The sequence below is a fragment of the Zootoca vivipara genome, chromosome 3 (assembly GCF_963506605.1).
Source record: "Zootoca vivipara chromosome 3, rZooViv1.1, whole genome shotgun sequence".
NCBI lineage: Eukaryota > Metazoa > Chordata > Lepidosauria > Squamata > Lacertidae > Zootoca > Zootoca vivipara.
The window spans coordinates 1112547-1237406 of NC_083278.1; the positions used below are offsets into that span (position 1 = coordinate 1112547).

Here is a 124860-nt window from a genome sequence, read left to right on the forward strand (position 1 = left end):
AAAAAATGATCTCAAGGCACAGAATGCTCTCTTTGCATCAGGAAGGCGATGGGGTCAATTCCCATGTTCTCCAGCCAACAGCTTAGTGTTAGATCATTTGTTTTTCATGCAGAACATCCCAGGTCTAGCCACTGGTAACTCCAGCCAAGTCATGTGAAAGATGCCATACAGATGCTGCAGTAATGGTAGGTATTAACGCAGGTCCAGAGGGACAGAAAGGCAGCTTCCTGCGCTCCTAAGATTCATACGATTTGGGGAGGATAGACAGAAGTTCCAAAGGGTTGAAAAGGAGTTTGTTGCAAGGTGGTTGTAATGAAGGGGCTGCAAACATGGTGTCCTCCAGTTGTTCTTGGACTAAGACTCCCTTCAACCCGCCCCACAGGCCATGCCGGCACCACATTGGCTATCAAAAAATTTAATGTTCTACGACTCTGTGGTTTCATGGCCCCTGAAGGGTTTTCTTAAGACACAAAATACAACTAAGACTCTCCAGGGACCAGGGAAATTCAGGGAAGTGGTCCTATGGGTTTGGGGGTTTGTTTTGTTTTTTACAAAGTTAGTATCAAACAAGTGAGTAAAAGGAGCCTACCACAAATCTTTCATGTACGCCTGATCAGGTAAGACTTGTGTAGGACATGCTTAAGTCCCAGATAAAACCTGGGTTGCGACTGCTCCAGATTTTGGCATACTTGAAACAGCAAAGAAGCATACGGTGGACTTGTAAACATTACTCTGTGGAGAGGGAAAGAGGCTTTTTAGCCCTTCTGATGGCAAACAGCCAACTCCAAAGAGGCAGTTTCCCTCCTGGGCACCCATACTTTTTGCCAATCTGGAAAAGGAGATGTGGTTTGGGGAGGGGGTTGAACTGTTAAAAAAAAATGCAGGAGAGGCAAGTATGCAGATCTGTCTGAGACAGATTTATTTTGTGAACAAAGCATTGCTCTGGAGGGAACTCTCATGAAACACGTGATCCAAAATCATGTGTACCTGGCCCTGAAATGGTGTGTACAGTAGTTTAAATAATGTGCAGTATGGGCTTGTAATTCTGTGGTTTAATTCTTGCCTTAGCTATAAGTTTGTTAAGGACTTTAGCAAGTCAGTATCCCTCAGCTTCATCCACCTCCCCTGCCTTCAATATGGGATTAATACTTTCTGCTTTCCCATCTTGCTGGCACATTGTATTCACGTAATGTGTGTGCAACACTTTTAAACATTTAAAAGTCATATCAATTGTAACTTTTACATCTTTCACCTCAAATATCCCATAGATATGCCGTTAGATGATTTCAGTAGGCTTCCAAGTACCTCTTAGTAGGTTTTTTTTAATTGTCCTGTGTGTTGCTACTCATCTGCATAAATAAATATGACTGGTGTATTTATTCCCATAGAAATTTTAGTGAATAATCACTACACTCCAAGCCTGTGCAGGGACAAAGACTTCCATGGGTAAAGATTTTCTTTTCAGAAGTTTCCCCGTGCTCAAGTCCTTAAGGACCTAAGCCTATTAGAATACTTCATGGGGATCCAATAAAGCAAATAGTGGCTTTCCCTAGAGCTGTTCAAGAAGTCACCCTCAAGGGGGTGGGGAAAGCCCTTGATTATTATTGTTTTTGATTGTGCATATTGCCTCAGTCCAAATGCTGCAGGCAATTCACAATCCTATGAAGCGCCGTCCCCTCTGGGCAACATTATTGAGCATAGATTGTAATGTGCAGGAGAACAAGCTCGTGTCTACCTCTATCTATAGTGACATTGTTATTCAAAGGACTCTTGTGGGTGAGGAAAAGAAAGATGCAAACAGCAGAAAGAAAGAAAGAAAGAAAGAAAGAAAGAAAGAAAGAAAGAAAGAAAGAAAGAAAGAAAGAAAGAGAAAGAAAGAAAGAAAGAAAAGAAAGAAAAGGAGTCCCCATTGCTCTGGTGGAAAGAATATAAGCTCTCAAGCATCAGGTTTGACTAAACAAGAAGGATAGAATTTGAAAGCCAGTTATGCACTTAATGTGGGAGGTGACACACTGGTAACTCTCAATTTTTTTAACTCTGTTCCAAATCTTTTTAAACCTCTCATCTTAACTACAGTGGTACCTCGGTTTGTGAACAGTCCTGTTTACGAACTAGTCAGTTTATGAACTCTGCAAAACCGGAAGTAGTTTGTGAACTTTACCTTGGTCTATGAATGGAAGCCGAACAGTGGAAGGGCACTGGCAGCGGGAGGCCTCACTAGGGAAAGCGTGCCTCGGCTTAAGAACGGGTTTGGTTTAAGAAAGGACTTCAGAAACGGATCAAATTCGTAAACCGAGGTACCACTGTACAATAATTTGCTTTACAGATATGGAAATGTACAAAAATCTGTGAAAGGAATATATTAATTATATATATATATAGCCACAGGCTACACAGAGGAGGGACGTGGGTGGGGCTGTGGTGTAAACCACTGAGCCTTGGGCTCGCTGATCAAAAAGTCGGCAGTTCGAATCCCCACGACGGGGTGAGCTCCCATTGCTCGGTCCCAGCTCCTGCCAACCTAGCACAAAAAAGTGCAAGTGGGTTAATAGGCGGGAAGGTAAATGGTGTTTCCATGCGCTGCTCTGGTGTTGGTGTTCCATTGTGCCAGAAGCGGCTTCGTCGTGCTGGCCACATGACCCAGAAAAACTGTCAGTGGAGTGGACAAATGTCGGCTCCCTTGGCCAGTAAAGCTAGATGAGCGCCGCAACCCTAGAGTCGATCGCGACTGGACTTAACTGTCAGGGGTCCCTTTACCTTTACCTTTATACAGAGGAAGGATGTAGCTGTGGTCCTGACAGACTGCCATGGGCCATTCTCTTGGAGCACCTTTTGAGTAGGTGGGGGAAGGTCTGCCTTGTTTTCATGACTTGCGGCACAGGTTTGTGGCATAAATTTGCACAATGCTTGCATATGCTCATTTATATGTATAGATGGACCAAATTTCAGAAGAGAAAAAAACACACTCCATCTAATGCTCATTGTCAGCCATGAGAACTATTGGGTGCCAACAGGTATTTTCTGGGCCCAAAACAACACTACAAAATATGCCACAACAGGGAAGCAGGAAAATCCCCTCTGTGCAGAACAGATAACTCAAGGAAATAAGTCAAGCTGCACGTGATGCAGGGATTATGTATGAACAGAAGAATTTTCAGAGAACACCTGCCCATTTTAAAGATGGAAATATAATGCTTAAGCTTGATTGATGAGTGATGACAGATATAGTAAAGAATTTTAAGAGATTATAACACAAATTTTGTTGTTGTTGTTGTTGTTGTTGTTGTTGTTGTTTTCTTTTCTTTTCATGGAGCTGAAGCATAAATATCTTCACCCTTCCACTATCCTCTTGTGAGACATACCATCCAGATATCCTTGGTTGGCACAGTATTGCTATCCAAAATGCTATCCCTGCCTGCATTTCGCATGGCACTTCTTCTTCTTTTTAATAATATTTTATTAGGATTTTTCCAAATTACGAAAATAGATAAACACAAAAAGAAAGAACTATAACAATAACACTATACAAAAAGGAGAAAAAGGAGAAAAAATACAAAAGAAAACACACAATTAAAGATACTTATTCCTTTGTTTGTTCACATTGTATATAGGGACCCCCTCGGGTTCCCTTCCCCTGTGGTTTTTTAGCACGATTATACTTTAGCAAATTCTGAACCATTTTAATCACCTTATATAATCTTATTTTACTCCTTTCATTTGACATATTCATAAATTCCACAGTTTATTTACAACCTAATTCTGATCTTGATATGTCACTTTTGCATATATTTTTAAAATATAACTTAAAGTCTTTCCATTCTTCTTCAATCGCTTCCTCTCCCCGGTTGCGGATTCTTCCGGTCATCACAGCCAGTTCCATAAACTCTATCATCTTCATCTGCCAGTCGTCGATCATTGGTAATATATGTGATTTCCAGTTCTTAGCCATTAGAATTCTTGCCGCCGTCGTAGCGTAAATAAAAAAAGACACATTTTTCTTAGGAATCTCTTTTCCGACAATGCCCACTAGAAATGCTTCTGGCTTCTTAACAAATGTGTTTTTCAACACTTTCTTGAGTTCATAATAAATCTTATTCCAGAAGTCACTTACTAGTGGACACGTCCACCACATGTGGTAAAAGGAGCCCTCTTCTTTCTTGCATCTCCAACATCTCCGTGGCATAGTGCTTGTGTGTGCCTCAGCCTCACATCATTGGCTCTTGGGGGAGCTGGGAAATGCACTTTGCATCACACCGCACAAGGGGAAAGTGAAAGGACGGGACCTGACACAGGGGTGCCAGCACGGGCGCCAACTCCCCCCCCCACATGGGGGGGGCATCACATGATGCGTCCTGCCCAGCACACAAGTGTTTGTGTGCCACACCAGCCCACATGGGTGTCCCGCCCCCACCACCGTGATGCCAGTGCTCACAATCAGCCACCTCCTCCCTGTGGAATACACTGCGTGGCATCAGGCTGTGTGGAGAGTGATCTTTGCCCTCACTCATCCCAGCCCCCTCCTGGCTCCTGGGCTGCTGGGCGGGGGCTGGAGGCCCACTGCTTCAAAATATTGAGGGGACTGAAGCCCCTTGCGCCACCTATACCCGACGCCTCTGGATGCCAGATTTTTCAGGTTTTTATAGTGTGCATAAACACTCTATAAACCCTTTTTGATCAGAGCTGACTGTAAAACAAAGAAAGAAGTATCTACATGGGACAGGGTTGTTGTTTTTTCCTTTTCCACCTTTTACTCACTTAAAAATTATTGCTTACCACCAGACTGTGTGTGTTCCATGCTCAGTTTGACCCAGTCTAGGAAATCCAAATCCCCTGTTGTTGTTGTTGTTGTTGTTGTTGTTGTTGTTGTTGTTGTTGTTGTTGTTGTTTGTTGTTTTAAAAAAGTAAACTGGGTGCTGTTTGAGGACAACATCATGTGAATGATGCCCAGAAAAGTGAGGCAAACAGCTTTGAATGCACAGTAAACCCTGGTGTGGGCAAGGCTTTAGTCTCACTCCTGCGCTCTGTCCACAACTGGCTTTAACAGGAAAAAGCTTTCAGACTGGGATGCACCTGGATTGCACTGTTTTCATTGTGGACCCACCCATAATTTTATGTCCACTGGTTATTTTTATGATGCAATGCACACTTGTAGAATGAGTTGGTAAATTGGCTCCAGGGAACCTTACACCAGGGACTAGTTTGATTCATTAATTTATGTGCATCCCATGTACAGATCCCCGCAAGTATTCAATTATATTTGATGTCCCATCTTTTAACTTAATCATTACTTAGATTTGTTACCAAAACAGCCACTTTTAAGAGGCTGTTATCCATCCAGGGAGGAGAGATTTACGCACTTACCTTCCATTAGCATTAATAGGAGTTGCCTATATAAATCACTCAGCACCAGAATGGGAAGATCAAGCCCTCTCTGAGTCCAGAAGATAAATGACTTTCTCAATTGGAAGATCATTTTTTGGAAGAAGAAAAAAAGAAATGCAATTATCCAAGATGAAGCTGCCTTGAAACTCCATGGTCTGTAACAGTAAAGTGTATGCAGCATATACTTCCTTGGTCTGCAACAAGTCGGCTCTTCAACAACAGCAACAACAGCAACAGCAGCAACAACAACAAGCAGTATTACCCTTAAATCTTAAAACTTGATGAAGCATGCAAAAAACAATAACATATCATCATAGCACAATTTAAAAATAGCAACAACATTTGAAGGTATATTGTTGTAAATTTGCAGATTAACAGGGGAGAAGGTCTACTTTAAGTCCTATACTATTCAGAGCTTTTTGTTACAAAGACTGCTGGCTAAGTGGTCCAGAGTGGCTAGAATTGCCTTCCTCTACTTTGTGCCCTCCAGGTGTTTTGGACTACAACTCCCATCAGCCCCAACCAGCACAGGGCTAGAAGGCACTAGGCTGGCAAAGGCTGGGCTAGATGGTGTGACCTTCAGTGCTCCAAAAAGGGGGGAACATTGTGGTAGGGAGCAAACCTTCCCCCAAACCCCACCTCAGAGGGATGTGATGGTCAACAGTATCAAAAGCCACCAAGATGAAGGAGAACAGGGTCACACTCCCCTCATCTGTCTCCCAATAACAAGGCTGACCAAGGCAATTTCAGTGCCATGACCAGTTCTGAAGCCAGACTGGAATGGATCCAAGTAATGGATCCAAGTCCGGTACTTAGGTCTGGCTGATGGCAAATGAAACAAAAAATGCTGAAGGAATCAATTAAAAAGGCCCATGGAAACCAGAAAGCCCTGTTTGTACTATCCTAGAGGTGAGCATGATAGAGCACGGAGGGCAAAGGGCATGGCTGGGGATGCGCTATTGCAGACCCCTGCTTTTTAATTGTAATGTTGCCCTTTTTGTAATGGACATACAGAAAATAAGGATGAGTAAGCATGGTAGGTCACAATGGTTATTTTGAAACCTCGTGAAACTTTGAGTAAAGTAACAAAAAGACTTCAGTGAGACCAGTCTTGCCAAAAGCTAGTTTGGACTGCACTTAATAAGACTAAGACTAAGACTCTAAGTGTATGTAGTCAGAAGTAAGTGGGTAGCACTGTGGGTTAAACCACAGAGCCTAGGGCTTCCTGATAGAAGGTCAGTGGTTCGAATGGGGTGAGCGCCCGTTGCTCGGTCCCTGCTCCTGCCAACCTAGCAGTTAGAAAGCACGAAATGCAAGTAAATAAATAGGTACCACTCTGAAGGGAAGGTAAACGGCATTTCTGTGTGCTGCTCTGCTTCGCCAGAAGTGGCTTAGTCATGCTGGCCACATGGCCTGGAAGCTGTATGCCGGCTCCCTCGGCCAGTAAAGCAAGATGAGCGCTGTAACCCCAGAGTGGTCCGCGACTGGACCTAACAGTCAGGGGTCCCTTTACCTTTACCTTTAAGTCTCATACATTTCAGTTTGATTCCTCCAAGTAAAAAGCATCCCATATGAAGTGCTATTTTTCTAGACAAAGAGGTGCCGGAACTCGCCATGAACATCTCTCTTGTGCTCTCAGAATGGCAATGGCTCCCACTGAGTTCCAGCTGGAAAAAAAGCTCTGCCCGTATGATTGTTGCCTGTAAGGATGCTGTGGAGCCTGAGGGGCACCTAACTCAACACAGGAGCAGACTGCGCAGGTATATGCACATGTGGGTAAGAATGAATGAGATTTACTTCCGAGTAAACACAGATAGGATCAGGTGGTGTGGGATTTAAGGAGTCTAATTGTGCACAGAGGTGTAGTGACAATTAAAAATATATGAGGTTATTAGGGCTTCTCTTCAGAAAATCAATATCTAAAAATAAATACTGAGAATCAGAAATCATGGAAGAAATCTTTCTCCACCCCACCCCCCACCGAAGAAGAAGAAGAAGAAGAAGAAGAAGAAGAAGAAGAAGAAGAAGAGGTGAAATGGTTGGTTGTCTCTTTGTGACATATTTTTTTCTCTCAGCCTTGCATATTTGCATTAAAGTGATTGTGAATAATGTACATTTGACCAGTGCTGTCTGTGGAACTAATGCCTATTAAAGTGATGGGAAGTAGCATATGTTGTGCCTAGGGCAGAGAAAGTCCAATCACCCCCACTGTGTGAGTCTCCAGCTCAGAATGCAGGACAGCCTGGGCTTTATCCTAAATGAACCCAGCAGGGAGAAGCAGGGCCCAGCCCCTGCATTTAAGCCTCTATACCAAATTCTAAAGAGTTTGATTGTGAAACGGCAACTGTAACATCCATCAGTTAATTCACACTGGCGCACTGGCACCCTCTTTCTCTTTAGACCAACTTCATAAATGCAAGGGAAGGCATTCAAAGGAGAGAACGGCGCGTGTATTCAGTTGTCTCAAGATGAATTCACTTTATTTGCAACCAAAGCAAATTGAGAAAGAAAGGGAGAAAGGAGAGCCCTCTGCTCCAATTATTCTCTCATATTTTCTGCCAGTGAACAATTCTGTCAGTAATTGTCAAATGACTTGGGTCTGGGGTTTCACTTTTATATTCCTGCACTGTACTAGAAATGCTCTGCTATTTCAGTACTATGTCAAGACTCCCCCGCCACTTCTCCCTCTGTCTTTTGGTGAGTTATCTTACATAAGCCTTCAAATGACCTCCAGCGTTAAGTTCAGATCCAGAACAGCCTTTCTTCTACTTCTGTGAGCACAGTAGCTGGGGCAGAGAAAAAAGAAAACCACCACCAAAACCAAACAAACCCAAAACATGAGCCAATTATAAAAATGTACGTGAATGAGAAATTCAGCTGAAGTCAGGGGAATAAAAGTTGCCAACTTGACATGGATTCCATCATGCCATGATGCCTTTTGCCTCATTTAGATGCAGCTTTGGAAGCAGGCGTGTAGCACAAGGAAGCTTTCGGATAACAGCCTTTCTATAGTCTCCCCAACCCCACTGAATAGAAGGGCATCTCTTTACTTTTTAAGGGAGGAAACCCTAAACGTTAAAGTATTTTATCAGCATTCCTTGTCACTGAAGCTGATAGGACACATTCTGATCTCATTTGTGATATCATCAGACAGCAAAGTCTCAGATTCTCAGTGACACTGTTGAACTGTGTTGCTAAAGTATTAGACTCTGGAATCCAAAGTCCATAGGCTTTATCTATATTGTATTTCCAGATTTCTCAGGCAGTTGTATTTTTGTGCTATAAACCACCCTGGGATCTTGAGATGAAGGGCAGTATACAAATTTAATTAATATAACAGCAACAGCAGCAACAACGCAATTGCCAGAGTTGCAGGTATTTGGATTTGGGCTTGCAGGGAACTGCACACAGAGGAATAAGAAAGGTTTGGAGCATAAAATTCCCCTCAAAATCTGGAGAAGGCCATAGGGCTAATAACAACCCTAGTTCTGCCTTCGGTTTATTTAAATGATCATGCACACGTGTTGAGAATGCCCAGGAGAAGCAAAGCTGAAGAGTGAGGGAGAATGTCAATAGTCTGAAGCTCCCATTGGATGTGCAAAACCCACAAGTATAATTCTGTGGGCAGATTTGTACTGTCAGCCTCAACTAGCAGATTTCTGCAGAAAATCTGTTTACAAGGGTGATTACCTGCACAAAGGCCTCTAGTGGCAAAATGGGCCAGCAACGACACTGGTCTGCACAGGAGCTGTGGTCAAACTGGACATTATGACAGAAGATCTGTGACTTGCTCACATGGTGGGGTTCCTCTTCAGATGTCCATAGTCAATGTGCAGGTGGGGGGGGGGGTCACACTAACCCAGAAGTGCAACTTTGAGGAAGGACCAGCAAGTCCAGCTATTTGTTCTCAACGTGGACCCCTCATCTCCACACATTCAATATGTGAAGGATAGTACAGTCAGAATCCCACCCTCAGCTGTGCTGTGACTGTGTAGTGCAGGGGTTCCCAACAAAATTTTCTCGAGGACCCCTCATCGAGCCGCTATTGTGACAAGGACCCCATTAATTCCTAATCCTAAAATTAAAAAGTGAGAGCCAAATTAAGAGTCTTTTTATAAGAGTCCAGGGAGGAGGGAGGGGAATGGAGAAGACAGGGTACCTGCGCAGTAGCGCACAAATGAAGCCGACGCGCGCAAAGCATCTTGGGGAGGTGAGCGTTAGTAGAATGTGTGCGCTGCCTCTTTGCAAAACAGTAGTGTTTGTAAAGCGCCACCTAACGGCATACAGCAGAACTACTGCCTCATCTAATTCTAGTTTTGCGCTAGACTCTGCTCATGCAGGAAGCGGCCAAAACAAAAAATATGTTATACGAAATATATTTAATATATTTTTTATTCTAATAGCATTTTGCGGACCCCTCTTGCGGACCACCTGTTGGGAACCACTGGTGTAGTGAGAAAAGGTGCGATCATCAGAGCCTGTCAATTGACTTTTAAATATAGTGATTTAACTTCTGCCAAGTCTTTGCAGAAAGGAGCCCTTGTCAAGGAGAGGAGCGAGGATTCCCATGGTGGCTGGACTCCTCTCTCCTCGTGCCACTGCTCTGCCCACCCTGTGCTCCTTTTGCTATGCCATAATAGCTTCCTGCTGGTGCAATGATGTCTCCGCAGGATGACCTAAAAGTGATCCTATCCTACCCACGAGGGTTAACTTGAGAATAAGAATTTTCTGTTAGTTTGAATGGGGGTGGGGGACAACATCATGGCTTTCCTCAAGCGACCTTTGTCTCTGGTTCCTTTAGAGTATCCCTTGGGAGCTAAAGAATATGAGCTAGTTTAGCTGCAGTCAAAAGTGCCTTGCAGCTGAACTCTCCAAACATACTCAAAAATCATGCCAAAAATTTCCTGTGACTGTCTGAGCCTTTTTAGACATTATCTTAACAGATTATCTTCTGTGATTCCAGAGATTATTGCGAATTATCTCATTATTCTTTTATAATATTCCCTCTTGTAAAACCACTGCCTTTTGATTCTTTCTCTCTCCCCCCCCCCCCACCCACTTTAGTCATTTCCCTTAGAATGGAATTTTCTTGTTAGTAAGTTATGAGGTCCAGTGCCAATGAAATAGGAGGGGGGAGCAGGTCATTATTTCTGTAGCTTTTTTGCTCCAGTTATTGGAATGTATTTCCTTATTGCAGTTGGATTTCATAATAGTTATTATTTACAATGGGAAATTGCTTCTTCTGAGGTTAGAGACCTGGTTGTGCAATTGAGGCTTATAGTCAAGGATTTTTGCACATGTAAAGAAGAACAAGCCTCCTCTCTCTCTCCCTTTCTCTCTCTTTCTCTCTCTCTCTCTCTCTCTCTCTCTCTCTCTCTCTCTCTCATGTGCATGCTAGAATTCCCTCTTCTACACATCTTTTAAACATACAAGAGCCTCTGTCTTTGAGTATGATCCTAACTATATCAAATCTCTGTGTGCCCATAAAAAAATTAAAAGCACAAAGGAGTTATTTCATTTTAAAACACTGGACCTGGACTGGTTTTGCTATTACATTACCCAGGAAACTTTTCAGACATGATTAAGTTTTAATCAAATGCTAGCATCAGTCCCTCCCATTTCCAAGTTTTAAGTGACATCCTAGAATGCGTAGGGCTGGAAGTGTGATGTGGGCTACTGGAGTTAGTGGAAATAGATGCAGAGTCATTTGTTTTCTGTGGTATATTCTTGTCCTTATTACAAGAAGCCACTAACTCAAAAGCCTTGGAGTTTCTGAAATAAATTAAAGTTACAGTGAGAATCCATAACTAGCTTTACTGCCTGAGCTGTGCTTTATGTCTCTCTGCTGTCCAAACAGAAGGCTGGTTTGTGGGCATGAGACACAATGTCTTCTTTGTGGTGTGTCACTATGGGACCCCATTCCATGGAAGGTCTGCTTGACTCCTTCTCTGTTCACCTTTTGGCAGGCAGCTGAGCCATACCTTTTTCAGCAGGCTGCTTCAGAAGGAGCTGCTTCTTAATACATCACTCTGCACTCTTGAGAGTCCCATGGACTGCAAGAAGATCAAACCTATCCATTCTGAAGGAAACCAGCCCTGAGTGCTCACTGGAAGGACAAATCCTGAGGCTGAGGCTCCAGTACTTTGGCCACCTCATGAGAAGAGAAGACTCCCTGCAAAAGACCCTGATGTTGGGAAAGATTGAGGGCACTAGGAGAAGGGGACGACAGAGGACAAGATGGTTGGACAGTGTTCTCGAAGCCACGAACATGAGTTTGACCAAACTGCGGGAGGCAGTGGAAGACAGGAGTGCCTGGCGTGCTCTGGTCCATGGGGTCACAAAGAGTCGGACACAACTAAACAACAACAACTACAACAACAGGCTCCTCTCGTTGAAATTGGCTGACTGATTCAGTTTGAATTTTCTGTGTTAGTCTGACCTACAGTTGTTTGTACTGTTTTGTGACTTTTAAATGGCATTTTAATAGAAACATGTATAAATGCCATAGATGATATAGATAGATAGATAGATAGATAGATAGCCAATCCCCATATTAAAAAATAACCAATCCCCAAATTAATCTGGAGATTTCTGCATGCAAAACAATATGTGGTTGTACAACTATCACACACAGACGCAATTCTTTTACTTGATGTTCCTTCAGATTTGCCCATCTGACATGAACTTTCAGAAAGGGTGGATTCCTGGATAGTACTGTTTATCTTATTGTTCCATTAAGCACCTATCTTTTCAATGTGCTTGCAAACATTCATACCCATATACTCCTGAAAACGTTAGAGAAGGCAACCAGTTCAGATAAGATACAAAACAGATGAACATTTGTCCATTTTGCACACACAAACTCAAACCAGATTTGTGTTGTGATTCTGAAATGTTCTTTTCCTTCTTATGGAAAACCAGGAGAGGAAACGGAAATGCCAAAGTTAGCAGAAAGCCTACAGTTCTCATGGTTGGATAGGAAGCAGATGTGGTTAAAAAAATAAAAATAAAGGATAGGCTTTTCTCACAAGACATCCTTCCAGCAAAAATGTATGGACTTACCAATGCAATCTTTTATTCTGGTTGTGTTAAGGCCCATTCAAACAAACGGGAAGTACGCAGGAAAGTCTGAAATTCTACAAAGCTGTCTGAAGTTTTCAAAGTATTTTAACACACTGAAATCATGTACACAGGAGAATGTGTACACAGATGGGGGGATGGGGGGCTGGATATCTCAATACCTTTTTCTTTCCTTAAACCACTTGGGCATGGGCATGGATAGGCCCTGCTCACCACAACATCCTTTCTTATTTTAAAAACTTTTTTTATAGTCCAGGGTTGGCTAGCCACGCATATATAGTATGTGGTTACAGATGCAATTTAGCTCTTACCTGGTGGTGGATATCTCATAGGGGGCAAGGGGCGGGGCCTGCAAGCAGAGGGGTACACTTTGTTGTGGCCAAATCTCCCTTTTGCAAGTGGCATGGGACCCTGGCAGTTGGGATGTGGCTGTGACACCAACCTTGCTAAAAGAAAAAGAAAAAGAAATATAGCGAGCATGTGCAGTTTCAACACTTTAAACTCACTTATGACTAAAAGAATAAAATAGGGGGTGCTTCTGCTGCCCCGATGCCAAACACGTTTACTTAGGAACAAGCACTGTATTATTATGGGAAAGGGTAATATATGTATTCCTTCCAGTAGCACCTTAGAGACCAACTAAGTTTGTCATTGGTATGAGCTTTTGTGTGCATGCACACTTCTTCAGATACACTGAAACAGAAGTCACCAGATCCCCACATATAGTGAGAGGGTGGGGGGGCACCACTCAAAAGGGTGATGGGAAACTGGACTTTTTATGACTGCATTTGGTCTTGCAGGAAGAATTTACAACTGCAAATTGGTCCCACAGGGAAAGCAATGGGTGAGATGGCTAAAGATAGCATTATCATGTATAATGAAATAAGAATCCAATGTCTTTATTTTGACCAGGTTTCTCCGTCGTTTTAAGTTTGGTGATAAATTGCCGTTCAGCAACTTCTCTTTCCAGTCTATTTCTGAAATTCTTTTGTAATAAGACAGCTACTTTGAGATCTTGTATAGAATGTCCTGGGAGATTGAAATGTTCTCCTACTGGTTTCTCTGTCTTGTGATTCCTGATGTCAGATTTATGTCCATTTATCCTTTGGCGTAGGGTTTGGCCTGTTTGTCCGATAGAGAGAGCTGAAGGGCACTGTTGGCATTTGATGGCATACACAATGTTAGAAGATGAGCAATTAAATAGTCCTGAGATGGTATGTTGGATGTTGTTGGGGCCAGTAATGGTGTTGTCGGAGTGTATGTGGCAGCAAAGTTGGCATCTGGGTTTATTGCAGGCTCTGGTACCAGTGTCCATGTTAAGTCTGGTGGTTGTATTATTGTGGGTGAGGAATTGTTTAAGATTGGGTGGCTGTCTGTAGGCAATGAAAGGTCTTCCTCCCAGAGTTTGAGAAAGAGAACTGTCATTGTCTAGGAGAGGTTGTAGATCTCTGATGATGCGCTGTACTGTTTTAACTTGGGAGCCGTATGTGATGACTAGTGGTGTTCTGTTATTTTCTCTTTTGGGTCTGTCTTGCAGCAAGTTCTCTCTGGGTATCAGCCTGGCTCTGTCGATCTGTTGTTTAACTTCATTGGGCGGATATTTCACTACAGTTTCTTAAACTTATTTACAACAATGTTACAGCTTAATACTTTGGTTCTTAAACAATGTGATACGTTTTGTCAGATACCCAACCTTTTGACAATCACACTCCTGAGGTACTCCAAATAGTACAACAGACCTAAAGGATTCCCACACTGTTCTTAACTGGTTTGGGAGTCTTCTCTTTCTAGAAGATCTCTCCCCTCCTGACTGATATGAGACCCAAAGAGACAGTGTCCTCACAGCTTCTACCTCTCCTTGCTCAAACTCAGCCTTCCAGTTATCTGCTGCCTGAATACACTCACAAGACACTAAACACTGCCCTTCACATTAAGCTCAAAGCTGCCTTTCTCTAGCTGTACCCTGTTTCCCCTTTTTTGAGGCGTAGTCATAAAGTAAGCCATGGCAGGATTTTTAGCCTTTTGCAAAATATAAGACATACCCCGAAAATAAGACATACCTCCATGCCCTGTGGAGCGAGACCGCCGAGCGCCCCAGCCAGCAAGTGGGACCCAGTATGCCAGTTGCGGCAGCAGCAGCAGGAGGAGGCCTGCCGTCCTGCCGCCTAGAACCGGCTGCTGGAGCGCGGAGCACCCAACAGCGCTGGGCAGAGCGCCAGAGCCAGTGGCCTTGCCTCTGCCCGGCCGAGGAGGCCTGCCGTCCCGCCGCCTGGAAACGGGTGCTGGAGCGCGCGGAGCACCCAGCACCTCAAAGCGTCCAGCAGTGCCCCGAGCCAGCGGCCGGGCCGGCCGAGGAGACCATAAGGTACCGTAAAAAACGTAATTTAAAAAAAAGACATCCCACCGAAAATAGCCACCCTGTGGGTATATGTTTCCTCCGCATTGATGTTGCACACAGACCAGAACCAACTCTCTAATTTTTTAGCTCTCCATCTCTCCCTCCTGCTCTCTCTTCAACCATCTCCCCATCTAAGCCCTCCCTTAGAAACCGCTCATTTTATTCTCTCCACCGCCCCCCCCCCAAAAAAATGATGGCACCACTCCTCCTGGCTGACTGTCTTGGTAGCCAATCAGGGAGATGCTCTGGCCCTCTGGTGGAATTCCAAGGCACTGCACCACCAAACTCTGGTATTAGCTCAGCTGTCTGTCACAGCTGGCAAATTGGGGCTGTTGTTTTTTAAGAACTTTCTGAAATGTTGTGGATCAACACCTACCGGTAATCACTTCTGTTAAGATCAACATAACATCTCATGTGAGAAATTCCCACGTAAAGCCCCTTTTTAGGAATCAAAGAAAGCTCATGTTTTCAATGCTATGTCAAATTACATATTATTACAGGAACCAGACCCAAATCTAACCTTTGAACCAGCATGGGGGAAGTTCCCATTTCAAAGAGAGCTTTCGTAAAACGTGCCAACAATGTGCACTGTGTCCCCAGCTGGCAAAATGTTGGCAGCCATTCAGAAACCCTTGTTAACAATGATGCTTTTTTAAATAGATATATCTATACAGTAGATCTTCTGTGTCTCAACACACTTGTTTGAACAGCATTTCAAATCTAAAGCACAATCTTCATGAATATATAAGATGTTCCAGATGTTCCGGCATCCCAGGCCATGCATTTTAACCAAGTTTATTCTGCATTTGTATTTTGTCATGCAGAAAGGGCATGTTGATTAGACTTATCAATGAAGTTGTTGTTATTTTATTTTATTTTATTGTTATATTTTATTGACACTTCCTTCTATATAGCCTTTTCTATTAAATAAATAGCCTTTTTGTGCTCTTTATTACCAGTGTTTTCGAGGCTGTTTTAAATACATTGAGGACAGTGTCTGAAATCTTTGCCATATTTACTTTGTTCCAGAAGTACTTGATCAGGCTGGGAAGGAATTTGCATGAGTATACACTTGAGAGAAAGGCTAGAGATACTCAAGTACACTGATTTCAATGAGCACTTTATGGATACTATTGTAGCTTCCTCTGCCAAATCACTTTGAGGCCTGGATCCTAGGAGCACCAAAAATGTGCAGTGACTCCGAGCCAGAAGGGATCCTGTGAGCAGGAGGGATGTGGGTTTCTGTTTGCTGGACAAAAGATAATACAGGGCATATAATTCAGTTCCCTGAGAATCTCTTTTTTTATAATAATTTTTATTGTTTTCTCAGACATAAACATAACAATAAATTTATAAAATACAAATTATACCAAATAAAATATATAAACCATCACCAAACAATTGTCTGTATGGTCCCATTCCCCCCTACCTTCATACCCAATTTTAGTTCTGCCGAACCCAGCTTCCCTTTCACTTCACTTTGGTTTTACAACTTATCTCTTACATTTTGCGCTTTTCTTTTATCTTATTTCCATCAATCTCCTTCTTTATCCATATTCTATGTATAACTCTCTATTTGCTGTTGTAGGTATTATTTCAAACCTGTTAGTGTCTTTAAAGTTTTACAATGCGTTTCCATATATTCCACAAATTTACTCCACTCTGTTTATATTTTTGGATCTCTTTGTTCCCTTAACTTCCCAGTCAATTTGGCCAGCTCTACATATTCAACCATTTTTACCCTCCAATCCTCTACTGTTGGGATATCTGCGGTTTTCCATCTTTGTGCCAGAACCATTCTGGCCGCAGTGGTGGCATACATAAATGTTTTCTGGTCTTCCTTTTTAATTTCCCTTCCTAGGTAGTTCCCTGAGAATCTCAGCTTTCATTTTAAGAAGATCCCACTTCTAGTCCATCTTTGTGAATGCGAAGATATGCTTGCAGAGGAGTGTGGCCATGACCAGCATCCAGAGGAGTTGATATATAAGATTTTCAAATGCTGGGGGCAGGGTGAGTTCCAGCATGTTCCTGGTGTAGATCTTCACTCACCTCTTCTTCCCTGGCAGGGAGGGGGGCACCATTTTGAGGTTCACCTCAGATGCGCCTCAGGTGCCAAAATGTCTTGAACCAGCTCTGTCATAAGGTATTAGAATCATAGAATTGTAGAGCTAGAAGGGACCACAAGGGTCATCTAGTCCAACCCCATGCAATGCAGGAACCTTTTTGCCCAACGTGGAGTTCGAACCCATAACCCTGCAATAAAGAGTCTCTTGATCTACCGACTGAGTTTAATTACGCACTATCTACAAATTGTAGGTTGTATTGGAGAGTCGCAATGATCATGCTATATCCAGCAGAGAAAATATATATCCAGCAAAATGTGTACGATGCTCTGAGTGTGGTTTTGTGGCACATGTGTGTGTGTTAAACATGAATAAGCCATTAATGAAGACATATGGACTAGTGAGCTGGAATTCTGAATATTCCTGATAGTAAAAACCTTCAGTATTGCTGAAGACATATTTCTAATTTCAGTGCCGAACAAAACATCTCTGATACCCTTATCCACCCCTTCCTTGCAAAATTCCACAAATTCCTCAGGCTCCCTAGAAAACTTGATTGACAAACCATGCCTGCATTTGAATTCATTTGTTTAAAAAATGCACTGACTTCATTCCAAGGACTCTGTTTTGACTGGCTTGGCGCTGGAGTTTTATTTGGGAAGAACCTTAGCTCAGGGCAAAGCACATGCCTTGTATGCTCAGAGTCCCAGGTAGTAAAAAGCTCAGGAAAAAAACTTGTCACTGTGCCACTGCCTATCTAAATTGATAATATTGAGTAGGAAGGATCATAATCTGACTCAGTAGAAGGCAGCTTCATATTATTCATAGTCGTTTTCATTTTTTTAAAAAAACTGCCCTTCCCCCAGTGTGTGTGTGTCTATGATAATCAGACATGTTTCTAATAGAATAAATTTTCCCTCAAAAAAAGATTTTGTCACACTTGAGAAGTTTGTATGTTCCTCTGACAGTGTTTTAAGCAAAATAGACTGCTTTTTTGGTATAGTGTGAATTAACCATTGACCTTAGGCATCTGCTGAGACTTTAAAATCTACCAGATGATTCTTATTTTAGAGCCAAGTCCTTGTGGGCAGTGGGGCTGAGTCATCCAGGAATGCTAAAATTGCATTTTTCCCTTTAACCTGTCCCTTTTCCCTTTCAAAAAAGGTGCAAAAAGTTTCCAGCTCTAATTAGCCCTGGGAATATCCTCAAATTCAAAATGCCCTTCTTTAGCCAGTGACCTCTGCCCTCTAAGTTCGATGCACCGTCAGACACATGCAGGGAACAAACCATTTTCCTTAGCATTGTAAAACCAGACTGGGGCTGGGTAACTTCCCTAAATGCATCGCCAGAATAAAATAGGATGCAATTATTTGCAAGAAATATATTACTAGGAAAATACATTGCTCGGCTATTCACTGGATTAGCTCTCTCTCCAGCCATTTAAAGAAAGAAAACTATTTTGTAATAGGAAAATTATTTTTATATCTCTGATCTCACTTGCTGTTTTCTCTACCTTCTATTCTGCTGATAATTTCAACATTTTTTTATGAAGAGCAATTCCAGACTCTATTATGTTGCATGCTCAGACATTCTCGTAGGAAATGAAAAGCTGCCCTAACCTCCCTTCCTGCTCATAAAGTCCTATGCAAGGTGGATAAGACCAGAGAGTCTTCTAACTTATGGTACCTTTTAAACCATTTAGCATAAGCCCCTTGGGCAAAAGGAGGCAAAACTATATTTCAAATCCAGATTCAGATATTTTTCACGGAGAATTTCTCCTGGCAATTACAGAGCTGACCCCAACAAGCATAGTAAGAGATATGCTGAATAATGTGGTATTATCAAACTTGGTTAGTAGCGAGAATGGCAAGAGGTATAAACATTTAAATCAGCATTGCCCAAACACTGAAATGTCCCATTTGGGGCAGCCTCCTCAGAAACATCCATTTTTTCCTTAAGTTAGTGGCTTCCAAGCAGTGGTGCTGTTGAAATCCGAAGTTCCTGGGTACATCAGTGATAGTGGGCAAGCTTTCCTGAAAGACAGCGTGTCCCCCCGTGGCTGATTTTCTGTGCTAATGGCAAAATCAACAAACATTCCTTCTATCTTCTCGTCTATGACAGCATTCTCCAGAGAATTCAAGAAAGTGGGAAGTTCATGTTGTGATTAAGATTGCAATTTTATCTAAACAGAATTATTGGGAAATAAGTCATACTGAACACAGCGAATTTTACTTCTAAGTAGACACAAAACCAGGCTGTGTATGTCAACTGCCCTGGAGTAAACAATACCTCAAAAAGATTAGGGATAACGGATAAATTACTATTGTGTTTTTGTTTTTTTTTAAATACCCAGACTGGTATGAAGCAGCCTAAGACTCAGTACTGAGTTTCCGGCTACTGGACCAAAAAAGTCACAACATGTTGAAAGAGCTCCATCCAGTTAGTATGTCTTTTTCTAAGAGCAATTTTGACTACTGCCCCTGGGATAAAGTTTGAACTTCTGGGTCTGGCAGAAGAGGCTGAGTTCCCGCCTCCGGCTCATTTAAAAGAAGGGAAGCCCCGCCTCCCGGCCGACCCTATTGGTCGGCCCGGGTATGACGGAGGCGGGAACTGCCATCTCACGAGGGGGCTGAGCACTCAGCCCCCATCGCGAAAGTTTGCTCAGGCCACGCCCACAACACCACCTCCGTGAGATGCGGAAGTGGCTTTTTCCAAGAGAGCAATTTTGACTACTGCCCCTGTTATAAAGTTCGAACTTGTGGGTCTCTTCGCACAAAAACATTGTTGCAGGTGTATGCCTGAAACTAGGAAGTGTGAATGTGACAGAAACACAATTGCCATTCTTAATACTTGTCCATAAGGTGGCTAGATGTGGAAGAGGAAAGCGGCTCCTGTACCATTGATAGTTGTGCAGAAGCGAGACTATCAGCAGGATAGCTTGCCATGCAATACAAGATTAATAGTATATTAGAACGTTTGCAATTATAAACTGTAACTACAGTTATAAAGATTGTCACTATAACCTTTCAAATAAATGGTGTGAAACTTTTAATAAAGGTTAAAAGTTTTGTGTCCGTATTCTGTACTGGCCGCAGGTTCCAAACCATCTTCCCATACAACAAATTGCAGTAGCCTAACTGAGAAGTTGCCAGAGCAATGCCATAGTTGGTGCACCAGTCTCCGCTGATAAGGCTCATCATGTCAGTGAAAACAACTGAACCTCCAGTTTCAAAGCAGGATCAAGGAACAACCCCCACAGTCAGCCTGATGCTTCCATCTACAGCAGGTTGAACACCATCTCTTTAATCACAGGAAGTATTTGCCCACTGATCGATCGTCTGTCTTCTCAGGACTGAGCTTCAGTTCATAATTATCAGTCATCTTCTAGACAATTACCAAGTCCAGGCACTGATTTAGCACTTCTACCGTGCCACCTGATTTAGATGGCAAAAAGAATTTGATTGGGGGGGGGGGAGAATACTGATGACACCTCACTCAAATCCCTGAGTGAACTCCACGAGGATTCATTTCCATTTCTTTATTTGAAGCTGAGGCTCCAGTACTTTGGCCACCTCATGAGAAGAGAAGACTCCCTGGAAAAGACCCCAATGCTGGGAAAGATTGAGGGCACAAGGAGAAGGGGATGACAGAGGACGGATGGTTGGACAGTGTTATAGAAGCGACCAACATGAGTCTGACCAAACTGCGGGAGGCAGTGGAAGACAGGAGTGCCTGGCGTGCTCTGGTCCATGGGGTCACGAAGAGTCCGACATGACTAAACAACAACAACATTTTATTCAGAATATGTGTAATATGCCATCTAGCAACAGCATCTCTGGCAGCTTGCAACAATAAAACATTAAAATACAGTAACTACCAATAAAGCAAAGAAGGAAAAGGAAAAAATAGGAGCAGCAGAAAGAAATAGAGCACCACTAAGAGCAGATCTAAAATTAAGCAGAGGGTATTCCCTAACCTCCCAGAACCACCATCAGAACTCTCTGCAGTAGCCAGAGCTATAAATCAGGGGTCGGCAAGGTTTACCTCGCCTGGGTCGGTTCACTCCAGCAGAGATCCCTCCATGGGCCGGATTGTGTGTGTGTGTATGATTTCCGGCGTCGATTTCCGGCTCCACATAAGTGAGTCCCCATGCTGCTCTGCGCCGGTATAGCGCAATACTCACCGAGCAGGCAGCTTGGTTCAGGGGGGGCTCGTAGGCCGCTTAAATGACCCATGGGCCTTAGGTTGCCTACCCCTGCTATAAAATGTACCCCACACCCCCTGAGGTCACTTGTGCCTTTAATGACAATGGTGGATCAAGCAACACTCCCAAACTGCAAAACCTGGTTATTTAAGGGGAGTGCAACCCTCCCCCCCCCCAGTACCAGTAGAACACCTGAGCAGAAAAAGCACCCAATACCTGTGTCATGTCTGTGGTGAGCTTTAGTCATCCAGTTCATTACTGTTGCCACTACCCCTCCTAATCTGATGGAAAACAGAGATTAAACTGGGCATCCTCAGTTCATATCCCTGGATGACCTCTCCCAGCATTGTTAAACCTTAAGCAACATGGGGGAAAGAACAAAACTCTTTGAGACCGTGTAGCATAATTGCTATGGAAACACATTCATTATGTAATTAAAAGCTCCCAGCTCACTACCCACATTAGAGTCCACATGTTTTGTCTCTGGATGTTTGTGCCCTGGACTCACTGCTCTGCCAGTGTCTTCTTCCCTTCAGTCTAGGCCAGAGGTGCTCAAATAAGCCCCGACCCTCATAATTGATCACATCACATGACATGGTGCATGCCCATCAACCTCGGGGGGTAAAGGTAAAGGGACCCCTGACCATTAGGTCCAGTCGTGACCGACTCTGGGGTATAGCCGGCGTATAGCTTCCAGGTCATGTGGCCAGCATGACAAAGCCGCTTCTGGCAAACCAGAGCAGCACATGGAAACACCGTTTACCTTCCCGCTGTAGCAGTTCCTATTTATCTACTTGCATTTTGACGTGCTTTCAAACTGCTAGGTTGGCAGGAGCTGGGACCAAGCAACGGGAGCTCACCCCGTCACAGGGATTCAAACCACCGACCTTCTGATCAGCAAGCCCTAGGCTCAGTGGTTTAACCACAGCGCCACCTGGGTCTCTTCAACCTCGGGGGAAGCCCCCTCAAATATTTTATTGGGGGGTGGGGTTGAAGGGACCTCAGCTCCTATGTGTCTCTTTGCTGGGAATGAATGAATGATTTGCCTCCTTTCAGCACTCAGAAACACAGGAGTGAGTATCTTCTAACCTGTAGGTGTAGGTAGGTAGCCGTGTTGGTCTGACGCAGTCAAAACAAAATAAAATTCCTTCCAGTAGCACCTTAGAGACCAACTAAGTTTGTCATAGGTATTAGCTTTCGTGTGCATGCACACTTCTTCAGACTGTAGGTGTGTGACCATAAGAACACAAAAAAGCCCTCTTGAATCAGACCAAAGGCCCATCCCTTCCAGCACCCAGCTGTGAGAAAACAGATGCCTATGCAAAGTCCAGAAACAGGACATGAAGCCCTGCTTTTGGGGTGTAACAGTGAAGCATGCCTTCCATTTTAATTCAGGGAGGGAGGGGGAGAGTGCCTTAGTGAAACAAAGCCCTACCAGTGCAGTCACAGGAATTTGAAGCATTACAGTGCTGTAGGATAACAGGAAACAAATCACTCTTTGATGGGGCATGGCACTAAATGAATTTATGGACTGATCTGACTCCCACTGAAATAATTTAAGTTTTCCTGCAGATAATAACAACAGCAGGATCAGATGCTGTAACAGCTTGGATTATTGTTAACAGCTAACAGTGTGCTTCTGGTAACAGGGGTATTTAAAGGTTTACTATTTTAACAACATCCTTTCTCTTTCATTTATGTTTCAAATAAACAGATGCAGTCAGGTTGACACCTAAAGAAAAAGGAAACTGATGTCAGCGTGGCAGTTATTAGCGTCTCACTAAATTTAGGATTCACCTCTGGCGTAATGTTTGCTAAGGGTAAAATTTGCTTCAGCCATCCCCCCACCCCACCCCACCCCACCCTGCTTTTCTAAATTACTTTCACCATAAAATGGACCACACAAGCTTTGCTTTTCTGAAGTTCTTAATCAGGTTTTTTTAAAAGGCTTATATGGCTTCAACTACAAAGAATGCTTTGGGATGAACAAGTGATATTCCATAAATTGTATCAGGCTTAGAAGGAGGCATCGCAGCACCTAAAGACACTCTGCCACAGAAAACTGTATGGACAGCAAGACATGGAAAATAGTCAGGGGCACACTTTAACATGGCGGGGGGGGGGCTTTTTTCAACCTGAGGGCCAGAGTCCTTCATGGAAAGCTTTCCAGAGGCCATATGTAGGGAGGGTCAGGGTCAGAGGCAAATTGGGTGGAGGAACAGGTGTGATTCTTCCCTTTGTACAGTAAGCTACATTCCAGTCAGATGGGCGGGGTACAAATAATAAATTATTGTTATTATTATTGTTATTATTATAGTATTATTATTCTAGCCAACACACAAACTCACAGGTTTCTACACACACACACACACACACACCCCGGCAAGCGAGAGGAGGCATTGTCACAGTTCTATGACATTTTCCAACCAGGCAAAAGTGCTGTAAGAGGCTGAGGAGCAGAATGAGGGCTGTGGGTTGGGAGAGTCCCAAGGACCAGTTGCTGGGGGTGGGGGCTGCATCCTGCATTCAGCCCCTGGCCCTGAAGTACCCCACTGTAATCTCCTCTGGACTTTCTCTTTTGGTATGGAGATTGACTTGCTATGTTGATGCTTGGACTGCACAGTGATTCTTTGCATGATGAAATGATACCTGCAGCAGCACATCAGATTGTGAGAGAAACATTGAAATGCCTGCCAACTCCTCTACACACACACACAATATTAGAATGACATCAAATTTGACATGCTAATTTTCTACACGCAGGGGGTTTTCTCCCCCATGGGATGGGAGATGTGCATTCTTCTCAACTGCAATCAGACATGGTATGGCTTAGGAAGCTTGGCTATGTGCAGCAGCGTGATTTGTGTGGCGTGAGCTTTAGGTTGGCACAGGGCACTATCCATGGGACTTACTTTTGCATAAATGCATTTTAGAACTGAGGCATTAGGCTTCTGTCAAATAACTGTTCACAAGGGGTGCTAGGCCTGCTGCACCAGCAGAATGTCACAAACTGAAGTTAGCCCATCATTGCAGAGATAGCCTGATAGCACTGCAAGCAAATGTCAGCATAAATATGTAGGATCTTGGAGCCTGATTACACCCTGAAACTGCACACACTGACAAATAATCTGGTTTGTTTAAAGAGACATCACAATTGTGCCCTTAGGTGTCCTTGCATCAAATTGGGGTGTGGTGTTAGGCTTCACATAATGCAGTTTTGTGTCACAGCAGGATGTCCTAGAGAGGTGTCCTCACCATAGAAATGAATGCAGGTGGGCTTCTGCCAGCTAAGCTGGGTCATCAGAGGCAACACTGTGCCTGAAGTTATTTATTTGAGAATAGGTGAAACAACCCCAACTATAATGCTGCCTGCAACACAACTGAGTAGGCTACAGCTGGATCATGTAACAGGGAATGTTACACAATAGCTCTGCAACGTTGCAATCAATGCCCTCAGGTTTAGTGGTCCAGCCATGTTCTTCACTGCAAGCCCTTATCAGCTCTCCCAGGTGCTTGGGAGTGGAATTTGTTGGGTTTTGCTGCTGTTGTTGATTATCAGTTTATTATTTGTGTGTGTGTTTTATGTGGTTTTTCTCATTTTCTGCTGTTGATATTTTAAAGTAGTTTTGTAATCTGCCGCAAGCACTAGGAAGGGGGTATAAAAGTTTTGAATAAATAGTTTGGTCTCAAAATGCATTGTTTTACAAAGAATATGTATGTCCTTTCTCATACTACAGTATAACAGAAAACTAGAATCAGAGAAGAGTTGTATTTATTTATTTATTAACCTTACCACTTGGAAGGAAGGAAAAGGCTCCCCGGGCCTTTAAAAAAAACACACCTTTAAATAAACACTTGGAACCACCAGCTGGCAAAACCTTGGGATATCCTTTTCACTTTGTGGAAAGGCCTTCATGGTCAGGAAATATAAACCTCTCATCACATTGGCCACAACCAGGATTACTGCTTCATGCAGTAATGTATTTTCCCAAATCTATTTTATGCAGACCACAAGTGAACCAGCACTCAAACCATGGTTTATTAGGTTGACAGTCAGATCAAGTGCATACTTACTCGGAAGTAAGATAGTCCCAATGAGCTGGATGGGATTTACTCCCAGGAAAGTACTGAAGGGATGCAGGCAGCGCTTCATTATATATATGGAGGGAGGGAGAAAGATTGTTTTCTGCTGCTCCAGAGAAGCGGACACGGAGCAATGGATTCAAACTACAAGAAAGAAGATTCCACCTAAACATTAGGAAGAACTTCCTGACAGTAAGAGCTGTTCGGCAGTGGAATTTGCTACCAAGGAGTGTGGTGGAGTCTCCTTCTTTGGAGGTCTTTAAGCAGAGGCTTGACAGGCATATGTCAGGAATGCTTTGATGGTGTTTCCTGCTTGGCAGGGGGTTGGACTGGATGGCCCTTGTGGTCTCTTCCAACTCTATGATTCTATGCTCTAAGCCTCGGCTCCAAAGTGCCACAGCATTAGGTAGAGTGAGGCAGGTACCACAGGTGGCAGATGCTGAAAGGTGTGAGGGGCAACAGCAGCAACTCCCACCCATCTTCCTGCCCCATAGGAGGCATCTTCTAGGGTCCAAAGGGGCTTCAGCCCCCCCCCATAAAATATTTGAGTGGGTCTGGAGGTCCCAAAGTTGGTGGGCATTACCATCCAAATGGTGTGCATACACTGTGTTGTGTGATCAATTATGCAGAGTAGGGCTTGCCTGTCTGTCCGTCCCCCCATTTTATTCAAGTTGGCGCCCCTGTTGCTATTCCTCCAGAATCGAGGCCCATTTTGCTACTACTTTTGGAGGAAAAAGCTGCTTGTCTGTCCTCCCCAGAAAGCTTCTCCCCTCAGGTACTGTGGAGATACAAAGGGCTGCTTTTTGGATTAACCAACAAAGGGCTGCTGTTTGATTGCCAACTGATGGGGGGGGAGAGAAAGTGTCTGACCTGCTCTTGTGCCTTTGACAGCATCTTGACATACAGAAATCAAGAAGCAAAGCATGGTGGATATGAACATTAGCTCTGCTCGATAATTCAGTACCTATGGATGCCAAATGCACGAATGGGCTAGTTCAGAATGCAGACTAGATGTACTTTGAATATGTACATTGAACTCTTTGGATCCTGACCTACCGTAAGCCTGCAATCCTGAGCATTGGAAGTAAGTCTTATGAATAGCAATGGGACTCACTTCTGATGAGTTTAAGTTACTATGTCAGTTTATTTAATGGCTTTACTCTGAGTTACTATAACTAATGCGGGATATCACCCCTTAAGGTAAAGGTAAAGGTTGTTGTTTAGTCCTTTAGTCGTGTCCGACTCTTCGTGACCCCAAAAGGTAAGGGTACACCTGACCATTAGGTCCAGTTGCGGACGACTCTGGGGTTGCAGCACTCATCTTGCTCTGTAGGCCAAGGGAGCCGGAGTTTGTTCGCAGACAGCTTCCAGGTCATGTGGCCAGCATGACTAAGCCGCTTCTGGTGAACCAGAGCGGCGCACGGAAATGCCATTTACCTTCTTTCAAACTGCTAGGTTGACAGCCCATCTAGCAATGGGAGCTCTCCCCATTGCAGGGATTTGAACCGCTCACTGGCAAAACCTAGGCTCACTGGTTTAGACCACAGCGCCACCCACGTCCCTGATATCACCACTTATTTGCAGCTAAATTCTGAACCAAACATAAATCCAGCATGTTAAGACCCTAATAGAAAGTGATATAGTATGAATCAGAAGAAGATTTGTGAAGTGTTTTTTTTAATTAATATGTTCAAATGAATGCACATATTGCATAACCTCAGTGAAGCTAGCTTTTTGAGGTTCCAGAAGACAGTGTAAGTATAAAAATAATTTAATTTTCAAATTACCAGTCCACATCAGAAGGAAAAAGCCATTTAAGCATTTCCTTTCTTTTCCTATGCAATCTTACAGCAATTAACTGTTAAGGATACTTAGGAGTCAAAATGACTTCAGTACACAAGATATAAGAGACAGTAATTCCAAGTGACCACTGTCATCTTTGATTGTATGAGTGGTATTCAGTTAAGTTTTGCTCAAAGGAGACTCATTGAAACTAATGGACATAAGTTAGGTCCATAAATTTCCATAAGGCCTACTTACAAGAACATTTTAGTTTGCTTGTTAGCCCCATCACTTACTTACTTACTTTTAGACTTTCTCTCCAAAATTTATGTGCTACTCTCCATCACAAAAGATCTCAGAGGTGTTTACATAAAAGAAGAGTGAGGGGATTTTACTCTGCAATAGAAGCTTTTGCTGGATAAATTTCACTAACTAGCTAACTTAGTGGTACAGTAGTATACACTGACAAATCCTCAGTCTCAGTAATCACACTAATGTTTAGATTATGTTACATGTTTTGCACACATAATCAGCTCCAGGTGCTCTCTCACAACTACAGTTCCATACCTCCATTCATTGCTGGTATTCTATCACAAGCCCATTGGGAGTCACATACAAGTCAAACACACTCCCAATAAATATTACATTCCCATTCAGTTACCGTCGCCCCCTCTTGCCATCACTAACATATACTCTCTCGGACAATTTCACATTCAGTTAGATATCCTCTCTGCAGCACTCACATCTTGTTATGCTCACAATTCAACACCCACCTTTAACTACAACTGCACTGTCACACTCCCCTCAATTCCGCATTTACAACCCACACACAATTACAATCACTCTCTCCTATTCACATTCAATTCAAAAAACAGTAACACTACACCTCCAGAACTGTCCATCTCTCATGCTCACATACACACACAGTCAGCATATATTGGGTTGCTTGTCACATTCCTAGACATGAGAACGGCGAGGTTTTGACGGTGGCTGCTTTGTTTTTATGGCTGCATTCCATGCTTTCTGCATTTCCATGGGGGAAATAAATAATGCCACCTGTAAAAAAAAATGACAAGTACATACAACATATGTTTATTCTTCCTTTATTTCACTGGTCAGGTTCCCAGTTAGCTTAACTTTAAACTTACAGTATTGTATGGTGCTAGTACTGATTTTTTATATGCCTGTTGTCTTTGTCCATGGAGTTTTCTTGGCAGGGATACTGGAGTGGCTTGCCAGTTCCTTCTCCAGGTGGATCACGTTTAGTCAAACTGCGGGAGGCAGTGGAAGACAGGAGTGCCTGGCGTGCTATGGTCCATGGGGTCACGAAGAGTCGGACACGACTAAACGACTAAACAACAACAACAAGTACTGATTTTGATGCATGCTGGTTGTCCAGTCTATTTCTCCAGAGTCTGTTTTTCCTTTGTTTTCTGGCTATTGTTACCGAGCACAGAGCAAGTTGCACCCTTGCGCCCTGTCCCACACCATTCCAATGTCCCCCAACCCCAGGAATAGATTTTCAGGGGGTGCAGGTGCTGCAGGGGGAGGGGACCCCTTCAGGAGCATGGAATTCTGTTTCGATGACAGGTGGAAAGTTAGGGTGCAAGGCAATCCACCATTGTTTTCTTACCTTCTGCAAAAGGCCCAGGTCAGGTCAATATTACAGCATCATATATGAGGAGTTGATTTTCTTTACCTCCACTTTCCCTTCCTATTCCTGTATGCTGTGCTCCAGACAAGCACCCACTCACCCACATACAGTATTTGTCAGATTGCTTTCTTCATGCCCATCAAGTTCTTCCCATTGCTTTCTTTTTTAAAGTAAAGCATTTCCTGAACTGCCTTTTTCACTGCCATCTGATTTCCCTCCTAATCCATTCCCCATTGGCTTTTGATCAATCCCTCACCTCCAAACCCTCTCAAGTTCTGGTATAACCGTAGCACTTACATACACACACCCTCATTTTGTCCTCACACCAACTGTGTAAAAGTAGGTTAGGCTGATATATCGTGGCTGGACCAAGGTTATCCAGTGAGCTTCGTATGCTGAGTGGTGATTTAAGTTCCTCAGTCCTTTCCTGACACTTTGTGACTGCTACAGTACACTTAGCATCAATACCCTTTCTGTTATATTTTATTTGCTATATTAGATTTGTATGTACATGTGCACACACACATATGGGTTATGGGTGATTTTTATGAAAAACTGAAGACTTGTTTTACAAAATTATTGTAAGGATTAGCTACTGAGATTATCAATAAGAGAGAAGTAGTGGATCTGTTTGTTTGTTTGTTTGTTTGTTTGTTTAAGGACAGGTAGCCTTTTTTCAGCAGAAACTCACCAGCACCTCTCAGGTGGGCGCCATTGCCATTATAAGAGAATGAGGGAGGCGTTCATGGTGAGTTCCGGCACCTCTTTCTCTAGAAAACTAGCACTGAGAATAGGCAATATTGACATTTCCCCCTGACTCACTTAGGCTGTAGGTCCTCTGGGTAGAGAGACTGTTCCATGTTATATACAGCGCCAAGCACACTGATTGTGACAAATACTAGTAGCAGAGTGATGGTGGTGATTCAACCATTGTTGCAGCATGTAGCTGTTATAGTAGGAGCCCAAAGAGCAGTGTGGCATTAAGAACAGGGTGATAGTTTGTTGCAGTAGTAGGGTGTGTGGTAATTGGATATGGAGCAGTAGCTGTCATAGGGGGAGGATATGATCATAGTAAAAGCAATAACCGGATTTATTGTAGTTGTAGTCCCAGGAGTCATTATAGCAGTAGTCAAAGAGGCAGAGGTAAAACAAGCAGAATCAAAACTTGGGCTGATATACCAGGTAGTAGTAACATATGGTCCATACAGAAGTAGTCAGGGGAGGAGTGAGATGAGAATGTAATAGTAGTTTGTGTTGTAAAGTTGGATTCAGTATAACTGGAGAAGGAAAAAGCCGTAACAAGGATGATGCAGTCATTCCTTTAGACAGATATTAGCTTTGGACTTATCAATTTTAGGATCAGTGGTGGTCCTTTTGCTGTCTCTCTCAGTTCTTCTCAAAAGTCTAGTGCTCCTGGTCACCGCCATCACGCTGCCTGGGCCCTTAATGTGCCCACAGCCAGATCACAATATGCAAAAGCCTGGGCCACTTCGCCTTCCGTTTCCTAAGTGCTGTTTTGTAAGGCTGTGTCATGCTTCTCAGTTCAAACACGCTCGGGCTCTTTATTATTCATGGGCCTTTTTCTCAGTCGGTGGTGTTGAATAATAAAACAGCCCAGGATCAAATGGGCCAATTCTCCACGCCTGACACCAACTGCTACTGTTCGCTGGGCTCTGCCAAGCGTTGCCTCTGATAATGAGTGGGATTTGGTTAAACAGTAAATTAATGAATAATGAAATATCCAGGTTGATCAGTTAGAGAGCACGCTTGCTTTGCCCCGGGCGGAATGCTGGGGGCAAATATTACTCTCAAACGGCGCTTGCCTGTCTGCTGGGCTGGATAACTATTATACAGCCTATTGCCTGACAGAATGGACTGGGGAGAGGGACGGGGGGAGCCCAAGAAAGCTGGCAAAGGAGGGAGGGGGAGTCGGCAGGACAATCTAGTTATCACCTTGTGGGCTGCTGAATAATAGACGGAATGCAAACATTTAGGATGAAAAGTCCAAAGAGTTGCAAGGCTGGGAAAGCAGGAAAGGAAAAGGAACCAGAGAGCCCAGAATGCATATCCACACAGTTTCTTTTCTCCTCCCTTCCCCACTTTTTCTTTATTTTTTAATGTTTAGTTTTATTCTCACACCCCATTTCTCCTCTCTTTTTGCAAGTTAGCGTCAAAAAGATACAGAGGCGAGGAGCAATTTTTTAAAAAATCCAGCCAACCGCAAAGTTTCGTGATTTACGCCCTGCATTCCCCCCCCCCCAAAAAAATCCGTTCTGGAAGTCTTCAGGCTGGACCCTGCACCCGAGCCTGCGCAAAAGAGACAGCCTTTCAGCGCTCTTCGCTGGGTTGGGAGGACGCGTGCTTCGCCCCTCGCTCTCAGATCAAGGAGACTCCGCGGGGATTCACTTTTGGCCAGATCGTGCCTAAACCGCGAGCCTCGGTGCAGGGAAGCGGAGGGCGCGGGGGGGGGGGGATCCGTCCCGGACTTTCGCTCTGAGACTCCAAACGACTTTTGACGCTCACTTCCAGTAAATCCGGCTTGGGTTATATGCGAAAATGCTATGGGCTATATGCGGCTGCTGAATGCACGAATGAGTGCCTAGATACAAAGCAACGCTTCTCGTTGGGGCTTGAACCTAACTCCATTTAATAAAAAGCGGGGAACTGCATCTATTACGCACAGAATTATTTGGCTTGGGTGCGCTTTTATATGGCGAAGTTATGTTGCGCTTGCGCACATTCCTTCACCCACAAACCCTGCCCGTCAGCAGAGGGGCATCGATTGGGGAAGATATACACAGAGTGTGTGCGCCCCTCGTCACCCCCTGATTTTACTTAAAGCACCTAACCACGTCCACTGATCACAGCTGACTTCCAAGCAGGCGCTCGCAGGTTGGAATGCATAAGCTGCCCAAAAGTCGGAAGAATGTCTGCAGGCAGGCAGGTAGTGCTCACAATAGACGTCCCGGCTCGGGATAGATTTAGCCTGAAGGCTTAGGCTGCAGTCTTCCTGCATCATCTCCTCCCACCCGCCGTGGAGTAATAATTGTGTCCTGTGTGGGTTTCCAGGGAAATCCACCTTGTTCCAGCTAATACGTCGGATCATTCTTTCAAGGGGATTCCTTCAAGAAGAAAAGGTTGGAACCACTTAGCCGCAGATGGGGGGGGGGAGGATTTCATGGGAGCAAAACGTAAGAAAAAGACGAAGTTCCGGAAGCTATAGAAAAACGAATTTGTTGTAAACACAAACCCCTACACGAAAAGGCGGCAGCGATCTAGTGTTCAGTTCACTCGGTGGTGTGTTTTTTTCTTTTTCATGGGGGGGGGGGGGGCGGTTGGATTTAGAAGTCAGCTGATAAGCTGAGCACAGGCAACTCTTCATGACCCGAAATAATAGCAAAAGCGCCTCAGTTTCACACTCCTGCAAGTCTAGTCATGCGGGAGTTAACGGCCGGCATTTCCTCTACATTCACCAGGGCTACAAATACAAGAGTGTTTGTATAGTATCTAGGGAACTTTAGGAGGGCTTCTGTGGTGTGGTTAATTTAGCATTCTCCCCAAACTGCAAATGGAGGAGGGGAGCGGGGTGGTCTGCAATTTAGAGGCGGTCGCTCAGTGAGATTCGAACCAGGGACCTCTCGCCCTCATGCCGTTAGTCAACACAATGACCGAGGGTATAGTGTTCTTACTACAGTGCCTCATTCGCCAGAGGTAAGCTCTACAAAGCCGATCACTCTCGCCTAGACTATTGGGCGAAGTCCAATCAAGTCATACTCGGAGCAGACCTATTGAAACCAGTAGGCTTAAGTACACTCATTTCAGTGGGCTTCATCGGAGTCTGACTTAGTTGAATGTTGCTGTTGTGTCACTGGAGCAGGAATAGTATTCTTCCATCTTTTGCTCAGGTGGAGATCTCTTACCCGGATTCCTAAATGTCTTTCCACTGGTAATGTTAGTAATTTATAGAGATTTATTGGTTGCGTCATTATTGCTGTTTACCATTATCACCTATATTCGTAATTTCAGTGGAAACGGCAGATCTATTGCCAGCGCGAAGTGGCGAACTCTGCGAGATTAGGATCGGTGTGGCATATTCAGGATCAAGGCGTAAGCGGGACTCCCTCTTATCCGGGCCACTTTATTGCTGATCTGGATAAAATGCGCGAATATAATAACGATCATATCCATGGATGTTGCTGCCGCCACTTAAAACTTTGGATCCGAAATTCAGTTTCATCCAAAACAGATCTTAGCTGGGGGCGGGGGGGGGGGGAGGTGAAATCTGCCTGGATCCTCCAGCCACTTAAGTTTCTTCATCTCGATTTCAACTAATACGCGCCTCCTCCTCCTTATCGCATTAGTTAGAAGCAAATCCCACTACCTTGTGAGTTTCCGGATGTGGAGATTATTTTAACTGGATTTGCACCTAGACCCTAAACACGCTGACGCTGAAGTATACCCAGCTGCTTAGTGTGAAGCAGGCTTTTCGGGAAATCAAATGGGATTTAGGTTTAAAAAATCCAAGGACCGGCTTAATTGTCTTGCAGGCCGTTTTATTAGTGCCTGAAGCATTTAAAGAGTGTATTATCCGCTGCAATTAGAAACCTCAACAGTAATTACTCCGCAGTTCTCGACGTTCGCTTGCATTCGTTAAAAGAATTGTCTGCGAGTCCCCCCAAAAACAGATTTTACCTGGGATGATAGTTCTCTAAAGAGTGTTACGTCTCTCTCTCTCTCTCTCTTCGTGGAAATCAAATAGAATTTCCAGACAAATTAATATCTCTCGCTCGCAATTATGAGAGTTGCTGAACTGGCCTGCAGGAAGCATTACCCGGAAGTGCGACACTTTGCAGGCTGTCCCGGACCCTGCATACCTGGAGCTAAACCTGGAGCGGGCAGCTCGATCATAGAATCATAAAGTTACAAGATACCCTTAGGGTCATCCCCTGCAATGCTGGAAACATGCATCGGTCGTTGCAGGAGGACAGAACTACCGCCCCAACCAACACGGCCAGTGGGGCCCCATTTGGGGAGCTACAGCCTCCCCAGCCCTGCTTAAAAGGGGCCAGCTAGCTGCTAGCAACCCTGTTTATAGCTGATTTCTGTTCTCATTGTTTGGCTTTGTTCCACACGGAAGTGGAAGTAATGGTTCTGGTTTCCCAGGCACCTCGCATGGGATCCTGAAGGTCTCAAGAATCTCCGTATTTTCAGCTAGAGTCCCCAGTTTTAAATAGTCACCCAGATCTAGTAAAGAAGGCTGCGTACACACGATGCCTTTCTAAGGCACGTTCGGCGCGCTTTCTCTCCCCCAAAGAATTATGGGCACTGCAGTTTGTTCAGGGCTTCTGGGAAGAGTAACTCTGTGGAGGGTAGACTACAGCGAGCAGAATTCTAGGGAAAGAATGTGCTACGAAGTGTGCTTTGAAACATACTGTGTCTACCACAGAGCCCGGAGACAGATCAGAGGTGGCCTCCCCCACAGTCTATCGTGGGCTGGGATGGCGCCCCGAGATCCACCAACCCCTTCTTGCACTTATCGCTGCTTGAATGAAGCCAATGAGTTCCGGGGCTGTGGGGTAGTTGCATCTGAAAAGCATTAACGTGTCAATCTACCTTTTAGAAGTGTGTTAGTGGCCACGAGGACATTCGAGTGTGTGGCTAATGGTTGATATGTAAAACTAGAAAATCACCTGAAGGGTTGTTGTTGTTGTTGTTGTTGTTGTTGTTTTACATGTGCAAGCTTGAGTCCTTTCATTTGGGAGGGTAATAGGCAACTAGTGTTGTGTTTTCACGGCTGTCTGTAACCATTACGTTATAGTGTCGTTTTAAATTGTTTTAATGTGTTTATTGTGAACCGCCATGGTCTCCTCTTGGGGAGGAAGGGAGAGTTATATGTTCGAAATTATGGATACATTTTGGTTGATTAATCAGTGGAGGGCAATTTTAATGAGTGAGGCTAAACACCATCCCGACCCCTTTTACTCCTAGGAGTACATTTTCTTCATTCACTCAAAAAGGTGTTACTTTCATCATACTTTTGGGGGAGAGTGAAGAAAATATAAATTTAGGTTTTCCTAATAAGCAGGCGCATTTCAATTGAACCTATTAATCGGTTTTAAAAGCCAGCTTAATCAATAATGAGGCGATGGCTCTTCGGAGAATTCTTTAATAAAATGACTATGAAGTCAGGCTTGGGATCTCTCACCCGCGTCCCAAACGCATCAACATTGCCGTCGATACTGGGGTAGCTTCCCACTTCCCGAGGATGGGCCACTCAGTCAAAGAGTATGCAAGCAGACAGAGTCAGAATGTACGCCAGATGTATTTCAAACCGGCAACGCAATACGTTGTTTATACTGCAGGAATCAAGATGAAAACGTCTGAGGCGGCAGTCCCCTAGGAGTAAGCCCCGTTGAATTCAGTAGGACTTACCTATGAGTAGACGTGGTTAGGCCTGCGCTTGCCAGTTGCTAATTCAGAACAGAGAAAGTAAATGATCTTTTATGGGGACAGTGTGGAAAATAAATTTTAAAAAATAGTACAGTCCCGAAAACAATTCCGGACAAAGGTGGTGTTCTGTCAACCCCATTGGTGGGGTTCTGTCAGCATAACCTAAAAGGAACGGGACAGAGCAGTAAGGATGAAAACGAAGACTGAATTTCCTATTAAGAGAAGGGCGGCTCACCTCTGTTTCATTCCAATGTTGATCCTACATCCGGATCCTAAACACGTAGCTCCAATCCACTTAAGTTAGTCGTGACCGTCCCATAGAAAGCAATGCGACAAAGTCGGTTGCCAGGAACTTGCTGCTCTCCATTGCTTCCGATAGGACTCGGGTCACAAATAATGGCTACAGCGGGGCCTTTTGTTGTATTTCAGTGGAACGTACTGCCAGGTTAAAATAAGAAGATACTTTCATACTTATTCAAGAACTTTTTTTAAAAGGGGGGCGGGGAGAAACAGCAGAAAACTCCCGTTCTCCTAACTCTCAAACACTGGTGGCCCAGAATCCCTCAAAATTAGCCATGACACTATTTTTTATTGATTCAATTACTTTTGATTCAATTACTTTTTCAGACTTATTACCCATCTAGGCGGCTAGGCTAGTCACTCTAAAATGAGAGGCGTTTACTGGCGCGCAGATATGCGCATTTATGAGGTGCATTGAATGGCGGTGCCGAAGCTCAGGTTCCCACCAGCTTTAGTGTAACCGTGGGGCAGTGGGGGGGGAGACAAAACCCCGAGGAAGAATACCCTCCTGTTCGTGACGGCGCTATTAAATTGTTATTGAGATGCAATCTAAGGAGAGTCGCTTTATCGCGAGCAACTTAAGCCTATGGGTTTCTATGGGTCTGCTGCTCTCTGAATCGGCTGCGCCCTTTCTCTTTCATATGTGGAGGGACGACACAGGACTGGGTAGCTCATCCATTGCTTTCGCTTTTTACCCCTTCCCTCGCTTACAAACCAAACTTCCCTTCGTGCTTGCCAGCCAATCGGAGCGCGGCGTCCTTTGGGGGTTTGGGGGGCGTTCCATTCAGAAAGTTCCCCTCAGAACCATTCCTGCTGCAAGGCGGGAAACAGGAATGAGAAAGGACGCCTGGGTCTCTCGCTTTCGCGGGCCACGCCATCGGCTGTTTGCCTTGCTGCGGACACACGCTGCCTTTAAAGCGCATTCGGAGCCCATCAGAGAATTCTGCGCACTGTAGCCTGCTACGGGTTGCTGCGAATTGGAACTCTGTGCAGGCTAAACTACAGTGCCCAGAACTCTTCCAGTGTGCTTAGAATGTCTTCTGAAGGTCGTGTGTACCCAGCCCTTACAGCTCAGCCTAAAACGGCGAGCGCATCCCTTGCCCCTAAATTGGGGCGCCCGAACCCCTTGGCAGCGAGTCTCGCGCCGATAGTAGAGGCAGGCACGGCAGGGTTAGGATCCATCTCACCCTTTCCAAGCCCCTGCCTAGGAAACCAACCGTCTTTGGAAGGACGCTCTGCGGACTAGCAAAGAGGAAACGCATTTACAATGTAAAAGAAATCAGAAAGATTCAGGAACCTGTGTTAGCCTTTCCTAGGCGGGTATTTGTGTTTGTGGGCCAAACTGCCTCCGATGGTGGAGAACTCTGCTTCGGGGGATGGGTGGTCAACATCTTTCAGAGCGGATTTCCTGCATCGGGTTAGACTAGACGCCTTTCCCTCTCTCTGATTCTAAGCGTTGACGTGGAAATCGATCGCATTTCCTGGCAAATGTGTTTAGAATCGGGATACACATTGATTTAAGTCCAAATATTTGGGCTTCACCTGGGTACCTTCGCCTACCAATCACTCCCTTCCACTGTCTACTATACAGGATTCTTCCCAATATATGACTTTTTTTATTGCAGCTGTAAAATGCAAACGTGGCCCTTTCCAGAGGCTTCAAAGTAGGTCACATCGTGACATCAGCCGCGGGGATGTTTGGCGGGGACAAAACAACAACAACAAACCGTTGCTCGGATTCAGGCTCATAAAGCTGGAGAGAATCCCCCCGGACCCCCCCCCTCTCTGCGTGATATTTTGAATATTGAGCAATAAGGTCATCCTACAGAATAATGGAGAATATTAAGGGGGAAAGGGGGAGAGTTTCTTCATGGGCTGGAGAATGGTAACGCTTTCAATCAATTCTCTAACCTTTCCTTAACTTGACTGGCTCTAAAACTGAACGGGACCGAATGAAGGGTGAGCAGGCTTCGCTGGACCGTGTGAACCTTTTCCAGAACGCGGATGAGGCTGCGGTATCTTCAAGCTACTTTAATGGGGGGAAACTGCTCAGTCGATTGTGCCAGCAGGCCAACAAACTGAACTGAGTAGCGTACCTTAAAACAATATAAGACTACAGTATAAGACTATTGGACCTCTATTTCAGAATTTTTAGGGCCTGGAGTTCCGAGGATATTTCTGTTTGGATTGACAAATCCTTTTACACTGGAATGGTAGTGTGTGGGGGGTGATGTTTGTATAGTTATAGGTATCTCTGTGTGTTTGTGTTTACAGCTTGTTCTTTTAGGCATGAGGAAGAGTGGAGCGGTTAGGAAACTAATTCGGCAATGCAGAAACTCTGACTTGGGCGTAAATTCCATGGAACTCAATGGGACTTGCTTCGGAGTAGGCTTGCTTCTGTGTGGGGAGGGGGAAAGGGGGGGAGCGTGGCAAACCGCAAAATGGTGCACTTCTCCCCTACCAGGGAAGAAGGAGTGGAGATCCACATCTGGAACCAGGGTGGGAGGAGACCGGCAATGGTTCCTCTTCGCCAAGAGGCGCTGTAGAGGCAGCAGAGGGATGAGGGGCTGCGAAGGAATCCGGCCTCCAAGAAGCCCCCCTCAGCTGTTGCTGCCATAAGGGCAGTGGTAGCAGGCTAACGCGTTCATCGCAGGTCCAATCTGCTGCCGCCTAAGGCGGTTGCCTCACCTGGCCTCAGGGGTGGGCCGGCTGTGTGTGTTTGAAGGCTTGCCTTCCTAATCTGCGGTGCTTTCGTTGGCTGGTGAGGATGATGAAGAGGCCGACCATGTCTCCATTAGACTGAAAGCAGCTCTTTGGGCGGGAGCGAGCCGGCCTGCTCCTTTGCTAAAAGGAGTTCGCGGGCGCCGCCGGCTTCTGCCCAGCTCGCGTCCAAAGAGCAGCTGGCGTCCGCCGCGACCCGAGCCTGGAGCGAGCGAGGACCCGAGTTCCCCGGGATCCCTGGAAGGCAACGCGCTCGCGAAGAGCAGCCTTCCAGGCAAGTCTGCGCTGCGGAGGCGACAGGAAAGCCGAGGTGTGGGGCGAGGCGGGAGGAGGGCAGCCGGGGGGCAGCGGCAGAGGGTCGCAGGCGACTTGGGAGAGGAATCAGACACAGTCAACGGGGCAGCACTTCTGAGAAGCAACGTTTATTTCTTTCCACTGTAGAACCGGGTCCTGAATTTCCCAAAGTCCAGATTGGGAAAGAAAAGATTTTGTCTTGGCTGCGGAAAGTATATATATCCATCTTCAGAATTGAAGCAGCACCAACATAGTTTTTTTTTTAAAAGGGAAAAAATATCTGAAGAGGAAAGTACAACAAAACACAACAATCTCTTTTTTAAATTCGTATTATTATTTATGTAAATCAGGTCATCACTGGACAAGAAACCAATTTCTACCCATTACCATAACAGCTTGTCTATAAAGAACAGAAAAAAGATCAGATTGGGTACTATCTAGAGTCAAGCGTTTGTAAACTTTTTTTTTGTCTTTTTGATCGTTTTTCTTCTTCTTGGTTTAAATTCCCCACCCATTCACAGAGGTATAGTCACAGATAAATAACCCCAAAACTACTTGCTCGCCATATTTACACAATCCCGTTAAATTAAGCATAAATAAATATATACAAACTCATCATTGAATGCCTCTCCGCGTTTGCCCCCCTTCTTTTCTGAGAATCGCTAAAACCGATGACATTTTTTTCATTTTTATGGAAAGACTATTCAAGAAGAGTAGATGTTGGTTTTGCTTTGATTTAAATAAAGGACTCGATTTTGGCATAGAAAGGAGAGACTGTAGATTTCACACTCCTATATTCAGTATATCTGTCTTATAATATCAGCTTCAAACCTTGCTTCCTAAAACTCATTGCTGGAACGTGCAATGCAACCCATTGAACGCAACGTGATTTACTGTCACATAAATGAGCTTAATAGAGTGGTGATAGACACGCTGGCACACAAAGGGTTACACTATGAAGGTTGACTTTAGCCATCTGCAGTTCTCTAAGTCACATGATTGTTTTAAACTTTTTTTAAAAAAACAACAACACAGGAGCATGATATAATATTGGAATAAACGTCAACCAGGAGAAAGAATATTTTATAAACATGGCCAAGAACATTCATCAGTGCAATTAAAACATTAATTCATTAATTGCATATATTGAAACGTTAAGAGTAGAAGATTGAATTTAATCAGAGCTGTCCTTCAGAAAAGGGTATTCAGTGCTGATGGCCTCAAAAGAAAAAGAAAAATAATAAATCCCCAAACAAACTATGTACATGCATTGATTCAACAAGACGGGTTTTTAAGAACATCCCTTCCTCCAAAAAAGAGGAATAGAAATTATTTTCATCCTGACTCAGAAGAGAAAAATTGCATTTGATTAGAGACATAGGGAGGCCTACATTGTTCTCAGAGGGAGGCTGGCGGTGGAGGTTGGCCAAACAGTCAAGAAAGCACCTTAGGCAATCAACTAAAAGTGTGTTTATTCAGATGTTTAGCTGCAATCCTGCACACTCCTAAGAGAGGAAGTCACTTAGCAACCCTACATAGGATTGGTAATGCTCAGCCCTGAACTGGTGCTCTGTGAACTAATAATCTAAGTGTATACATGCCTAGCCAGAAGTAAATCCTACTCAGTTAAATGCAAGTAGATCACTCCCAGGGAAAGCAAGCAGAAGGCTGCAGCCTAACGGATAATCTAGCAAAACGGAAAGTTTAATGGACCCTGGAACTTGGTTGTTCTTGTTTCTGTTCCTAAATGGGCAAATGGCATTGCCAAGGGCACATGCACTTCTCCTTCAAGAGTTCTTTGCTTCTCCAATAACTATTTCCAAGGCCTCTCCTCCTAGAGCACCCTTCACCAACCTGGTGCCCTCCAGATGATTCAGGCTACGGCTTCCATCTGCCCCAGGCTATGGTGGCCCAGATCTGTAGTTCAAAACATCTGGAGAACACCAGATTGGCAAAGATGGCACTAGAGAGATGTATTAATGGAAGGTGCCAAGAAGAGCAGGAGAAAAGGGCTGAGCTGGAAAGCAGAAAAGGTGAGAGGTGCAAGTTCAACTTCCTTCTCAGTCAGGATTCAGTGCCTGGCCTTGGGGCAAGCAATTACCTCTCTGACTTATTTCCCTAGTGAAGAATGGATACTACAGTACCAAATTAACATTGGAGAGACACTTGAGTGGGGCAATTTTGAATGGAAAATTGTCACGAGAGCAAAGGGTTAAACAGTCCCTTTCTATTCACCCCCTCCCCATAAGATTACTGATTTCCCTTTTCTTTCTCTCTTTTTAAAGTTTGGGGGGGGGTAAGAAATCACGCTGGCTGCATATAATATAACAGGTAGATTGATTAGTAAGATCAGGATCATTGCAGTATTGTCCATGAGCACACCATGATCCTAAATGCATAGCCTTGAAATGATTTTTTATTTAAACCAAATCCCTCCCAAATGAAAGGTGTTTAGGACTGGATGGAAAAGTAACAGTACAACCTTATTTCTCATTGTTTAAAAAGGCACAATTTATCCATTTGCTTCCAATATGATAGCAGGGCAATCTTGATCACTAGGGTTCTTCCCATAGTATGGAGTCTTTGTACCTTTAACAGTTGTATAACTGGCAAAAACCTAACCAACACAACTTTTCCCAGCAGTGATAGCAACAGTGTCCTCTACTGAATTGCAAAAACAATGAAGGATCTTGCGGCAAGGCTAACTTTCTTCTAATGGCATGAGCTTTCATGGGCTAAATTTCACTTTGTCAAATGCATGGAGCATAAGCCTAAAATAGCATATGTTTCAGAGGAGATGGAATGAATAGGGAAGTCAGAGGGAAATGAAATGAAGATGGGAAAGTGGAAATTGTGTACAAGAAGTTGTGGTGGGGAGAGTGTAAAAAGGATGTTGGAAATTCATGGTATTTTCAGCTGCAATCCTATACATACGTAACCGGGAATCAAGTCCCATTTAGCTCAGTGCAACTTACTTCTTAGTAGACATGTATAAGATTGGACAGCTAATAGTTATGCAGCACTTTCAAGTTTTGGAAACTAAGAGCCATTTCACCTGTTACTCAACAATAAAATCATTTTTGACACTGAGATTAACTCTGACTCTCCAGTGAGGGGCAAAACCTGTTTCTTAGGGGTACACTTCATGAGAAACATAGGTGTCTACAGGCCCTGAATAAACATGAAAATTTATAAGAGGATTATATCGTCAGCTCTCCCCACCCCTTCCTTTAATAGCCCCATTAATGATAGAGGAAGGTAGAAATTGAGCAGGTGAAGTATCCACAGCAGGCAGCTGCAGCAAAGGGAAAACTTCACATTCTGGATTTCCATTATGCAACAGGCACAAGAGCTCTGCCATTAAAAAGGTTGTATACAAATTCAGCAAGGTTATCAGTGGCTATCTGCTACTACCAGCCATCCCCACAGTGTGTGTGTGTGTGTGTGTGTGTGTGTGTCATAGCTTTTAATCCCATTGCTTGTAGAAATCATTATCTGTGACTAGGGTTGCCAGCTTTTGTACCAGCCCTGGTACTTGTGCCTTTAGTAGCAACTTAATATGTGAGAATTAATAAGCAATATGTTTCATCTTCTCACACTTCTACTCACTCCTGCATACCAGGTGGCTATTAAGGGTTCACAAGCAGGCCAGAGTAGTGTTTTTTTTTGAAGGTTTCTGCTCAGTTGGCATCCCTGTCTAGAACTTCATGTTTTGGTGGACGTTGGTGGCAATCAAAGTTAGGTTCTCCACTCTAAAATGAAAATGTTCAGGTTTTTTCCAGCTGCCTGGATGATAATGGAAGAGGCAACTTCTTATGCTCCTCCTCCACCACCACTAGATGCCATAAATGCAATTAATGGAGGTACCCAAATGAATGGTTTAGCAACATCCCTTGAAATGTAGGAAGCAAGACCCAAGAATTGGTGGTGCTATGATAAATCCTTTTAGGTGGTCAGCGGAACTGTAAAGGCTGTGCTTAGATGCCATGTTGTTTGCAGAGACTTGAGATGTTTAATTCACTTCATGGGGTTTTTTGTGTTTTTCTTTTTAAAGTACCAAGAGTTATCATTCCATGAATAAATCTCATTTAGACCAATGAAATTTATGCATGAATGACTAAGGTGGCAGCCATTTACCCCCAGCTATGTAGACGATCATTAGGGTACTTTAAAATGCTGCTGCAACAGCAAGCAAGGCCTTATAGCCAGGGTGTATATATAATGTGACCCTTTAAAATTCTGGTACTATATAGACTCTCCACGTAGACTCAAGGTATCTATGAAACTGTATAAATATGGTTTCTTTGAGGAAAAACAACATACATAACCTTTAGAGCAGGCATCCCCAAACTCCGGCCCTCCAGATGTTTTGGACTACAATTCCCATCTTCCCCGACCACTGGTCCTGTTAGCTAGGGATCATGGGAGTTGTAGGCCAAAACATCTGGAGGGCCACAGTTTGGGGGTGCCTGCTTTAGAGAAAGAGGAGTCAGATTATCAGCTTTTAGCAGCAGAAACAACTGAGTGCACACTTGGGAAATAAGGAATAAAACTACCAGGCCATAAAGTGTAGGGAAGAGATGTAGCTCACTGGTAGTGCAGGCTGGGAAAGAATCTTGTCTGAAACCCTGGCGATTGCCAGTCCATACAGTTCAGTATTGCCACACCTAAAGGTAAGGGGCCCCTGACCATCAGGTCCAGTCATGTCCGACTCTGGGGTTGCGGCGCTCACCTCGCTGTATAGGCCGAGGGAGCCGGCGTTTGTCCACGGGCAGCTTCCGGGTCATGTGGCCAGCATGACAAAGCTGCTTCTGGCGAACCAGAGCAGCACACGGAAACACCTTCCCGCCTATTTATCTACTTGCACTTTGATGTGCTTTCGAACTGCTAGGTGGGCAGGAGCTGGGACCGAGCAACGGGAGCTCACCCCATTGCAGGGATTCAAACCGCCGACCTTCTGATCAGCAAGCCCTAGACTCTGTGGTTTAACATCTGTGGTTTAGTATCCTTCAAATGATGTGGGAGTCCACTCTCCAGCCCCAGCCAGTATGGCTGACGATGAGGACTGGTGTGAATTATAGTTCAACAACAGCTGGAGGGCACCAGTTTTGGGAAAGCTGCTGTAGACAGTAGTGAGTTAAATGGAACAATGCTTAGAATTGGTATATGTCCCTATGGGCAGGCATCACCAAGCTTTTTGGGTCCACAGGCACATGGGGGATTTTGAGGGAATTCTGCAAGCAACATCCTCTGTGGCTGCTTCTCTCCTTCCCTCCCTGGCTCAGTCTCTCCAGGTCGGAGTTAAAGTTGGTTCCAGCAGAATTTTTAAAGAGCCTCTTGAATTTCCATGAATTTACCCTGCATACCCCCTCCCAACAAAAAGCACAGTCAAGAAGTGAAAGCTTACAGTGGTAGACTACACAGTTAAAAAAAAAAATACAGATCCAGTACGTTCCAGCACTACAAAAACATCAAAGGCACAGATCTTCACAGTTTTTACACAGGATGCCAACAAACACACCCAAATCACAGAACACAGCTGTGGACACATTCTGAAAGGTGTAAAAATATGAGTATCCATGCCTAGGGTCCATGCTTTTATGCTGTGGCATTTTCCCTCCCAGCTCCTGTGGTGCACCCTTTATCCCCTCTGGCTATTCTGCTTTCCTGCCCCCCCCCCCGTCTCCTAGATGGCTCTCCTTTCCCTCCTGCCTTCTTGGTTGCTTGGCTTTTTGTTCACATGTTGACCTGAGGCTTAAGAAGCACATGGAGCTGAAACAGAAATAGGAAAAAGCTAAGGCTCTTCCAACATCCTCCTTCCTCTGTATGCTTTTCAAGTGGCAGGGGGGGGGAGGTAATAAGCCAGGCATCCCCAAACTGCGGCCCTCCAGATGTTTTGGACTACAATTCCCATCTTCCCCGACCACTGGGCCTGTTAGCTAGGGATCATGGGAGCTGTAGGCCAAAACATCTGGAGGGCCGCAGTTTGGGGATGCCTGTAAATAAGCTATGCCATCTCATGACAAAGAGGACAGTCAGTGGAGGAGGGGTCTCAGAGACTTTGTGAGTGCCATTGGCTATTCTTAAGGGCACGTCTGTGCCGTGCTGGCAACCCCAGCCCTATGGTTTTCCATCAGCATGTGGACACTGCTCCATGCTTTTAGGATTCTAAGCTCCATTCTAGTGCCAATGCCAAGGAAGAATTTGTAAACACAGGTGCTTTAACTAGGGGGGGAAATGGCAAATGAAAGGAGGCAGGAGAACCCTGAGATTTGTGTCCATCTTGTGATGTGTTGTAACCAATGAGCAGCCAACATGGTGCCTCCCAGGTGTGGCTAGACTACTAAACCAACCAGCCTTACTCTACATGGCCAATGATCAGGACTAATGGGAGTTGTAGTCCAACAGCATCCAGAGGGGTCACCACAATGGCCTCCTCAGCACCTACATCCTAAGGACAGTTTAACTACAATTGGCTGCTGATTATCAAAAAGAAAGAAATATAATTGGTAGATACAGTTTTGAAGAGAGCTAAGACTTCTGTATAATAGGGTTCCTTGCATTGTTGTCCACAAAGTTTGCAAGTTTAAGTTTGGAGGGTGAACATGTCTGCGGTATAAACTAGAAAGATATTTGCCCCCTATTTAGGACAAAACATCTCCTGATTTAACTTTGTAGATTATCAGCTTTTTGTGCCACAATATTTCCCTCAGTTCAGTGTTAATAGTTATCCTAGATTTATTTATTTTTTTAGTCACTGAAATATTTCTTCAGGTGGCCTTTTTAAAGATATTAAGTTTGGGTTCTTTCTTGTGCAAGGCATGTTCAGATCAATGGACTGAAACATAGTAAATTATTCTTGTGGTGCATAAAGGTGATTTTGTTACATTTATAAATTGTCCAAGATAGTGTACTGAGTCAGAGCTAACAAATATGAGAACAGAAAAGCATAAATTACTATCGCAGCTGTCTTCAGCTCCTCAAAAGTGCCCTTTAGGGTAACAACTGCAAATAAAGGTGCATTTACTTTCTTCCTCCCTCTTTTGAGATGGACACAGACAGAATGTAGATTTCAGAAATATAGGAAGCAAAAAAGTATAGGGTGAGGTTTGGGGTGAGGTTAAGCACATTATAGTCCCATTGATTTCAATAGGAAGAAGTTAAACATATGCTTGAATCTCCCAAAAACGAAATGGGACCAACTTTGGTTGGATGTGCCTGAAGTTACTGGACTAAAACAGCCCCACTGATAGTAGTTCCAACTAGGTGACCTGAATTTAATCAAATAATATTTTAAACGTTTAAGTGTCCTGATTCTTTGGAAAGTATTAAAACAATACACCATATTAGACGCCATCTTAATTCTTGCTTTTCTCTCAAATAGGAGAAAATGCATCTGATAAGATGGTGTCCACTATCTAAAAGCAAAACTATGCTTCTTGGTTCATAGCAATTGTTTTGGCCAACGTTTCATCAATGAATCAACTAAAACTCATATGATTAATCTATTCATTTCATGAATTGTATGACAGTCTGGGTTCCAATACTGCTGTAGAGTACTATCTATGCCCAGTCTCTCTTGCATAATTTGTTGTAGTGACTTTCTAAAATTAGCAACTTGAGGACCAGCACCATAACTTGGCAATATTGCAAATTCACATGCGTACAGGTGTGCATTTAGGATCAGTGTGTAAAGCTCCACTCACAGCTGAACTGAAATCCTTAGATTTAGACCAAGGCCCATTGGAAGTTCTACTGATTTTGATTAAACTTGCTTCCTAGATAATTGATCACATCCAATATACAGGTACTCCAAGTTAATCACCTCCTGAATATGTCTGATTACAAATAACAACACACAGTTTACTTCACACTGCAGGCAGAAATATCCAATGGGAAAGTATTGGCTTAATTTCAAGTACATTATGGTTTATAAAGGTTGAAAATAAGAGATCTTAGGGACCGGTTCTAAAACACAGTGTACATAATTCAGCAGTTGCATTGTGCATGATACTGTTTGGAACACAGTAGGTGATGAATTCAGAATGTACGTCTTCATGTTTCAAGCAACTATACATGCATATTTCACTGTATGTATATGCCGTACAGAACTCCAGTTGGCTGCATCATGTGAAACAGACATGTGCAGCCATTTCAATTGGGGCACTGGTCACTTCTTGTACTCCTGAAGTTTACATTCTGAGAAATAACCCTTCATATTTTAAAATTCAAAACTGCAAGGAGCCAAATTGCTTTTGAAAACTGAATTCCAAATGTAAAACACTACCTTGTGAAACTGATGGACCCCATCCATAAATGTTCGCTTAAGAAGAATGAAGTTCTACCAAAAATAATGGAATTTACAGCCATGGTAATGTGTTTCTCCTATTCTCATCTCCTAGCATGTATTCAGTATGTTAAGTCAAAATTATGTATAGACATAAGCTGTTGTGACAAAAGGGAAATGATTTTTCAAAATGCATGGAACACCATAGCCATTATCAAGTCAACAAGGTATTTCCAAGCTGATAACATGCAAGGTGAAATTCATCTTCTTTCACTGAAGTATAACTTTAGTAGGTATTCCAAACAAGGAAATAAAAGCTTTTTAAAAATCTCATTTATAAAATATAGTGTAATGCACTTAAATTTCTGCAAATGCTTGGAACTTGGTTGATTTCCCACATCCCAAGACATGTTGTTGTTTTTCTAAACCAAGAACTGCAAAACTCATTTAATAACCTGGGGAAAAGAGATTTCCTTAAACAAAGCTACTGGAAATGCTCAAGAATCCTCTTTACCTTCAGTCCTTCTCCTCTAAAGACACTTAGCAAACCTGCGTTATTCTGTGCATCAAATATTATTGGCCCTCCCCAAAACGTTTCTATATATTGGATAAATTAGCATTTGCCTATCAATATGACATTGCCCATTCAGTTGCCTTTGCCTTGCTTAATCTATTCCCTTTGAGCTTCTTTAAAGAAGTACACCTGCAGAATTCCAAAACAACTGGCTTTGATTTGAAAAGAAAAGTGTCAGAATTGTGGATTTTCATCTCTGTACCTGATGAAATGTGTAGGGAGTTCTAGTCCTCTTTGAAGAAGCTCATAAGCCAAGCGGGCAAAGCTTTGGGAAACAGAAGAAAATAAAAAGGGTACATACTCCTGAGAAGGAAATCACATACTCATCAAGACATTCCTGTTACTAATACTTCTTTAAAAAGAGAGAGAGAGAGCAGTCTGAGACATATTAAAAAGAGCAAACTGAATTGTTGGGAATTAGCCAATATCCATTCAGAGTAGCAATTAGCAGGCTGGCACCTCTGTCTTAAGCATATTGTTCCCAGTCTTAGAACAGCCAGTTCTCTGCACTTGAATGCACACAAGAAGCTCCTGTTCACTTCAGTGGCACACCTCCATGTACAACTCTCATGGGGCCCACTGAGCTATCTGCTCAAATGAGACAGGTGGTTTTCATTGCAATGCAAAGGAAACTCTTGCAAGCAGAGGAGATTCGTGTGTACATCCGAAGTCCTGCATCTACAAGGGATTGTCAGACTGCAGCAACTGGACTTGGAATCAGGTCATATTGATTTCAAACATAGGATCAGTTCTGATGTAGCATTTGACCTTCATGGAGAAGAAATACATAAAAAAGGAGTTATATCTGAATGCAAAATGTGCATATTGGTTTTAAAAAGAATCATCCAGAAGCAGGACAATGTAGTATGCTTCCCCTCTTCTGTTCACAGCTTTTGCATTCCTGTATAACGTTTTTTTCACCTGTACATCTCCATTAAATATATATATATATGTTATGCTGGATGTTACCACCTAATTCCAAGTTAGTTCATAGCCTTGTTATCAATATCTCATTGGATCCTAGTTACAGGTAGGTAGCCGTGTTGGTCTGAGTCGAAGCAAAATAAAAAAATTCTTTCAGTAGCACCTTAAAGACCAACTAAGTTTTTATTTTTGTATGAGCTTTTGTGTGCATGCACACTTGTATCTGAAGAAGTGTGCATGCACACGAAAGCTCATACAAAAATAGAAACTTAGTTGGTCTTTAAGGTGCTACTGAAAGAATTTTTTTATTTTCATTGGATCCTGTATGCAAACTTTACACACCCTTAACAGCCAGTGAAACTTGCAAAGTTGCAGCTTCAGAATTTTAGGAATAAATATGTAAAGTATCTAGTTTTCAGTAAACCCAGAAATTTAGGTAGTCTGTATTGAAATAGGGACACTCAATAACTGTCTTTTATCTAACATTATTTGAAATACTCTTCCAAGTAGGTATAGTTTTAACTTCATCAGAATGTGAACTTGTTAGATGCAAATGCACTTGGTTTAGGTTTCCCCATAATGATTTCTAGTCTAAACAGACCCAGAGCTCTCATTTCCTGCTACCTCAACCCACTGTGAAGAAATCTAAAAGCCAAAGACTATTGGTAGAGCTTAGGCCTGGGTAAACTGATGACACAGAGTGGCAATGGCAAGACATCACCCAAGTCAGGGGGCTACAGTTGGTCTGAGCTGAAAACAGGACACTTTGCTCTGAATGGGACAGTCCCATATAAAATAAATCTATCCCTTCGTTTTTTTGATTTCTCTACTTTAGATAGACTTTTTTTAAAATAACAATTATACAGAAACAGACTATGTATCTCGGCCAACATATCAACATTATCAAAAAAGATTCTTCCAATAAGTTATTGATTGTTTTTACCTATTATTGACATTTTTCACACACACCCTCCCCAATTATCACAAAAAGATTGCAGGAGAACAGAAGTGGAAATTCCTTGAAGTTGTCTTCAAAAGTTCCTTTGCAAAAGCCACTGAGCCACTGTGTTCCTGTTTCCATTGTGCGTCTCTGACCTTACTTCCTTTAAAAAAACAAAATGTGGGTGTGACCTACCTAGTATAATTCTTCCAAAGCCCAATCCAATATTTTAAAGCTAAAATTAAAATGTTTGTTTAAAAAGATTTCTCTCTCTGCTTTTCCTTTTAATTATTTTTCCCCTAATTTCATTAGCTTCCTTTTTTGTTTTTTGTTTTTTTTTTTCATTTTCTGTGCTTCTCTTCCTTGTCTCCAGTTTTACTACCTGGTCCTTCCCCAGAAGTGTGCCTGTTAGCAGAGTTGTTGTTCAAGAACATCTTGTCCATGCCTTTGAGAGCTTCAGTCAGGTAGTTCTGGAGAGCAGTCAGGGCAGCGCATATGGCTGGGGACCCAAAGCCATGAGTGATGAGGCTGAAGTGAGTCAAGCAGCTCTGAATGCCAGGTTCCAAAATGGGGCTGGGCCTGCTATTGCCAATGGGTGTCCTGTCCTGGGCCAAGAGATCCGTAAATTCTTTACAAAGTTGCCTGCAGAGGAGGAAGACAAAGAGCAGATGGAAAGAGCCAAGGTTGGTCAGGATAAGACCATTTCATTTTCAAAACTTTGTAAGACATGTTTAGCGCAACCTAGCAATTCTAAAAATAATTCTCAGCATGTAAGGAAAATGTTCTTCCACCAAGTAGCTCAGGAGCTGGAGAGTCCTATTTTAACCTCAAACAATCCAGGTTGAGAGACTGATTAGGGCCTTATTATGTGCTTAAAATATGGCTTTGGGCAGAGGCCCATGATGCAAGTAGCATGCGTTAATTTATATATTTATAATTTATATATTTAGACTCAATAGAACAGGAGTTTCCGACTTCCAAGAGACTGTGATTTACTCCCACTATAAATAAACTGGCAGTGAACTACCCTTGATTTTGGTCCAAAGTCCACCAAAGAAGCAAACAGCTTATTAATACAAATAAAGATTAAATAAAAGTACAATAAAAAATGCTGTCAGGGCTTACTGTAAACTGTGGGTGAAGACAGGATATTCTGGGCCTGGTACACCCCACCTGCAGTTTGTTACCCAAAGCTGCTGTTTATATTAAACCAGGGGTCCCCAGACTTACCCAGCTTTGGGCCGGTGCCCGCCGTGCCGATCACGCGGCGGGCCGGAGGGCGGGGGAGTGCGTGCCCGTGCGCATGCGCACACACACTTACTGGTGCGGTGGCGCGCTTCCAGGTCGGAAAAATCACCGAAAATCGTTTGTGCGCATGCGTATGGGCCTCCCCCCGACCCGGAAGTGCACCGGAAATGACCTCTTCTGGGTCGGGAGAGGCCCATACGCATGCGCACGAACGATTTTCGGCGCTTTTTTCTGATCTGGAAGCGCGCCACAAGAGCGGGCGGCGGCAGCGGGTGGCGGGGGTCGTCGCGGGCCAGATTGGGAGGCCAATTGGGCCTCATCTGGCCCGCGGGCCGTAGTTTGGGAACCCTGTATTAAACCAAGGGTCTCTGGGCAAATTAAGATTGTGGGAGACTCAATTACAGTACTCTATAGGCAGATTAAAAGGCAGGGGATCCAGGACTGTCCACCACCCACAGTGAGCCTCATGCATACCAGGGAACTGATTGGGTTTAAAGAAACATGTATAAGCTGCCTTTCCAAGTGATACTATGCCAAGGTGCCTTACATCTTAAACACCCAACCATAATATCAACAAATAAACAAGTGAAATTGCTAAGCCCAGGATTCCTTGTGGGATCTGAACCAGGCCCTCTCCATGCCCACACACACAGTCCACTCTGCTACATCAGCCCTCAGGGGGCTTGTTTGTTCTAAGAGGAAAGAGCTATTGCCTGCTGGCTTTCTGCTTGAAGCAGTTATCCTCTGTCTGACATATCCTGGCTGAAGGATTTACACACCTGCATTTTATAGTCATTTCAAAATATTGACTTGTTCTTTTCCCCCTTTTTTGCATTGTATGTGATCATTACATGCGTCATTGCCAATATTTCACCTGAACTTGCAAATGTGCAGCATTTCCTAGCAGGTGCTGCAGTTATACCGTTTAATCCAGGGCTTCTGCTAGTAGGGGAATCCATTGCTAGAAGGGCCCAAAAGCCCCCAGAGCAAAAGACTGGTGTGTGTGTGTGTGTGTGTGGAAATGGATTAAATGAAATAAATTTAGTCAAATAGTTTCCTCAAGGCAAGACCACTCGCCCACCAGTCTTCCCCTCCTCAAACAGCCTGTTCAATCTGACCTCCAGTGTGCCACCAGCAGAGTATCTGAATATAACATTAGCAAGAAAAATCAAGCCATGCACTAGAAATAATCCCTCCCCTCCTCAAGATTCTTAAACTTATTGAGAAAGCAAGCCATGCACACACATGAAAAAAGAGGAGGAAGAGGAAGAGGAAGAGGAAGAGGAAGAGGAAGAGGAAGAGGAAGAGGAAGAGGAAGAGGAAGAGGAAGAGGAGGAGGAAGAAGAAGAAGAAGAAGAAGAAGAAGAAGAAGAAGAAGAAGAAGAAGAAGAAGAAGAAGAAGAAGAAGAAGAAGAAGAAGAAGAAGAAGAAGAAGAAGAATTTTCAGGGTGATTGATCATCAAAATCATGACAAACCCTCAGGGAGGGAAGATCCTATGGTTTTCATTTTACAGATCAGGAACACAGATTTGTGCAAGCTTACCCAAGATGCCCATGGCTGAGCAGTAGTTTGAATACAGCAGCTACTCTTATCTATTACAATGATTATTATTTAACCTTGTATACCAGCTTTCCTCCATAGATCTCAGGGCAGTTCACAACATAAAATGCAAGGGATTCTCAAAGTCTGCAACAGTGAACCTCCCTAATTCAGTAAAATCATTCCTAAACTGCATGAGTGGTATCTCTCATTCAAATCTCAGGGCAGTCCGAGCAAAATATGGCTAACCTACCACATGGTAGGAGGTGAGCACTGGCGGAGAAAGAGGAGTGCCGGGGGAGCACACAGCCCCTGGCTGTGATCCTGGTAGGGTGCCATCGCGGCTGCCCCCCCCCGCCCACGCTGGGCACCACACCCCTGCAGGCAGTGTGCCCTGCCCCAGGGACGCACGCCACGCCCCCAGGACGCGCACCAGTCCTGCACCCGCCTGCTCTTCACCCCCCCCCCCCCGTGCTGGAGCATGGAGCTCCACCACTGGAGGTGAGGTGCCCCAAAGAAATTCAAAGTCTGGGGGGGGGGAATTTTAATGGTTGCCACGTAGGCATTATAGATCAACTGACTCATAGTATGGAGCAAGCAAGGAGTCTGTCACCTGATCAAATCTGTCCCAGTCAAAATATCACACACATAGCTGAACTAGGAAGGACCAGGGAATGAACCCAAGCAGCTAGCCCAGGGGTAGGCAACCTAAGGCCCGGGGGCCGGATCCAGCCCAATCACCTTCTCAATCTACCCCCTGGACGGTCCGGGAATCAGCATGTTTTTACATGAGTAGAATGTGTGCTTTTATTTAAAATGCATCTCTGGGTTATTTGTGGGGCATAGGAATTTGTTCATCCCCCCCCCATTTTTTTAGTGCGCCTGAGGGATGATGGACCGGCCCATGGCTGAAAAGGGTTGCTGACCTCTGAGCTACCCACATATCTCAGAAATCAACACCAACCTTAGGGAAGCAGAGCAGTAGCTCACCATGCTTCCTTCGCATGACATCACATACCTGATCCATTCTGCTCAGCTGGAGTTACCATGGCAACAGAGGTGTCTTAGCAAGTCAAATTGTTTTAATTGCTGTTCCCAACCCATTCTTTTAAAAAATGCATTATCAAATTAGCACAAGGGACATGAACTACACATTAAGTGCAACAACTTGGAGAATCCCACTGTCTTCTGTGCATTTGTTGGTGGTACAGAAACTAGAGAGTAAACCATTCTGCCTAGCCTTCTTTCTGACAAGCTCCCTCTGTGAGCAGAAATGCCCAGGGTGAAGGAAGCCTAGGCCTGCAGTCAGAAGTGGTAAAACCCAAACATGGGCTCATCACCACATTTGTTGTGTGTGACAACAGGGCTTAAGACAACATTAAGTTTGGGATTTGTTGCCCTCTCACTAGTGTTAATCTAATACAGGGGTGCCCAAACTTTTTTCAAAGAGGGCCAGATTTGATGAAGTGAACATGTATGAGGGTTGACCAAAGTTGTTGACCTTTTTTATGATGTTACCCCAAAGTTGTTGACTTTTTTTCTTTTAGAGCCCTGGGAAGGAACTGCCTGGGAGCTGGATTAAACGTGGTACTGCAACGTGGTCCTGCAAGACCTAACATGAAATATCTTCTAGGGGTAGACAGAGTTCAACGGTGAGGGGAGAATTGTGACAGACATGCCTCCAGGCGTGGCCTTCTGGGCATACAGTCAAGGAATCACATGAGGGTGACAGGTAACAGAAGCTGAACACTAGCAGGTCCAACCCACAGGGATTCATTCTGCCTCCCCAGACCTTTATGTGGTTCTGTTTATTGGTTGGCCCTTTGGGATTATCTGCTGTGATGCCAGGAGAAAAAGAGGAGGCAAGTAGCAAACAGATATACACTTGGAGTGTGTGTGCACCCTCTCTCATTTTTAGAACTGAAGCTTCAAAGTCTAAGGAGTTTTCGGTACACTCAGGTATATTTAAATGAATGTCCTAAGAGACCTACATTGGCTCCCAGTACATTTCCGAGCACAATTTAAAGTGTTGGTGCTGACCTTTAAAGCCCTAAACGGCCTCGGTCCTATATACCTGAAGGAGCGTCTCCATCCCCATTGTTCAGCCCGGACCCTGAGATCCAGCGCCGAGGGCCTTCTGGCGGTTCCCTCACTGCGAGAAGCAAAGCTACAAGGAACCAGGTAGAGGGCCTTCTCGGTAGTGGCGCCCGCCCTATGGAACGCCCTTCCATCGGAGGTCAAGGAGATAAACAACTACCTGACATTTAGAAAACACCTAAAGGCAGCCCTGTTTAGGGAAGCTTTTAATCTGTGATATTTTAATGTATTTTGGTATTTGTTGGAAGCCGCCTAGAGTGGCGGGGAAAACCCAGCCAGATGGGTGGGGTATAAATATAATAATAATAATAATAATAATAATAATAATAATAATAATAATACTTCTTTTCACACTCTCTTTCCGTGCCATATCCTGACTCACGCTGCCACGCATACCTCAGAACTGTAGTCATAGGTTGCTATTCATCTCCCATTGAAGTCAGAAGCATTGTAATTTGCATAGTTTATAAGCTTAATTTAAAAAGCAGCTGAAGGAGAAGAGGGGAAAGGCTGGAAAAAGAATGGTGAGTGGAAAAGCATCCTTTCCCCACCCTTGGAAACTTGTCAAACCGCTGTACTTGGAACTGGGTGTAGAAAGGACAGCTGGCTGCTGAACAGGATACAGTTGGGGGCAGCCTGAGGATGCTGCTTCATCCCCCTTGGATCTGCCCATAAAAAACCAAACCTAAAAGACTAGGCAGTGTCAGCAGCAGTCTCTAGGAGCCTTGCTCTTTATGAGATTTTTGTGGGAGAGATATGACTTTGTTTGGGCCCTGGGTGAGAGCCAGGAATCTGAGAGAGGAGATGGCATCGGTTTATAGTATTAGTAATTTTGTATCAAGGTAACATTTTTATATTGTAACATTTGTTGTTTCTTAAGTTGTATGTTGTTGCTTTGATTTTCTGTACACCACATAGAGATATTCTTATACAGTGGTACCTCTACTTACGAATGTTTCTACTTACGAATGGAGCTCCGTCCGCCATCTTGGATGCTGTTTAGATAGGATTTTTTCTACTTATGAATTTTTAGATAGGGTTGCTTCGACTTACGAATTTTTTCTCCCAATGCATTCCTATGGGATTCGACTTACAATTTTTTTCGACTTATGAATGTGCGTTCGGAACGCATTAAATTCGTAAGTAGAGGTACCACTGTATACCGGGATTAAATGGTACAAAATCAATAGATAAGCCACCTACCAGGGCAAGCCCCAAAGGTCTTCTGTGCGTGCACACACACAGCAGAAATCTGAAAATTTTGTTTAGTTTTACAATTGTAGTCATTCTTCACCATCGTTGTTACAACCTACAGTCCAGAGTCTAAATGAACGCATAAAAATAAATACATTAAGAGCCCTAGCCTTTGGGGGCACGTCTTCAAAGGCCTTGACAAAGGCAGAAATAACCAGTACCCATTCCGCCAAGGCCACATTTCACAGTGGGCCTGGGACCATGTTTTATGAATAAGCAGCCCAAGTAGTGCAAGTCTTCTTGAGGGCGTGGGATGCAAGCGGTGTGCTCTAGGATGTCTCGCAAGGAGAGGCAATGTGGTACTGCAGCTGCTGGAGTATTGATTTGGCATGCGAGGAACCGTCATTCAAAATGTTGCTCAACCATGAATTCTTCTGAACAATTCACTACTTCCCAACCTAATAATCTACCTCATAGGGTCGTTGGAAGAGGAAAATAAGATTGTCATTTGTAAGAAAATGTCTCTTTTTCATAAACGGTCAGAAGGCCTCAAACAGTTGCAGCACCTGGGTAGAAGGTTGCAACAGCTAAAAAAAACCTGCAGACTTGCTTGGGTGCTTATCTTTACTGGCTTGGGGTTAGAACGCCAGAAAGCAGGGCGGCTTGCTGCTAGAATGTGGTTTATCTAGACCAGGCACCCTCAAAGTGCAGGCCTCCAGATGTTTTGGCCTACAACTCCCATGATCCCTAGCTAACAGGACCAGTGGTCGGGGAAGATGGGAAGTGTAGCCCAAAACATCTGGAGGGCCAAAGTTTGGGGATGCCTGGTATAGACACTTCAGCACTCTTCAGCAGGGTAGGACTCGTGTATGCCTAAGGGGTGGTCAGGATGTGGCTTTATTGCTTGGGTAGATGTGTGAGAGCATAGGAACACGCTTCCTTATTTCGGCAAAAGCAATGAAGGGTAATGGTCCCTGAATTCAGGGGAATGGGAGATGTCAACAGGGGAGGAGATTTTAGTATTTTAATTAGGAGGTTGTGATAGGCTGTAACCCAATGGAGGACAGGGGTTTTTTTTTTTTGCTCAGAGGAAGGTGATATAAACTTGTGTTTTGCTGAATTTGAGTGTGCCTGCTTTGGACACCCATCCTTGCAAGTAATGAATGAACCTTTGCTGCGACTTTATTTTAAGGGTCCGTCCCAGGACCCCGAGTCTTGGGACAGGTGTTTCATATCCAACATCATTGTACATCAACCTGAGATCCTTGGTGAGCTTCAGTTACTGTCTGTTGACAGAAAATTAAAAAAAAATCCTTCCAGTAGCACCTTAGAGATCAACTAAGTTTGTTATTCTTCTGAAGTAGTGCGCATGCACACAAAAGCTCATACCAATAACAAATTTAGTTGGTCTCTAAGGTGCTACTGGAAGGGAAAAAAATTATTTTGTTTTGACTACAGCAGATCAACATGGCTACCTACCTGTAACTAGTCTGTTGACAGGAAACACTTTTACATTTACAGTGGTATCTCGGTTTATGAACACAATTGGTTCCGGAAGTCTGTTCATAAACTGAAGCGTTCATAAACTGAAGCGAACTTTCCCATTGAAAGTAATGGAAAGTGGATTAATCCGTTCCAGACGGGTCCGTGGAGTACTCATCCTGAAGCGTACTTAACCCGAAGCATGGGTGTAATTAGTTCCAGATGGGTCCGCGGCGTTTGTAAACCGAAAATTCGTAAACCGAGGTTCCACTGTACTACATTTACATTTTGCTTTTACATTTGTAACACTACACATCTATCTTTCCTTACTTTTCCTCTCTTCCCTACTCCAACTATTTTTCTTCTGTCTCTGAGAAACTAAACACACACAAATAAGTAAAACAGCAGTGCTAACTCTGATGCGGCTCAATGCCCAACACAGCTCAGGACACAGTTGTAGTCCAATGTGGTGAACATTATGTGCTACAACACAGACTGCTACAGAGCATGAAAGCAAAAACCACACCAGGATAAACCAGGAAGAATGCTTTAGCACATGATGAAAAAAGGTTTTAAAAACTATGGGGATATTTTATTCATTGTTCAGTTATGGGCAAGATGATGGGAAGATAATTAAACATGTTCAGAACGGTAAGCTCTTCTATTGTATAAGACTTCTATGGTATAACAGGGAGCAGCGCCATAAAGATATGGCAAAAGTGGGGTGACCGGGGGGGGGGGCGAGAGTACAAATCCCTCATCAAATTGGACTGTCTGCTGCATTTGCCATAGTGATACATGTTCTGAATACTGTCATCATTTTGTTGTTGCAAAGCCAAGAACACCAAAGAACATTCAAGAAAAAACATTATTTATAGTGCCATGTTTCCATACCTTTAATTGAAAGGTGGGCACATTTTATTTATTCATTTATTTGTCCTATAGGAGAAAAAAAATCCTCACCTCGTGGAAACTACAATGCTAGTTTCCATCCCCTGTTTCTAAGGCTCCACTAGTAGATAGGTAGGTACACAGATGTTTAAAACCTTGCCTTTCTATACACCACGTTTTGGCCACACTGGGGCCTGAAGGATGAATACCAGCCCTTTTTACTCATTAACAGTCCACTGACAAAGCTCCACTTCAGGAACAGTAGCAAAGTGTGTGAGAAGTTAAACGCTTTTTCTAAATGCAATACAGCTCACAAATATATGACACATGTTTGATTAAAGCAGGCAAATGGATGCAATCTACAATCTGGAGTGAAAGCCCATCTAACTTGTTTACTAAAGTAGGGTACCATGTGTGGGATATATTATTGCTAGAGCAGTCAAGGACAACATTTTCCTGTGGCCTAGAATGGACACACAGGGGAATGTGGCTTCAGACAAGGAGGACTACCTGTCATACCTGCTCTGGATCCTCCTCCCCCTGTGTGTGACCAGGCAGATGGGCAGGACCCTAGCTGACCAGATAAAAGGGCTGGCTGTGTAACCATCTCTCTCTTGGACTCGTACTCTCTTACTCTTGGACTTTCACTCTTCTGGCTCTTAGCCAGTGCATGGCTCAACCTTCACATAGGATGGAGTCCAAAAGCAGAAAGCCTGAGATGTAGTACTAGTTACAGGTAGGTAGCCGTGTTGGTCTGACGTAGTCAAAACAAAATTTAAAAAATCCTTCTAGTAGCACCTTAGAGACCAACTAAGTTTGTCATAGGTATGAGCTTTGACTGTGTCGACCACAGCAACAATGGCAAGTTCTTAAAGAAATGGGAGTGCCTGATCACCTCATCTGTCTCCTGAGAAATCTCTATGTGGGACAAGAAGCTACAGTTAGAACTGGATATGGAACAACTGGTTTAAAATTGGGAAAGGAGTACGACAAGGTTGTATATTGTCTCCCTGCTTATTTAACTTATATGCAGAATTCATCATGCGAAAGGCTGGACTAGATGAATCCCAAGCCGGCATTAAGATTGCCAGAAGAAATATCAACAACCTCAGATATGCAGATGACACAACCTTGATCGCAGAAAGTGAGGAGGAATTAAAGAACCTTTTAATGAGGGTGAAAGAGGAGAGCGCAAAATGTGGTCTGAAACTCAACATCAAAAAAACCAAGATAATGGCCACTGGTCCCATCACCTCCTAGCAAATAGAAGGGGAAGAAATGGAGGCAGTGAGAGATTTTACTTTCTTGGGCTCCTTGATCACTGCAGATGGTGACAGCAGTCACTAAATTAAAAGACGCCTGCTTCTTGGGAGAAAAGCAATGACAAACATAGACAGCATCTTAAAAAGCAGAGACATCACCTTGCCTACAAAGGTCCGTATAGTTAAAGCTATGGTTTTCCCAGTAGTGATGTATGGAAGTGAGAACTGGACCATAAAGAAGGCTGATCGCCAAATAGTTGATGCTTTTGAATTATGGTGCTGGAGGAGACTCTTGAGAGTCCCATGGACTGCAAGATCAAACCTATCCATTCTGAAGGAAATCAGCCCTGAGTACCCACTGGAAGGACAGATCGTGAAGCTGAGGCTCCAATACTTTGGCCACCTCATGAGAAGACTCCCTGGAAAAGACCCTGATGTTGGGAAAGATTGAGGGCACTAGGAGAAAGGAACGACAGAGGATGAGATGGTTGGGCAGTGTTCTCAAAGCTACCAACATGAGTTTGACCAAACTGCGGGAGGCAGTGGAAGACAGGAGTGCCTGGCGTGCTATGGTCCATGGGGTCACGAAGAGTTGGACACGACTAAACAACAACAACATGAGCTTTCAAGTGCTCTGAAGAAGTGTGCATGCACACGAAAGCTCATACCTATGACAAACTTAGTTGGTCTCTAAGGTGCTACTGGAAGGATTTTTTAAAATTTTGTTCTGAGATGTAGCTCAGACTTCTTTTCACTATAACCACATGATGAAGCCTACCTTCGGATTACTGCTGTGAACTGAATGTAAAACTTTATTCTTACTTTTAAAGAAGACTGTGATGTGTTATTATTATTTTAAGAGGGAAATAAATGGGAAACATACCAGGAACAATCCGGACTGGACAAGCCAGACTGGATTGCTTAATTAAAGGATTCTAACGAATCACCAGCTTTCTTCCAATAAGTTGCAAAGGGAATGTGCTCTGCTGTTTACTCACTAATGTGAGTGAGGAGGGATAATATCAAAACAATATATCCTCTCCTACCTTCCTGAACATTCCCATACCATGATCCTTTAAAGCCCATGGATTTCACCCAAATCTATTTAGCATAGAAATAAGGTGCAGGAGTGCTGAATACAAATTGCACCTCCTAAACAGAACAAGATGAACAGCAAGTCTTGTGGCACTTTTAAACTAATAAATTCATCATGGGAAAAGGTTTTATGGGCACCAGTCCACATCACCAGATCCATGAAGGGTTATTCTGAATTATACATACACAAGTGGAGTAGTGGGGTGGAATTGTAAACATTCATGTCAGAAGGGGGGAAATGCAGAAAATACAGATTGTGATAATTGACAGAAGCCATTCACAAAAAAGGCTGTTGATAACATAAACTGCCTAGCGTTGCTAAGCCAAGAAATGTTGTATGATTAAACAAAAAACATTTGCCCCAATTCATGACAAATGAGATAAGAGTTTGCAAGGAGACATAAATGGTGTGAAGTAGTCGGGCAGTTATGGTATGTTAGGTACAAAGCCAAATTATAATAGGATAGTCCAGCTGTGCTGCCCTGAAACTGAAAGCAGATCAGATGTTTCAGGTGATGGAGAAAGTTCTTGTATGTGTGTCTTATCCATTAGGAAACAAAAGGAGAAAAAAGTAGAAATGTCAAATTTGCAGGCCAAATATTTTTCCATCTTCAAAGAGCAAAGGCTCTGTGAGCAATTAAAGTTCTGGGACATTAATATCTTTTGACCCTGCAGAAAAGGGCAATCAAATTCCAATCACGTCTAAAAAACATCTGGACAAATTTGAGCAAATGATTTTTCAGCAATCCATATATTTCTTTAAATTACGCTGTCAACGGAGAAAGCCACATCCTAGGGCACAAAATAAATGAGATCTGTTTGAGGCCTGCCTGCAAGAAAGAACATGTGGGGGGGAAACAGGCAGCCCTACACTACCAAAGGCCTAAGCCTGCCATAAAACCAAACAATATGGCACAGGAGCCAAAGGGAGGCATAAATCAAACAAATAGAAAAGCTATTGTAAAAGTTTCAATGAGCTAGAGAGAGACATCTAAATATAGCAGCAGATTTAATATTCCACCCCCCTGCTGCCCCCCAAGCTGCTGCTGTAAAAGCGTCAGATATACGGATGATTAACAGTAAACATTGGGAGGCGTGGGGTGAAATTTATTTTTTGTCATCTTGGATGGATAGCCAAGAATCCTATGGAAATCAACTTAAGAATTTTCTGCTGACAGGGGGTTAGGCCCAAGGTCACCCTTCATAAGGAAAGATAGGCTGACAAAGAATGGGAGTCATGTTATGCCAATTTTGGCAAACCAATTTTGCAAAAATTAATGCAAGAAGTGCATTTCATCTGTTGGCATGAGAATGGTAATGCAGTTTTACCATTTGATTCATCAACAACTGACATTTCTAAACTGACATTTCCTCCCACACCATTAAGAAACCTTGCAGCCATGCAATAAGTGTGAGCTGAATTGTGCATTTTGCTCAGGTTGAAGTGACGGCACCCATCCAATACCAGCTCATTCATCAAAGCCAAAACCCCAGAAGGCAAGCTTAGGAAACATCCTTGTCCACATTATACTGCACCTGGGCCATAATGTCATCAGCTCAGCCTCTTACAGTGACAAGAAGGGACGTCCCTGGTATACACATTACAGTGGGCTTTCTAGAGCAGTTGCTCTGGGCGCAGCATAGTGTCTAGAGCACAGCTGGGGAAATTGTAACCCTCTAGATTTTGCTGGACTACCGGTATGTCTCCCATGATCCCCAACCATTGGCCATGCTAACAGGGACTCATGGAAACTTGAATCCAACATTTGGAGGGCCACAGCTTCCCCACCATTGTAGGAAGTAACCACTATAGGAACCCTACACACAAAACACATGGCTGGCACTATCTTCAACTTTTATCCCCCATCCACATGGATCTGACAATGCTTGGATACAGGAACTATGGGCTGGCCAATTATTTGTTTCCTTCTAACCCAACTATCAATCAGATAAGAAAGCAACATTTTGGCATCTTTGGTCTTGCCCACACATATTTCTAGAACAACAAGAGAAGAGGCCACTAGGAAGTGACTAATGCATTGATACAGAAACAGTCAGTCCTTAGTTTTTTTCAACACAGGAAAGGGACTGTGTCTAGCCCTCACACAATCACTTTCACCATGGCTACGCAACTACTAGGCCCACCCATTAACAGCATCACAATTCCATTGCAGTTTTGTAAATTATCTGATACAAGAAGCAAGTGACACACATCTCCAGGTGGACAGATCTGCACAACCAAACAAAACAGGATGAAACAGCAAGGATGGACAACACCGTCCTGAATTAACTATATCTGAACACAGATGAAATGGGGAAATGTACACATGCAGATAACACCAGAGTCACCCAGAAGAATCAAATCTCATTGAAGCTATTGCAAAAATATTAATTGGTTTTTTTTTGTTATTTTGGACCACATCAGGAGGGGGAAATTAAGCAAAGCAACAGCTACACAATCACTGTAGAGATACAACCACTAACAGAATTGAAGATTCAAATTATTAGAGCCCAAGGAATACAGAAGTACAGGTGGGTTGTTTAAAAAAATGCAAATTAGCACAGATAATACTTTATTTAACATTGAGAATTCAGGGTAAATAGTATGACTTTTGGAAGTGATTTCATAAATGTGTGGGGAAGGCTCACTGGAATTGGTTTTCCATGTATTTCTGGGGGTGGGATGAATGGGAAATGATCCCATCTGTCAAAATGTTGTGTTGCCTGAAACTGATTGTTAAATATGGAATACCAACTGTGTCGATTCACAAAGTCAAGTCCTCAGAAGGTAAATATTTATACAGCACTTTGGGGTAGAATCATAGAATTGTTGAGTTGGGAAGGACCCTGAGGATCATCTAGTCCAACTCCCTGCAATGCAGGAATATGCAGCTGTCCCATATGGGGATCGAACCTGCAACCTTGGTGTTATCAGCACCACCATCTAACCAACTGAGCTATGCAGCTGAAAGGACTTCACATCTGGACCTTTCAAGTTTTGGGTATATCATATATTATCTCCTCTGAAATCAAAGGGGCTTGTTTCTAAGTAAATATGCTAAAGATCAGAATTGGGGGCGGGGGGTTCAAGGAAAAGCACCCTGGATTTAATGTCAGTTCTAACAGCCCCAGACAACACTAACCAAACCCCAAATACGGCTTCCACATGAAAGCATCTTTTCAAATCATAGAAGCTGCCTTCAAGAGACACATCTGCATGCAGCAACTCACTAGGTACAATTTTATCCACGCTACCTTAATCAATCCACACAACCTTCTTAAACAAAACACACACAAAAAAGTTGTCTGATGCACTGCATTGAGCCTGTGGCCAACTATTTTGAATGTTGATAGCATCCGTAATGCAAATATACTATAAACCTATAAACCTGAAGGCACAGATGTTGCTGGTTATTTCACATTAATAGGGTGCTCCTGGACTTAGGAACCTCTCTTCTGCAGCTTTTTGCTTCTCCATTTTTACCTTTTTATCCATTCTGACTCTCCCTTAATTCCTCTGGTTTTTGAAAACCCTGCTTCTATCTAGAATCTGAGAAAGTCAGTCAATTGCTACTATAGAGACCCTTCTGACTGGCTTTGTGCCTTCCTTCCACCTCCAGCCAACATTAGAGCACCGCAGCCAAACACTAAGCAAACAAAACCCTACAATACATTTAGATTTTATTACGGAAAATTGTTTGTTTGTTTGTTTGTTTGTTGATTGTATCCCGCTCATCTGACCGGGTTCCCCCAGCCACTCTGAGTGACTTCCAACAGAATGTAAATGAACACAAGAAAACAGCAGACTTTAACAGGGGTCAGCAAACTTTTTCAGCAGGGGGTCAGTCCACTGTCCCTCAGACCTTGTGGCGGCCAGACTATATTTTGGAAAATAATAATGAATGAATTCCTATGGCCCACAAATAACCCAGAGATGCATTTTAAATAAAAGAAGACATTCTACTCATGTAAAAACATGCTGATTCCCAGACCATCCGCGGGCCGGATTTAGAAGGCAATTGGGCTGCATCCGGCCCCCGGGCCTTAGTTTGGGGACCCTGCTTTAAAAGCTTTCCAATACTGGGCTGCCTTCAGATGTCTTCATGAGCCCACGTGGTACTGTGCACAATACACATGCTCATTAAGTCACAAGAGCCTTCCTATTCAAGCCTTCCTATTCAGGCCTTCAACCCCAGTAGGATTCTAACAATGAAAGGGAGCCCATGTTCCCAGTGGCCTGGCCACACCACCTTTCATGTTTCAGAGGGCATGCCTTCATGCTGATACTTCGCTACTAGTTTGCGGTAACATAAAAGATTGTTCCACCTCAGGTGCTTCCTGAACGAGAGACCTCCTGGATACCATATATTTGGAGCTCTTTGGAGGGAAAGCAATATATCAAATGTAATAAATAATCCAGCAGTAGACAAATCTGGACTGAGCTTGATATGTGAACCGTACCACAACGTATCTGTTAATCTGAAAATTATACAAAGGGGATAAAATCCACAGGGAGCAAAAGTTGTGACAGTGTGGTCTGTTTTGTAATTTAAAATCTACTGATCCCACGAAAGCAACCTGCTAAAGAATCAACATGAAACTACCAGTTTTGCGACCAGAATGTTGAAAGCAAAGTACAGTATATTATAGGGTTATTCCTACTCACTTTGTGGCAAGCAGCATATTCTTCCTGGAGTGGAGATCAGTAGGGTCTGTGTGCTGTCTGTTCAGGTACTCAGAAACAGCTTTGGCTGGGAACTCAGTTTCACAGATGTATCCAAAATCCCGAGCTAAATGTACAGCTTCTCCTGGGGAAAGATGAGCAGCTTTGATCATCATAGGTCAACCACATTGACACAATCCTTCTTAGCCAAGTGAGTACTAACTGAGTGAGACTGGCATGTAGTCAGATCCTTAGATCTGTCAGACCAACAACTAACTTTTCAGTTATCATGATCTTCTTCAGTCATTTGCAGATGTCCTGCACCTTCATCCTAAGCATTGCATTAAGCTGTTGGTCCTCCTTCATGGATCACTGCCTTGTCATGGTGAAGGGGCTTGAATAACTCAGAGAAGCTATGAGCTATGTCATGCAGGGCCACCCAAGATGGACAGGTCATAGTGGAGAGTTTTGACTAAATGAGATCCACCTGGAGCAGGAACTGGCAAACCACTCCAGTATCCCTGCCAAGAAAACTCCATGAACAAAGACAACAGGCATATAAAAGTTATGACGCTGGAAGATGAGCCCCTCAGGTCGGAAGGCTACTGAGGAAGAGCGGAGGACAAGTAGATTCAGAGCTGATGAAGCGGCTGGGCCAAAGCCGAAAGGTCGCTCAGTTGCAGATATGCCTGGAAGCGAAAGGAAAGTCCAATGCTGTAAAGAAAAATATTGCATAGGAACCTGAAATGTAAGAACCATGAAACTTGGTAAGCTGGATGTGGTCAAAAATGAGATAGCAAGAATAAATTTTGACATCCTGGGCATCAGTGAACTAAAATGGACAGAAATGGGCAAATTCAGTTCGGATGACCATTATATCTACTACTGTGGGCAAGAATCCTGTAAAAGAAATGGAGTGGCCCTCATTGTCGACAAAAGAGTGGCAAAAGCTGTACTGGGATGCAATTTCAAAAATGATAGGGTGATCTCGATACGAATCCAAGGCAGACCTTTTAACATCACAGTAATCCAAGTTTATGCACCAATACTGGTGCTGAAGAAAGTGAAATTGACCAATTCTATGAAGACTACGGTGCTGGAGGAGACTCTTGAGAGTCCCATGGACTGCAAGAAGATCAAACCTATCCATTCTTAAGGAAATCAGCCCTGAGTGCTCACTGGAAGGACAGATCCTGAAGCTGAGGCTCCAATACTTTGGCCACCTCATGAGAAGAGAAGAATCCTTGGAAAAGATCCTGATGTTGGGAAAGATTGAGGGCACTAGGAGAAGGGGACAACAGAGGACGAGATGGTTGGACAGTGTTCTCGAAGCTACAAACATGAGTTTGACCAAACGGCGGGAGGCAGTGGAAGACAGGAGTGCCTGGCATGCTATGGTCCATGGGGTCACGAAGAGTCGGACACGACTAAACGACTAAACAACAACAACAACATGAAGACTTACAACACCTTCTAGAAATGACACCAAAGAAAGATGTTCTTCTCATTATAGGGGATTGGAATGCTAAAGTAGGGAATCAAGAGATAAAAGGAATAACTGGCAAGTTTGGCCTTGGAGTTCAAAACGAAGCAGGGCAGAGGCTAATAGAGTTCTGTCAAGGGAACAAGCTGGTCATCACAAACACTCTTTTCCAACAACACAAGAGATGACTCTACACATGGACATCACCAGATGGGCAGCATCGAAAACAGATTGATTGTATTCTCTGCAGCCAAAGATGGAGAAGCTCTATACAGTCAGCAAAAACAAGACCTGGAGCTGACTGTGGCTCAGATCATCAGCTTCTTATAGCAAAATTCCAGCTTAAACTGAAGAAAGTAGGAAAAACCACTGGGCCAGTAAGACACAATCTAAATCAAATCCCTTATGAATACACAGTGGAAGTGAGGAACAGGTTTAAGGATTTAGATTTGGTGGACAGAGTGCCAGAAGAACTATGGATGGAGGCTAGTAACATTATACAGGAGTCAGCAATGAAAATCATCCCAATGAAAAGGAAATGCAAGAAAGCAAAGTGGCTGTCCAATGAGGCCTTACAAATAGCGGGGGAGAGAAGGCTGGCAAAATGTGAGGGAGATGGTGAAAGATACAGGAATTTCCAAAAAATAGCAAGGAGAGACAAGAGGGCCTTCTTAAACGAGCAATGCAAAAAATAGAGGAAAACAACAGAATGGGGGAAAACCAGAGATCTGTTCAAGAAAATTGGAGATATGAAAGGAACATTTCGTACAAAGATTACAATAATAAAGGACAAAAGTGGAAAGGACCTAACAGAAGCAGAAGACATCGAGAAGAGGTGGCAAGAATACACAGAGGAATTATACCAGAAAGATATGGAGGTCTCGTACACCCCAGGTAGTGTGGTTGCTGACCTGGGAAAGACCCTGATGTTGGGAAAGATTGAGGGCACTAGGAGAAGGGGACAACAGAGGATGAGATGGTTGGACAGTGTTCTCGAAGCCACGAACATGAGTCTGACCAAACTGCGGGAGGCAGTGGAAGACAGGAGTGCCTGGCATGCTCTGGTCCATGGGGTCACGAAGAGTCGGACATGACTGAACGACTAAACAACAACAAAGCTGTTGGTCATACTGAATGTAGTAGAGTTCTAGAGCATTAAATGTCTGTGACCTGGGCCACAAAATGGTAACCAATATAACCACATCAACTCAACTAGATGTTGTCTGAAACTGTTACAAGCAGGCTGAATCACACGGGGAAATGCACATTGCACACAGCAAATCTGAATTTGTTATTCCATGCCCTGAATGGTGTTCTATGATGGGAATCTAAAAATTCCTAATAAATCCACAGTTCCCAGAATTCTTTGAAGGAAGCTATGACTGTTAAGTGCCATAATAATGATATCACTTAGTAGTGAGGTCAGCCTTACACTAAGACTGAGATAAGAAGTAGTTTTACTCCCCAAGGTTGCACTGGCAATATTGTGGAAAGAGCTGTTCAGTTAAGCACTTTGAAGCCCCATTTATTTCAATGGAAGAGATTGACATGCACACTTATTTCTTCTATTGAGATCAGTCCTATTTTATAGCGCTTACTTTTGACTGAATTGTACCTTTGGAGTGCAATGCTGGAAAAAAATACAGTTGGGTTTTATTATTCTCTTTCCCAAGAGTTATTTTTGAGCTCTTCACGTACACTTTCTTCAGACTGCTTGCTCTACCTTCGTTGCCCTCGTTCCCGTAAAATTAATTGGCAAACAATTAAAAACAAACAGACTTGCACACTTGTTGTAACACCTTCTTTCAATAGGCCAGAGTCCAGGAAGCAAAAGACAGTGTTCTGGACTGTCATAGCATTGCAGGTTCTCTAATAAGTAGAGCTGGAAGAAAAATTCAAGCAAAGAATGTGTTCCTTCTTCCCCTGTGGTAGAAGGCCTGAATACTGATTGAGCAAAGCCTCACTTAACATTCACAACTTGGAGAACATTCAAGACATCCAGCCTGTCATAAATACAAAGCGATGTAATGCTATTGTGAGAAGTTACAGACTGAGTTGCAGTTAGGAAGAATAAGGACTCAGGAGCTTTAGATCATTGGATGCTAGCATTATATTAGGGCTCCAATTTGAGCGAAGTCTTGTCTAGCCTCCAAGCACAAATGCTTAGTTCTGAACTACATGAAAAATGGACAAGACTATCCCTGTGGCATTTGCAGCATGCATTTTTCCTCCCTTGTTGCAAGTGAATTTGGGCATTCTGTTGCTATGCAGGAATGGATAGTGCAAAGTTCTCCAAACCTCCTGTTCCACTATGGTTATATTAGAAATATTCCCTGCACAAATCCCTTGCACAGCTGGATGCCAAAACTGTCGATTAAGAGTCTCCATATCTCCTAGGTGAGGGAGATGTGAAGGCTGTATTTCCATTCCAATGTGGAGGACCATCAATTTCTTTATGCACAACAGAAGTCCAAAAGCACCCCAAGTTAACATGAGTCAGCCCTACCCTAAGGAAGTAGAGTGCAAGTCTCAGGCTGGGTTCCTAAACAGAACTGAACCCCTAAACAAGCTACCAAAAAATACAACAGCGGACAGTCAACACATGTATACATTCTGTTGTTGCTGCAGCTTGTTATGTATTTTGTGTTCTCATTTTGTATTTTGATATTTTTGACTGTGTTCCAGTGTAAAACATCATGTACTTCATCAATTGGTGCTTGCATCCTGCTAGAATTTATCCCTTTGCCATTGAAAAATAAAAAATAGATACCTTCACTCACTACATCTCCCTCAAAATGTAGCATGTAGGATAAAATTCTGTGTACATGTATTCAGGAACAGTAAGGGCTTGTTGACATGGGAATTTATAGTGGATTTGTTGCTACTCGTGGACGCAAGCTTTACAACATCTACACAATGCTGTCCTAATCAAAATGCCATCATTTAATTGGGAATGTTCTGTTTTACAAACAATCCTTTAATCAGTTTGGATTATAGCTATGGTACTGGGGGAAATTATCATATTATAAAATAAGTTATTGTAAAATTTAAATACCTGCCCCTTTTCTGATTACTGATACTACACTGTAGTTTAAACCTAGAGGAGGAGGAGGAGGAGGAGGAGGAGGAGGAGGAGGAGGAGGAGGAGGAGGATCAAGGGCAACCCCAGAGACTGTTACCTATAAAAATAAATATGTCTAATAATCCTAATGACACATTATTTTCAAAAGGAAAGGAAGTGGGAGAGAGAGATGACCTTCATCAAATCTCCATTCACCATGGATGTTCAATTCTCCTTATGAAACTTACAAGATAAAGACCAGACTCCCTGCCCCATGTGAATCCTGAACAGTGATGAATGAAACATTTTTGCCACAGGCAATAAAATGGAAGAGCAGTGGAAGAGAGTAAGATAGTGCTGAAGCAGTTGCTAATTCAGGAGGATAGGCCAAGATAGAGTTCTTTAAGGGAAACTGTTTGGCTTGCTCAGCAACAATTTTGTATATTTTGTAATGCATCTCACTCCAATATTCACAAACACAAAAGCATCTCACTCCAATAGTTGCATACACAATTCTAGTTCCCTGTTAACTTTGAGAATCCCTAGAGTGATAACAGTCCACAACTGAAGAACTTGAATAGGGGTTAGGTGGAGTTGTACTCTTACATCATGATCCAACACAGAAATGACACCTGAGTAATGCATGATAGACTGTAATCATACAGTATCAGCAATTTATTATGTGCAAGTTTGCTGTCCATCTCAATCCTAAGGGACCTTTGGGCTGCTTTCCTCAGCAAGCAGCTCATCCCTCTCCTCTACATTTTCTGTGATCATTTCCTATTTACTTTATAAGCTTTGGAATATCTTCACTTCTCATTAAATGTTTCTCCTGAAATGGACCTTCATCATCATTATTATTTTAACAATGACTTAGAAACCAGGAAATTGAGTGATATCTTGCAGATCCAAACAGAAGCAGAATTTTGTCAAGTAACTAGCAAAGATCTCTGGTACCAATACCTTTATTCCTGAAGTAGGTATGCTGACTTTTCTAATGCTTCATTCAGGTCTACAGCTTAATCACATTCAAATAACCAGATTCTGGAACCTTGAGGTCAATAATTACATATAGTACACTAATGATACCCCACTGGTGTTTTTTTAATTCTGCTTTTGAAAGAATCCTGTAAATCCTTATTAGTGTCAGTTACATGTATTTGTCAAGGTGAAGCCTCCAATTCTTCTCTGAGCCAGCATGCCTCTCTATAACCCAGAACTCAGTTTTCCGCAAAGCACAGTTCTATACACATTGACTGGGGCCCAGTCACTGAACACTGAAGAGATTACTTGCAAGTAAATATGCATAGGATTGGGAGCTTAGTCTGGAATCTAGCAGCAGCAACTACCCTTTCTCCTCTGCAACCCTGAAAAAATACCCCTACACACACACACACACACAAACACACACACACACACAGAGAGAGAGAGAGAGAGAGAGAGAGAGAGAGCAATTGCAATAGAAAGAAAGCTCCCACTGGTATCAATGGAGTTCCATTGGTATTACCTTCATAAGACAATGCAAGCAGCCAACCTTTCCCCCACCCTCCCCTCCAAAAAAAATAATCCACCCATGTTTAAAATTTCTGTTTTTATATTCTCCTCCATCCCAAGGAAGAGTTGCTGCTTAACTCAAACGCTCACATAGCACCTCTTGGTATATTAATTTACTGTTCTTCTTGGGTCTGTGCAGTTGCTTTTCAGAAGTACCTCAATGACACTTCCCAACACCTCTTAGGATTAATTCGGTTGTGAGCCCATGGCTGGTCCGATCAGAGGCGTGCTCACTCCAAAGCACATCTCGCTGCCCTCAGTGGGACTCACTCCGAAGCACAGGCTGAAGTCAAGCCATTTCGGTTGGCGAGATCTACACCGGCCCCAGAGTGTGGAGATATGGGCCGAGCTTGATGGTGCTTCTTTGTTCTTTATTCAACACTCCTGCTTCCTGCATGACGGAGCTTTGGTGCTACCCCGGCAGCGATTTCCACTCAGTGCACGAGCCTTGTGCGAAATGTCCCCGCCCCGCCCCCCGCCCTCGAGAGTCGCCCTGGGGCGCCGCGGGGGGATCCGCGCGGGCCGCGTCTGCTTACCTTCCACCAGGGAGGTGAGTAAGGTGACATTTGCCGCTTTGCGCCGGCCGGCTGGCAAATTCAAGCCGATTTTTTCTAGCCTCTCTCGCAACGATCTGCCCCCGTTTTTCGATTTGGCTCTGCAATTGCAAAATGGGGGAGAAAGAAGGTGCTGATTCGAAGCTGAAGGAATGTTCCCAGGAAAGAAACTTTTTGGGGGGTGGGGGTGGGGAGGAGGTGGGGGAAGCGACTATGAGGCAGATCCCCGGAGCTGGAAGGGGCTTTAGCGCGCGTGACTGTGTCTGAATTGCAGCTGACTGAGGAAGTTCTACCGGTAGCAGACAAAATTGAGAAACGGAGAGGGAGAGGGAAGTAATGAGACAGACAGATCGAGAGATGGACAATGGGGAGGGGGAGAAAGGAGAGCAGGGGGGAGGGAGAAATCATGATTCTCGAGGAAGAGTTAAGCTGAGGGATCACAGAATTGTAGAGTAGGAAGGTGTCCCAAAGGGTCATCTAATCCAACCCTCTACAACACATAACTTACTGGTACTGGTTGGACCCTGCACCAGGAAAGCAAAAGGAGCTGGGGGCTGGTAGCGCCCAACCAAGGCAGCAGCAGCCCGATTCGATTTTTTATTTGAGCACTGGTTGGTTTCATTGTGGCTTGCTCGTAGTAAATGGGCATAGCCAAGGGGAGCAGGGGGCTGGTGGGCAGCTACCCCCCCACATCAATAAAAAATACATAGCTAACTGCGGTTCTGCCTCCCCCTTAACAAAAATCCTGCTTACGCCCATGAGATAGATTATTAGCTTTGAGGAAAAACAAATGTCTAGTCTTGAGAAACACCTCGGTGACCATAAAACTGGAAAGGTGGAAAGGTCAGAGAAGTAGGAGATCAAGACTTCCGGGATGCAGGTGGGTGTGGGGAGGAGAGTGACCGCTTGTACAACTGCCCTCAGCAACGTGAAGAGTTTAGTATTGATTCTGAGTGTGTGTGCCTTTTAATTGCAGCTGGCAACCTTTTGACCAATTTATATATATTTGCCTATTATTGAAATCTCGGTATTGCAGGCACATTTTAACAATATCTACCATTCCTTTTAGAAAAAGACCTCTTATCCATTTCAGCAACATAGCACAAATAAATAAAAAAAGCCCACAGAACTGGCAGCCCTGCTTTTTAAAAATGAGTCCTCTGCAATTAAAGTGGGCCCCACTGAGGGAATGGAAGCTTTCACTAGTTGATCTAGCAATTAAAGGATTGCTGCTTTCCATTCATTTGACAAGAGCAACAGACTCACTTTGCAATGATAGAGGAAGACCCCACCTCTACTTCTGGGCTTCACTTCTTCATCAAGCAAATGGCAACCATTGGCCAGGATGCATGTGTGCATATGAACATAGATGGATGCATGCTGAAAACCACATGCCCAAGCTTCACACAGGCTGAAGGGAGGGGGAAGCTACATACTACAGGGGGGAAAGGGGGGGGAATAAGAAGGACAGGGCTTACTCTGCAACTGTGAAGATCTTACATTAGACGTGATTTCTGCACTGTTTCCCATCCTCTCTTCTGAAAAACACACCAGCTGGCTAGCTTCCCATTGGCTGCAGGAAGCTCCTACAGCCAATGGGAAGCTGCGCACGCCTCCTCCGTGCGGAAGGAGCACCAGAAATAGCCTTTGCTCATGCATGCACACACTACGGCCCACTGTGCTGTCTGCAGGACCGTGAACCACCCCCAAGCCACAAAACCCTTGCAACCCCCTATACTTAGGCGCATAGCTGTCAAGTTTTCCCTTTTCTCACGAGGAAGCCTATTCAGCATAAGGGAATTTCCCTTTAAAAAGGGGAGAACTTGACAGCTATACTTAGGCACCCCATTTCACAGGCAAGGCCAATAACCCTCTCCCTCTGGTTTTTCCCCCAAACTGTTCTTTAGAGGCATCATGTATTGTAGCCATTGATAGGCCTGCCCTCCATGAATTGATCTCATCCCCTTTTAAAATCATCCCCCATATTGTGGCAGTGAATTCCATAGCTTCACTATGCCCTGTGTGAAGAATGACTGCCTGTTGTCTGCCTGAACCTTGCTTCATTTTGTTTGAGTACCATGGGAGAGGGAGAAACACATCCACTTTCTCCACATCATAAATATTTGTGGACACCTCTCTCATATTCCTCGTTCCTCACCCTTTTCTAAACTAAAAAGCCCCAAACACGGTATCATTTCCTCCCAGGTGGGTTGCTGTGACCCAGTGATCATTTGGGTTGCTCTTTCCTTGCAATCTCATTGCCCTCGGGAAACAAGCCCCCCCCCCCCCGCTCACTTCTAACTCCAAATCATTTATGAACCATTAAAAAAAAACTCCAGTCCCTATGCAGAGACCACACACCTGACACATCCACTATGAGGATTGTCTATTTATTCTTATTCTCTGCTTCCTGTTCTCTAACCAGGTACCATCAGAGGACCCATCCTCCAATTCCATGACTGCTAGAGTTACACAGTATCTACCAGGTCACCGCTGTACACTTATTCAATGGCATTCTCAAAGAACCAGAGTTCGGGCACAAATGAACCCCTTACTGAAGAGATGTACCACATTAACTGAAAGTAAGGAGTGTTTCCATGGTGGGGTGTGAAGAGCAAACAGTTCCGCTGCACCAGGCCAGCCCTTGCCCCTGGAGCAACACACCCCACCATGGAAACACTCCTCAAGCGGCTTTGTTGCATTTCCATGGAGGGGCATGGAGGATGAACAAAGCCAGCTGTGACAGGGCAGCCCCCACCACTGAAGTGATACCAGCCCCGAGCAGTGGGGGTGAGGGATGGCTCAGTGGGCTCCTTCACCCTCCGTGCCCCCCCTGCATCCCCACCACAAGGGCACATGTGTATGTCCCGGGAGGGTGGGATGGAACACTGGGGCAGACAAGTCACAACAGTTCCTAGAGTGTCCACTAACAGGAACTCACCTGGAGGGTCACCTGACTAAGTTCCTGTTCCTCCAGATATGCAGATGAGATGGGTTAGCTGGCAGAGAAAAGCCCCTAGCCAGCAGCCATTCTCTCTCTTAGCCTTCTCTCCTTCGATGGGAACACATCTCCAGAGAATCTCTAGTTAGGATGGTTCACCCTCTTGGCCTGCAGCCAAGAGAGAGACCAGATGGAGCCTTACTTTACTAAGTAGTCTCCACATGTATATATCTGTAACTTTTCTAAGCAAACCTGCCTTTCTGAGATTATGCTGTTAACTCAGGATGAAACTGTAAGTAAACTCTATCTTATTTTATAAACACTGTGTTGTGTATTTCTTTTAAGGGGGACAAAGGGGACTTTGCCAGGAAGTATAATATTGTACAGGTTTTAGCAAACCTGAATGCACACGCTTTGCTGCGCACAAAAGGGGAATGTCACTCTGCTGATATTGGAAGCTTGCTAACACAAGCTTGGATAGGATCTATCAAATAATATATCCTAATCCACATCCTAACATTCCCCACAGGGAGCACCCTCCACTGCTGGTACATCAACACTCATCCCTTCTTCCCTGGCAGGAGGGAGGAAGCAGCATTTTGTGGTTGCCACATGTGCCAAAATGTATTGGGCCAGCCATGTGCCTTAGAATTTCTTACACCAACCCTTTAAAATAAGCCAGCATTATGAATTCCTGGAGGGGAAAGTTAAGGTTGGAATCGAGTCCTTTGCCTAAAAGAGATGGCTAACCTATAGCACTCAACATGTTGTACTCCAGCTCCCATCAGCCCTTGCCAACATAGCCAATGTCCAAGGATGATAGAACTCATAGCTCAGCAACATCTGGAAGAGCCCAGGCTAGCCACTCCCGGCCTAAGGCTACCTAATGTATTTTGATCCCTAGAATGCCTGGCTCACAACTTAACTCCAGGCTGTTACAGTACAACAGCAAAAGTGCTGAATATGCATACATTATCATTTATCTATTATATCAACCCTGCCCTTCAAGTAAAACTTACTTAAAACAATGTTTAAAAAATAGATGAAAGCAAAAATAAGGCATTTGTTATTTCAGCATTGCAGGGGATTCAACTAGATGATCCTTGGTAGATGACCCAACCCAATGATTCTAGGATTCATGGTGAACAACTACTACAACTACTACTACTTAACATATCACAGGAAACAAAAAACAAAAGGCACCTGAGCAGGACAAGGTCCCAAAAGGACATGAGAGACTCAGTCGTAGGCAAGCCTCACTGGGGGAACACTCCAAAGATGGGGTGCCACAGCTGAAAAGAGTTTTTTTTCTCAGTTGCAACGTACGTCATCTCCAAAGGCAGAGCCACCTGGGCCCAGAAGATGATCTTAACATTTGGGTAGATTCACTTGGGAGCATTTTAAGTATCCCAAGCTGTATATTGCTTTATAGGATATGCTCCTGAACTTTGAATTTGCTCTGAAAAGCAGTGCCAATGTAGTCCTTTAAGAACTGGTGAGATGTGTTCCACATGACCAGTCCAACTCAAAAGCCTTGCAGCCAACTGTTTTTTTCCCCCAAGAAGTCCTCAGAGCCCCATACATGCATAGTGGTAGCCAGACTGTTAAGTATACAGTGGTACCTCTACTTACAAATAACTCTACTTACGAATGTTTCTACTTACGAATGAAGCTCAGTCCGCCATCTAGGATGCGGTTTAGATAGGATTTTTTCTACTTACAAATTTTTAGATAGGGTGGCTTCTACTTATGAATTTTTTCTCCCAATGCATTCCTATGGGATTCGACTTACAAAATTTTTCTACTTACGAATGTGCGTTCGGAACGCATTAAATTCGTAAGTAGAGGTACCACTGTATGTCCTATGAGGTCTTCTACATGCATCAACATCAACAGATACTCACATAGCTGATCCCTGTAACAACACCTAATAAATCTCACACATAAGCACACATATAGCTATCCCAAGGCCTTACCTTCTAAGTACTCCTCCGAGAAGCGAGGCATTCAAACATTCTGGGGGTGAGAGGCGCCTTTGAACTTCTCCAACAGTTACTTTGTACTTGGAAGTTGAGCTGAGCAAAGAGAGCCGCCCAGGTACTGAACAAAATACTTCGCCTGTGTTCACAGACATGCCGCCAAGGAAGCCGTCTTTGTTCATCATCAGGGAAGTTACAGATTTTGGAGGAACTGGAACTGGGGAGACAGAAAAGTAGGTGTGGGAAACAGCACACTTCAGGGACCAGCTGGTCCAGCTCAGTCATAAGACCATGTTTGCTCAGCCTTACTGCCATGGCTCAGAGTCATATGGGGGATCCCATCACAGGGCTGGTTCTTATAGAGCTGCTATGGCAGGCCCCAATGCCACATTAGCAGTGTTTCACATAGAAAGACGCTTTGGGTGTTATCCTCAGAACACGAGAGCTGCTAAACTGAGAGGGACCAAAGGACCCCATCCAGAATGACAGTGAGCAGAGTGGGAGCAGCTGCCATGCAGCCTGACTGCATCCTTTACAGCTCACAGTAATGCTTGGAAGTCACTCTAACACTAAGCTGTGGGCAGAGGAGGCTCCTTTCCAGGACAGTAAGACTCTTCTTTCAGGAAGGAGCAACTGTGGCATAATAATGAGGAGTCAGTCTCGGACATTAGGCATTTCCCAACAACACAGAAAGAAGCCACATTGCTGAAGGTGATGTTGGCAAGAGTCCCATATTGCCTCAGCTTCCATGGAAAAGGACCACATGGCAAATTCTTTCCATGGAAGTAGTAAAAGGAGCCATGCTGCAATGGGTCCCAGGAGAACTTGGAAGGGAAGGGAACACAAACCATATGGAATAAGTCAATACCTACAATACTATCAGACTTAACATCGCTATTCATAATCCACCATATATGTGTGTGTGGCAGGGTACAACATAAAAACACAATAGGCACAGGAATGGCAGTGGTGGAGGAGGATGAGGAACCCCTCTTGTCACTGAGAAGCCAGGTTTAACAGGTGGGTGTCTATGAAGAGAGCCAGCTTCTATTGGTCAACTTGAGTTCAGCAGAGTACAGCTGTTGTGTCCCACTTTCTTTAATTTTTAAATCTGTGTTCATCTTAATCAGTGCACGAACTCTTGAGTTTCCCCTCTCTCTTTTAGGGTGACATGGAGCCTATGCCCTAAACCACGGACCCCCAAATTCAGCCCTCCAGATGTTTTGGGACTACAATTCCCATCATGCCTGACCACTGGTTCTGTTAGCTAGGGATGATGGGAGTTGTAGTTCCAAAACATCTGGAGGGCTGAGTTTGGGGATGCCTGCCCTAAACCCTTACATGGAGGGGGAAGGGCATTTCACTACCGGTAGAATTATAGAGTTGGAGGGACCTCAAAGGTCATCTAATCTGCTGCTGTTGCTACAGCATCTTGGATAGGTGGCAATTAAGCTTTGAAAACCTCCAGTGAAGGAAAGGCCTCCATCTTCCAAGGGAGTTTTCCTAACACTTTGTCAAAATCACCAATATTGTAATTTTAACCCACTGCTTCAGATCCTTTCCTAAAGCATCAGAAAATAAATTAGCTACATGTTTTAAGATGCTTATCATATCACCACCTCTTAATTGTCTTTTCCGGGCTAAATAGCATGTTAGGACACACCTGCTGAAGCTAATTTTTTGCATAATTTTTAGGGTGGGGAAACCTATCCCTGTTATATTTAGTCACCCAGTTGCCTCTCCAACCAACAATTGTATATCTTTCTCTGGGCCAGTGACTGTTTCAAGCTTTTTCACAGATTAGATATTTAGAACACCAACCCATGAATCTATTAGTTTAACCCCAGGGTGGTTGCAACAATACTCCAATTAACCCTTCATAGATTCTTCCTTATCTCTAGGGAAGTTGCCCTGGTGTTTCTAAGTATATTTGTAATTATGTAGAAGTTGGAGACAGCAGGCGGCCTTTACTACAACCACATGGTAAAACAGAATATGTAACAAGGGCAATTAGAGATCCACAGCCTGACCCACTAACCCATTGAGCCAGAGAAACTTGTATGGAAAGCTCATCTAGGCACCGTGAAGTGATTGGAACATCACCTTCAAAAAAAAGCATTTTGGTTTAACTTGTTCCTGGATCACATCCATAAATGTAGTTTTTAAAAAGAGGGAAGTAAGCTTTTGAGCTGTTCAGTGTAGCTCCATATATTATAATGGACAAGCCATTGCAAAGGAAACAATATCAGTGTTCTTAATAATATTTGTGGCACTCAGAGTTTAGATTGGTCAGTAACTTCTCTCTCTACGTATAAACTGTAAGACATTTTGTGCACTGTATAAACAAATACTTATTACTCGTAAATATTTGTTTCATTATTTTTTAGTACTGATTCACAAATAGAAAAAGGAAAGGAATCCAATGAATTGCTAAACTGGTAAACTTAGCAGCTGGATCATTTTTGCACTGGTTTGATAAAAACTTGTATATTTAGGTTTTTTTAACCCTTTATCCTGTCTTGGAATTGATGAAAGCATTATTTATTTATTTAAAAGTAGATAGACTGGGAGGGCTGGTTGTGTAAAAAAGCAAATCATTCTAATTCCAAATGAAAATGGAGCTCACTACTGAAAAGCTGTTTTCCCCTAAGATTCCAAGTTGCTCAAACAATTTATTTCAAGAATGAGCACTGTTTTAAGAGAATTAGAGCAAATTCACCAACTATAAGTAGACTTGGGTAGAAAGTTATTAAACAGGGCACCCCCCCCAAAAAAAAGGAGGAATTTATTGATATACCAGTATTTTGCTTGCTACTGAAATTTTTAAAAATCCCTATGATTTGCAGCAGGTGCTCTGATCAATCAACCAATCACTGTAATTTATACAGAGACTCCCTCCCCCAGTTGTTTCATTTGCTGCCTGTAATTGAGAAGGAACCATACTTAAGGTACGCTTCATGCAAGAGTTAATAAGGCCTGACAGCTGCTGCTATTGCTGCTTCCTTGAGATCAGTGCAGACTGGCGTTACCTTAATAGACAAAGCGAGTTCTCAAGTTCCAAAAGGGAGGGAAGGGGACATTTGGATTCTACAAACATGTCCTGCAGGAAGCCAAATATATATATGGCAAGTCTAGATTCTGTACTTTACACTTGTTCTTATAAAGAGCAGATGAAATGGTAAACCTGTGTCCGGACTGTCCCACTTCAGATTGTAGGTGAATGCTTTTTTTGGGGGGGTGGATTTCTGGGTATAGAAAACTAAATGTCAGAGGAAAGGGTTATAACCTAGCCATTTTCCTTATATGCTAGATTTCTTACACTTAAGAATGTTATCCAAAGGCAAAACAATGCACCGCTTGAGCCGCTCGCCTGCAATCTGAAGTGGTACACTCCTGTAAGAAGGGGCTACCACAACTACTATTTGTGAGAACCAGGTCGCAGCTTTTTCTATGACACTTTCATGCCTCAAAATGAATCGCATCTATAGCTGGTTAGAAGAGAGGAAAGCCAACTTTTAAAAACTCCTTAAGGATTCCTAATATCATCATATACTGGCGCTAGTGTTTCAGCCAGGTGTGAAGTACAATCTGAGCTATTTCAGCGGGACTCCTATTTCCAGCTACCGGTATGTATCCCTAGGAAAAGGATTGTTGCCCCATTCATGAAAGTACTCTTAGTGGCAAAAGGGGCGGGAGTATGGTGCGTGCGCATTGCATATACATTGATTATATATGTACACATCATCTTCCAAGCTTCCCAAACGTATAAAATCGAGTGTCTTAACAGACTAGGCTTACCAAGGAAATTGGCAAGTCAATAACCTCAAGGGAAAGAGTAGACAGAACAAGCTTTCGTCCAGGTTTTATTACAAAATATTTCCTTCCACCACCCCAGAATCCCACACTAAAGCGCTGTAACAACTACAGAAGTCAACCGCCCGTGTTAGATTTCATAGATCCGTGCTGCTTGGTGCGGATTGGACGGAGGTTTCAAAGTAAACGACTGAGTGGTTTTCTCTCATGGGAAGCGAAAGCTGGCTTGGCTTCCGTTTGCTCTTCTCGCGCATATGTTTTCCTTATATTCACGCAGTTCAATTAATTATTTATATTATTATTATTATTATTATTATTATTTTAAAAATCTATATTGCCCTTCTTCCGAGATTCACAGAGCGGTTTATAATATAAAAACACAAAAATACATAACATAGTAACAAACTAAAACAGTAAACCACCCTCTCCCCCATACAATTTAAAAGTCCATAGAGATTTATCTGTATATCTAATGGATCTATCACTCGTCTAGGGCGAGGTGTTGCAGGGGCTTATCTGCGAAATCAATCCCAATTGAGTGAGTTAGTTGTGGCTTAACTGCGCCCTGTGGATAAAGGGAATGCACTCTGCACATGCTCAAAGGGACTACCTTCATTATTAATCTGCATCTCTTAGGCCTTATTATCAGCTTTGTAAAACAAGTTCTAGGGGTCTCACAAATCTTTCAGCTGGATCCTAAACTTGGTTTTTACTAGCATTCTTTAAGTTCTCACCAGAACTTCCTTCCAAGAGATGTATTTAGAATGAATCTCCTTCCCCTCCCTTTCACCACCCCTACTCTGCATTTTAGAAATTTTTATATTAGCTCCTTGGTCTATCAGGGCTCCTGAACGCCTTCCATGACCAGAAAATAAAATATCAGATCACAGAAGGCATTTAATTAGAAAGAAACGAAAAAAAGCCCAATCTGATCAAACCGAGTGGAACCAGCAGCTCTGGGATCTTGGCTGACCAGGCCTAAAACAAGTCTGGGGGTGAGTTTTGCTGGTCTTCCTAACCGCCTTCAGCCTCTGTCGCCCCCGGCCGCTTAACTGGCGTAGCGAGGCAGTCATAGCAGCTCCCACGGGCAACGCAACAACATGGTCACTTCAAAAGAAAGGGGTCCCTTTCTATTATTGATGCAATAAGTTATAAATGATCAAGAACTAATTTCAAGGATATGAATATTAGTATTGTAAGGTTTGTGTCTTTGTAAGTTTTTTCTGTATGTTTGTATTGTATGTTTGTACTGTATATTTGCACGTATGTACCGTATGTTTGTTTGTATGTACGTACGTATGTCTGTAGGTATATCCGCTATGTTAAAAGCTTGTAATAAACTTAATTTTTTAAAAAAAGAAAGAAAGGGGTCCCATTTTTAAAACGAAGACGACCCCCTTACACACCACTTGCTTTTTAGTTGCATCCTCACACGAGGAAACTGCACCTTTACAGGGCAGGTCTACGCAGATTTACTCCGAAGCAAGTCTCACTAGTTGGGGGGGGGGGTCTCAACCTTATTCTACAAGTGGCAGCGCCCCCTCCCTTTTGTCAATCGATAAGCATTTTTAATAGGCACTTAAACATATTTACAGCTGGAATCGCTGCCAACTCTATACTGTAGGCCTGACTCATTTCGGGCCCCAATCTTCTCAGACGCGCTTGCCAACAAACAAACTTACCCCGAAGAGTTTTAGAAGGACAGGTTAAATCAAGGGATGTAGATGAAAGCCTGAGATGCAGTTCTGCCCCCTTGTCTTCAGCAGAAAGAGGTTGCCTGTCTCCAGAATTGCCACTACTATGAGGAAGCTGCTGATAGGATTAGTTGGTTTGTTAAATTTGTATACCGCCCTTCATCCGAGGATCAGAGGGCGGTTTACAATAAGACCATAGCAAAACTAGAAACATGCCCTATTCCTAACGCTGCTCATCTTTCCTGCCTTGTGAAATCTGGAAGTATCTTGCCATAATTGTTAGCAGCAGGTATCCTACATTTCTTGGGTTGTGGCGGAAGGAATACATTCAGGAAAGTTTTTTTCAGCTTTAGTGGACTTGCGTTGGAACTGAGTACTCTTACGAAGCCTGATCCCTATACATATTTACTCGGAAGCAAGTCCCACCACGTTCGATAGGACTTGCTACCAGAGAAGCATGCACAGGATTGCAGCCTTACCTGGAAGTCAGTCCAAGACAATGGGACTTACTTTGCGGGGTGGGGGCGGTTAAATTAAAATACGTGACCAGAAGACCAGATCCAGCAGCCTGCATCCTAAAGTTGTCTCCGAGGAGTAAGGGCTCCAAAAGGCGCCCTAACCCCACCCTAACCCCAACCGCACTTTCTCCCCAGTTGCTTAATTTGTTTGGGACCATTCTCACGTCCAGGATCCTTTTCACCCTTTCCTTACGTGGGGATGTGCTTCCAATTAAATGTGTTGAGGTCGGAGCGCGAGTCCTGCAGCCAACTGGGCGGTGGATCTGGATGCCAGTGTCTCATCAAACCCATCCTCCAAGTAAGTAGACCATTCAGGCTGCAACCCTGTGCATACTTACCTGGGAGTAAGCGCCGTTGAACACACTGGGACTTACTTCCGAGTAAACATACATAGGATCGGGCTGGACATGAGGGGAAAAAACAAAACAAGAACACACACACTCTACTTGATGTAAAAAAAATATTCATCTGAGTCAGAGGCTGCGGTCCTAAGTCACAAGAGGGACCCTCATTAAAATGAACGGAACTTGCCTCTAAGTAGATCTGATCGGGACTGGAGTGCAAGCGGAGTTTAAACAGATATTGCACTTGTCGCTTTGCCCGCTTATATAACTGAAGCCAATGCATTTCATAGCATTTTCCCTTGCAGGTACCGTCTGGGTATTATCGCGCCTGCCTGCTTCTTCTTCTTGTTGTTGCTACAGTCCCTTTGAAAGAAGCAGCCCTTTAGTAAAGGGCGAGATGACTTGGGCAAACGTTTCCAAATACACGGAGAGCTCCTGCAAACCTCTGCATAACCGTATCCATTGCAATTTCATAGCTCCGGAGATGTGCGCCCTAATCTCCAGTCCATCTTTTTGTAAATTACCTAAATCTTCTCTCTCTTTTTGAAGGGAAGAAAGGAAAGGAAAGGGGAAAGTGAGCCTCACACGGAAGAAACTATAGGGACCGAGCTATCTAGAGCTGTATAATTACTTTTATATTAAAGCTACTGCCAAATGTAATGCTATTTGGAGATTTCAGTTACTCAAGATATACCCATTAGGCGCACAAGAGCGGGGGCGGACGCGGCACAACGCACAGCGAAAGCACACCCCGTGGCTCATGGTGAATTTTAACCTAAATGCCTCCTCCACTTATTGTTGTTGGTGATGATTACGATGATCCAGAGGAGCTTTATTTTGTTCTCGAGTTCAGCGTAGCAACGATTTTACTCTCGCAGCCATGGTACCTATATTTAACCTCCACTGTCCCTGAACACCAGCTGCAAGGAAACACATATGAGGAGGGACCTGTTGTGCTTTGGTCCTCCTTGCCAGCTTCCCATAGGCATCTGGTTTGCTAGTATGAGAACAGGATAACGGACTAGACGGGCTTTGGGCCCGATCCAGCAGGGTTCTTCTGTTAGCTCAAACTACTGACTCTGTTTCTGATGCTAGAGCTCAGCCCCGAAACTTTTCAGAGGCAGAGTGACTCTGAGCACGAACAGGGCTCAGTTGGCTCCTTGCTGGGTCTGCAGTACTATTAACATCTGTTTTACTTCTCTGTAGCCATTGAATGCAATAGAATTTACTTCTCAGAAAATATCAAGGACCGTTCTTCACTTTATACGGAGGGAAGTACTGGAATTCCGGACTGGTATCATTTCAGTTTCCGAAGTGTAGCTGGGGGTGTCGTTTCTGAATGCTCCCCAAAGTAACCCCATCGCTCTGCATTGGGTAAACTAGCACGAGAGAGAGAGAGAGAGAGAGAGAGAGAGAGAGAGAGAGAGAGAGAGAGAGAGAGAGAGAGAGAGAGAGAGAGAGAGAGAGAGAGAGAGAGAGAAGCCTTCGCACAGCCTCTTTGCTCAGCGCCAACATTATTAGCGGCAAGGAACTGTGCCCGCCACCAGAGCGGCGTCCGGAAATGTGACTCTAACCTGCAATTCCCCGTTGAATCCGCCACCCCATTCGGTAGGACCATCAACCCAGACACACTTTGCAACAGCCCCCACAGAACTCAGCGGGGTCTTTCCGTCGGAGCAAATCCATGTTCCTAGCTAGTCATCTACTTTCTTTATAAGTCAATAGAATTTACTCGCAAGTAAAGTCACTAGGATTGGGGAGCGGGTGGGGGAGGGGAGTTAAGTAATTGCAGCTTTTTATTATCATTATCATTATCATCATTATCATTATAACATATTTATTTATACTCCGCCTTTTTCCTTGATAAGGTCTCAAGGCGATTTACAGCCCTTGAGCCACTACATTCTTTGCTTCGGCTGCTGTGCCGGGCAAGACACACACACACACCCCAGCTGCTCTCTCAAACCCAAGAGCCTTTTCCTCTCTCGTCTGCTTGGGAGCGCTTCCTCCCGCACGGCCGCACCCGCTGCCACTCCGGTGTAATATTATAACCGAGGTGCGTGCTTTTGTTTTAATTTCGAACAGAAGGAAGGGACCGCCCTCCCCGCTTCGCTCCCCCTCTTCCTCCCTCCCTCCCTCCCTTTCTCTTGAGCTTATCAATAGGAGCGAGGGAGCCGCAGTAGCCGCTTGGTTTGCTAGTAATTATGAACTACAATCCTGTTCCCGAAAACGGGAGCTCTTAGTCGAGCAAGATCGCTTTGAAACGACAGCAGGAAACGGCAAGGAAATGGAGCGTGCAGCAACCCAGCGTGAAACTTTCGCTTCTTTACATGTTTACCATTTTCCGCGCATATATTAAGGCTGGGCGGGCAGGGAGAAAAGAAAATCGGTTTTGCATTGGGTTGCTCCCACACAACAGAGAGCAAACAAACAAAAAGGGGGCGATTCCAGCGCAATGGGGCTCCCGAATACCCTGATCACAAGCCTAGATTTATGGCGCTTCTGAGTTTGTTTATTTTCGTTTTATATATTAATCATACGTAAAAATAAATCGCACTTAATTAGGGTTTGGAATCGTGGAATTGCTCTTATGTAATGTGGGTGTTTTCTGGAGCAACATCCCAAGCCACGACCCATTTGGTCCCGAGGAATCCTATTAAAATAAATCGGGCCAGCCGCCAGCAAGCGGATAGTGCTAATTTATCTGGAAGTCTCTTTAAAATCTGTTTGTGTCGAGTAATGAGTGCACAATAATTCGAAAGTTTCTTTTGAATAGACAAGTGTGCTTGAGATCGGTCCTATGGATACTTGCTGAGAAGAGAGTCCCGCGGGTTTCAATGGCCAATTAAGTGTTCAAAGGTGCAGCAACTTCTTGGCCTTCAAGCCCACGTGGCGCACACATTTATCGGAAGAAAGTATTTCAGCAAGGCCCAAGGAAACGAAGGCTGTGGGGTTACAACTCTCAGCAGACCCGACCACGGGCCACGACGGCTGAGGGTTCTGGGAGTTGAAGTCCGTCAGCCTCTGGAGGGCACGTGCTAAACAGCCCTGATGGAAAGCGTTTCTTCGGTTTAAATAAACATTTATTTCCAAGCCAAACTGCAAAAACGCATAAATATAAATCACAGCGTTGGAGGGGACTCCAGAGGTCATCTGGCCCAACCCCTGTAGTGCAGGAATATCCACACGCGGCCCCCCATCCAATTTGAAACCATACCCGACGACCCTGCTTAGCTTTGTAAATCTGCTGGCAGGTTTCCTCGCATCGGCCGCTAACGACACAGAGAGGTTTATTTCCCTGTTTTATATTATTATGTCTCTTCTAGGACAAAACAAAAAACACGTGTGTGTCCCAGTCGTGGGAGGCTACAAAGCTTTAGCACCGGAAAACTTTAATGTTAAATCCATTTTCACTGAATGGAGTCCTACATGCTCTCGAATTAATCTGTCCAGTTATTTCGATTTAAGCAGTTAGTGCCATCCTTAAAGACTTGCCTAGAATATCGCAATGGGATTTAGCCCCCTGTAAAGGACCTGCCGAGAGTTTCACACAGCCTTAAACTGCACTACTCAACCGCTGGAAGAAAAAGGAGGAAGCTGCTCCTTCTCGACTCAGCTCAGTTTTTGCATGTTCTGAGTTTCGTTGAAATGACTGGCAAAAGCTCAAGCGATTTTAGCAAATATTTGCCCGATGCGGTCAGCTCTCTCAGTCTGTCTCTCTCTCTCTCTACTGTACTCCAGATTTCTCTTTAGCTGGCTGCAAGTTCCTTTAGCTCTGGGCTTTGGGCAGGCGTGGTGCTACAAGTTTCAGGCAGGCCTACAAACCCGCCTCCCCGCTCGTGCGTTGGGGGGGGGGATATCAAGTCATAAATCGCTACAATCGGCAAGTTCAAGACGCCCCTTGCCCTTTTCACACGGGTTGGACAAGGGCGTCAACATAAAGTGCTGCATTCAACTGGATCCCAAAAGGCAGCCTTAGAATGTCTCCCGGGCAAAAAGAGTTAAGCTTTGACCCGCCGTACCTGCCCCGCTGCATTCAAAAGCGATTTTTCTCGAAGGAGAATTAATACTAGCCGATGGCCCAGAACGGTCTTTTCCCTTCACCGTTCCTTGCAAAATGGTATCTAATCTTATCTATACATATATGTGCGGACTTCTTTCGTGATAGTCTTGACCACTGCTGAACCAACCAGAGGACCCATCCCTGCACACTACTTCTTAGAATGGCTTCCAAGGGTAACGAATAAAAACGAATCCAGCAACTGCTTAGTTTGGCCTCTTCTTGGCCACTTCCTGCACTTACACCATAAATCAGGCATCCCCAAACTTCGGCCCTCCAGATGTTTTGGACTACAATTCCCATCTTCCCCGACTGCTGGTCCTGTTAGCTAGGGATCATGGGAGTTGTAGGCCAAAACATCTGGAGGGCCGCAGTTTGGGGATGCCTGCCATAAATCAAGCACAGCCAACGCACATTTAAAGGGCACGACTTTCCTCAAAGAATCCTGGGAACTGTAGTTTGCTATAGGTACCGGGAATTGTAAGTCTAAGGTTGCCAGGATTCTTGTGTGCATTGAATGTACGTTGATTATATGTGTCTTTGTGTTTTAAAACTACAATTGCGCTCGCACCCCTCGTGCAAGAGGGGTGGCGGACAGTTCCCCGATGGATTCCTAGGGGTTTGTCCACCGTGGAGAGTCAGGATAAAGATCCCAGGCATTTGCAGCTAGGATGCAGCTAGGATGCCGCTTTGAGGTCCAATTATCTGCATATTGATTCCGAAGTAACTGCCAGTGACAATTTCAAGTGGGAGGAGAGGGCTTCCTACTAGCCACATCCAAAACAGTCTAATAAACTACCAAGCCCTCTGGTTCAGTAGAGTCATGAGGGTGGACCAGCCACCAGCCATGAAGTCTGCAGAGATGGGAGAGAATCTCTATCGCGCGACGCGTTCCTTTAGGAAAGCCTTGCAGCCAGTCTCCCTCAACGCGGTTCCGCACTTCCGACAGAGGCGACGGGGATAGGGAGTCTCCTCGCCCCCGCTTTACCGCTCCGTGCATAATCAAAACATCGTTTCACCCAGCCTTTTAGCCAACGTGCCCCACCCTCAATGCCGGTGTTTGAAAAGCCATTCGAGCCGCTGGGGGATCCTGCTCTGAGTTGGCCGTTGCTAATATTTAATGTCTGCCAGGGGGAAGGGTTCATACATCTCTCACCCCCTCCCCACCCAGCAAATGAAAGCGTGCGATCTGGCAACTCAGGTAACCCAGATCATCGAATCATAAGCGTTTGGAAGAGACTCCCATGGGCCATATAGTCCAACCCTCTGCAATGCTTAGTTCCCTTAACCCAGGCATAGGCAACCTTGGCTCTCCAGATGTTTTGGAACTACAACTCCCATGATCCCTGACCACTGGCCCTGTTAGCTAGGGATCATGGGAGTTGTAGTTCCAAAACATCTGGAGAGCCAAGGTTGCCTATGCCTGCCTTAACCTTATGGAAGTAGTCTCCAAATCAGAAGTAGGCCTAAGCTCTACTGAGAAACAATTAGGTTCGCTATAAAGTAAAGCAAGTTAACAGACGTGGTGAAGTTTGCTCAGGGGTGTTCCAGGGTTCCTTGTTCTAGAGTTGGACTTGAATAGCCTCTAATCCGCATTTCACCTCTGAGTGTGGGGGTGGGAGGGGCTGCCATGAATTCGTTCAATGCGCAAACGTCCTGGTCGCAAAAGCTGCAGTCCCGAAGTGTGTGACTTGGGAAGGCCTCCCCTTCGTTAGCAACAGGGTTTTCTGTTGAGGATTAGACTGCAGAACATCGCAGGGCGCGACGGAATCCCAAACTCCACTTTCGTGGAGGGGATTCTGCGTTGTCACCCTTTGCGCTTACTGCTCTCTAAAGCTGGGACTGCTACTGACGCCGACGCCGCCTCCCTCCGCCTGCCTTAATGGAAATAAGAGTTACGAATGATTTTTTAATGTCTCGTTGGATTTTTAGCCTGTTAATGTAGCGCATCCCTCTCATTATTACTTTATTGATTGCTCATTGACCAGCCCCCTTCAAATCGTATTAACCACCCTCTGCCACTTTAGATTAGGAACTGCTTCTCTCCCCCCCCCTTTCTTCATTTTTGTCTTTTCTTTTCCTTTTTTTGTTGCAAAAAGTACCTTTCATTATAGCCTCACCAGCACCCCAGCAACGGAGATCCGGCTTGGCAGCTTAATGCTGGCTCTAATGGGGCAGCTCAGAGACTAGGGGCCACGGTCCCTGCCTATTGCATTAATAGCTCAAAGGGGGCTAATACAGAAAATTAGCCTTAAACGAGCTCTGGAGATCTCCAAATGAAAGAGCCATTTATCACGCTGGCTACCTCCACTCCACTCGTTTGCTCTCTCTACTGGGAACAACTCATTTCCTCTTAACTAAATTACCTCAGAAATGTCAAGGAAGCCCAGATCGCAAACATAACGAGAGAAGAGGGAGGGAGGGAGGGAGACAGTGTGCAGCTCACAACGTATTGTGTTTCTGCAACGGAGTCAAGCGCCTCAGCCAGGAAACAGCGAGGTCGGGGAGAGAGAGAGAGGAATATAGACAACCCATCTGTTTACTTCAGTTCGAGATTAGTAGATGGAGAAGGAAGGAAGGACGAAATAAAAATAAACAATTAAAAGACTACACGCGAGGAAGACAGAACTTGACTATGAAAAGTAGTCTTAGATTAAATTAACAATTCGACCAGACGCACTTTTACTACAAAGCAAGCTCCTACTAAACTCAGTGGGATTCCCGCTCTAGTAAGTTTGCTTAAGGCTGAAGTCCCTATGGAAGCGAGGATATCTACTACTTCCTACTGAATTCAGCCGGGCAAACAGGGTTAGGATTGCAAATTAAATTAAATTCATGGGACCTTCAGCAGAACAGCCATCGGACTCTGAAGCACGTAATACAACGGAGGCTAGACAGCACACGCGGGTCAGGTTTGGTTTTTGTTGCTGACCCTGCTACTGCTTCAAAAGAAACTAGACAGGCAGGCAGAAAGTTTCGCACCCAGATCCGAAAGCAGGTTTATTGGGTACTGAGGACTGATTCATTCTTTTAAATCAGGCATCCCCAAACTTCGACCCTCCAGACGTTTTGGACTACAATTCCCATCATCCCTGACTACTGGTCCTTTTAGCTAGGGATCATGGGAGTTGTAGGCCAAAACATTTGGAGGGCCGCAGTTTGGGAATGCCTGGTTTAAATACATTGCTTGATTATTCACGCCAGGCTTTCTGCCTTGCAGCCTTGTTCAGGGAAGTTATTAGTGTGTGTAGCTTTTACTATTTCTTGTTGGGAGCTGCCCAGAGTGGCTGAGGCAACCCAGTCAGATGGGCGGCATAGAAATTAAATTATTATTATTATTGCAGCTGCACGTGTGAACTGTCTGAATTGAAATGGAACTGCGTGTTTGCGGGGGAGATGCGCCATTTGTCTGCAGGGGCTTCCCCAACCAGGCCTCCCAGCAGTTCAGAATCAAGCACGAGCACGCACATGCGAACCTTCTCTCTCAGCCACCCAATTCCTATGGAGATTGCCACCAACCGGATGTGTGCAAGGTGGAGATGTGAACTGAATTTTATTCTGGTTGGTACCAAGGTTTTAAACAGAGGACTAGAAGGAATGAAGAGGATTGTCATGCCGTCTTTCCTCTCCTCCTTCTCACGCTAAGAAAAAAAAAGGGGGGAGTGTCACACACTTGGACCAGCGTGGCAATAAAAAATGACAGATATCGCCATTACTTTCATAGGCCTCAAAGATCGTAAGACATGGGCGCTAAGGGATGAGCTGAATGTGTTAATAATTTATCTCCATATCGCATCTCCTTTGTCACTGGGATATTTTTGCCTAGAAAAATGGGCACCGCTCTGTGTGGAATAGGAAGCGTCACTCCACTTTCCTATCCGTTCACACGTAGCAGAGAGGGTTGCAGCTGCATCGACCCCTTCGACATTAGGTTCCAGCCAGAAGAAAGGGAGCGGCCTTCTCCTTACCACAGATAACCACAACTATCTGCGCAAACACCTCGCGGCCCCTGCTCAGCTTCCATCTTCCCAGGATCTGCTTAAGGACAGCCAGCCACAAATGCCACTAGGCCTTCCGTTGCTTTCCTACTAGAAACCTGTCCAGCCATATTTCTCGGAAGGGATTTCAGACACGGCTCGCTGGAAGGAAAACACTGAATTCCCAAGACTTTTGAATTGTGTGTGCAGAAAGTGTGGGGAGTCGTCCACACATCTGGTTTTAAAAACAGGACGCTCTTCTAAGTGAATGGGATTCTGGGCAGTGATTCTAACGCAGTTACTATGGCTTCCAATGGAACAGATACCCCACTCCTTTATATTGATTTGAAAAGTAAGCCCACTCAGTTTAATGGGATTTGGTTCTATTAATGTGCCCAGGGTCTGCATACTGTACAACTAGCATCTATGCTTGCAATCCTATATAACTTGCCTGAGAGCAAGCCCCACTGAACTCAAGAAGCTCACTTCTCAGTAGAGGTGACAAGGAAGGCAATATAACCGAAAATGCTTAAGATCGTGCTACGAGTAATCAACTTGGATAAAAGATATGGGGGGGGGCAAGTAAGCCCCGCCCTGCATAATCGATCACACACACCATTTGAAAAGCAATACCAATCAACTTGGGGGGCAGGGGGCGAATACTCCTTGACCTCTAGGAGTTGGCTCCTGTGTAGAGAGATTTGTTAGACAATATTATGCAGCGTGCGCGCACACACACACACACACACACGGGGAGGAAGGAAGGACTCCTTAGGACTAAGTTCGACTGGACTGACTTCGCTAGCAAAATGCGACAGTAGTCGGGGTTGTCAACGTGGTGTCCGCGGATGCCGTCGGACTCCAATTCGCAGCGGTACAAGTCATAAATGATGGTCGTCATTATCTCTAGACATTGGCCATGCTGGCTGGGGCCGACGCGAGAGGGAGTCCAACAACACTTGGGGGATATATATAGTCTCATCCTCATCCCTCAACCTCAATCCCATTTACTTAGATGTTTCATTGGCTTCGGTTGTTTAGCGCCGCGGCCTTCAATTGATTGGCTTGCTCATTATCGAAATTTATACGACGCCGTTCTTTAAAATATGCAGTTACTTCCCTCCCAAGCAAGTCCTCTGACTTCGGAAGAGACTTATGCAATAAGATTGGGCTGTAACGGCGCAACCCAGGAGAGCTCCTACTGCCAGAGGAGTGGCTCCCTTCAAGGCAATGGAAGAGCGCACAGGCTGAAGGAAGCAAGTACCCTGCTCCCGCGAGCAAAGTGCGCCAACGCTGAGGCCACGTTTTCGAGGCTGGGCTATCAGTTAACGAAGAGTACCCGAGAAAAAGCAACGCGCTTATGAGCTCCTCCCTGGTGGCAGATCAATCTACCTGCAATCTACCTTTCCTGCCCAAGCCAGTCAGCTGAAGAGGGCTGCCTGCTCTGCTCACAAGCGCCACCTGAAATCATCAGCAGAACTGATTTTCGTTTCATCCCAGTTTAGGATTTCCCATAAAGGCAGCAGTAATTCTATGGACGTTTACTCGGGAGCAGGTCCCGCCCGCATCTCTGGGCCTGAGTTCTATGTAACTGTGTAGAAGTCACCTGCACTAGAACCAGTAGGATCCTGTCCCATCGGGATTTTGACTTACTGGGGAGCAGGGGTGCCAACTTGAATAAAATATTGTGGGGGTCCAAGTAAGCCTCTCCCCACATAACCGATCATATAATGCAGTACACACATACATACCATTTGAATGGGAATGCCCGGCATCAACTTTGTGGGGGGGGCAACCCCCTCAAGTATTTTATTGTGGGGGCCGAAGCCCCTAAGAGTTGGCTTCTATACTGGGGAGACTGCGCCCACACGCAGCCTTGAGTCATTATGAAAGCAGCAGAAATTACAGGGCCCGAAGCTCTTCTCTCTGCCGCTAATCCACCTCTACCTTGGAGCCATATAGATTTGATTTTAAGGAAACAAATCACGTCCTTTACATTCAGCGGGATACCGCGTTCAGCACATGTAAATACTTCCTTCTAAACTTAGTTCCTTAAGCCGCCTTTCCCTTGATTATAAAAGCAGATATTGGGACGGAAGCCCTCAGTTTCAGAGGCACTCTCAAAATCGTGGTCTAAGACAGCTTTCCGTTTCCCTTTCTGCTCAGGGCTGGGGGAGCTTTGTTAGGGAGCTCGCCGGAGTGGTTCTTAATAGCAAGGCGAGCCCCGACAATTGGGGCTGCTGTTTAGGACGCCCAAGAGCCAGTGCTACCACCACGCCCATCCTGCGCAGTTCAGAACTGGATCTAGCAATAGTAATTCCGGAGAACATTAAATCTAGCACCCCTCTCTTCGTTGAGTAGGGTCTGCTCAATGTCTATTCTGCCTTATCGCAGTAATCGTCCCACGTTTTCAAGAGTCTGTCAGGGAAATTCAAACGGGGGGCGGGGGAAGCTGGGGAAAGGGTGAAGCAGCTGCAATACGCCCAAAATGAGTTATTGTAATTACATTTAATTAGTTTAATTAGTTAATTATTTTGCTTACAGCTGTACAAGAGATTGCAAACATTTGTTAATATCACATTCCCTCTAACAGTATGGGGCGAAGCTACACTTACACTAAATCATGTATGCATGTGTAGATTTGTTTTTTAATGGAGCATGTGCGATTTGTAACCCTCCCCATCCCATGTTTTCCCGAAGGACAGGCGTGCGTGCGTGCGTGTCCACAGGCTGGGAAAACCCCTTACAACCAAGCTATTGCCACACCCGATCCCATGCACGTTTACTCAGGAGTTGTCCGCTGGGTTCAATGAGACTTACTCCCAAGTGAATTGTGCATAAGGCTCAGCTTTAAAATCAAGGTTGCTATCGGGCAGGCAGCATGGAGGCAATACAAACAAGCATAGCTGCCAAGTTATCCCTTTTTTTAAGGGATTTTCCCTTATGCTGAATAGGCTTCCTCGCGAGAAAAGGGAAAACTTGGCAGCTATGCAAACAAGGGGCCCGAATCGCAACCGCCAAGGATCATGGGAATTTTGTTATTTAGCCAGAACCGTTGTTCTACGCAAAACGAGTATTGACGTGGGGGGTGGAAGCTATGAAATGATTTGTGGCCGTTTCACAACTCGACTTTCCCTTTCTGATTCTGAGTGGAGGAGGGGAGATACGTAACATTCCAGAATTAGGAAACCTTTCATTCCCACACCAAGGGAAGTAACCTCACTTAGATGCAAGATCCGTTCATTCCGCTTTTACATCACAATCCTCAAAACGTTTGCCCACAAAATGGTTCCATGAAATCTCAGAGATACAGCCAATCAACAGTCGGGTCTTATGAATGCTTACCGGGACGGAAGTCTCGATGGCTACAATGGGGCTCACTCCCAACTTAATGTGCACAGAGCTCAAGGCTAGGATTCTTCGTAGACATACTGGAGAATAAGCCCCATTGCACAATTAAACTGGTTGCTTCCCAGGCACATTCCTGGGCTCATGACAGCTGTGGTTCCCAGGAAGCAAATTTCATTGATTACAAGTGTGTGGTCCACATGATCAGTAGGGATGTTTGCTTCCGTTACCCTCCCTCCTTATAAAAATCTGCCTTTATTGTAATCCCTCTGTTCTCTCCGTTTCTACTGACGTATTCTTGTCTTTTCCACGTGAAACGTGCAATTCAATCCTATCCACGTTTACTCGGGAGTAAGCCCCAGTGGAATAAGTACTTCCAAGTAGACAGAAAAAAGATATTCATTACTTGGAAGGACTATCGATTGTCCCCAAACTGTGAAACAAATGCCACACATACGCGCGCGTACACACAGTATTGAAATGTTTTCCATACCTTTTTTGATGACAGACTGGTCCAACAAGTTCATGCCGCTGTTATTGGCATCTTCTACTGACTATGAATACAAAAAAAGAAGGGGAGGGGGTATCACTATTCAAATTGACTGGCCGGCAGAGTACCACGTACACGTAGGTATAAACATATGCACTATCGCGCGCACACGACATCACGTCAGCCCACGATCTGGAATTCCTGTTATTACCATTTATATTAATTCACTAGGGAAAGAGAGGCGTTCCTTATTAAATCGACAGGGCAATGAAGCGCTCCCAGATTAGAGGATCTAATAGAAAGAGGTGCAAAACACCTGGGCTTCTTTTTCTTCTTTATTGCTTAAAGAAAAAGAGCTAAATAATACACCAACTTTATTCCTTCAAGCTTTTAAAAATTCCTTTATTTGCCCTAGCTAGACAAGAAGACCATTTGAAATAGGGCACATTCACAATACAGTATGATAATTCTGTGCGAAGTAAAATAAAAAAATTCCTTCAGTAGCACCTTAAAGACCAACTAGGTTTTTATTTTGGTATGAGCTTTCGTGTGCATGCACACTTCTTCAGATACCGAGTTTGCTTTGAATTTAGGAATACACACTCTCGGTGGGTCTATCTTAGCCAAGTCGACGATCTCTAAACAACCCGATCTTAGGTGTTTACTTATAAGTAAATCTTATTGAACCCAATCGGGCTTTTTTTCTGAGTACTGTAAAGGCTGCGCGCCAGCAGTAAAGCACATACTGTAGTAAGTTTAATTTAAACCCCACGCTGTCAAGATCTTCGCTTGTCGTTCTTCTGTTGGAACAACTTCCTTACCTGTGCAGGGGGGGGGAGGGCAACTAGCATTTATTTCCATATATTGGGGAGGAGAGAGAGAGAAGGAAACGAAGGTGGGGCGGGGAACAACAACTTACTGATACTCCGATAGGCGATTAAAAGAGATTGTCTACCGAAGCCAATTCTTTTTATGGCCTCTAGCCTTCTCCTTCCCGCTATGATCTGTGAGCCACACCTGTAATCATGCCGCGTCTTTCTTCAACTAAAAACACAATCTTCTGGCCAAGCAGCGAGCATGGTTGGACACGGAGGAGGTACTGCAGAATACTCTTGGATTGTGTGGCTGCATGATCCGATTAGGGCTCAAAGGGGAGAAAATGTTTGGTTTTGCTTACTGCTTGTGGGTCCATGCACAACCTGAACTTACTCGGAACAATTCCTACCCTGGCCTGGTTCTCTGGAATAAGAGTGGCAAATCGGTGTTTGGACCATACCTTTTTAAGGCAACAGGTGGTAGCGGTGTGCCGCATGGTTAAAGTCCCTTCATTAGAAAAACTCCCTAGACGTAGAAAACTAGCACAGCGAGACGACTACCTTGGAATCCTTCTCCACTGCACAGATTTATCTGCGGGAATTGCTCTTCAGGATAGGAACCTACACACCCCCACCCGCAGCCTGAAGTGGTACGGTCCAAAACAGGACCAGGCCTCCGACTTTGTCCTCTGTACTGTATTATGAAAGATGGGCTTCCGTAATGGGATTCCCTTCCCAGTTAGCATGCATGGCGGTGCAGCCTTTATTTCCCCACCCCATTGAAGATAATTTCACAGGTTGCCAAACCCTAGTAAGCCTTAGTAAGTGGAAATATTGTCATAATCTTCAAAGAAGCATAGCTGCCAAGTTATCCCTTTTTTACAGGGATTTTCCCTTATGCTGAATAGGCTTCCTCGCGAGAAAAGGGAAAACTTGGCAGCTATGCAAAGAAGCAGAGGAATTCCTCATCACAGCTACTGCGACGCGCACCCACAATTCAGTCCATGTAATAAAAGGGAGCCCTATAAGGCGTTTCAAACTCTTTATGAAGGAAGAGGATTCCTTCCCTCCTTCACCGTTACTCAGAAGAACAAAAACCATTAGGTTTTCAAGACAAATGAAAGGGAAAAAAATCCATCATTTCATATAAAATGTATAGTAACACTGGGCTGCGGTGGCCTCCCTGCATCCTCTCCCTCTCACTTCACAGAGGCTGGGTTTAAATGCTCGATGATTTGACATGCTCTCCCAATGAGGACCTTGTTGAGTCTAGAGCGAACGGAACCCAGGGCACTCTATCCCTAAGCAACAGTGGCCGACCCAACAAACAAACATTTCCGACTCTTCTGCTGAGGATGGCCTCAGCGAAGGATTTCATTCAAGGGCTTCTGCGTAACTGGGTCAAGCGGTCTCTTGTCAGCCACTCTGTGACTCTAGTGCTAAGTGAGTTTACTTGGAATTGGGGTCCTCGCGAATGGTCATGGCACCGAGAGCTTGCAAGAGAAGCTCTCAGCTAGCCCTCAGCTTCAAAAGTAGCCGCAGGGCAGAGCACCAAACAAAAGGAGAGGGAGAGTCCTGCTTCTTCCTTTCGCCCCCTTTCCAAGCGGCAAGCCTACGCACGCTTACTCGGGCATAAATCTCGTTTTGTGTTCAGTGCCTTTACTTCAAAGTAAAACGCGTCGAGGATGGCTCTGTAAAAGGCCGCGTCTCTCACCTTACAGACGCAACCAGAGCGAATAAAAAACCTGCCGGGGCATGTTCTCCGTCCTTATTGGGGGCAAGGGAAGGGTATCACAAGCCCCTAATCCCTAAACAAAAACTAATTAGCTCGGAAAGGTTCTTCCCCACCTGAACAACCCCGGCTGGACGTCTAAGAACACCCCCCCCCCAAAAAAAAGTGGCCGTGCTTGAGCCTCGCTGGGAAGCTCGCGAGCAGAACATTGGAGGCAGCGCCCACCCCCTGGTGCTCATCTGCAGCTCTTGCAAGGGATGGGAATTCTAATCCTCTTTCGCTCAGGTAAAGGGGCGGGCTTGGCGTTGATCCGGATTAAGTGCCCCCGAAGGGCGTGCCTGTGCTCTAGGGGCGCATTTCCTGGGAGGCGCGGTGGGTGGTGGCGGTGGTGAGGGTGGTGGCGGGGCTCCTCCCGGAAACCTGTTCCTCGCACCCTCCGCTGCTCGCCTCCTCATCAGCAGCGCGCCTGAGCTGTTGTAGTTAATGAGAAGAGTCTTGTCTGATTTTCGATCTAATTACGGCCGCCTGCTGGGTTTTTGTACAGGATATTCGCGCAGCATGCTGGCAGTTAATAGTCACAGAGAGGATCATAAAGATTTAATTAGGACTGCATGCGGAAACACGCACACGCACACTCACACACAACTCAGACTTTTAATTACTAGACTTCTTTAGTTAAAAGTGATACCAGGGGTTACTTCGCATGGGTGCAAAGTTAACTTTGTATCCCCAGCGCCTCTTAGAAGAGACGGTGGGGGTGGAATTTAGTCTTGGACATTCTCCGCTATAAACTGCACACATTTTTTTAAAAATAAAAAAGCTAACACTTTCCAATCGCCGCCTGACATACCGAGAGCAATAAATGGAGGGGGTGAGAAGGAAGAAAAGCCTAGCAGTGCAGGTCTCACTTCAGTTCGAAAGGGATTTGCGGGGAACGAATGCCCATTGATTTCAACGAGACCGTGACCTGCCTTTAAATACGTGCCTCGGAAGTCAGTCCCGTCCATTAACAATGGCACTGGTATCCATGTAACTCTGCGTGCCTGCACTTACTTAACTGGAAAAGTCCCACTAAACTCAAGGGGCTGGTTTCTGCGCACAGATGCGTAAGGAGGATACAGGATTGCCTTCAGGATTGCTGCGAGGAAGAGTATTTTTGAACCTTAAGCCCCGAAGCAAATCTGATATAGAAACCAGTTAAGCCGAAGCAATCTTCTTGAAAAGGCTTCAGAGCCATCAATTCCAAGCGAAGCCGAGCCCCCCCCCCCCCCCGTTCTGATTAACACGACTTTGTAAGCAATTCTGGTTGATTTCAGCTTGATTTACGATAGCAGCGTTTAAACTGCATAAATCCGAATACTTTGGATTCCCTGGACTGTGAGTTTTCTCGCCTGCGAACACCTGAACTGATGTGCTTAATGAGAGAACAATAAGGTAGTTCAATAAAACATTACATCAAATATTAACCCGTAATATATTACTAGGGATGAAAAATAAAGCGCTGCAATATATCATACTTGGTATCACGAATACTCGAGTTTCAATTAAAGATAGGGAGCAACTGAAGATATATTAATGGCATACAGCCGTGAATATATCATAACTATCTCTTCATCGATCTCTCTGTCTAATCTTAATTTATTAAGGACATTAAGAAGAAACAAATTTCTTATCATCCACCTGATACCTTACTTACATTGCGGTACACATTAATTGCACATGTACACAGAACGTACCAAATGAAAGTATCCTCGCTCTAATAATAGATAATGACTGCTAATAATTCATAAAGTATTCCTGGGGAAATAGTTTCTCAATGGTGCTATTTATCAAGGAAATGCATCACCCAGGAAACGAAGAATCAAAATTTCGTAGACATATCTATCTAGCTCTAGTAGATTCCATTAATTCAAATAAGTCAGATATCAATTTCATGTAGACTCGCACGCTAAGATGTGAAACCTTTCCAAACATCCCATTAAGAATATACGTTGCAGAACATTCTTCACTTGTTCCATAACATCAACATCTAATAGGATTACTTAAGAGGAAATGGATTTATTGAGCACTCTTGCACGCCCTTTAACAATACAGTATATACACCTACGATCCAGCTACAATTAAGCAGAACTTCTGCTGATTCCAGTGGGATCGATGCAAAGATGTACTCTCACCCCTCGCACTGAAGTCAAAGGGACTTAAAATTGCCTAACTGTGCCAGGATTTGGAAGAACGCCCATGCAATTTGATGGATTCCCCATCTTCCTAAATAAATCTTTGCAGTAGACAAAGGTTACCAGCATCCACTCACTATTCAGCTACCCTGGCACCCCTGCCTTCAGGCACTGGTCCCTAGATCCTAAACACTTCCCCTCGGAAGTCAAGCCCTACTGATTTCAGCAGAACTTCACAGAATATATGAGCAGGCTGAACATAGCTGCCAAGTTATCCCTTTTTTAAAGGGATTTTCCCTTATGCTGAATAGGCTTCCTCACGAGAAAAGGGAAAACTTGGCAGCTATGAGGCTGAACTTTTAAGGACAGTCTGGAAATCTTCCCATATAGTTAGTCATTGGTTATGACGGAGATGGCACGCTTCCCCCCCCCCTTTACTAAAGAAGTGTTCGTGTAAAAGTTGTGGACTGCATCAATTGCCCGCCCACATGCGTGGCTCCTCTCTTGAGGACCATTCACAGTACTGTACTTGCTTCAGAGCAAACACCCATCGAATCGGGCCGCACGTGACCAAGTGCAGAATTTATCGCTCCCAAGGACAGCAACATGTTTACAGCACTGCAACAGAAAACTCTCCAGTTACAAGAAACGTTTCACTCTGTCCATGAACAATGGATTACACATGGCTTCGGTTTGTATTTCTATAATTATATATTTTCTCCCTAATTTCTTTCTGTCTCTACTTGCCTTGTTTCCCCCCTTGCCTTGTTTCAACCACATTTCTTTCCAGAGAGCTTAAGAAATTGGGAGGCGGGGGGAGGCAGGCACCGTTTCCCCCCTGCATAACTGAATAAAACCGATGCGTGTGATTTTTTTTTTTTGGTAAACTTCTGGATTTGTGAACAAGGTAAACTGGATTATTCTTACAAAGTTTAGAATGAATTCGATGGTATATCCCCCATCCCAAGTAAGAGTAAGTTATAATGGAAGGAGACAGGGCAATTCCTCCCTCTTAAAAGCAAATGCATTTCAAATAACACAAAGTTCCTCCCCATCAGGGTCGCTTGCTTCTGCTACCACCTGCCCTTTTCTGTCTCCCAAAAACTGCACATTACTCACAAGATTCATAACTCACAATAGCTGTTGCCTCTTAGGCGGTTTCAAGGGAGCTGGTTCCTAGTCTAGAATAGGTTTGGTTTGGGGAAAAACAATCCGCACACCTAACACATTTTCTTCAGCTAAAAGCTGGGCCGTAACCTTTCCTATGACTGATACTCTGCATTTTTCATTTGTTTTCACACAGCTGAGCGATTTGCCCCGAGTTCCCATTCCTTTGCATTCGAATTCAGAGGAGCCATTTTCAAATAAATGTTTGGCCCCCATCATCACCCCATTTTCAAAGCTGAATACGGATCAAGCCATGAAATTTCTCCATTCAGCCCAGATCCTCTAATTCGCTCTCCATTGGTCACTGGACACAAACTCATACATTCTGCCCCCTCAGTGACCGTATTTGGAGGGAGAGTCGCTTAAGTGCAAAACGCAGGATCGGGCCTGCCAAGTCCCTCGTTTGCGTCACGCACATAAACGCTTGATACGCACGGAATCAGACGCCCCCTCTGCCTTACTTCATAAAGGCTGGCAATAAACGCAAACCGCTCAAAATAATCAGATGCGTTTTAACCCTCTCTGCTCCATCATGCTTTCGTGCAATTGGGGAGTTCCTAACGAAACACCCAATGGATTCCGTTCAAATTGTATACCAACAATTACTTCGTTCTGGAGCAATTTCTGTACTGTCATTATTTACTATAATGGAAAATCGTTGATTAGAGTTAAGTTCTCTTGGAATAAATTCAGAAATCACGTAGGTTGACGACAGAGATAACTCTGCGTTCAGAGGATCTGTCTCCAGTGCAAAATAAAATAAATGCACTAGTAGAAACGATGACATCTACAGAAAATAACGCCCACCCGCCGGAAGAGAATGTAGCCCCCTAAATAACTAATCCTATAGGCCACTGCCACCTCTTTTCAAGACATTGTGCGAGGCTTTTGTCTTAAAACAAAAAAATAGTCCGTGATCGTTTGACTGTCGAACTGTAGGAGAAAAGAAATTTAGCGCGTCATCCAGTTTTCTGAAATACATGTTTAGTAAGCGAAGTCACTGGGTTTACTTTAACAAAATAAAATAAAATCTAGAGCCGTGTATTGTGTGCGTGGATTTATTTCCAACTTTCTGCCTAGCACATGTCTCTGAAATTTTCTTCAACTCTAGTAAAGTGGAGGGCGGGGTGCGTATCTTGTGAACTCACATGACTTCCATCGAAGTTCTTGGGGCTCCCCCAGCTGCCCCCCTTGCTATCTATACGGAAATAAATTCCATTGATTTAGGTGGGACTTCCATCCCAGAGAAGTCTGCCTCTCGCTGCCTCTGGCTGGCAGCTTGGGGCTGCAACCTTCAGCTGATCCTTGATGTCTGCAACTCACAACTCATTGACTTCCAAGCAACACTGAGGGCAGTTGCAAGACAGAGTTTGTTTCAAGTCCTTTGAGGCAGCAGGGAACGTATTACCAGAGATAGAAAGGAGTGGAATAAACTCTGGGTGTGTTCCGACTTTCAGAAAACAAAAGCACCAGAGACTGCTAAACATGCAAACAGACCTTGGGTAGAGGTCAATCACATTCGCAATGTTCCTGGGAAACAATGTTCTATAGCACAGCAAAACCTCCAGCGCTGGAAGGCATCCGCGCACGCCCCCCCCCCCCGACCCCCGCATGTGTGCGTGGGAGCTGGATGCTCCTTTCCGAGTGAGTGCATTACCTGGACGTCCTCCATCCCCGGGTGCCCGATGCCGTGGAGAGAAAGCGCGTCGCCCATGCCGGAGTCCAGGCCGTGGTGAGCCGAGTGGAGCAGGACGTCTGGCCGCCTGACCGAGTGGTAGTCCCGCCTGGGGTCCAGTCCCGAGAGCTGAGGCAGCGAAGCCCGCGGCTGGGGCAGCAGCGAGCCGGTCTCCGAGCCCACCTCTTGCCTCTGCCTCTGCCCCCAAGGGTGCTGCTGGGGCTGGTGCAGAGGGTTCAGGGAGTAGGGGTCATTGACATGGGAGTAAGGGTCCTGGCTTTGGTGGTAGGGAAGCGGCTGGTAGGGCGGCGGGAAGTAGGGCGGCTGAAAGTCCGAGGACGGGGTGTGAGACAGCGGAGGGGCGCTTGAGTAGGGTCCCTGCGAGACCGAGCCCAGCTGGGACAGCCGAGAGCTGTGACTGGGCACGCCATCGTGGCGGTCCTGGAAGGTGGGCAACCGGAGGGAGGGGAGAGGAAAGAGAAAAGAGGAGAGAGGAGAGAGATTGGGAAAGGGATTTTAACACCCAATTTATTATTCTCAAAAAATACAGTTTAAAAGGTTCCTATCAAAACGGCTCCTATTCAGATTAATCACCCCTCGGCACCGCTCGTTTTCAGCGGCCCGACGTTTCTTAAAGCTTCTCCTATGGTTTGTGTATAATTGAAAGCAGAATGAAAAACCAACAAATCAGGAAAACGGAATAACGCCTGTCTCATTTCCTTAAGTTCCAAAACTTCCCATGAACTTCTCGACTGGAAGCGACAATGGCAAAAATAAATGAAATAAAAAGCCTGGTTTAAAAGAGAGTGGAGGAATTTAAAAACCCCTTAACTCTACCACGAAGGACTGGGGTGAATTTCTCCACCCATTCCATGGTTCTTCCCCACGAATAATCTCGCAAGAGCGCGAACAAATATACATTTATTCAACACTGTATCGCTTTAGGAAGAGCTTTTGATTAAAACAAATAAACAAGCCAACCGCTCGTTTGCCTGTGGCAGAGCTGGAAAGATACGATTCTAGGTTCATTCAGGTTGTATGGAAAATAATATGAAACAACATTTCTTCTATTAAAATCGATCTCAAAATCGGAGGAAAAAAGTTAGGATCAAGCCAGTGAAGCGGGGCCTTCAGAATATAATTTATTAACATTTTTTCTAATATTTGATTCACGCCTGTAAAAAGAAAATTAACAAAAATGTTTTTTGCGTTATAATGAATAAAAGTTTTTGTAAAAAACAAACAAACACCCTTTACGTGTTGTTTTTTTTTAAAAAAAGAGTCACAATGGAAATCAATATTCTTCTGAATCGTGGATTCTATATTCGAAGTGAAGCTGTGATTTTACACACACACATACACGCAGAAAATCTATTCCAGGAAAAAGTCGTTAAAATTCCCGACAGCATTTTTTAAATAAAAAGTTTCCCCTCACTCTGCCCCCCTCCTCACCCCCCTAGCTCAGACCGAGAACACAATGCAAAGCTGAAGAAGCAGCTGCGAGCTTCCTCCAATTATTGTGCTAAATTACCAAGCCAAAGGCGTTCAAAGAGAGAAAGGAAGAAAGAGAGAGAGGGAGAGAGGGACTGAGAGAGAGAGGGAGAGGGAGAGGGAGAGGGAGAGAGAACAGGGCAATTTTAAATCACAACACAGAGCCAACTCACCATGGCGGAATAGGTGTGGACTAACATCTGGAGGGGGAAAAAAAGTCTGGAAACAGCTAAAAATAAAATAGCGATAGAATAACAGTATCAACGGGAGGGGAACGTATCAAGGAGATCTGCAAGGGAACGCGGAGCACCCAGGAGAGCCGCTGGAGGTATTTCCGAGTCTATCCATCAAAACAAAAATTCGAAGAAGGAAAAAAAGCCAGTGCCTCAAAAAGCTGTGTGTGTGTGTGTGTGTGTGTGTGTGTTTAAAAGGCTCCGCTCTCTTGTCCCCCCCCTCCCGGCCCTTTGAGCTTCCAAATGCAATCCTCTTCAACCCAAGGCGAGGTTCAGACTGCTCCGGCGCCCCTTTCTCCTTTTCCTTCCTCACAACGCCTCATAATAATTGATATTCATGACTATTAATATTACACGACTACTTTAAAGGGAGAATGCAGGACCAAATGGAGCGTGAAGGCTTTGCAGGCAGCTCGAGAGCTCCCCTAGTATTGTAAATGACGTTCATTCAGTGGAGAATTACTAGATGTAATCAGACGAGGGGGCTGGCGGAGGCAGAGTTGGGGGAGAGGGAAGGGACAAAAAAAAAAGTTGAGCGAGGAAGAGGCAGAACTTCAATTAACTCGAGCAGAGGAAGACGTGTAAACGAGGCACTGCTGATTTGGAGCTAGGAAGTGATCTGGAGCCACGCCAGGGGCTAAAGAGGGGAGGGGAAAATCATATTTCCTTCTTTTACATTTAATTATACATTCCAAATACGAAAGAAAATCGATTGCCCTTGGTGCTTTTGTTCTAATTTTTAAAGCAAATAATAAAAGGGCTTCTCTAATCCTGCCGTGTGTTTTTTAAGTCAGCCAGTGAGATTTGTTTGTTTACAGAAGTAATTAAAGCACTTAAAAAACTACCAGTTATTACAGACTGCCCTCGTTTTGAAAAGCTATACAGAGAGGGTGCAGAGCACTTGGCTTCTATTTAGCCTGTCATTATTTGTGTGTGTGACACACCCACACCCACACCTCAAACGTATGTACAGCTTTCCTCTGGCTGTGCCAAAAAAGCGTTCTATTTCCACCTAGATGTAAAATCTACGCAATGAATTTGCAACGATACCAGATTTCTAGTCCTTAGGCGAAGCAAGAGGCGATTAAGAACCTTTTTGATGTTCCCAGAACCCGTTCGACTGGCCTGACTGCCATTTCAGTTAAAGTTCAACTTAACGTTCCTGCCTAAATCCACTCTCACTTGGCCGCGCTGCCCTGCGCTCCCTGCCTCCTCCGCAGCGGGGTCTCTTTGAGGGGGGGAAAGTCTCTATCATCTATATCTATCTATCTATCTATCTATCTATCTATCTATCTATCTATCTATCTATCTATCTATCTATCTATCATCTATCTATCTGTTTACAGTTATCAAAAGCGATCCGATCTAGTGGGTGAGCGTGTGTTCCTTCACCTTTTAGGCTTTTTATTTTTATTTTAAGAGAGAAAAGGATGTATGTATGTATGTATGTATAAATCCACGCTCGCAGATCTATATAGCTGCCTTGGGAGCGGGTCTATCGCATACCGGTACTTCCCGCAGGATTCGGAGAGAAATCCTGGGATTTCGATTCCTAGCCAGTGCCACGAATTTCCCAAGGCGTGAATTTCTGCCCGAAGTCCAGCGGTCAAAGCTCAGGAAGAAGCCGAGGACCCTCTTTGCGAGCCACAACTCAGGCTCAGCTTTACCATTTCACAGAGGAAACCCTGCCGCCTTTTCACTCGAGAGGGGCTAGATTCCGAGGCAGGTCTCGGTCCCCGCAGCGCGCTCTGAGCTCTCCTTGATGGGAATCGCTGGAAATGCGTTTGGGGAGAAGGGGAGAGTAGGGCGCGCAAGAGAGGACCGAGCTCTGTGAGCTGGAAGGGAGAAATGGGACCGGAGGAGGAGGGCGCTGCAAATCCCCACACCGGGCTGGATTTTGCCAGCGCTCAGTTGATAATTACCCCGACAGGAGCTTAACAGAGCCCCGGAGACTTTGCTCGTCGTCGGACGAAGGCTACCCACTGGGATCCCCCCGGTGCCCTATCTGGCAGGAGCCCCCTGCCTCGCCTGCCCTGGCGTCTCCCCTCCACCCTTCTCCTCCGGCTCCGCAGACGGCTGCACTTTTAAATATTAACTCATCGCCGGCAAAACGCGGCTCTTGGCTTTCTTAATCGAGTTGAAAACTCCGCAGACGGGCCGGCGGCTCTGCTCGCCTGCCCTCCTGGCCCACACTCCAGTAACCCTGCCCGGGTCGGGAAAGGGGGGGCACGCTGCCCCACAACTCCCGCTTGCAGCCCAAACTTCCACGGGGGAAAGGGAAAGACGGTGTTCTCTCCCGCGGCTCCTTCCACTGGCAGGGGGAAAAAAAGAGACCAGCGCGCCACTAAATTCTCCCTTAACCTGCTCTGGAACTCAGCTAGGAGGGACCACGGATATTTCGGAAAGAGGGCAGTCCACATCCCATGGAAAGCAATGACTAGAAAAGAGAGCCAAGCATCGATTTTAAGAGAAGCTGAGGGGACCCCCGATGTTTCTAGACGAGAGGGAGAGGGAGAGAGAGAGATATATATATATTTTTTCTCGTGTACCATTCTCACGAGAGAGAGAAAAAACCCAAAGCAGTACGAACACCTTCCACCAGCACCACCGCTGCTCTTCGCGAGTCTTTCTGCATCTGGGCTTGTGCAGAGTCCTACAGAAGGGGCCAGTTTAGGTGGTCTCCCCACTGAGGAACTGAAAAGATGGGATGAAAACTAAAGAAGGAAATGAAAGCCTATCCTATTATATATGTAATGAAGCCCCACATTCAGCATTAGGCTGCATCTAATCGAATTACACCGACTTCCAGATCTAAACAAACTGCAGCATTTAAGTTGCTTTCTGTCATCCCCCAGATCATTCCGTGCTTTGATGTCTAAATCTCGTCTGCTTCTTCTTCGGCTTCTTTTTCGGCTTCTTCTTTTGCAAAAAAGGCACCTCCCTTTGACAACAAATACGGCGTAAAACATGCCTCTCCAAGTCCTTTCGCCCCTGAACGCGGCTCGTGTGTCTGCGTCTGGGTGCCCGCCTGCATCAGAATCTCTCTCAGAAATAAATCCAAACGTATAAGCGGGCACTTCCCCACTTCTCTAAATCTAAGGTTCCTTCTTTTCACGAAAAACATGCTTCTTATCTTTATACTTACCTCGTAGATATCTTCATACTTGACATTTTCGACTAGTTTCCAGAGCATGATGGCGGGCTGTTCTCTAGGAGCTGAGTGCATTCATGTGAAGAGCAGATGTCTGGATTCTCAGTACTTCTCTGTCTGTAATGATCCATCTATAATTGGAAATGGGGGACAGACACCAAACCCGACGTTCCTCTCCCATCGCAACTTATATCTGTTGTCTGAAACAATAGGCTGGAGAAGTAAACCTCAGCCGGATAGGAAAATCATTCCCATCTACACAGTTAATATAGATAGAACACATAGACATATTGAATACACATATATTATGCATATAATTACACACCCCTGATACACACACAACTCTATATTGGCACACACAGTCGCACGTACCCACGATAAATATAAATATATAAATATACAGCCACACATCCGTATATGCATATAAGAAAGTGAGTCATTGTTAATGTGGACTTTTTTTTATCATGACGAGCATGCATTGCAAAATAGATAGCTATAGGTATTGATTTGTTTACATGTCTACTATTATTAAAATAGATACACTAGTAGAAATATATGCTGCTATATGCAGATATACACAGATTTGTGCATGAAAAGGTTCCTTAAGACTAGACTCGATAAAAAGTGGGGGAAATTCACCAACCAACCTACCCTTTAGGAGTATTAATTATTTGTAATGAGAGATGAGGGAAGATGCTTTCCCACCCCGAAGAGGGACGTGTAGAGATTTAAAGATCCTGTACCGATTCATTGATAAACGCAGAGATAGGGCGACCAGGACGTTAGAGAATATTAAACCTGATCATGTACATTTGGAACCTACGAATTTAATTTCGGCAATTTTAGACGAGCCCCCCTCCCCCACGGATCTAAAACCGAAGCACTCCAAAGATTTACGAGCATCTCGATTTGGATGTATTTAACAGACAACAAACACTTTAAAATACCCTGGTTGTTAATAGTTTTTGTTCTTTTCTCTTTTTTTGCGCCGGTCTGTCCGTTTAAGCTACGACTTCGCTCTTCCCTGCTCAATATTATTTTGCAATCAGGATTTCAAAGCAAGTTTGATCAAACAGGCAAGGCCGATTTCTCTCCCCTTTAGAAAGATATTAGAAAAGCCTCTGATGTGGAGACCTTTGCCTTAGAATCTCAGGCTCTCTTTCAAAGAGCACCCCCCCGCCCCTCCAACGCACGTTTGCCTACATCTCCATGTGACCTTGTAGGAGAATATGTATATATATCACTAGAGTTTCTTTGCAATATCGAGAAATAAATCGGTCGTTTGGACCTGAGGCAGGGCGGGAGGTGAGCACTGCCCCTGGGCTTCCTTGGCCACCAAATAAAGGGGAACAACCAACTTTCCCTCTTCCTCATTCCTCGCTAACCCCCGTTTCCAGCAGGAGCTGGAGAGACGGGGGTCTTCCTCCTGGGAAGGCGCAGAAAGCACGCTGGTCTTAGGAGAGGAGTCAGGCAAGTTGGCGTTTGCTTGGAAGTTACAGTGGCTGGTAAGAGGAATTCGCAGCAAAGGTTGTCTTATATGCGTTGCTGAGCGGTGATGGTGGCAGGGTGTGTGTGGAGGAGGACAAGGGGGAGAGGCATACGAGGAGGGGGAGGAGGAGGAGGGGGAGGGGGAAAGAAAGGGCAACCGCATCTTAGAGCATTAGGAAGGAGCCTTCCTACATAGGCAGAGCAGCGAATGCAGAATGAGCCTAGGGAAGGGAAATCAAAACAGAACGGGATGCATTATTGGGAGCTGTGCATATTCATTGGTGTGGGTGCGCGCGCACCCCACCCCACCCCACCCACCCTTTCCTCCTTAATCTGACAAGGGAGGCACTTTCCACACAAACGGAGCCTCAGCTCAATCCGACGGAGGTCCCTTCCACTGTGTGCGCAGTGGCCCTTCTGACGGCCCTTCTGACTTGGAAGCGAGTTCCGCGGGCTTGGGATGGATCTGACAGCCCACGTTTCTGGGACTCAGAGTTTGGCCGCTGGCTTCCACTCCACTGGATGCCTCTCCTCGCCCCCTCTCGGCTGCGCTTTTTGCGCTGCCACTTTGGGCTCTGATGTGATGGAAATGCCACGCGTGCCCTTTAATCGGTGGGAGGAGGGGCCGGTGGTCGATTCACCAACAAACCCTTGTTGGCCGTCACCATATCCTGTATAAGGAAGCCTATCCGCACAAACTCACTCCTATGTCTACAATTTAAGGGCTTTCCACGTTCTCTTGAGCGGCAGGAAAGAATCCCCCTTCGCGACTAAAGAGCCTGAGCTTCTGGCGCGCTTAGCGATGCCAAAATAGAGCCTCACCACAAGCGTTACGCATCAAACCCAAGGAACAGTCTTCCTCTTCATGCACAACCCACCAAGTGAACTTGGCGAAGTTCTTGTGGCGCTGAATTGAATGAGCTAAAAGCTGTAAAGTATTATTATTATTATTAATTATTATTATTATAGCTAAAGAAGTGCAAGAGGAGCAATTGCTGGTAAAACATCACCATCATTTTTTTCTCTTTACAGCTATAGAGACTTTGGAAATTGAGGCTTTAATTGGCCAGTGGAGGGATCTGAACATTTTGCACGAGGAGGCAGCCCTCGCCACCAAATGAGCAGGTTTCCTTTTGAAAAAGCCGCGCTTTTATATGCAAGATGGATTCCCAAATTGCGCAAATTTGATATCACGGAAAAATATTTGAACAAGTTATTTGAGGCCTAAGAGTTCCCGCCGCAAGCCCATGCCTTGGCAAGCGAGTCCAGCCGCATTGCAGACTTCTGCCTAAGGAATGGTGTTTAGGGCTGGAGCCTAAGAGAGCTTTGCTTTAGGATCGCGTGTACGTAACTTTTAACTGACTTGCCCAAGCAGGAGCACTCAGCATTTTGGAAGAACTGCAGTCAAGGGGAGCTGCCTTCCGACGGCTTATAGAGACCCTGAAGCCCTTATTAATGGGAGCCTTGCAAGAGAAAGGCTGAAAATGATCATTCAGCAGAGTAACAGCGCCCTCTGTAGGACACTGATATTTTGCGGTCGCCGCGGCGAAACCGCTCTTCCTTTAATGATGATTCAAGTACATTACTGTATAATTAAAAATTAGTCTTTCCGTTTATTAAAAAAGAATGAGGACCTTTGTGATGAATAAGCAGTAAGCTATAAAGAGTTGTCCCACGCATCGCTTCAAAGAAATTCCAAAGTGAAAATAAAGTGAACAACTATGGAGTCGTACATATTTCTTTTGCAAATATTATACAGAGATTTAGGCTTGTTTTCATTTATATATTGATTAAGCTGTTACTAGCCTGATGTATAAAAGAAGGCTTGACTCAAAACTGATGATAGGTCCACACACAGCCGTAATACTCATGGGGCCGGTGCAACTACAGATATCTTCCTCACCGTCGTCTGCTCCATCAGCTTTAATAAAATAAAAACATAAAACATAAATATATTGTTTCCAGTAGAACACTTTGTACTTGCAAGGTCTCGTTGAGATGTTGCATACCCATTCAGTTGTGTTGAGTCACTCAGTCTAGCTCTCTCACACATACTGTGTGCGTGCATGCGCGCGCTGCTAAAGCCAAAGTGTATCAATATAACTAGGGATGGCAGGTGTTGGAATTAGGCTGTCTTCTTGGCTTTTTTCAACGATTTATTCCGGCGCCCTCTGCTGGTAGTCACATAAAACGTTAGCGCCATAATTTTAAAACTTCGTGCAGGCACCCCCAACCTTCGACCCTCCAGATGTTTTGGACTACAATTCCCACCATCCCTGACCACTGGTCATGTTAGCTAGGGATCATGGGAGTTGTAGGCTACAACATCTGGGGGGCCGCAGGTTGGGGATGCCTGACTTGGTGCCTCCCCACTATAATTTTGTGCACGCCTTGAATTTCTCTCCTCTTTTCATTTTATTACATTCAGAATCGACACTTGACAAGTCCTTTACAACTGAATCCTATCTAGCAACATTTCCCAGATGTTCTTAGTGATTCTTATGAATACATCATCACCATCATCATTATAATAGTCTCACAGATTGTATATATTTTGCAGCCACAATCTAACCTTTTGAGCACTGGTTTTTAACCAGTGTGCCTTGACACCCTGGGGTGCCTTGAATGATGGTCAGGGCAACACTGGCATTGTCTGTCTTCCTTTCCCTCCCTCCTCTGATGCCCACTCGTGTCTCTGCCTCCCAAAGGCTTGCACAGCTGTTTATTGTGAATGGTGCCTCTGGGAGGCACCTCTCTTTTGGGAGTGGGGGGCAGCTCAGAGACCAGGGATGGCAGCATCAGCTGACCAAAGGACTCCTAAGGAGAGGGGAGAGGAGATGAGATGAGGCTGAAGGTACACTCCACCAGGGAGGGTATTCAAAAAAGGGTGGGCAGGTTGGCAACTCTGCAGGCATGGGGTGCCATAACTGGGCTCCTGAGCCCCACAGGAGTGCCACAGAAAGAATGTAGTTGGATAAGGGAGCCATGGACTCAAAAAGGTTGAAAACCTTTGCCTTAGAGAAACAGACAATACTGGTCGAAATGGTTAAACTTCCTACCCTAGAACAGTGTCTCACTGGTTTCAATGCATCTTACATCCAATGATGTATCTTACATCAATGCATCTTAAAGGTAAAGGTAAAGGGACCCCTGACCATTAGGTCCAGTCGGGTCCGACTCTGGGGTTGCGGCGCTCATCTCGCGTTATTGGCCGAGGGAGCAGGCATACAGCTTCCAGGTCATGTGGCCAGCATGACAAAGCCGCTTCTGGTGAACCAGAGCAGCACACAGAAACACTGTTTACCTTCCCGCTGTATCTATTTATCTACTAGCACTTTGACATGCTTTCGAACTGCTGGGTTGGCAGGAGCTGGGACCGAGCAACAGGAGCTCACCCCGTCGCAGGGATTCGAACCGCCAACCTTCTGATCAGCAAGCCCTAGGCTCTGTGGTTTAACCCACAGCACCAGGTGCATCCAAGGATATATCTTACATCAATGCATCTTACATCTTCTAAAATGAGAGGTGTTGGGGATCAAACCCATCTTTTCTTTTCTTTAAAAAAGCTTCTACTCTGAAAGCCCTCACTTCTATGTAATCCCAGAAATGTGGAATATGGGCTGACACAGGGCACTGTCTATCGCTAATGCTATTTCATATCTACATGAAGGCATTGGGAATGGTCATTCGGAGATCTGGGGCAAGGAGTCATTAGTATTCTGAGGTCACTCAGCTCAATTTCTCCATAACATATGAATCAGAAGAGGCTGTGCAAGCCCCGGAGCAGGGCTTGGATGCAGTGCTGAGCTGGATGAGGAAATCGTGGCAAGCCAGAAGCACTTCAGATGAGTCATTTCCATGTCTGAGAAATCAGACAATTGCCTGCCCTGGACAATTGCCTCCTCTGGAAGGAGCAGGTATGCAGTCTGGGGGTGCTTCTGAATCCAGATTTGTCGTTGGAGGCCCAGGTGGCCTCAGTGACTAGAAGCATCTTTTATTAGCTTCAGCTGCCAGAACAGCGGCAGCTGTTCTTGGAGAGTTTGACTAGTCTAGGCACTGGTAACTTTAAGACTGGATTACTGCAATGCTCTCTATGTGGGGCTTCCCTTCTGCTTGATCTGGAAACTGCAGTTAGTGCAGAATGCTACAGGATGATAGCTGGCAGTAGAGATGTCCTGTCGGCATGTTACATGCCTGTTCTGAGATCTGCACTGGCTGCTGATTTGTTAGTTGTTGTGTTGTGGCTTAAGAAAAAATGGACCATCGGAGCATGCGTGGGGACAACATTTGAGGCGTTTGTTTATGTGGGCTAAATAGACCCAACAGGGGTTTGTGGTCTGTTTGAATCGTGAAGGATCGGCCGTACACGTAGTCATGGAACTTTTTAATTCCCGTGACTATAGCCAGCGCCTCCTTATCAATCTGGGCATAGTTGCGCTCCGTGGGGCTCAATGTTCTGGAATAGAAGGAGATCGGTTGCTCCGAGCCGTCCGCCTCCCTCAGGACAGCCCCCAACCCATATTGAGATGCATCACACGCCAGCACCAATCGTTTTGCAACGTCAAAGTGGGCGAGCGTACTACTCTTTGACAGCATGCTCTGCAGAGCATCAAAAGCTCCTTGTTGAGGTTGTCCCCAGCGCCACACACTGTTCTTTTGTAGCAGCCTATGCAACGGTTTGGCTATCGATGCCTTGTGCGGGACGAATGCATGATAGAAATTTATGAGTCCCATAAAGGACTGCAGTTCAGCCTTATTACTCGGTGTCGGTGCCTCGGCGATACCCTTTATCTTAGTCTCCATGGGGTGGATGCCTGCAGCATCAATTCTGTACCCTAACAAGTCCACAGCAGCCACCCCGAAACTACATTTCTCCTTTTTTAGTTTTAGACCCACATCCCTGAATTTGCACAGAACTTCCCGGATGCGTCCCAGTAGTTCTTTTCTGTTATCAGCACATTGTCGAAATAAGGCAGTACCCCCGGCAGACCCCTCAGCAGGCACTCCATTAGACCTTGAAATATGCCAGGCACCACACAAACCCCAAACTGTAGTCTATTCACCTTGAATAGACGGGATGTGGCGGGATGGCTTCACAAATTTGTGGTCAGGAAAAATCCATGCCAAATTGCTGTCCTATGAGATCTCGCCCACTGAATTGCTCAAACTGGATCTAAATGCGGCAAAAAGGTGTATAAATCAAAGGCTGGATGATGCGGAGCTATACCAAAATTTCTTAGCTGGTGGTGGAGTATGCTCGCTGTTAAATTTTGGCATAACCCCTATCTACCGTGCTCCATCCTATTTAACATCGCTTACGGCCGCGTCTCACCGATATGCCTTCATTAAAGCTAGGTTTAATGTTTTTCCAACAAACGTGCTGAGACATAGATTTACTCAGGGCCAAGTCTCTTCAATGTGTGCTTGTGAAATTAAAACATCTGAATCTCTACATCATGTTATGTTTATCTGCCCTATGTACAGTTTGGCTCGTGCTAGTATACTAAATTCCATAATCCAGCCTATGGCTGACAAACCAGTTGACCTACAGCTTGCCTGGGTTCTTCAATATGTGGATCCTTATATTACTCTACAGGTTGCTAAATTCCTAACAGCCGTCCTCTCGTACAAGAGACGGAATGGAATGTTAGCAGATTATTTATAGTTATAAGAATTTTCTATAATGACATCTGATATTGATTTTAGCGTAGTGCCTAAATTTTTAATCATTATCTTAAACTGTTCTTTTTAATTGTTAATATTTGTCCTTGTGAGCTGTGAATTGTGTTTTATTATTTGTGGCTTGAACGAGTCCGCTGTTTTATTTGATTTATTTTGTTGTGTTGTGTTTTATGATGGGCGTAAAGCCGATTAAACTTCCTGAGCTGAGCTTCACCTTGAAGGCGCCCTTGTGCGTTATAATTGTCTGAATTTCTGCGGATGCTGGGGTCACCGGAAGCTGCTGCTATGCCTGCGCCAAATCAATCTTTGCAAATATCTTTCCTCCAGCCAGCTTTGCCAATTAGCCTTCAGGGGTGTGGTGATGGGGGTTTCCCTTCTGGCCGAATCCACTGGTGAGAGTACTCTTTGCTGTACTAATTTATCTCGTTCGGTCTCTATTTTTGATTGCAGTGCAAACGGCACCCGCCTGGGTTTGAGCCGGACTGGTGCAACCCCCGGATCCAGTTCTAGGTCAATTGGGGCCCCTTTGTAGCACCCCAATTCCCCATTGAACAGTGCTCCAAATTCCTTGTACAGGGTGCCAAATGTATCTGGAGCTACCTGGACTGCGTGGAGCCCTGAGATTCCCAGACCCAAAGCTGGAAACCAGTCCATGCTCAGCAGGCTAGTGCGCTTCCCTTTTGCAATCACTAGCTTCAATGCCGCTTTCCTATCACGGAACTACATTAACAGTGCTCATTCCCAGGATGTGTATGCGGCCGGCAGAATAAGACTAGCGTAGCTGGAAATGGCTCTAACAGGGAGAACTTACCCCTAGCAAATAGCGTTCTGGCTGTGTCGTCTGAAACTATGTAGAATCCGGATTTTATTTGCTGATGACATTTTTATTTATTTCAAAACCACTTGTCATTTTAAAAACTATTTGCTTAATCTCTGCTTCTGATATTGGTGCAACTAACATTTGTTTTTGTGTATAATCCAGATGTGGTAGATTAATTTAATTTAAAAAGCTTCTAGAACATCATACACTACATTTTTTGATATGGTATATAATTCCATTTTTATATAAAAAGGATCACTAATATCTTTTGAACTTTTATAGACTTCCTCTTTCCCCCCTGGGATCATTGCCTTATTGTTCTTTTGTTTTAACCAATTAGCCAAAATTTTACCTGGCTGTTCACCATTCTCCCAATATCTCTGTCTTACACAGATGAGCATAAATTCTATTTGCTGAGACAATCTATTGTTTAATTCTTTTTTTGGGGGGGGTATTTCTTTATACAACATAGCAGTTGGATTCCTAAACATTTGCACCCATAGGTCTTTCAATTCATCTCTCAACATATTTTCCCTCTTATTTTAAAGTCTATTTTTATATGATGAGTGTGCAAATATCTGGCCCCAAGTAAACCACAGAGCCTAGGGCTTGCCGTTCAGAAGGTTGGCGGTTTGAAGAAATACCAACAATCCAAGAGTGGCAAATTAAAGTAGTAGAGTTCATGAACCTAGCAAGAATGATGGCGGTAATTAGGAACATATCAAAACAGAGAATAAAAACAGAATGGAGATACGTGGAAGAGTATTTTAAAAAAGAAAATATTAAAACAGAGCTAGTGATTTGGCTGGAGTAGAGAAAACATGTAGGAATAATTCAGTTGGATTTAATAAGAGGGAAAGCAAACTAAAGAGGAAACAATAGTAAGGGAAGCGATATATTGGCGATTGGAAGCCAATTTTAATCTAAAATGAATGGATTTTATGGAGATAGGCCCATGTGTTAAGATCTGACCTGGGGATAATTTTTTTTTCTTTTGTTATGTTATATTACGTTATGTTATGTTATGTTGTTATGTTACGTTATGTTATGCTTATCTAAGTTGATCTTGTTTATTATTTGCAGTTTGATTGAGTTAATTTATTTAGATTAATTTATGTTGGGTGGCTTAAATATGCAGTTACGTTATTTATGTTACCTTTGTTATGCTATGCTATTTAAGTTGCTAAGTTATCTTATGTTTTTTTTTTAATATATTAATAAACTTTATTGAGATTAAAATGCACAAGCACACAGAAAAGATACCAAAGAAAAACACACATTAAAAATACAAAGAAAATAGAAAAAAGAAAAGAAAAAACGAAAGCACAAACAAATACATAATTCAAATACAAATTAGAATTAAATCATATCATAACAAAAATTATAACATAACGTAAGGCATAACACGAAATTAATATCGAAACTTAAATCTAAAATAGAATCAAAATCTATATTCTGATGTGTAATTTGAATGTAAATTAGCCCATATATCAATACCTGTATCTTCTTGTAATGCTTATAATACTTATATTCCATAAATTCCTATGTACACACGATATTCATACATAATCCCCCTTCACCTACTAACCGACTTCCGCTTGTCCTCTTCCCGGGTTAATAGCTTAATATTTATTGCATTGTTTCTTTTTTTTTTCCCAGTTCACTCTTTGCGGGGTGTTAAAAGCAAATCCAAGTTTTTATCATGGGGCACTGTTTTTTAAGATATTCTCCAAATTTCCTCCAATTTTTCGCCGATTTTTCCCAGCTCCCTCCTCTTATTACATTTGTTAATCTATCCAATTCTATATACCCTAATAATTTTTCCTGCCATTCTTTAATGTTGGGAGTTTCTTCCTTTTTCCAATATTTCGCCAATAGAATTCTTGCAGCTGCCGTTGCGTATAAACATATTTTCTCATCCTGTTTTTTAATTTCCTCTCCCAACAGCCCTAATAGAAAAAATTCCGGGTTCTTTTTAATGTTATATTTACATATCTTTTTCAATTCCTCCAAAATTGCATTCCAAAATATTTTAATCTTATCACAGTGCCACCATATATGCACAAATGTCCCTACCTCTCTTTTGCATCTCCAACAGAGATTATCATGGGTTTTATACATTTTTTAAATTTTAACCGGCGTGAGATACCACTTATAGAACATCTTAACCATGTTTTCCCTGATCGTTTCTGACGCCGTGAATCTCCACGAATATTTCCAAAGTTTTTCCCAACTCTCCATTAAGATTGGTTTCCCCAGATCTATCGCCCAGTTAATCATTGTTTCCTTTACGGATTCATCCTTTAAATCCCACTCCAATAATACTTTGTACATCCTGTTTATAACTTTCCGATCCCCTTGCAACAAGTTAACTTCTAATAATGATGGTTCATTCTGAAAGCCGTTTTTAAAATAATCCTCTTTAAATCTGCTATTTATCTGACAATACTGCAGCCACCCTGTTAAATGTTGTTTTACTTCTTCATATTTTTTCAATCCAAGTTTACCTTCCTGTTCTTGCAGTAAATCTGTATATCTCCCCCATTTCCCGTTTGAGTTTACCTTCTTGATTGTAATTATTTCAATTGGTGATGCCCAATTCGGCGTTTTGGGTTCCAGCAGCCTTCTATGACATTCCCAGGTCTTTAAAAGGGATTTTTTGATTAAATGGCTGTTGAACCCTTTATGAACTCTTACCTTCCCATCTATTAAATACGCGTGCCAGCCGAATTTATTGTCAATTCCTTCCAAGTCTAATAATTCATGGTCTTTTAGGGTTATCCAATCTTTTAACCATAAAAAACTTGCCGCATCGTGATACAATTTAAGATTTGGCAAGGCTAGCCCCCCTCTTTCTTTGGAATCCGTTAATAATTTATGTTTTATCCTAGCTGTTTTATTGCTCCAAATAAATTTCGTCAAATCCGATTTCCATTGTTTAAATATGTTATTCCCCGTACCCAATATCGGTAACATTTGAAACAAGAAAAGCATTCGCGGCAAGACGTTCATTTTAACTACAGCCACTTTACCTAATAACGTCAAATTTAATTTGTTCCAATTTTCCAAATCCCTCTTGACTTCTTTCCAAACTTTAATATAATTATCTTTAACCAAATTGTTTGTATTATTTGTTATCCATATTCCCAGATATTTAGTCTTCTTTACTACCTCCAATCCTGTTATTTCTTGTAGTTGCCTATCTTCCTCTTTTGTCATATTCTTGATTAACAAATTTGTCTAAGTTATCTTATGTTATTAAGTTACTTTAAATTTTCTAGTGTGTGTATACCTTTTTAAAACTTTCTAATAAAGTCTATTTTAAAAATCCAATTTAAAAAAAACACAAAAAAACCAGAAGGTTGGCGGTTTGAATCCCCGTGACGGGGTGAGCTCCTGTTGCTCGGTCCCAGCTCTTGCCAACCTAGCAGTTTGAAAGCATGTCAAAGTGCAAGTAGATAAATAGGTACCGCTACAGCGGGAAGGTAAACGGCCAAGGGCGTACCCACCACGGGGCAAGTTAGGGCAGCTGCCCTACTCTAGAAGCAGGGCTGGTGGGCAGAGGCGGAGCACAGCCCGGCGGAGCGCGAGTTCGCCGTTCCCGCCCGCCGCGCTGCGCCCTCCCTCCAGCTCCCCGCCGCGCCCTCTGGCAAGGCCAAGCGCGGCGGGGAACCAGAGAGTGCGGCGCGGCGGGCGGGAACGCTGAACTCGCACTCCGCTGGGCTGGGCTCCGCCTCCGCCCAGCAGCCCTGCTTCTAGGGAGGGGCACAGCCCGGAGGAGCGCGAGTTCGCCGTTCCCGCCCGCCGCGCTGCGCCCTCCCTCCAGCTCCCCGTCGCGCCCTCTGGCAAGGCCAAGCGCGGCGGGGAACTAGAGAGCGCGGCGCGGCGGGCGGGAACGCTGAACTCGCGCTCCGCTGGGCTGGGCTCCGCCTCCGCCCAGCAGCCCTGCTTCTAGGGAGGGGCACAGCCCGGAGGAGCGCGAGTTCGCCGTTCCCGCCCGCCGCGCTGCGCCCTCCCTCCAGCTCCCCGTCGCGCCCTCTGGCAAGGCCAAGCGCGGCGGGGAACCAGAGAGTGCGGCGCGGCGGGCGGGAACGCTGAACTCGCACTCCGCTGGGCTGGGCTCCGCCTCCGCCCAGCAGCCCTGCTTCTAGGGAGGGGCACAGCCCGGAGGAGCGCGAGTTCGCCGTTCCCGCCCGCCGCGCTGCGCCCTCCCTCCAGCTCCCCGTCGCGCCCTCTGGCAAGGCCAAGCGCGGCGGGGAACTAGAGAGCGCGGCGCGGCGGGCGGGAACGCTGAACTCGCGCTCCGCTGGGCTGGGCTCCGCCTCCGCCCACCAGCCCTGCTTCTAGGGAGGGGCACAGCCCGGCGGAGCGCGAGTTCGCCGTTCCCGCCCACTTTGTGGCCCCTCCCCTTCCGTGCCTTGGCCCCTCCCCTTGCCCCCCCTGTTTTGATCCTGGGTACGCCCATGTAAACGGCGTTTCCGTGTGCTGCTCTGGTTCGTCAGAAGCGGCTTTGTCATGCTGGCTACACGACCTGGAAGCTGTATGCCGGCTCCCTCGGCCAATAACACAAGATGAGCACCACAGCCCCAGAGTCGGTCACGACTGGACCTAATGGTCAGGGGTCCCTTTACTTTTACCTATATGCTTTATATGCTTCCCATTCAAATATTCGGGCAGATGATATCTTGAAATTAAATTCAAAATATTGTAGGGTCTCTGCCCGCATTTGTTGTAAAAATGGTGTTAGAAAATAATCTAGGCAGATGTTAGGCTTTGGGGAATTGGCTTCCTCCCCCGTGGCAGTAGATAAGAACAGATCAAACAAAAGGAATGTCTTACCAGTTAGATTCTTTAATAATCACAGTGAGAGACAAAGAATCAGTCTACCGAGAATGGTGGTGCTCCCAATTAAGGCACCCCCTCTGTTCCTATTAATCTATGTCACTCCTACGTCTTGTAATCTGAGTTTGTAATCTCAGCGCTTTCTGTTCTGAGACTCTCTGAGCTCTTCATGACCTTGGGGAGGGTGCTGGAGGAATGCTGTCCAGAGATTGTGAATCTGTTAACTCTCTCTCCCGGTGATTCTTCTCCTAGCTGTTCCCCCTCCAGTATTTCCCAGCTTCTGCCTTCTGAACTATGCCCCTCTGCAAAACACTGTTCCAAATCTATACTGTCCTCCTGCTCCTGGGAAGATTCAGGATCAGGGGGAGTGGGTGGCTCCCACCCTTCTTCCTCAGGGCAGCCTTCCTCAGCATGGTCCCTGACAGCAGAACATTTTTTGATGGACACTTGAGAAAAATGTATATGTTCTTTTAGTAAGATGCTTTACATGACTCCAAGAATATACCTGCAAAAAAATGAAACTACTGTACAAATTAATGGAGGTGGATTTGGTATTCCGAATTTGACACTAGACTATCATGCTTATTTATTGTCAAATATATTGGAGGGACCCAGGTGGCGCTGTGGTTAAACCACTGAGCCTAGGGCTTGCTGATCAGAAGGTCGGCGGTTCGAATCCCTGGGACGGGGTGAGCTCCCGTTGCTTGGTCCCAGCTCCTGCCAACCTAGCAGTTCGAAAGCACGTCAAAATGCAAGTAGATAAATAGGAACCGCTACAGCGGGAAGGTAAACGGCGTTTCCATGTGCTGCTCTGGTTTGCCAGAAGCGGCTTTGTCATGCTGGCCACATGACCTGGAAGCTATACGCCGGCTCCCTCGGCCAATAATGCGAGATGAGCGCGCAACCCCAGAGTCGGTCACGACTGGACCTAATGGTCAGGGGTCCCTTTACCTTTTACTAAATATTGGAAACCTACTACAGTCAAACCTCGGTTCCCGAACCCCTTCGTTATTGTACATTTAGGCTCCTGAATGCCAAAAACCTGGAATTAAATATTCTGGTTTTCAAATGTTTTTCAGAACTTGAATGTCCGACGCAGCTTCTGCCTGAGTACAAGAAGCTCTTGCAATCAATCGGAAGCTGCGCCTTGGTTGTCGAACATTTCGGAAGTCGAACAGTCTTTCAGAACGGATTGCATTTGACAGCTGAGGTTTGACTGTATCTGGTGTTAACTATGCAACCTGGGCAACTTTAGAACATACAGCACCTTTAGTTGGTTGGACAATACTAGGATCAAGATAATTGGGAGACTGTTGAGACAAGTCAGAAAGATATGGAATACAATGTCCAAAACCCCCCAGTTTGATCCATTTTCGCATGGCAAATTGACTTTGTGGGGAAACCCAATTTTATAAACTGGAAAAAAGATGGTAATTAGGAAAAATTGGATGGAAGAGGGCATATTGACTTCGGATCAACTGATAGATGAGAAAGATGAATTTTATACGTATAGTGTTTTAGGAGATAAATATAATCTCTCAGATGCATCAGATGAGATATCTGTGACACAATTGGTCAGTTACTTAAGTATTTTTATTTATTTACTTGATGGGAGCAGCTGCCCTCCATCTGCCCCCCACCCCCAGGCCGGCTACGCCCATGCTTACAGTGTCCTACTCTCACTAAATTTTGGAAGAAAGTCTTGAACTGTATAAACTTGACTGTACAGGAAAATATAAACATTTCAGAGGAAACTATTTTTTGAATCATCTACCTATTATATGGAAGTCGACAACTGCAGTGCGATAATGGATTCTATGTGCCCTAATGATATGGCCAAAAGACTAGGATTAATGAATTGGAAGCGCAGAGATATACTCCCCTTTAATCAATGGATTATTGGAGACATGGCAGCACTCACAGCATATGAACAGACTGCTTAGAGATCAGACATTGTTTGGCTAGATATATTGGTCTCAACTAGGGCCAGGGCCTTTTCAGTAGTGGCCCCAACTTGGTGGAATGCTCTCTCACAGGAGACCAGGGCCCTGCGGGATTTGACATCTTTCCGCAGGGCCTGCAAGATGGAGCTGTTCTGCCTGGCCTTTGGCCTGGACTCAGTCTGACCCCTATGTTTTCCTCCCTTATGGTTTTGATTTGGGCCATTTTAAAATGAGGCTGCATTTTAAAATTTAAAATTTAAATTGTATTTTAACCCGTATTTTAATTAATTGTTTTACTTTCTTTTACGTCTTATTGTAATTTTACTGGTGTCAGCCCCCCTGAGCCCGGTTTTGACTGGGGAGGGCGCGGTATAAATAAAAATTTATTATTTATTATTATTATTAATACAAAGGTCAGAGTCTCATCCATTTCTCCACCAATGTTTGCCATGCAGACCATGGAAAGTTCCTGGTGAGGGAATGTGATCCTCAGACTGGACAATGTGCCCCACTCCTGTGTTAAAGCAACAGGGGCAGGAAAGGCTACTTTCTTGTTTTCTTTTTGACAAGCTACCAAACTTGCTTTGATCTTTAACAAAAGAAGTTGTTAACTGGTAGTTCTTTACCACTAGGCTTGCAAACTTTCATCTAACTATCTCTGAAATACAAAAACAAAAAATATGCAAGAGTTACATATTGCAATTACTAACAGGTGAAGTGCTTAGGCTGCTTTTCCTCTTTATGTGTGGGTAAAGCATATATTCAAGAGCTATTGGCAGCTTGGAGATAGATTTTCTGTATAGTTCATAATACAGTTTATATTTCATCTCGGCCACAGCCAAACTATGCCTTTAAATGCAACCTCAGCAGCCTCAGCTAGGGGATTGCCTGTGAGAAACTAAATGTGCTTCAGATCATTGAATGTGTTTCAGATCATTGAATGCAGTTAAATAAAGTTCCGATCCTTATTTAAAGCCAAAGATGGGTGCGTTGCCTTTTCCTTTCTGAGCCTGTGTACTTGCAATGATCTTGCAGACAATACTGTATAGGTGAACTGTTGTGGTTTATATATTCCAGTAGAGGGCAGTAGTACGGTACATGCAGTGTTCTCCTTCATCCTGCATAGTGAAGTGGAGAAGAAAGTGAGCAGATGGTCATAGCTATATTATAAAGAGGTGTTGGGAAATGAGGCCAATGATCTCTGTATATGTGTGTTTTGGTGCCATAGGAGAGCAGAGACCCGCACATGCGGCTGATTTAGAAATCATTTCAGTTGCACTGTAAGCTACCTCAGCTATGGCTAATTATAAACACCATGTTGTAAATTCAAGTAAACCTGCAATAGGGAAATTGAGGAGATTGTGACCTTTGCAAGAAAAAAGCCTGCTTACCTCTAACCTACAAACTGAAATATGGCTCATTAGTCCAGTCATGTTGTCGGTCTGCCTTTAAATAAAAAAAGGTTTCTTTGGCAATGTCCAAAGCAAGAGGAAGAATAAGCAAGTGGTAGGTCCTCTTGAGAGTCCCATGGACTGCAAGAAGATCAAACCTATCCATTCTGAAGGAAATCAGCCCTGAGTGCTCACTGGAAGGACAGATCGTGAAGCTGAGGCTCCAATACTTTGGCCACCTCATGAGAAGAGAAGACTCCCTGGAAAAGACCCTGATGTTGGGAAAGATGGAGGGCACAAGGAGAAGGGGACGACAGAGGACGAGATGGTTGGACAGTGTTCTCGAAGCTACAAACATGAGTCTGACCAAACTGCGGGAGGCAGTGGAAGATAGGAGTGCCTGGTGTGCTATGGTCCATGGGGTCACGAAGAGTCGGACACGGCTAAATGACTAAACAACAACAACAACAAGGTCCTCTGCGCGGAGAAGACGGAGAAAAGCTATTGTGTGTCAGAGAGAAGGCAGAACCTCTCAACACCTACTCTGCCTCTGTCTTCACCCAAAAGGAAAGAGATGCCCAAACTGGTGATAGCAGAATAAATAATGTGAGCGAGCTGCAGCCCAAGATTGGAAAAGAGGTAGTAAGGGAACACCGAGCTACTTTAAATGAATTCAAATCTCCAGGGCCTGATCCAAGGGTACTAAAGAAGCTTGCATTTCAGAGCATTTATCTATGATCTTTGAGAATTCTTGGAGAACAGGTGAGGTTCCTACAGACTGGAGGCAGGCAAATGTTGTCCCCATCTTCAAAAAGGGGGGAAAGAAGACCCAGGTGACTACCAACCGGTGAGCTTGACATCGATACCAGGAAAAGTCCTAGAACAGATCACCAGTCGGTCTGTGAGCATTTAGAAAAGGATGTTGTGATTCCTAAGACACAGCATAGATTTCTAAAAAGTTAGTCATGCCAGAAAATCTCAGTTCTTTTTTTGATCGAGTTACAAGGCTGGTGGATCCGGGGAATGCTGTGGACATAGTGTATCTTGATTTCAGTAAGGCTTTTGACAAAGTCCCCCATGATATTCTTGTAAGGAAGCTGGTAAGATGTGGGTTGAATGAGGTAACTGATAGGTGGATTTGGAGCTGGTTGACTGACCCGAACCCAAAGAGTACTCATTCATGGTTTCTGATCATCCTGGGAAAAAGGGGTGCCGCAGGGTTCTGTCCTGGGTCTGTTCTTGTTCAGCATCTTTATAAATGATTTGGACGAAGGAATTGAGGGGGTGCTCATCAAATTTGCAGATGATACCAAACTGGGAGGGGTAGCTAATGCCGCAGAAGTCAGAATCATAATTCAAAATGACCTTAACAGATTAGAAAACTGGGTGCAAGGTAACAACATGAATTTCAATACTGTAGAGCTAAATATAATACAGGAATAATCAGATGCACTAATATAGGATCGGGGACATCTGGCTTACTACGGTAGCAGTACATGTGAAAAGGATCTAGGGGACAAGCTTAACACGAGTCCACAGGGTCATGCTGCAGAATCAAAAACCGCTAACAATATTTTAGGCTGTGTCAACAGAAGGATAGTGTCCAGATCAAGTGAAGTAATAGTACCACTCTATTTTGTCTTGGTCAGACCACACCTGGAATACTGTGTCCAGTTCTGGGTGCCACAAATTAGGAAAGATGTTGACAAGTTGGATCATGTGCAGAGGAGGGCAACGAAAATGATCAAAGGTCTAGAAGCCAAGCCTTATGAAGAATGGTTGAAGGAGCTGGGTATTTTTAGCCTGGAAAGGTGGGTCTGAGAGGAGATATG

At 44.4% G+C, this 124860-nt stretch overlaps 1 protein-coding gene across 5 annotated transcripts; it reads right to left on the minus strand.

The window, feature by feature from the left end:
- Positions 1 to 38430: 38430 nt before the first annotated feature.
- TFAP2B (transcription factor AP-2 beta) lies at positions 38431 to 107333 on the minus strand. Of its 5 annotated transcripts, XM_060272306.1 has the most exons (9): positions 103652 to 103850; positions 101970 to 102428; positions 94428 to 94488; positions 82544 to 82606; positions 76178 to 76397; positions 71243 to 71361; positions 64612 to 64753; positions 49519 to 49778; positions 38431 to 47537 (listed from the first exon to the last, which is right to left on the minus strand). In XM_060272306.1, the coding sequence occupies exons 1-9, from the start codon at positions 103676 to 103678 to the stop codon at positions 47497 to 47499; spliced, it is 1392 nt and encodes a 463-aa protein (XP_060128289.1). In that variant the 5' UTR covers positions 103679 to 103850; the 3' UTR covers positions 38431 to 47496. The 5 variants fall into 5 exon arrangements, with proteins under 5 accessions (XP_060128289.1, XP_060128290.1, XP_034966313.1 ...); XM_060272307.1 differs by lacking the exon at positions 82544 to 82606 and having other exon boundaries at positions 38432 to 47537; XM_035110422.2 differs by lacking the exon at positions 38431 to 47537 and having other exon boundaries at positions 48447 to 49778.
- Positions 107334 to 124860: the final 17527 nt, after the last annotated feature.

Coding starts and splice junctions, on each gene's coding strand:
- TFAP2B (XM_060272306.1), bottom strand. CDS start 103,678: ATGTTAGTCCACACCTATTCCGCCATG. Junction 102,429..103,651: donor TCCACACCTATTCCGCCATG/GTGAGTTGGCTC, acceptor CCCACCTTCCAG/GACCGCCACGATGGCGTGCC. Junction 47,538..49,518: donor CACTTCTGGGGAAGGACCAG/GTAGTAAAACTG, acceptor TGTTTCCCAAAG/CTTTGCCCGCTTGGCTTATG.